This window comes from Cryptomeria japonica, chromosome 4 (assembly GCF_030272615.1).
Source record: "Cryptomeria japonica chromosome 4, Sugi_1.0, whole genome shotgun sequence".
NCBI lineage: Eukaryota > Viridiplantae > Streptophyta > Pinopsida > Cupressales > Cupressaceae > Cryptomeria > Cryptomeria japonica.
In genome coordinates this window covers 174,254,606-174,398,784 of record NC_081408.1, presented here as the reverse complement: position 1 = coordinate 174,398,784, position 144,179 = coordinate 174,254,606, and the positions used below count along the sequence as shown (strand labels likewise).

At 36.1% G+C, this 144,179-nt stretch overlaps 1 protein-coding gene across 1 annotated transcript; it reads right to left on the bottom strand.

Moving 5' to 3' along the window:
• Positions 1-30,063: 30,063 nt before the first annotated feature.
• On the bottom strand, positions 30,064-137,150 carry LOC131874998 (transcription elongation factor SPT5-like). Its single transcript, XM_059218990.1, has 5 exons — positions 137,078-137,150; positions 136,943-137,032; positions 131,251-131,363; positions 45,627-45,758; positions 30,064-30,396 (listed from the first exon to the last, which is right to left on the bottom strand). Exons 1-5 carry the CDS (start codon positions 137,148-137,150, stop codon positions 30,064-30,066), a joined length of 741 nt encoding a protein of 246 aa, XP_059074973.1.
• Positions 137,151-144,179: the final 7,029 nt, after the last annotated feature.

Below are 144,179 nucleotides of genomic sequence, written 5' to 3'. Positions count from 1 at the left end.
TGGTCGCAGTCACAAATGATCCTATTTTCACCCCTTTCACCCCATTTATACCCCCTGCCGTCACCGTAACTTCGCCTCGCTCATCGCCGTGGTCCCCGTGAACTTCCCGAGCCCCCCATTTCTCCATGTTTCCCCCAATTTCTTCTATTTTTCCCCAGTATACCTAACTTCTTCTCTTCTACCACCCTGCCAATTTTCATTTTTTTTCGAGAGATCGCCCGATTTTTTTGAAATTTTTCGGCCTATCTCTCGAGGGGGCATACCACCCATTAAATTTACATTTTATGGGGCATTTCTTCACACCAGTTTTTCTTTCTTTGAAATGATGCGATAAACTGCACCGTCTCAAAGAGGGGCAAATGTAGTCACATAAATCTGTCCATTTTAATTAAATAAATATTTCGTATTTATTTGATTAAAAATCCACTAGCCACCAATTAATTAAATTAATTTAATTAATTAATTCATCCCCAAACATTCTTCTATTAATTAAATAAATTATTCAATTTATTTTAATTAATTCATTAAAATCAAATTCCAATCAATTAAATAAATAAAATCTATTTATTTAATTAAATCCCCTTTTCTTCTTTTAAATAAATTAAATAAAACATTTATTTAAATCATTATCCCCACCCCACTTGCATTTTCCTACAAATGCAACTTGCACACATTTATTGAAATAAATGAATTTTTATTTTTAATAAAATCCTATTTTCCCTCACCCACCAAATCCACTTGCAAAAATCTAATCCCCTTCTAGATTCTTCTAACCCCTTCCTAATTAGCCTAATCCATCCCCTAATTATTGTCACATTCCTAAGCAAAATGGAGTCACTTCTCAAAGTCTAAAAGTCTTTGATAACCATTAATGGCTTTCAACCTTCAACCACTTAATTCCTCAAAGTCTTTGAAAACCATTAAAGGCTTCCAACTTTCAACCACTTAATCCCCAAAGTCTCCAATAACCATTAATGGTTAATTCAACCCTCCCACATGGTTAAAACATTTGTTTTGACTCAACCTCTACCCAACCCAAGGGTCTCATCAAACCTTTAATGCTTTGACCATGATTATCTCTTAATCATTTGCACAAAGGTTTATCCTTGGATTAACTCCTAATCTAGTGGGTAATCCTAATTTAGGCTTGACCCTTAGCCTTTAGATAACCATGAGGTCTTCTCAGGCCTTTAATGCCTCCAACCTCTTCTTTCAACCCAACCCTATGTTGACATTTGTCACCATTTCATTGGTGTCAATTGTGCACATGGATTCCCAACTTTCAAGCTTGGCCCTTGATTAAACCTTTCAATCCTGGCCATCCATTGCTCCATTTTTCCTATAAATAGAGCCCATTCCTTCATAATCCAGATCCTGAAAACTTGTAAGCATTTAGACTATAGACATTTTAGAGAGCATTTAGCATAGCATAACTAAATCTTGTCTTTTTGGTTAAAATACTTCATTTTAGCATAAAAATAGCTTTTCATTTCATATTTGGAGCTATACTACAATCTCAATCCTCCATAAGCATCCATAGTGCAAAAAGCTGTTGAGAGCTACACTATTTTGGAACTTGGAGAGGAGAGGAACAAGGGAGAAGGAGCTAATATCATGCTAAGAGATAGTTGGAGATGTCTCATTGTCTTTACTTCTTTAGTTAAATTCATTAGCATGTTTTTAGTGTCTCTCTTGGAATGCCTTCTTTTTTTTTAGTTTTTGATTGACTACGCTAATACTTTGTGTGTTTTTGTGTTCTTTAATCTTAGACTAAACCATTGTGCCATTTAGGAGGGCATCACAACCATATGCTTATAGCATCACACAATAAACTATATCAGGCAATCTTACTTCCATTTCAACATTCCAAAAAGAATCTACAGGCAGAATACATAAATTTCCATACACAGGAAGCAAACTGAAAATTTCAAAAACAAATTCAAAACAAGAACGGAACCTCCAACCTTGAAGTAATTAGCAAGTAAAAGGGATGAAGAAACTCCAGTCTTGCAGCTAGGTCGAATTTCTAGCTCCTTTAGGAAGTCTTTCCATAATTTTCTCTCCAAAAATTATCTTCTTCTCCTATCGTGAATGCCCAGAATGGATGCCCAAAAATATCTTTTAACCCAAGCTTCTAGGTTAAAGTTTTTCATCCAATCAAATTTAAATATTTTAAAACTAAAAGGCAATCAGATTTATTTCTTTCCCAAAAATAATAATTCTTTCCAATGATTAAATTAAAAAGGCCAAATGGAAAAATAAAAAGGAAAACTTTTATTTATTTCTTTTTCCCTAAATACTTCCTTCAACCTTTTTAAATGGCTAGGCAATTTATTTATTTCACAAAAATATTAACGCGGTTTTACATAATAAATTAAGCCATTTAACCATTTAATCTAGTAATTCATCAATTTAAATAAATCAATAATCATAGAGAATATTAATTAAATAATTACACTAACACAAGATAGCATCATCTATTTAAAATAAATAATCATTTAAATAAACGGAAACTCGCAAAACTAAGACAGATCAAATGATGACTCTCAAATGACCAAACCAAGGCACCATGACACGCATAACAGCCAAACAGGGAAACACAACCGACTGACAACACTCACATGAGCATAACTGTGGTCAAGCTAGGGTACAACAACTATCTCCTCCACTCCCATTGGATATATAAGGCATGCTCAGACCTACGAAACCAAGGAGTCAATACCGCGTACATACCCGGTACTAGTACCTGCAATGTCCTGTACCAAAGAACCACACATGCAGATAGACCAATATATATATATATATATATATATATATATATATATTCAGACACGACACACACACCGATGAAGGAGAATCATGGTGTTCCCTGTCTCACCGGAGTGAGTGAAGGAAAATCATCCCCTCACATCCCAATACACTTGCAAACACGCAACATATAAATAATGCATCTCAATATAAGGGAAAAGTCTCAGTCCATGATAATGATCCATAAAAATAACATTACTCATAAGCACTCAAATACTGCATAAAATCATACACCATAAATCCACATAAAGTATGAAATAACATCGCATAATATCCGAATAAAAATATAAAAATGTTCCACAGAATAGTCACTGAAGTAACTAAAAATATACAAAAGAGGTTGATCGAGGAGGGGTACTACATCCTCCCCCCCAAGCCTAGGCTTACTCCTGGAAGCCTAAAATAGATAAGAATAAAACTCTCTCATCTTCGTTGCATCTTCCCAAGTCACAGAGGATTCATCACTAGGGTCCCATAGGACCCTTACCTTCTTGATGGTACGACCCCTGAGGGTCAAATCCTGATGCTAAAGGATGCACACGGGCTCCATGGAAATTTGCCCATCCTCGACCTACAAAGCATTCCAATCAAGAACATGGGTTACATCACAATGATAAGGATGAAGAACAGAAACATGAAAGACATCATGGATGCAGGATAGACTCGGTGGCAAGGCAAGACAGTAGGCAACAGGTCATATCCTCTCAAGGATCTCAAAAGGGCTTACAAAACAAGGCACCAACTTAGAACCCTTTTTGTAATGGATCGGACTCTTCCACGGATGCACTCTCAAGAACACACGGTCGCCAACCAAAAACTGGTGATCGACTCTATGAGCATCGGCATACTTCTTCTGCCTATCCTAGGCAACAACCAAATGCCCACGAATCTGCTTGACCTGTTGCTCCATCTCACGAAGCAAATCCAAGCCTAAAAACACCCTATCCTCTAACTGATCCCAACTCAAATGAGTGCGGCAAGGATGACCATACAATGCCTGGAAGGGCAACATGCCTATAGAGCTATGATAACCGTTATTATAAGAAAACTCCTCAAGGAAAAGATATTCCTCCCAGCGTGACTGCTAATCCATAACATACATGCGAAGCATGTCCTCTAAGACCCGATTCACACGCTCAGTCTGACCATCGATCTCTAGGTGATAAGCTGGATTGAAGTTCAACTGGGTCCCCAAAGCATGTTGAAGTGAGGTTCACAAGGCCAATGTAAAGATAGGGTCTCTATCAGAAATGATCTACCTTGGAATCCCATGCAACCTCACCACATCTTCCAAGAAGACTCATGCCACCACTGTTGCAGTATAAGAAGATCGAATAGGAACAAAATGAGCAACTTTGGTCAATCTATCAACAATAACCATGATGGCATCATGATGCCGTGAAGAGACAGGCAACCCTACTATGAAATCCATGGAAATGATATCCCATTTCCAATCCGGTATCAAATTCAGTTGTAAAAGCCCTGCAGGGTGCTGATGCTCTGCCTTCACCCGCTAACATTCCAAGCACTTGGACACAAAATTAGAAATGTCACATTTCATACCAGCCCAATGATATATCTATCTAATATCTGCATGCATCTTCTTGACACCATGGTGTGTCGAATAAGGTGCACGATGGGCTTCATTCATGATCAAAACGTGAAGACCCTCCAAAGGAGGTACATAGATCCATCCAAGATGTCTAAGAAGAGCATCTGACTCAAGAGTATATCTAGAATATCTACCCTCCAATGGTCTTCCAGACTCTATCATGGCTCTAACATCCTGATACCAGGTGTCATGAGGAAGAGCTCCAAGAATTCTCTCATTCAAGTCTGCACCAAGGGACAATGTTGCAACCTCATACCACCTACGGCTCAAAGCATCAGCCACTACATTCTCTTTCCCCTGAATATAACGAACCTCAAAATCATTCTCGTGGAGGAATTCCATCCATCTTCGTTGTTGAGCATTCAGGTTCAATTGCATGAAAATATACTACAAACTGCGGTGATCACTATGCAGCTCAAACTGACACCCCAACAGGAAATGTCTCCAATGAACCAACGCATGCACTACAGCTACCAACTCCAAGTCATGAACTAGATAGTTTAACTTTTGCTCCTTGAGTTTGCGAGACTCATAGGCAACCACATGTCCATCCTGCATAAGCACCACACCTATACCTTCTAAGCAGACATCTGTGCATACCATGAAATCTCTGAATGGGTAAGGAACTACCAAAATTGGAGCACTAACAAGGAGTTCCTTCAAGGTACAAAAAGCCAATTCACACTACTCTGACCAAACAAACTTCTTCCCTTTCCTCTGAAGAGAAATAATCAAATGGCCTATCCAAGAAAAGCTCTAAACAAAGTGATGGTAATATCCAGCCAAACCCAAGAAACTTCCAACTTCAGAAACATTGGTCATTACTGGCCAATCAAAAATCCCTTGGATCTTAGCAGGATCCACGAATACACCTTCTCCCAAAACTATATGACCAAGATAGCTCACCTCTGACTGGAAGAAATCACACTTTGCCAAGTTTGCAAAAAGTGGATTCTCCCTCAAGCACTGCAATACCTGATGCAAGTGACCCTCATGCTCTTCCATGGATCTAGAATAAATCAATATGTCATCCAAGAACACAAGAACAAAGTGGTCAAGGTAGGTGCGAAAAACTGCAATCATAAGACTCATGAACACAGAAGGCGTGTTCATCAACCCAAATGGCACCACTATGAACTCATAATGACCATAACAAGTACAAAACATCGTCTTATGAATGTCTGCATCATGAATGTGCAACTGATGGTACCTTGACTTCAAGTCTATCTTGGAGAACACCTTGGCTCCCTTCACTTGGTCAAAGAGATCATCAATCCAAGGCAACGGATATCAGTTCCGGATGGTTACCTTATTCAATTATCGATAATCAATGAATAATCGAAGAGAACCATCCTTCTTCTTGATGAAGATAATCGATGCACCCCAAGGAGAAACACTAGGATGAATAAATCCCTTGGCCAACAAATCCTCAACTTGAAACTTCAACTCACTCAACTCCTGAGTAGTCATTCGATATGGTGCTCTCGAAATAGGTTCCGCACCAGGAACCAAGTCAATGCAAAAATCTATGTCTCGCTTCGGAGGCATACTGGGAATATCCAAAGGAAACACATCCACATACTCTCAAAGAATAGGGTGACCAACAAGAGTGATTTCTTGACTCTCTCCCTCATCCACTTCCTCAAAGGAAACTGCAAAAAGCTGACACCCTTGATGCATGAACTGCATAAGTTGCATAGCGGAAATCATACATAAGGATATCGATCGCTGAACTCCAACAATCCCCACTCTCCTACCATGGTCATCTACACACTCTACTATCTTCAAATGATAGTCTACATGAGCGCTATGAGATGATAACCAATCCATCCCCAACACAGCTCCATAGGACCTCAAAGGAATGACTCAAAGGTCCACTAAAGTGACAAAAGGTCCTAGGTCCAACTCACAACTGGGAATGAAGGCATCAACAAACACTCGCACATCGGTAGCCAACTCTACTTGCCACCTATCTGCCTGCTTAGCAGACATGAACCTGTACCACTCCACAATGGATGAAGAAATAAAAGAATCTAAAGCACTGGAATCAAAAAGTATAGAGATAGGGGTACCATGCAACACACCTGTGGTCTCAATCACAGTACTCTGATGCTCATCCTCACACTCATCCACTGCTGCAAATAATCCATGGGATCTACCTACATCCCCCACTGTTGGCTCTGATGCGGCTCACCTCTAACTAACCAACTAATGTGAACATCAAGGACACTGAGCGTCCTTGTGGCCAAATTGACCACAAGTTAAGAAAGCTCCACTACCAGGTCCTCTACTTCTAGATGGCCCACTAGACTGCTGAAAGCTCTCCCCACTAGGGGCCTGAGATGCTCCCTAAGAAGACTACCCTGGAAAGGTCTGCCTACCCTTCTGCCAACTCCTACTCTTTCGAGACTGAGAGATGCCACCCTGCTAGCCTTGAGACTGCTTTGGTCTTGGCGGCTACTGCTGTTGTCCACCCTTGGCGAGTGCTTGAGGACCCCTAAAAGGTGCAGTAGTCTAGGACTAATTCCCTCTACCTCTAGATCCACTGAAAGGATCACTCCCCATTTGAACTCTAGACTGGCCACCATGAGCATGGCTAAGGTTCTGCTCTACCAACCTAGCTTTCACCATGGCAACCTCTATTGAAGTAGGCTCAAAAACTCTCACTCCTCCATTGATGTGGTCATTAAGACCCCTCAAGAAGTGTTGCACAAGCATAGCCTCATCATTACCAATCTTGGCATAGTGTTTGAGCTCATAGAACTTATGCTCAAACTGATCTACTAATAAACCAAACTAGTGAAGAGCATAGAACTCATCTGCTTGTGACTGCCTCCACTGGGGTGAGAGGAATCATGCCTTAAACCTCTACAAAAAAATCTCCCAAGATGTGGTGTTAATGCTTACACTGATCCTCTCCTCCTCTAGTCTCCACTGGAGAGATGTGAATCTCTCAAGATTCATGATCGCACATATCACCTTGGTGTTGCTATTGTAAGGATACATAGTAAAACACCGGTCTAAACTAATAAGTCAGGTCTCTACCTAGATACCGGTACCTTTTCCATCAAAGAAGGGAGGATTGGACCTCATCAAGTCCCTCATGTGCCCTAAGATAGTAGGATCTAGGTCCACTGGGACATCTCTCCTTCTAGGAAATCTCTCTCTCTCTCTCTCTTTGGAATCCCCTAAAGCAACTCCTCTACCTGGCCATGGATGGGCTGATCCATCTCGGGTCTGGGGCCTAGTCTAGCTAGCACCTCCTGAAACATCTGACACAACTCCTCCCTTTCAGGAACCTGCTCTACTAAAGGCAGTTCCTCTTGATGAACTGATCGATCTCTATCCAAACTCACATGACTAGGTGGTGGCGAAGGACTATGGTGGTTGGAACCTCAACCCCTTCCTCCTCCTTTGCCTCTGGTGCAGCCACCAACACGGCCACCTCCCTTGGATTTCCTAGCCATGACCTAACACTGCACAAAAGAAAAAAGTTCAGATCAAAGGCAAAGAAAGACACAAGGAAGTCACACCACAAGACCTACACAAAAAGGTCAAGGCAAATGGGCTCACTACAAACCTAGAGTACCCAGTGTTGAAACATGGGCTTTGATACCAAATGCAATGCCCCACCAGGAACCCCAAAGGAAAACCCACAACAAGGGTGAAACAATTTTTTTTTTAAAGTATAAACATCATAAGTTCATTTACACAACATGCACGATAACACAAGCAGAAGACTTACACCAGAATTCCTTAAGGGTTACCAACAAAGAATTAACTTCAAGAATAAATTCCACAAAATCATAAATCCACATATGCATCATTAACTCAATGATCACAAGAGGCCATAAGAAAATAAAGATTCGTCATAGAAAGATTGAAAGGATACAACATAATTTCCACTTCAATAAGCATTTACTAACATCATCAAGGAAACTTGATAAAAACATCCAAACATAGGATTACATTTCTCTTCTAATACATAGCTTCTCAATAAACATAAAGGATAGATCTCATCCAATTACAAGGTTACATAAGATCAATATTACAATGATACAATGACCACATAGGTATACACATACCAATAATCTTCAAAAAATGAGATGAAGCATGAGTCACGAACCATAGGAACACCTGCGAAGCCAATCCTCACATGAAGGCACAAATCTGAACATCTGATGGGTAGTGGCACTACCACCCGACCATGTAATTCCCAAATGGAATCACCCCACCATGCTAGGAGATAGTTGAGGACCCTCAAACAAGCATAAGAATGACATGGTCAACAAAACAATATGACTCCATGACAGCACAATAAGACTCCACAAGAATTCAGGTGGCTCAACTTCACAAACATAAGTGAACTGACATCACAAAATACAAGTGCACCAAATGAGAGTGTGTCATCGCATAGCTTAAGATGGATACCATGGTACAGCCTCCATAGGTCTTGGCTCACTGTCCTAGTAACCTTTTCTGACCTCTAGCTCCAACTAAGTCATATGCAGACCCTACCAGCCTTTCGTGAAGACAAGGTGGTTGGTTTGCCATTTCAGGCCTACTCACAACATTATGAGCCTTGTACTAGCACTCACCTATGCACGAGGTACAATTATCTTTATTAATGTTATCATACTACCCACCTAATCATTTCAATAGATTATGAGTTATTATCTGACTTTTGTTGGGTCGTAATGCCTACCACTTTGGGTGCAAACCCCAAGTGAAAGCCACTCTCTCAAAGGACACTACACAAGCATGGTCACTGATAGAGAGCTTGGTAGGAAAGTGCTCACAAGAGTAACTTGCTCAAAAGAATCAATGTATTGGCCAAAACCTTGTAGGATCTGATGTGTATGTTCACTCAACCTATCTTGTTATTGAAATGCCTAGCATTCCATGGTCTACTTGCCTAGCAAACTCCCTTATTGGTGATGGCTTACTCCCATGTTCCAAAACTACTCAAAATGTTTGTTCTTCGCATCTTCAACTACTTGTTCCTGGTGCTTGGGGTCTTCAACTTTCAATTCCAATGTGTACTAGGATTTTTCCACATGGAAATGTAGGGGCAGCAAAGTGAAACTCTTCATGGAATGCTCATCTTCTAGTTTTAGGCCTATAACCCACAATTTACTCAAACTCACTAATAAGGTTCAATTACCCCAAATGAGGTTGTATGTTGTCTTGGAGTCTCAAGATACACTTGGTGGACTTCTAGGAATGCTTTAAACATGTTTTATAAGCCCATGTTTCATTTTCCAACCGGTTTCTTGCAATCTTACAAAAACTGCCAATTTGTGTGTTATGCAGCAGAGCTACTAGCCCGTGGAGGCCTAATTGGCTCCTTTTTCCTTGCCTAGCCCAATGATGGGAATTTATACCATGAAACTTGTTTGTAATTTTGTTTTAGGAGTGAATACTCAAATATTTTTGTGGTTTTGAGTTCCATGGGGTGTGTTTGAGGACTGTCCACATTTTAAGGCATGTTTTAAGGGTTTGATAGGGTTTGTGAGCTTGCAACTTGGAAAAAACTTCTAGATACTCCTTCCACACCTCTTCAAAGGACTGGGACCTCTTCCACCATGCTAGGAACCATATGCAAACATTTCCCTACAATCATATTGCCAAACACTTAGCAAGTAAGTGGGAAAACAACAAAAAGCCACTATCACTGTCTTTATTTCTGACTTTTACCAGTCAATTACATCCTCCCCTAAGACCTGCAAGAAAGAAGTGTTTGGAAAGAATAAAATCACCTTGAAGAATTCTTCAATCATATCACTATTCATCTATTACATATCCTTTAAGATGCAAGGCTTGGATTATGCTTCAACAAGCATTCCTTGGGCATTTTGCCATTTACAAAATCAGAAAATAGTGAACTCACTGTTTGGTTGCAAAAGGAACAAGATTGAAATAAGAAAAAGTTAAATAGCCATCTAATAGGATACTCAACATACTTGGCCAAATCTCCAGGCCCTTGACACATCCATTTTGTCACTCAAATCATTTTTGAGTGCAAACTATGAGTTTAGTCAAGTTACTAGCCAAATGACAAACACTTGCCTAGTAATCACTCATTTGCATCTTCAAACCATTCTTATGGCACAAAAAGAAAGGAATGTACAATATATACACATGGATCAACTTGGAAGAATCCATTGGAGGGATCCCAGACCTAGATCAACCAAGTTGACACATTTTGCAACCCTAAACCCTTGGCAGGGCAGCAGGTACCTAGTTTCCAATTATTTTTGTAAAAACACTTTGCAAAAGAGAAAATGATGAAATAATTACATTTAAATATTGGTTAAATCCATATTAAAACTTCCAAGAAGGTATATTATGGATTGTATAGCTACAGTACGGACTGCCCCTCAAAAAGGAAGAAAAATAGTCATAAAAGCCAAAAAAAACACTTGTTTTCTATTGAGTTATTCTTGCAAATACAATCACCAACCTTTCCCAAGACAAGGAGAGTCCTTATATAGTTTCTCAAGTTTTTTTCCATGCCCATGTATGGACAAGAGACTTTTTAAAATACATTTTTCAAGAAAATGACCTTTTTGACAACTTTCTTAAGCAAAATGACAACTTTTCTTGCTCACAAAGGCATTTTTGACATCCTAGACTTATCAACTTTCCTAAACAATTTATACATGATTAAAAACACTAAAAAAACATTTTTCAATTCTCTTTAAACCATTAGGAGACCTTTTTGGCACTTTTCCACATTTTTGCCAAAAATTGTCAACTCAAGGCCTGAAATGCAAGATTTTATCTCTCAAGCCCAAAATGAGATCAAAACCACTAAAAATGACTCAAAACAACCTTAAACAATAAAAACAACCTAAAACAATAATTTACAAACATATAAGCATGAAATACCCAAAAATGAAGTTTTGACTCAATTGGGTGCTCCTACACCAGTCACTCCCCGAGAACCCTATGGCAAAGGAGACAGCCATAACACCACTATCAGAAACAAGTGGTCAAACAAGGACATACTAACTCTTGACTAACCATAAGGAAAAGGCACTACATGGTTAAGACAACGGAGCCAAAATATATCACTTGGTCAAAGGTACCAATTACACCACCACAGGATGACTGAACCACAGACCAAAATATCACAATAAACACTTGCAAGGACAGCTAAATACATCAAATCCACACTCAAAAAATATTTGAAAATATCAGCATCATAAACACTTGCAACATCATTGATTGAAAATTAAATAAAAAACTCCTTTCCAACAGTCACATCTAATCAATTTCCAAATCAATATTCCAAATCTACCCATTTGAATCTCTAATTCATGCATTAATTTTCATTGATAAATTTATTAACCACATAATAAAAAACACATGAAAGTCACATTACATCATGCAATACCACTTTAAAAATTCCATTTATAAAATTTAAGTTCTTAACACAAACTGGTTTGGAGACCTGTGAGGGCTCAAAACCAAGCGGGGGTCAAACCAACCCATGGTTGTGCTGCGGTCGGGACAAATGACACCACTTACTGGTAGTGCTGCTACAATTGGTAGCACTATCACTACCAACTAGTAACACTACCACTACCAACCGATAACACTTACCACTTCCAACTGGCAACACTTACCACTTCCAACCAGTGACACCACTTCGAACCAGTAACACTTACCACTTTGAACTGTAACACTTACCAATTTGAATGGGTAACACTTACCACTTCAAACTGGTAACACTTACCACTTTCAGCTGGTGACACTTACCACTTCGAACTGGTGACACTTACCACTTCGAACCGGTAACACTTACCACTTTGAACCGGTAACACTTACCACTTCGAATCGGTAACACTTACCACTTCCAACCGGTGACACTTACCACTTCAAACCGGTAACACTTACCACTTCGAACCAGTAACACTTACAACTTTGAACCGGTAACACTTACCACTTCAAACTTGTAACACTTACCACTTCAAACCTGTAACACTTACCACTTTGAACCAGTAACACTTACCACTTCGAACATTCCATTTCCAAAATTATTTCATGGGCACACACATACAGTGCCAATTTCCAAAATTTCAAGGAAGAGTTTACCAGCAAGGTAAATTGTGAAATAAACACACTAGAAAGAATAGCTAGCCAAATCATGATAGAATAGAAACAAGGATGCACCCAGCAAGCCCAATCTAAAATTCTTTCTTTCCAAAGAAGAGGTAAATCAAGAAATTGTTTGCTATGAACAAATAACACACAACAAAGAAGAAATGAACAAAATCCTTTCCTAAATGCAACCATATGCTTATAGCATCACACAATCAACTATATCAATCTTTCTTCCATTTCAACATTCCAAAAAGAATCTACAGGCAGAATACATAAATTTCCATACACAGGAAGCAAACTAAAAATTTCAAAAACAAATTCAAAACAAGAATGGAACCTCCAACCTTGAAGAAATTAGCAAGCAAAAGGGATGAAGAAACTCTAGTCTTGCAGCCAGGTCAAATTTCCAGCTCCTTCAGGAAGTCTTTCCAGAATTTTGTCTCCAAAAATTCTCTTCTTCTCCTACCGTGAATGCCCAGAATGGATGCCCAAAAATATCTTTTAACCCAAGCTTCTAGGTTAAATTTTCTCATCCAATCAAATTTAAATATTTTAAAACTAAAAGGCAATCAAATTTATTTCTTTCCCAAAAATAATAATTCTTTCCAATGATTAAATTAAAAAGGCCAAATGGAAAAATAAAAAGGAAAACTTTTATTTATTTCTTTTTCCCTAAATACTTCCTTCAACATAAGAATTTAACCTTTTTAAATGGCTAGGCAATTTATTTATTTCACAAAAATATTAATGCAACTTTACACAATAAATTAAGTCATTTAACCATTTAATCTAGCAATTCATCAATTTAAATAAATCAATAATCACGGAGCATATTAATTAAATGATTACGCCAACACAAGATAGCATCATCTATTTAAATTAAATAACCATTTAAATAAATGGAAACTCGCAAAACCAAGACAGATCAAATGATGACTCTCAAATGACCAAACCAAGGCACCATGACACGCATAACAGCCAAACGGGGAAACACAACCTACTAACAACACTCACATGAGCATAACTGCGGTCAAGCCAGGGTACAACAACTATCTCCTCCACTCCCATCGGATATATAAGGCATGCTCAGACCTATGAAACCAGGTGGAGTCAATACCCCATACCTACCCGATACTAGTACTTGCAATGTCCTGCACCAAAGAACCACATGTGTATATAGACTAATATATATATATATAGACATGGAATGCACACTGATGAAGGAGAATCATGACGTTCCCTATCTCACTAGAGTGAGTGAAGGAAAATCATCCCCTTGCATCCCAATACACTTGCAAACACGCAACATATAAATAATGCATCGCAATATAAGGGAAAAGTGTCAGTCCATGATAATGATCCATAAGAATAACATTACTCATAACCACTCAAATACTGCATAAAATCATACACCATAAATCCAGATAAAGCATGAAATAACATTGCATAATATCTGAATCAAAATACAAAAATGTTCCACAGAACAGTTACTGAAGTAACTAAAAACATACAAAAGAGGCTGATCAAGGAGGGCTACTACAAGTCTCATGGAACAAGAAGAAACAAGAATCCATCTCTTGATCTGCTACTAAAGTAGAGTACATATTTGTTGCTACATGTTGTTCACAAGTTCTATGGATGAAGAAAACACTCAAGCACATCCAGGTTGAGTATGTAGATCTCATCTCCGTAAAATGTGATAATTCAAGTGCAATTAAAATCTCCATTAACCTTGTCATGCACTCAAGAACCAAACACATAACAATTAAGTATCATTTCTTGAGAGAGAAGGTAGCTGAAAAAGAAGTCAAGGTTGAATATGCAAGTTTTGGTGAGCAAGTAGCTGATATTTTTACAAAACCATTGGCTAAGGACACATTTGAATATCATAGACTAAGGTTGGGTGTAGTTCATTTTTCCTCTAGCACTTAGATGCAATTAGAATCATTTGGTTTAGGGGGAGTATGTTGTTTTTCATCCTAAGACCTTGAACTTATTTGTTGTCCATAAATGAGGACTAGTAAAAGTTGAATCATTAAGGAAAGAAAGTCTCAATATGCACTTTATTTCTTTATCATCCTAATTTGTAAAAATTTATAGTAGTTAGTAGTGAAGGGAATTATGATAGGGGGAGTGACATGTGTTTTTGGGCAAGATAAGGATGGTTGATACACCCTTTTTTCATTGTTGTCAAAGGGGGAGAAGATGAGTGTGGTTGACATCAATTCCAAAGGGGGAGATTGTTGGCATTAGATTGTCATTGATGTCAACAGTTGAGAAGATGCACTAGATAGAGATGCAAACAAATTAAGAATATCTTAGAGTGAAGATCAACTTGGTTGAGATGGTGTTGCCTCATGTTGGTAGAGTTGAGTAGATTTTAATGAGTTTGAGTAGATTGTGCAAGCATGGAGTTTGCATTTAGTTAAAGGCCACAAAGATGACAATGAATACTATTGGAGTTTGATATTAGAACCTATAATTGGACACAGAAGACAAAGGCAATAGACTTTTGAAGGCATTGGGAAAACAAGATTGACTCAGTAAAAGTGTTGTTGCAATTAAGCATAACACATAGGGTTAGTCGCACACTGTTACAAGATTGCATAATGCATTATGTTAGTCATGCTGTTGGACATGCCATCTCAGCACTCTTCCCATGAGCCCACTATGGATACCTCCTACATGTGGACCATTTGTGAGCGTAGAGTTATTTTGATGGGTCCCACCATCCACCATGCTATTGAGTGAGGTATGAAGGTTACATGGACAAAGAGTCTTTGTTGATTGGTCTATGAAGCTACAAGGGGCATGCATGTTCAAGAAGTTTTTAAGTTTGAACAACAAATAAAAAGGGATTAAATGCTTAACAGAGTCATAGTTGAAAGTTTATTTTCAAAGTGGGGCAGAGGTTTCTAGAAGAAGAAGGAAGGTAACATTTAATATGGAAAACTTCTAGACTAAGAAAGAGGAGACAAGAAAGATTATTTAGTGGCTCAAGCAGTCCTTTTTTTTGTTAATTTTGTTTTGGAGGTAAAATTATTGAGGTGTGTAGATGACCAACAAGTAAAGGGGTTGGACATGTGAAGTATGCATAGGAGTAGTGTGTGAGTGGTATGAGAGCAGGGGAAGAGAAGATGATCTGAAAAATAGAAGAATACAGAACAAAGAATTGAAAATAGGGCACAAAGTAGTAGTCTCAGAATGTCTGCATTACATAGCGGTGAGCAAGTACGTAACTAAAGAACTGTTTGTGTATAGAGTTGAAAAAGGGGTGTAGAAAAGTAAACAAAAACCCTTCAGCAAAATAAAGGTACTATACATGAGGTGTAGCAGTGAGTAAGAAGTGAAGAAGGTAGACACAATGAGAATATTTAAAGCATAGAAAGAAAAAGAGAACATGCAAAGCAATGAACTCAAATTGTCAACATAACACAGTGTGAGTAGGTAGACAACACCGAAACAGACTGTATGAAAACATTTTATAGGTGAAGAGGAGATAAGAAATGACTGATAACCAAGGCATTAAGTAGAACAATAGAGGACCAAGAAGGATTATCAGAAGCACTCCTACTAGATATCAAGTGAAAGGTGTTGAAGATGGTAAGAATAGTAGAGGAGAGTTTAGAAAGTAAGCTTGGTGTGAGAAATAGAGTGGAGAGGTGAAAAAGGGAGACACACAAAATGAGTCATAGTGAAGATAAATGAAGAAGGTGGTGCAAAAGAGTAAACTTAAATTTGTTGCATAATATCGGCAAAACAAAGAGGTGAAGAAGGTGGAGCAAAGAGGTCAAGAAGGTAACCTGAACAAAAATGATATAGTTCAATAGGGTGTAGAAGAAAGTGTGTAAAGCTAAAAGGGTAGAGAACACAAAGTGAAGTGTGCAGAGCACAAAAGAGGGAGATGGAATAGAAAGCATGAAAGAGAATAGACAATACAAAGAGTGTATATAGAGTATACACAAAAGATAGAGAAGAACTCAGAAATAATTACATAGGAAGTGAAGAGATACACATAGAGGGAGTGTGGTTGTGTGAATCTAAAGAAATAAAATGTTTTATAAAAGAGGTGCAGAAGACTAAAGTGTAGAACCCACAAAGGTCAGAAATGTAGACTAATGTAGCTAGTGAGTATATGAACACAGAGGTAGGTTTCACACAAAGTCAATAAGTCAAGAGGCAATGGGGGTAGAAAAGAGATAAATAGAGTAAAAAATAGAAAGAAGAAGAATAGAGAAGATGAGTTGAGAGTGTGTGCATAACAAGGTGTGTGATGTGGAGTGCATAGGGAAAAGAATAGAGGATAGAGAACAAATAGTTGAAAGAAGAGGGTTGAGACCAAGGAGAAGAGAACTAAACATGATGTATATTTGTATTTTTTATGAATAAAATGATCAAGCATCACTATTTTTATCTCTAAAACTTTCTTGCTTTTATGTATGTTTTATTTTTTCTTCCTTTCAAGTAAATAATTAAAATTCTCTAAGCAAAACATAGGAGGGTCTACAGTGTTATTATAGGGATCTCAAAGAAGAATTTCAATAATCTCCATTTGTATGGTGAAATATTGTAAGGCAATGATGCAAGAAAATACACTAATATTGAAGTCTAATTGTTAGAAGACAGTGTCTATTTACCTAGTTTGTACCTAGAGTGTCTAATTATACCCAATTTGTTAAAGGTCTTTTACACCTCTTGATTAGAAATCCATAATTCTAGATGCACCCATATTGGTGGCAAAGAAAGAGATTGGCACTCTCCATGACATTAAAGAGAAGTTAGTTGTAATGGACACTTGCACAAACAATCAACTAGAGCAAATGAAAGCAATTTTATAGAAAGGTATAAAGCTCATTAGGAGGATAATGAAATGGAAGCCTAGATGATATCTTGTATAGATAAATAGAAAATAATGAACCAGAATATAGTAAGTTATAGAGTTATGAAAGGAGATAGAAAGTATGGACTCTAAGTAATAAGAGAATTTATATATGTTTGGGGAACAAGATTTCAATTTTGTAGAAAAGTGTAAAGAAATTTGATGTTTTTAGAAGGACATAGTCCTTGAATATAGGGAATCTCTATTGAACATCATGTTTTATTTTCTAAATACAAGGAGTTTGAGAAATTTATTAGTAACGTAATAATCCCTAGCTTTGTTTTAGATAAAAAATACATATTGGATATTGAGGATAATGCTATGGCAACATGGGAGAGAAAACTGAATTAGGAACTCAATGTACCAAAAAGGGTTGATCAACAAGTATTTGATAGATATGTTGATCTAAGAGAAGCTGAGAATGTAGTTGTTGGGAAGATAAAAGGACTTAAAGGATTAGTTTCTTAATTTAAACAAAGTTCCAATCCTATTAAGTTCAAAATAGTGGGTCGATGGACATAATGAACAGCCTTTGAAAAGCGTCTAGAAAATTTTTAACAGTATAAATATCGAAAGAGTTTGAAGCAAAAAAAATCTTGAAATTTAAATCAAAATAATATTCTTTATTCTTTGATTATTTATTCTTTACATGACTTACTAATCTGGGTAAGAAATTACACGAGTTTACCTCTAGCTAATTGAAAGTTCACTTGGCAAAGTTGGGCATGGAATTTCTTAGAGAAAACAAGAAGTTAACTTGGGTGCTTAGCATTAAATTTTGGTAGTTATTTAAAGATAAAATAGGATTTGTTGGAGTGACAGGATTTTTTGGAGTGACAACTTGCATAATGACCAAACTCGAATTTATCATGAAATTTGGGTGGGAATTTTTAGAACTCTTTCTTTGCAATGTAAATGTAAATTCTAGACCATTTGCAAGGGTCCATAGGTTGAAGAAATATTTAGGTTCATAGATAGTTATTTTATCATTTTTATTTTTAATTTTATAAGCATGCTAGAACTTAGTTGAAATCTATTAAATACAAAACCTATAGAATCATGATACTAGTGAAGTTTAGATTTTGTTTGTTATTAAAATTTGGAGATTAATGAAGATACAAGATTGTGGATTCTATAATTTCTTAATATGCTCATGAATTTGATTGAATGGTAGCTTTTATTTTCAAATTCTTATCTATGAGTGCAAATGGTGGTTGGATTTTTTAATAAATGCATATACAGTCTAAAAATTTCCTTAAAAAATTTGGCACTATTGAAATTTATGATTGAATGTTAAATTGTTTTAAATATTAATGGTATATTATTTTTCTATCTATTTGGTTGATTTGTATGAAATTGATGAAGTTAAGTCTTTTTGCATTCTTTGTTTTATCTTTTTGTACTTTATTTTTCAACCCTCATAAGGGGTAAGAGTAATTTACAAATCATCCCAATTCAAGGTCTAGAAAAATAATAGGCCCCTTATTAAACAACCTCATTGACTAATTTTCTTCCACACTATTGTCATGACCTAACTTTTGAGATCTTGGGAGGTGGTAGATCTTTGGATCTACTATCTCTTTTAGGAGAGGGTAAGTAAGATTTATCAAACCTTTGTTTCTTGTGTCAATTAAGCCATCAACATTATACTTGTTTGTTCACCTCTTCAGTTTATGTAGGTTTCCATATATAAGCATCTTTGTTGAGTAAAATTTTCCTTAGAATTAAATCAATATGATGGCTATTTCTCTTTATAGGTGGTAGTCCTTTGGAAAATTAATTGGACATAATTTGATTAAATTCTTCTAGAAAAACTTTTACTTTTGAAGGCATGTCACTCCTGAAAACGATTAGATCTAACTATATCATAACTACTGCAAATTATAGACTTTCATGCTTAACCTCCTTCAAAAGCATTTTTCTTATCACTGTGTGTGTGAAAAGTGGAATAAGGATCTGTATCTACAAGACACAATGCTTCAATTTAGTCATTACATGTATGGTTAGTCAAATATAAGCATGAATAAGAAAACCATAACAAAGAGACCAATTGCCTTCTAAAAGATGCGAGTATAAGATTGCTCTCAAATTTTTATAAGCAATACCAGTGACTAGACTACACCAAGACAAAGGATTTAATCTATATGAGCATGAGATTAAGCTAAAATCGACACAAGATGGATGAATAATTCAAGCAATAATGAATTCAAGCAATATGGATTCAAGCAATATGGAGTAAACTAAATATGGATGCAAATAATCTAAAAAAGCACAATATATTTCAATGACTCTAGAGCAAAATCAACATAATAATAATAAATCTTCAAGCGTATTCTCAAAAATCTCCAGGGGGTTTGGAATGAGAGTTGAAGGCTGAATTTATAGAGAATTCACAAAAAAAATCAATTTAGGATTAATTGAAAATAATTAAGAAATCAGGTTCAGTTAACCTTGAGATAGATTCCAATTATCGTTTAATTGAAATGCATTCAAATTAGAAGTTCAAGTTGCATTGGAAAATAATATTAAATTAATTCCATGCTTTTGTGATAAAAATAGATAATTCTTTGATTTATTCAAGAAAATGGTCTTTTCAATGCAACTGAACTTCTTTTTCTGAAAAGCTTTAAGTTTCAATTTAAGAGAATAATCAATAATTCAATTAAATTGCTTTTCTGATTTCAAGTTCTAAATTTAGAAAAAGAAATAATATCTCAAGTTCGATTTCTCTCTCAATTCAATTCTTTTGTTTTATTTTCAATTTAACTCTTGCTTTTGTAATTAATTCTTCTTTTGTAATAAATTAATTCCTTTTTTTGCATGACTAAATGGCAAATTTATTAATTAATTAAATATGCTAGGATATTCAATAAATTAAATAGGATAATTGATCAAAATAATATTCTTGGAATGATTCAATTAATTAAATAAATATTTAATTAATATTGAGTAATTGATTTTGCCATGTGATGTTTAATGATTAAAGATTTATTTACGTGCTCAAGAATGATTTAATTGCCTTTGGTTAGGACCTTGGTGATTTTGTCGAGATTAGGGGCCCATGGTTTAGATGACCATTTTTAGGGTATTACATTTGCCCCTTTTTGAATTAATGTGCGAGCAGTGCGATGACTCAAAGAATATGTGATGTCTAGGAGATACCAGTTCTGAACTTGATTGATCACAAACTAGATAAAGAGAAAGGTGTTTAGATTGATTCAAAGCGATGAAGCTTAATGAAGACTAATTAAAACAATACTCATCTCAAGCTTGATTGAACTGAGGAACGATAGAGAGCAAAGATACTGAACTTGAACTTGATTGATCAAGAAGCGGATCTTACTGATCTAGAACTTGATTGAACTAGACACAATGAGCGAAGATAAAAATCGATCTTGAACTTGAATGATCAAGATACAACGAGTGAAGAATAAATTGTCCAGCTTGATTCGATGCGATGAAACTGAACACCTGCTTAGCTTTAGCGTGTGATCAAAGATACTCTTTAAACTTTTGATTGAGTTTAAACGAATAATCAGCTTGATGTAAAGCGATGAAATTGATTAACGTTAAGAGATTAATTCAAAAGAAGACAAATATTAGCTTGATATAAAGCGATGAAACTGATATGCCTCTAGCGATTGATTTGATTCAGATGTTCGAAAGATCTCAACTTGATATGAAGCGATATAGATGAGATGCCCCTTAGCAATAAGGATTTGATTTTCTTTAGTTGAAAATATTTTTGCTCAACTTTTGATGAAGATTTGAAAAATTTCTCGACTTTGAAGATGTGAGGTCATAAGGTCACGAGTATGCCCCCTCAGGAGTGAAATCGAAAGATAGCGAGGGTACATGATTATAGGCATTTTTTAGGTGATGATAAGTTATTTGAGCACAAATTTTTTTTGAGGAATTTTTGAAAATTTGGCGTTGAGCACAAAGTTGACATGTAGAATTAAATTGAGATTCAGCGTTGATTGATGTCAAATTGAGCGCAATTTGAAGAAAGAATGAGCTTTTGATGAAAAGCGCTAAGTGGTCCAAATTGTGAGAAATTGACTAGGAGAATGATCTCGAATTTCAATTTTGATCCCGAAAATGGACTCAGGATGGGCGAATTAGCTAAGGGTACAATTTTCATGTCCATCGGAGCAAGTTGAAAAATTAGGGTTTTGGCTATATATGGGGCAAAAGTGTCATTTTCAATTCATTTTAACCCTCCAAGTTTGAAAATTCAAAAAGCCTTATGTGAAGAAAATGGTGGTCCCTACTCATGAGCATCAATTCGAGCCCTAGAGACGACATAATCTACCCCGACACTATGAGCCACCAGTAATTGATCTATCTTAAGCCTGTTATTGATTTCAATTTTGATTTTTTTTGTTGATTTTTCAAGTTTTTTGGCATGTTGGGTTAGGTTTTCTCATTTTGTCATGTGAGACAAGATCTTGTCTCATACGACAAACTGCTAAATTTTATTTTGTCATTTCAAACCATTAGTTTTGTCATTCTAGAGCCACCCTTTTGTCGTACGACAACCTTCTTGAAAGACCATTTTGTCATCTGAGGTCCAATATTTTGTTGTATGGGAGTCTTTTGTCATATGGGGCTCAATCCTAACTCATACGAGTTTCTACCCTTCTGTGTTTTGTCGTTTGGGAAACAACAAGCATTTTTTAAGGTCTAAACTTGAAATTTTGACTTTGTAATTGATGTAGTTAGATTTGCGTGATGTTTTCCTTCTTTTGTACGCTTATTTGTAATGGTTTCTGATGCTTTGTTGTTTGATTTTTGTAGGTTTGATTACCTCATGTGCTCTTTAGATGCATTTATCCACCCACCATGACATTAGTTCGTCAGCTTTCAGAGGTTGAGCAGGCTCATATTGACTTATGTGGCTTGACACATCTTTTGAGATTACCTAATATCCATGTGAATCACGGTATGCTCACAGCATTGGTAGAGAGATTCCATTCTAAGCATAATACCTTTCACTTACCAGTTGGGGAGATGACTATCACTCTCGAGGATGTATATAGGATCCTCTGTATCCCTTTTGCTGGGGATAAGGTGGATTATGATTCAGGACACCTTCTCGGATTACAAGCAGTGAGGCATGTCTTTAGGGATCCTGATATCTTGACACATTCCATCAGTTGGGACATCATGATGAGCAAGTAAAATGAGGATTTCCCTCTCATGTGTGTTCTAGCAGGGTTTAGCGGTTGTTTTCTGATGCCGAATAGAGGTCAGCAAGGATTTTAGTGTGGGTGGGGCCGGATATTGGAGAGATTGATCGAGACGCCTCAGAGGCTTGGTTGGGGTTCATGCATTTTGGCCCACATGTATCATGAGATGCATGAGATTGTATATAGGGAGGACAAGAGCATGGGTGTAGGTGTTTTGATATTACAGGTTTGGGCTTGGGAGCACCTCCCAGTTTGTCGGCCTATTGTAGATGATAGTAGAGAGCCTGGGGAGTCTTTTGTATATAGGTATGTCGGTTACGTTACACAGCCCCATCTGGGAAAGATAGATTTTTGGCAGCGATAGTTGGATGACCTGATAGCCATGGTGTGGAGGCCTTATAGAGGCTTAGAGCCATGGGATGACTGGAGGCTTGTTCACAAGGACCTTTTTGTTATTCACCCTCTTATTGGTAGATCGCAGATGATAGTGGAGTGGTTTTTTAGTATCACGGGTGATGAGACAATATGGACGGCCTTAGGGGGTATCATAGGAGTTCACAGCATATGTCTGATATGCTGATGAGGAGAGGCATGGGTGGTCACCGAGGTTTTCTTATGCCTTGGCCATGGAGGATTTAACTGGTCTATAGCGGTTGAGATGGGATTACCTGAGTGATATTACAAATGTAGGCGTATTGCCCCAGTATAGAGATATTTTCCAGCAGCATCCATTCCCTCATTTGACGGATCCAACTGAGCAAGCTCCTCACATTGAGGAGGTTGAGGATGATGCCCCCGTGCAGGGATAGGGACAGGGTCAGAGGCAGGGCCAGAAACAGGGACAGGGACAGGGACAGAGAGTTGAGGCTCCAAGGTGGACTGGTTGGGATCTTGGTTCTAGTAGCAGCAGAGCTCCAGCTGAGGTTGGGCAGCAGAGGGGTGAGGGGTGATCTCTTGGGGGTATAGGCGTGAGATTGGGCGGAGCTAAGGAGGAGAGATCAGCTCCGAGACAGGTCCGTCAGCGATGAGAGGAGAAGGGTGGAGGTGGAGGTGGAGATGAGGGTGGAGAGCCTATGAGAGAGCAAGGGGTGGACGTTGGATGGTCAATGAGAGCACATTTAGTGAAGCTACAGTCATAGTTGGTAGTGGCTCAAACTCAACTGGCAGAGTGAAACCGGCAACTTGCAGAGGTGAGGGATGAGAGATATTGTCAGCTTACAGAGATTAGGGTTGAGCGAGTCCGTCAGCTTGTGGAGCTGAGAGCAAAGCGCAATCGTCAGGTCACGGCGATGAGAGCAAAGCGAGACACCCTTTAGCAAGAGGTTTTGCATCAGACTAGTAGGGCAACCTACTATGTTGCAGCATATAGCATGGAATTTCTAGTTGCATAGTAGGTTGTCCCTTATTCACAGTACACAACACGGTCTAAGGGAGCTTGGGCACCTCGTCAGGATCCCGGTAGTCAGGCTCCTCCACCTGGCGATGAGGGAGAGGGTGCCAGCTAGATATTCATTTTTGTAGCTGTGATATTTTTTGTAGACACACCCATTTTTTTGTAGCCTATACGATTCTTGCTCCGATGGGAGTTTGTATATGTCATTGGATATCATTTTGTACTCTTAGACTTGATACGATATATATATATATGAGATCCAATTTGAATTCATTGTACTTGTGTTGATTCAATTCTTGAGATGCTTTCTATATGCTTTATTCTACATGTATGCATTTCTTTTCAGCATGGATGTATGTAATGCAAATGATTATGAATGTCTATTTTTGTTTCTTTTCATATGCAAATAAATAAATGTAAATGAGTAATGAGTAATGAAATGTTTTCATTTTTCTATGCAATAAGATGAATGCAAATGAGTAATATTGAATCTATGTAAGATGTTTATGTATGCAGCTAACATCTCAAAACACAAGTACTCAATCAAAGAAATGATGAAAAGGAGACCACTTAGCTAAGAAATGATGATGCTTCCAGCTCTCATTCAGAAGATAAAGAGATCATTATTATCACATCAAAATCACTCTAAATTCACAAAATATAGAATGAAATGCAAAATGAGATGCAACCTAAACCTAGTTACTGGATTTAAACTGTTTAAGATTCATCACCGAGCATAACGAACATAACAGGTAGATTAGAGTTCCTTTCTTTTCAATGTGCAATATTTAATATCTTGTCCACAATGAACCTTTTTTCATTCATATCCTTGGACAGATTTTGTAGGGACCCGAATTGCATCATAAAGAAATTCCCTCAAAACAGACAAAGAAATGATATGGACCTCCCTGTAGTATTCAAATAAGTGGAGTCGAGGTATGTGAGGTGATTTCACCTTGATGTGAAGGCTCTTATCATAGACACCCAACTAATTTAGATGTTGCCAAATCATTGGGATCATTCCTAAAACCAGAAAACAAGAAAATATTATGCCCCCAATCCTTGTTCCTCTTAGTCAAAATAGACTTCCTCGAGTTACTCAAAGGGATAATAATCAAAAACCAATATAAAAGATAGCACGCAAAGAAAATTTGCATACATAGCTCAAACTATTTAGTGATTGTTTTCCATTATGTTGTTTTGCTTGTTAACTCATTGATAAAAACTCTTCAGTAGTCAGGAGACAGGTGATTGACTCAGAGTGGATGACCAGGTTTCACTGACGGAAAGGTGACTTGGTTGACAATGCTTAAGACGTGTAATGTGCTCTGTCATTTAACCTAAGACTGGGACATTGATCAGTTTCAAGTCACGAGAGTTCCAAAAAACTAGGGTGTCACAAAAGTGACTATAAAATATGTACAAGCAAAAGCAAAGATGCAGGAAAGCGAGAATGCCAACGTTGTGTTGATAGATAGAGCGCTTGAGTACAAGAGGCGCCTATTTGCCAGGTTTTCACCTGCTTGGCAGAGATTCATTTTTTATTTTTTACCAAGGTGCCTGTTTACCAGGTTTTCACCAGGGCATTTTCTCTCTTTTATAATTTTTTTTGTTTTTTTATTTTTTCCTTTTTTTTTGTTCTTTTTTATTTTTATGATTTTTTTTATTTTTTTCAAGACTTTTTCAACTGTACAGGTTGCTAGAGTAGAGAATGATAAGTGAAGAATCTCTTCAAGTGGATGGTGTTAATTTGTTCACGGAGCTATTCTCCTTCTGATGTTGAGAGCTGATAGGCACCAGAGCTGAAGACTGTAGTAACGATGTAGGGACCCAGCCAGTTGGGTTCAAACTTCCCTTTGTTGTCTCGAAACTATTGATTTTTTGGATTTTCTCTCAGTACCAAGTCACCAACCTGAAATTCTCTTTATCTAACCTTCTTGTTATATCCTCTAGACATTCTCTTTTGATACACTCTGAGATGATCAAATGTCACTTGTCGACGTTCATCTAGCAATTTGAGTTCTTGCAATCTAGATATTCTATGATCTTCATCAGTAACAAGACCTTGCAAAGAAACTCTTAAAGATGGTATTTCCACTTCACTAGGTAATACTGCTTCAGACCCATACACCAAAGAAAAAGGTGTAGCCCCAGTAGGTGTTCTGATACTTGTTCTATAAGCCCATAATGCGGGATTGAGCTATAGATGCCAATCCTTCCCTGACTTGTTCACTGTTTTGTACAAGATAGTCAATAGGTTTTTGTTAGATGCCTCAACTTGTCCATTAACTTGAGGATAATATACTGATGACCAGTGTTGTTTTATTTTGAATTTCTCATAGAGCTTGTCTAGGTCTTTATTCTTGAATTGTCCTCCATTATCAGTCATGATGGCCAAAGGTATCCCATACCTGCAGATGATGTAGTTTAAGATGAACAAGGTGACTTGTTTACCAGTTGCTTTGATGAGTGGAACTGCTTCTACCCACTTGGTGAAATACTCAGTAGAAGTTATTATAAATTTATGTCCATTAGATGAAGCAGGGTAGATCTAACCAATGACATCAAAGGCCCATTGCTGAAAAGGCCAATGTGTAGTGAATGGTATGAGATCTCGTGCCGAAGCATGTATGAGGTTCCCATGTAACTGACATTTCTTACAAGTCTTAGCAAATTTGACAGCATCTTTTTCCATGTCTGGCTAGTAGTATCCAGCCTGTAGTATTTTCCGAGCTAAAGTAAGGCCATTCGAATGAGATCCACAAATACCTTCATGGACTTCCGACAATGCACATTTAGATTCTTTAGTTTCTAGACATCTAAGCAATGTACTATCCAAACCTCATCTAAACAAATCATTAGCTATGATAACATACCGCGAAGCATTTCGGGTTAAGTTTCTTTTCTTGTTATGAGTAATATTTTTGGGGATAACTTGGTCTCATAGATAAGAGTAGATGTGGCTATATCGAGATGAGTCATATCCAATAATTGAACAAACTATTTGGGTCTCAGGAGAATCATAGGTCGGGTAATGTAACTCTACCACCAAGAATTCAAAGTGAACATTAGACTCTTGTAACTCAGGTACGGATGCCAAGGTGGCCATAGCATCTGTTGCTCTATTTATGGATCTAGGAATCTACTAAAATGATACAAAAACAAAGTACTTCTTGAGATCATCCACCATCCTCTTGTAAGGCATCAACTTCTCATCTCGAGTCTAATATGTATCATTGATTTGATTGACTACCAGCTGAGAATCTCCATAGATGTGCAATTCAACAACCTTCCATTCAATGGCTAACTTTATCCCATTTACGAAGGCTTCGTATTCTGCAATATTGTTCGTGCAAGGGAACAGAATCTTGTAAGAATTTGGGATGGAGTACTTCTAAGGAGTGATGAATAATATACCAGTACCTGAACCATTTTGAGTAAAGGACCCATCAAAGAACATTTTTCAGGGTTGTTGTGTAAGAAACATTATTGATTCATCTAGAAATTCTATGTGCAGTGGTTGAGAGTCTTCAAGCAAAGCTTCATCAAGTTGATCAGAAATTACCTGTCCTTTTATGGCCTTGCGTTCTACATATTCAATGTCAAATTCTATAAGGATCGTGACCCATTTCACCAATCTTCCTGTAAGTGTTGCTTTGTTAAGAAGATACTTAAGTGGATCAATTTTGGCCACCAGCTTGATTGAATGTGCTAGCATATAGTGTCTCAATTTTTGTGATGTAAAGACTAATGCTAAGCATGCTTTTTCTATTATAGTTTAGTTCATTTCATAAGACACTAATGTCCTACTGATGTAATAAATAGCTCATTCCTTTTTATTGTCATCCTACTATGCCAGGAGTGCCCCTAGTGATGATTCAGTTGTTGAAATATATAATATCAATGGTTTACCCTGAATAGGTGGCATTAATATTGGTGGATTCGACAGGTACTCTTTGATTTGCTGAAGATGTTTCTCACATTCTTGATCCCAATTGTATATTACTCCTTTCCTCAGTACCTTTGTGAAAGGTTGATCCTTGTCTGCTAGCTGAGAAATGAATCTTCTAATAGACTGGAGATGTCCCTGTAGACTTCTCATTTGACTAATGTTCTTTGGAGGTGGCATTTCCATTATGGCTTGGACCTTCATAGGATCAACCTCGATTCCCTTTTTTGAAATGATGTAGCCAAGTAGTTTACCAGACGTCACTCCAAATGCACACTTTTTTGGATTTAACTGGAGTTTGAACTTTTCCATTCTATCTAGGATAGGACCTAGCTCTTGAATATGTGTTGATCGCTTCATAGTCTTCACTAAAGTATCATCAACATAATCTTCCATATTCTTATGCATCATGTCATTAAAAATGGTAGTGACTGCTCTTTGATAGGTTGCTCCTGCATTCTTTAGCCCAAATGGCATGATGTTCCAGCAAAAGGTTCCCCATGCACAGGTGAAAGCTGTCTTTTCTTCATCTCTAGGAGCAATTTTAATTTGATTGTAGCTATAGAATCCATCCATTAGTGAGTACATCTCATACCCATCTATCATGTCGACTATCATATCAATGTTTGGAAATAGAAAGTCATCTTTCAGACATGCTTTGTTGAGATCCCTGAACTCTGTGCAAACTCTGATAGATTTATCTGCCTTCGATACAGGTACTATGTTTAAAATCCATTCGGCATAATCTATAGCTCTGATGAATCTAGCTTTGAGTAGTTTTTCTAATTCAGCCTTGACTAACAGTGCCACATGTGGGTGCATCTTGCGAAGTTTTTTCTTGACTATTTTTACTCCTGGTGTGATTGAAAGGTGATGCATAATGAGATTAGGATCCAAGCCTGGCATATCAGAGTATGTCCATGCAAAGTTTATTTTCTTTTCTGAGAATAGCTGAGTGAAATCCTTCAATTCCTCTGCTGATAGTGATTGAGCTACGTGAATAATGTGTGGTGTCTCTTGACTCCTAATATTCACTGGCTGAGTTGGCTCAATCAATATGGAAGACCTCTCCTGGAAATGACTTGGTAGTATATCAAGTATCTCACCTTCAAGCACCTCAGAGAGGTTTTCACCTTTAGGTGCGTCCTTTATTTTCTCTTTCTTAGATTCTGACACCGCCACAATGTGGTTTTCGCCATCAAATCTTTTATTTTTATTTTTCTTCTGTTTACAACTAAGATACTTGATATCTGCTTCAGCCATGTTGTCACTATGTTCACTAGTGGAAGAGTCCATAGGTTCGACTACATTGAGATAATAGGCTAATGTATAATCATTGGAAAAATTAGGTATATTCATTAACTGGTTTTGTAACGTGCAGTAAATCAATTCTGGGTGTGCTAAGGATAAATTTTGGGTAGGTTCAAGAGTGTTCACGATATTGTTATCATAACTATGAATTAAAAAGTCAAGTTCTAGAACTATACCTTGCGTAAGTGTCTCGAGACCAGGAAGAGTCAAATCATGATCATTAAAGTTCATGTTAATATTTAGGTGATCTGATCCAATAGACATACTTGTAGCATCGTTCTCTACACTAAAGTGGACTTCATATTATGGTTCAACAGCAACAAGATTAGTAGACAAGTTTTCATTGTTTTCATCAGATGATTCAGAATTTGATGTTGAGTAGATATTGTCCTGAATAGGACTATTGTCAGAGTCATCAGAGTCATTGGATGAATTTTTCGAGTCTTCTTCAATTGATTTAGTGAGTACATGTATGGTATCAATACTAACATCTTTAATGATGCAAGTCCCTTCAATACTTGGGTCATTTATTGTTTGTATCTGACATACTTGTTGGCATGATCTTGATGTCTATGTGATTCCCTATCGTCTACTCCATTCAACTTCCTCTAGACTGATGACTGGTTCTTATTCTGTAGCTTCCAACTCTTCTTGTGTAGTGCTATACTTGATTTATTCTATCTTAGTATAGGGGTACATGGATGAAAAGATTTCTGGTATCCTTCCTTTTGTCAATGCTTGTTCATAGTTGGCTTGTCTCTTTCGTCTGATTTCCCATATTTCTTTTTCTAGTTTTAGGCGTATCAGCTCTTAAGTATCATCTGTGGTGGTAGTAGACTCTTCTGGAGTTTTTGTAGTGGATGTGTCTAAGAGGTGAACTAAATCCCATTCATATTCATTCGAGTCAGTCTCAAAATCTTCTACCTGTTGTCTACCAGTGTATGTCAGTGGAATTTTCAGCGGTGTGAACATTTCTCTGAACCTTTCTACTTCCTCCCTCACATCCTCTGGGATCTCTACTTCTTGTAGTCTTGTAGCTGATACTATTGGGACTTGAGCAATGATTGTTTCTTCTCTATTGATTGTTGGTTCCTCTTGTTCTGTTTCATAGGTATCTTGAAGTTTTTGTTGAGTGTTTACCTCCTGTAATGTCAAAGACAGTTTCTTTTTCTTCCATTTAGTCTTAGAAGCATGTTTTTGATCTGATGTTTTTCCTGGAGTGTATCCTAATCCAGCTTTATCATTTGTGGATTTTGTTTGTAGCTGAATTGGCTCAATAATACCTTCCTTTTGTTTGCCCAAAGGACCAATACCTTAATATCCCATGTGTTGAATCGGCTCAATAATACCTTCCTTTTGTTTGCCCAAAGGACCAATACCTTAATATCCCATGTGTTGAATCATTTTGTAACTAGAACCATACTGAGTAGGAAAAATCTCACAGTATCGTACTTCCTCATTTTGACTATCTTCCTTAAAAAGCCAGTTAAGAACTGCATCCCCTTCTATTTCATCTACCAGGGAAGTGGAAGACTGTACAAAAAGACCATCATTTATGACATTTGGAGTTGGAGTATGTGTTCTCACAACCTCTAATGGTTTGCCCAACTATTTTGGTGATGGAGGAAGAGAGACTAATGAGAGTACCGGTTCTATTCTATAGCCATCCATGTAGGGATTTGTGATATTCAATCTCTTTTCTAAGTCTTTCATCAAAGCTTCTGGGTTTTGATTTATACCAACTGCCCTATTATGAGGCACAAAAGTATCTGCACCTTTTTTCAATGCATTACAGACAACATTTGTATCGGCAGGAATACTAACTTCAACTCCATTATAGGGGAATTTTAAGCATTGATGGTATGTTGATGGAACTGCCTTCATATCATGAATCCATGGCCTGCCCAACAAGATATTGTATGACAAAGGAAGATCAAGTACTTGGAAAAGGACATCTCTTTCTACAGGTTCCACTCTGATTAGCAATGATACCAGACCCTTAGAGTTCCTTTCTTCTTCATCATAGGCTTTAATTGTTATTTTCTTTGAGGGATCAATGACATTTTTAGAGAATCCTAGTTGTGTGAGCAGATTGTAAGTACAGATATTCAATCTTGCACCTCCATCTATCAAAACATGTTTGACTCTATGTTTATGGATCATGGCTTCAATATACAATGGCTGGTTATGTGGATGATTTAGCAAGTTGTCATCTCCTTTAGAGAAGGTTAGATAGTGAGGTGAGGTTAGATGATCCACCATAGACTGAAACTGATCAATGTCTAAATTCTTTGGAATGTTAGTGGTAAGCAATGCTTTGTCTAAGATCTCTTTGTGAGCAGCGGAGATTTTTAGCAATTCAAAGATTGAAATCTAAGCATTTATCCTTTTCAATTGTTCAACAACGCTATATCCAGAGGATGATGTTGAAGTTAATCTTTTAAATTTCTCCAGCGTTGATTCCTTTTGTTTGTTTTTATTGGGCTGGTGGGTTTGACTTTGCTTGAGCCGGGTTGGGAGAACTAGTCACTTGAAGAGTGACTTTCTTTTGAGAATGGGTCAGCGCTCTTGCATATCGTGATTCATTTGGTTTATCTTGGACGATAATCACATTGTAATATTCTGATTGTGAAGGCTCAATCATGTTAATGTCATTGTCATTTCTGGTATGAGTATAGTTTACTTTGGCACCTCCTTTGGTCTTTGAAGAGTCACCTTGTTTGTAAACAGGTAAAGGGTCTTTAAATGCTTTGTGATCAACATTGGTCGGATGATTTCTGACAATGATTTTACCAGCGTCTATGAGATCTTGGATCTCATGTTTGAGCTTCATGAAATTGTTTATGTTATGACCTTTATTCCGATGGAAGTCACAGTATTCATTTTCTCTCCACCATTCCGGTTTGATTTCTGGATCATATGGCTTGGAGTTATCTGGTAGCGTTATCGGGTTGTTTGCCAATAGAGTCTTGAAAGCAGATTCATATGATTCTTCGAGAGGAGTGAAATCACGCTTAGGTTTAGAGAGCCAAGGTTTCTCTTTGAACCACTCTTTTGTTTTCTTTGGATGTTCGGCTATAGCTTCAACAGCTTTGAGTGCTTGTGTACCACTAGCCAAGTTGAATATTGTGGGCTTTGAGTTGGTTTTAATAGTATCTACTACTCCATCATTAACAACATTCTTTTTGTTGTCTTTGCCAAATTTCCAATACGTGTTCTTCTCCTTAGAGCTAGATCCTGGTTGTGATTCCTTCCAAGGTGAGATATCCCCCTTCTTTATGGGCACATCTTCCATTCGAATGGCATTATCTACCATTTTCTTAAATGATGGGTGTACTTGCATTTGTATACTATATTTCAGTTATGGGACCAAGTTATTGACAAATATATCCATTTTCCCAGAGTCTGGGATAGGTTGTGGATACCTAGAGAACATCTTTCTCCAACATTGGAGAAAAGTGAGAAAAGGCTCTCCTATTTTCTGTTTAGTATTGCAAAGATCGATCATAGTCATAGGATGTCAAATGTTGTATGAGTATTGTTGCAAAAATAGTTGGATTACCTCTTCAAAAAAATTTATCCCTTTAGGTAGACTTGAGAACCATTCCATGGCTTGTCCCCCCAAACTCCTCGAGAAAAGGCGCATGAGATACGTTTGATCATGCATGAAATCCATACAGGCAGCACAAAATTCCCTGACATGATCTTGGGGATCTGAGGTACCATCATATTTGTCAAATTTTGGGATATCAACTTGTGAAGGAAATGGAGGCATGTATATATTTTTGTCAAATGGAAACAAACATATTATCTCCAGAGAATATTGTTTTGGGGACTTATCCTTGTTCTTCAGTTCTGTGATATCCATCTATAAGGCTTGTAATCGTTTGTGTACTATGAGGATAGGTGAGTCTTCCTTTTTAGTAATGAGTGTGTGGACATCATAGCCAGCAGTAAGTTTGGCACCTTGTTTTGCTAATTCTAAGAAATAGTCTTCCTTCTCCCTAGCCGGGATTGCTTTCATCATTTTTCTAAAGTCTTTGTCTTTTTGACAGTCATGAATATCTTTCTTGGGAGGTTCAATATCTTCGTCAGCTTCACTTGATGAGGAATCATTATCATTTTCGTGAATGTTACTATTGTCTTTATTTTTGTCATTGTGTTCCATCTCATATATAGTGGGAGATTTAGGCTCATCAAAAATTGGTCTGCCTGATGACGAAGGTATGTCTAGGAGTGGATCCTCCATGTAAAATGGGTTATCTTGATATGTGAAGGGTTGTTCTTTGCCTTTCGCTTCTTTCTTACGAGAACTCCTGGTTTTAATAGGCATTTTTATAGATTAGTGTGACCTAAAACTGTTTGTGATGCAGAGGTCAAGATCAATTTCAGTGCTAGTTTGTTCGGTTAACGTATTGTTTGGGAAAAACAACTGAGACTTAGTCTGGTTTCAGGAAAGATCTATCCTGTATAAGACGTTTTATCTAAGTTGGTTCTAGAATAGTGACTAAGATTCGGTCTAGCTTCAGGAATGATCTATCCTATGTAAGACGTTATCTAAGTGACTTAGGTTTGATAAATAGTTGATTGAACTAGCTGAAGGATGATCAACCAAATCGTGCAATGCAAATGGTAGAGGTACACTGTCTTGATATATTTATGCTTAGGATGAGGATAACCAGTATTATGTTCACTATAGACTATTTTAGGCAAGTTTGATTGCTTTGTACTGACAAAATCAGAGACTCGTACGGTAGGTTTTTCTGAGTCGGACGACAATATAATAGTTCCAAGTTCTATTTCGTATGAGTTGCTGCCTAGTATCGTATGACAAATGGGTATGTCCCAAAGGACAAAAGATTCAGTGCATATCTATTTCTTACGACATAAGATTTAAGTCAGAATGACAGAGTTCTTGTTTCGTACAACAAAGATTGAGTGCAGGACGACAAACTAGAATACTCGTACGACACAGGTGTGATTTAGGATGAAAAATTAGCTTACTTGTATGACTGTTCACAGGGCAGAGACTAAAATTCTGAGTTTTTTGATACCTGAGTGTGACAACTGAGTATGACAAATTCTGAGATTGACTAATTTTTGACCTGCATAGACTAGTTTTGGACAGATTTTTGACTTAGGATAGACTAGTTCTGATACGGACAGAGTTTTTGATCACTGAGTTTGTTTCTTGTATTCTCCAATTTTGCTATTCCAGTTTTTTGTTTCAGGGATGTGTTAGAACCCTAAATTTTGGCAAAAATTTAGTGTCTCCTAAATGAGATAATTTAGTGAACACCCCAAAAAAGGCACCCCATGAATCCTGAACCCGATGGGCAATTTGACCTTGCAATTATTTTTACCACCCATAAATAAGTATGATCATCCATATTGAGCTTCCCAGAATCAAATTCGATACCTCTATCAAATAGCAAAATTTAGATGCATACTAGTCTGAGTCACAAAACTATTCCAAGTAGCCACTTTTGAGAGTTAATAACTTGGTCCCTGTAAGTACTCATTGTAATCCAATTGTTCCACTCAATTTTCTATATCAAAATGAACTCCTGTGTTAGTTTTTAGAGACCTAGGACCTCATTTGTTGTTTTTCCCAGGTCAATTCCATTTGTGATTTATTCATTTTATTACTTACATATTGCAAAATCTACCAAAGTGGCTTTCTGTTGAAATTATTATTTCACACTTGGATTACAATTAGATTTAACCAACTGATCCACATAATTGTTTGTATCACAATAGACCACAGTGCAAGGTTCTGGAACCCTACCAATCCATTTGATAATTTTCTTGAGCTTAAACCAAATACAATTTATGCATATCTGGAACTTGCATAAGGGTAAAATCGATTGTGGGGCCTACTTTGGAAATTAATATCTTTTACCTCAGAAGGAATTTTTTAGAGTTGTCACTTGCATTGCAATCTCTGGTTAAATGTCTACATGATTGCCAACTTTTGTGACCTCATGGTATAATTTGGATGGTTTTCAACATTGATTCTAGATGCAAAAATCATGATTGGACACTTTTTTAGAGTGTGCAATTTGATAATGCTTAATCAGTTCATGACCACAAATTTACTCTGAATTATTCATATCCCCTGTTCAAATGAATTATTTGGAAAAATAAGTCAGAGCAAGGTATGGAGTGTTAATTCAATAAGAATGGCTTATTTGATCATCAGATAAGGTTAGTATTGTTACAAGTTCATTAATGAAAGACATCTTCTTTATGAAATTTGATAATTCAATATATTTAAATTATTGAAATAAAATGTTTACTATATGTGGGGATAAATTCGGCTCCCATAAGGGTAGAGCCAACATATAGTTTTAAAATGGGATCGAATTTCATTTGTGCAAACCCATAATGACTTGTTATTCGAACTCCAATAATAATATTTGAAATGGCCACATTATATGTTTGAAGAGGAATAACACTCAAGAGAAATCAAAATCTAAATCAATCAAAAATGATTTAAATTAATCATTATGGAGCATTATAAGAAATGATCTTATATATAAACTATATATGTGATGATAAAACGAAAACCATTAAGTTGGTTAATATGAGCCAAAGTGGTGGACCTGCAAAGAGAAGAGTTTTCTCAATTGTGTTATCAACAAAACAAATCTAATCTGCATAACAAAAAATAGCTTCTCTGAAATGGTATTTTACAACGAAATAGTGTTGAGATTTTGATTAACACAATCAAGAATATTGGTGGGCCTCCAAGTGAATACAATTAGCAGGTGTAAGACCAAATTTCATGAAGAAGATATATTAGTGAAAGATGAATATACTTTCATAAAGAGATTTTGATAAGTGAAAAAAACATAGCAGCCAAGTAAAAGTGTGAAGATTAAGTGGGTGTGAAGTTACAAATAAAATTATATGAGAGAACAATCAACCAAGGGTAATTAATGAAAACCTTCCAGAAAACATTTTCACATTTAAAAGGTAATTGTTTATCCATTTGCATATTGAAGAGGAATTAATATATGCTAAGTTGAAGTATTATTACACCAATAGAGTGCAATTAGATGTATCTTTTATGAATTATTTCATTAAAAGGTAAAATAGACACGGTATGACAGGCTATAACCTCATAGGAGCCCATCATATTGTGATCAAATCTGCTCATTAATGAAGATGAATTTATCAAAATGGTTTTCTTGGTTAGTTGCTTCTTGGCACTAGCTTTCTAGAACATTTTGAAATTCTTAATTTCTATCAAAACTAGTTTTCAGCAAAAATAAATTATCAAATAATAATTTGATAAAACCTCTCAATTGAAGTTGGACAAAAATATTAAAGATGGAAGAGGTAATATTTTTCAGAAATTTGAGAAGGATAGAATTATTCTACCCAAAGTATTTACTTCAACATTTTACAAGAAATTTGAGAAGGATAGAATTATTCTACCCAAAGTATTTACTTCAACATTTTACAAGACTTGAAGGGAAATGATAATGAATCATATGAAAGAATGAATGGAGTGGGAATAATAACTTAATTGCTGAAAAGATGGGTGAAGTATTTTCACTTGATTATGAAAGGGAAGAATTATTTTGAGAAAAATAAAATCATTTCAAAGAGTTTTACATGGTGAATGTTATAAAGTGCATTATGATACTTTGTTAGCATCCACATAAAATCAGGTCAGAAAAGATTATTTCACTGTGAGGTGCAAAATAAGTAAAACATTTTTACTTCATTGATGAGAAGTGGGTAAAGTGTTCAATCAAGGAAATATTTTATCAATGACCAAGAAGAGTATGATAATTCATAGTGGACATTTTTAAAATAAAAAAATCCATACAAAATGCATTATGGTATTTTCTCATTTTTAATACCCGCAGTTTGTGCAAGGAGGGATTATTTTTCAAGTGAAAATTATTACGAGAAGTTGCCAGCGAAGGAGATCAAATGAAAGATTGCATCACTCAAAGTGAAGGGTCATAACCCTAAAATTGTAGTGTAAATTAACAAAGGTGGTAATTAATATATTTTAGGGCAACATGACTTTGTTATTAAGCATTGTAATGGTTTGAAAAAACTCCTTAAATAATATAAAAGGAGAAATCAAAACCGAAGATAAGGATCATTAGGAGAGAAAGGAGGGGAGTATATTATAGCCTCAAGCTTATCATTGTACTATTTTGATGAATATATATAATATAATCAATCATTTTTCTTTGCGTATGTGTTGTGGATTATTGCATTTTCTGTAGGCAGTTCCTTATGATATTATCTAAAGGAGATAAGGTTATTTGTGTTCTTCTAGTAAAATTATGTGTTTCATATTGTAGATTTGGATCAAAAAGATTTACTTGCGAATTGTAATTGTTCCCTATATTTTTTCCTTGGATGGTCTCTTAAAGTTAGGGTTAAATTCATTGAAACGGTAACTAACAGACTCATCGAGAGGGGGTGGGTTTAAAAACTATCTCATAAGTTTACACAATAAGTCCTAAAGAAATATAAAGACTGTATAGCCCAAACAACAAAGAAAGGCACTGGTCATCTATAAAATACAACTCATCAGTTCATATTTTTTACATTAAAAGTAATAGGAGTAGTTGAGTGGGAAATCTAGAATAAATTAGCAATAGTGTATACATATAAATTTCAGCACAAAGATCAAATAGTTTCTACAACAATAATCTTGAACTCATCTGCTATATCTCTATCCTAGGAACTTATACCATTCTGAGATATACTTAATCTGCTATAAAAAGCACTAGTCGTTGAAAACAACTAGTGAGTAGGTATACCCGCCTAGGTCCTGCAAAGCCTAAAGTGAGGGAGTTAATAACCAAATAGGTTCACTCTATATGTTGGCCAAGTCAATTGGAGGGTTTGAACATAGGAGTTGGCATTTTCTTAGAATCTATCCAATCTATTGATTTGAGACCCAACAGATTGGCGACTCTGCTGGGGAAGAATTATTAAGACTCTGTTGTGGGAGAGAACTCAGAAGACAGAAATAACTTATGTCCTCTATGAAAGAGGTGGTGACTCTGTAAAAAGGAAAATTAAATGAAAAATATCCGTAGCATTCAGTATGTTTCAATATCCATATTTTTATGGAGAAGCATCTTCAGAAAAATATGCACAATGGCAACCACAGCCACAAAGAGGCAAGAATATTCCAAGAAGTTTTAAGCCATTGGATTTTGGTAACATCCCTGAGTATCCATATGTATTTCCTTATGAGTTGAAGATCTGTATGTCGAGGTTCCATGGAGATGAAAGGGAATCACCAATTGGGCATCTAAAATCATTTTATTGGTTTATTGAGACCTTTAGAATCTACTCAGAAGAAATGATCATGAAATGGTTTGTGCTAACATTGGAGGATATTACAGAGCACTCATTCAGCTTGTTACCCCCACAAAATATCTCATCATGGGAAGAACTTGAGTGGTGGTTCATGGAAGAATTATACGGTGTAATCGAAGACAACACTTCAACCACTAGCCCTTCAATTGGTTCTCCATACCAAAATTAGATTCAATGGGATTATGATTGTGGCAATGCACTCTACAACATAAGAAGAAAAGAAGGTGAATCTATAGAAAAATTGATTGGCAGAATAATGGTGACTTATTTCCAAATGCTTGATAATATACAATTTAATTCAGCTATACTGGAGGAATTGATCGTGAGAGAATGTGGGCCTGACAGTTTGGAATCAGCATGTTTAGTTTTTGAAGAATTGAATTAAAAACTACATGATTTGCGTGAGAAGAGTAACATCAACATAAGAGATGCAAATGAAGATGAATATATAGGAGAACTACTTTTCCTTTTTGAAGGCCCATCTGATGAAGAAGTAATGGATGATATTTTTTACTATGATTCAGAACTTGAGGAGATTATTGTTGATGATATAGAATTATCTCCATGTGAAGAAATATACTTGTCTGATAGGGAACAAATGGTTGATTCATCTGTACCTGAAAACCATGAGGATATTTTGACAAGAACAAAAACTTGTATCAGTAACAAAGAGGAAGAAGAATATTTTCTCAATATTGAACAAATTTTAGACTTTCTGGATAAAGAGTATCAAAGAAATGAAGAAAAGGCAAAAGGGGTGTATTATGAACAATAGACAAAATGTACACACACGCCTAAAAATAATTTCTAGAATTTTTCAAACCTATTGTGGGACAAGGTGATAGAAGAAGATTGTAATGTGAAGGATACAGTGGAAAAAACTTCATGTTACGAGTCCTGCTATTTCTCTGATAAATACATTGACGATGGTGAGGGCACACATGGTGACCGAAAAACTCAAGAGTCGCGTGAGTATGGAGATGATTTTAATTTTTTTACAAATCCTCTTTATAATGATGAAGATAGAAATGATGAAATGATATACTGCCAGAGTATGTCTGACAAAGATCTCTATGTCTTTCCAAATCCACTATATGATGAAGAAAAAACACCTCTAGATGATCAGGAAATATTATTGAGAAATGACATAAATAATAATGAGGATAATTGGGAGCATTGTTGTGGATTGGAAAAGTTGCATTCTCCAAAGAAAACTCAGACAAATAAAATTGGTGATATAATTTTTTCAAAAATGAGAGAAAAGTGCCATGAGAAAAATTTAGGGTTTCTGAATAATCCTTCTCCTCAGTATGAAGTACATCTTAAAAAATAACCCCAAATATAAATTTTTAACTTTTGGCCTACATGAATCACATAAGCGAATAATAAAGGAGAGTTTTTTTTCAAATTCTAATGTTGACATTACTAAGAGGATTTTACCTAAAGATGGCATTAGAGGTAAAAAACAAAGTCTCTCAAGTAAAATGGAACACCCCTATAAAATAGGAATGAATATTGATGTATTTGTGAATAAGAGGATGTTTCAGAAAGGAAACCTTGGTGAATATGAAAACTTAATAATTTATGAAGATTTTATAGCTTATGTGGTGAATAAAAAACAATATATCCCATATAATTTGGAATGTGTCCATAGAGAAATGAGAGATAATATGATACTTGAAAATATTAGAAAATCTCAAAAGTTAAAACTTTATAAACCAAATAGTATAATGGTTTATAAAAGTTTGAGTCATGTGAAAACAAAAGGAGATTGTTGTGATTCTTTTATAGAACATCAAGACAAAAATAAAAGACATTACAACATATATAGACAACATGGAAAAATGACAATTGATAAGCTTTATGATGAAATTGGAATGTTGTTGCAAAATGAGAACCAGGTGTTTGATCCAGAAAAAATGAGTGTTCATGATTTTGGGACCTAGGGGCCACAAGATGTAGTTTTAACATAATCTACAGAAGGGAGGTGATTGGAAATGGTCTAGTCTACCAAATAAAACTGGATTCTTTCTATGCCCACAGGGGGCATACATCCCAAGACAAAGCCACTATTGGAACCCTAAATTTTGGCAAAAATTTAGGGTCTCCTAAATGAGATAATTTAGTGAACACCCAAAAAAATGCACCCATGAATCCTGATCCCGATGGGCAATTTGACCTTGCAATTATTTTTACCACCCATAAATAAGTATGATCATCCATATTGAGCTTCCCAGAATCAAATTTGATACCTTTGTCAAATAGCGAAATTTAGGTGCATACTATTCTGAGTCACAAAACTATTCCAAGTAGCCACTTTTGAGAGTTAATAACTTGGTCCCTATAAGTACTCATTCTAATCCAATTGTTCCACTCAATTTTCTATATCAAAATGAACTCCCGTGTCAGTTTTTAGAGACCTAGGACCTCATTTGCTATTTTTCCCAGGTCAATTCCATTTGTGATTTATTCATTTTATTACTTACATATTGCAAAATCTATCAAAGTGGCTTTCTGTTGAAATTATTATTTCACACTTGGATTACAATTAGACTGAACCAATTGATCCACATAATTTCTTGTATCACAATAGACCACAATGCAAGGTTTTGGAACCCTACCAATCCATTTGATAATTTTCTTGAGCTTAAACCAAATACAATTTATGCATATCTAGAACTTGCATAAGGGTAAAATCGATTGTGGGGACTACTTTGGAAATTAATATCTTTCACCTTAGAAGGAATTTGTCAGAGTTGTCACTTGCATTGCAATCTCTAGTTAAATGTCTACATGATTGCCAACTTCTGTGACCTCATGGTATGATTTGGATGGTTTTCAACATTGATTCTGGATGCAAAAATCATGATTGGACACTTTTTTAGAGTGCACAATTTGATAATGTTCAATCAGTTCATGACCACAAATTTACTCTGAATTGTTCATATCCCCTGTTCAAATGAATTATTTGGAAAAATAAGTCAGAGCAAGGTATGGAATGTTAATTCAACAAGAATGGCTTATTTGATCATCAGATAAGGTTAGTATTGTTACAAATTCATTAATGAAAGACATCTTCTTTATGAAATTTGATAATTCAATATATTTAAATTATTGAAACCAAATGTTTACTATATGTGGGGATAAATGCAGCTCCCATAAGGGTAGAGCCTAACATATAGTTTTAAAATGGGATTGAATTTCATCTGTACAAACCCATAATGACTTTTTATTCGAACTCCAATAATAATATTTGAAATGGCCACATTATATGTTTGAAGAGGAATAACACTCAAGAGAAATCAAAATTTAAATCAATCAAAAATGATTTAATTTAATCATTATGAAGCATTATAAGAAATGATCTTGTATATAAACTATATATGTGATGATAAAACGAAAACCATTAAGTTGGTTAATATGAGCCAAAGTGGTGGACCCGCAAAGAAAGAGTTTTCTAAATTGTGTTATCATCAAAACAAATCTAATCTGCATAACAAAAAATAGAAATATGGAGTAAACTAAATATGGAAGTAAATAATCTAAAACACCACAATATATTTCAATGACTCCAGAGCAAAATTAGCATAATAATAATAAATCTCCAAGCGTATTCTCAAAACTCTATGGGGGGTTTGGAATGAGAGTTGAAGGCTGAATTTATAGAGAATTCACAAAAAAGATCAATTTAGGATTAATTGAAAATAATTGAGAAATCAGGTTCAGTTGACCTTGAGATAGATTCCAATTATAGTTTAATTGAAATGCATTCAAATTAGAAGTTCAAGTTGCATTGAAAAATAATATTAAATTAATTCCATGTTTTTGTGATAAAAATAGATAATTCTTTGATTTATTCAAGAAAAGAGTCTTTTCAATGCAACTGAACTTCTTTTTCTGAAAAGCTTTAAGTTTCAATTTAAGAGAATAATCAATAATTCAATTAAATTGCTTTTCTGATTTCAAGTGCTAAATTTAGAAAAAGAAATAATATCTCAAGTTTGATTTCTCTCTCAATTCAATTTGTTTTATTTTCAATTTAACTCTTGCTTTTGTAATTAATTCTTCTTCTGTAATAAATTAATTCCTTTTTTTGCATGACTAAATGGCAAATTTATTAATTAATTAAACTTCTCCAAAATGGAGAGTGGGTGATCAAACTTCTCCCTCCCAAACTATTCCCTATGAAGACACTCCTCACTCTTTCCAACCCACTTGGGAAGGGTGAAGGGTGTTCATTGGTTATTCTTCCCAATACCTTACAGACTCTTTAGCCAAGACACCTCAAAAAGGGTAAAAGGAATGGGGAAGAGAAATGCCACTCATGAGGAGGGTTATCTAACCTAGGAAGGCTCTTCTAAAGATAAAATTCGGCCAACTTGGGAAACTCAATTTTTGGGGAGGCTAAACAGGCCCTAGGGAGTGGACACGTGGCTAAATTTGGCCTTCATCCATAGGTACATCATATGGCCCACTAAAAATGCCCCTAACTTGACCCTAGGAGTTAGTTTAACCCCCTAGAAGTCCACCCAAAGTTTACCTACGGGTCAACCCTGAGTTGACCTTTCTAATGACTCCCTATCCAAGGTTTACTTGGGACCATTTTAAGATAATTAAAATATATGCATTGCTAAAATAAATTTCCTCAAAAGAGACATGTCAATGCCAACTCATCCTACAATGCATGTGTCAAGTGACACTACAAAAAGAATTACACATCACTAAATTACACATGGCAAATGTCCATTTTTTTTGGAATTGATAAATTAAACAATTTCCAAATTAAACATACATCCAAGCATAACATTTACAAATTAAAACACATTTACAAACGAGGTGTTGTCTCTCCAAATAGACAACCCTTGGTTTCATAATCGCACATAGGCCTAGGCTTGATTCTCTAGATAGTTTCCATGGTCACATGGAATAATTTTCCTGCACATCAAACTTGCACATTAGTAATTCCAAAAATCACATATAATATTATCAAAAAGAATACAATTCAGACATCGCATAAAATTTTAATTATAAAAATCAAGTATCCAATTATTTGATAACATCCACATACAATAATCTACTAAATGGCATCATCATCATAAATATGGAATTAAATCATTTATAGAGCATGCATCCATAATTTCAAGCATCAAAATAAAGTACTGCAAATCAAAATGTAGGAGCACCCGAGCAAACAAGCAATCAACACTACCCAAAAATATTTCCCATTTGTTTTGATTTGGTTTCTGATTTTGGTTTCAATTGACATATCTTATCAATCTTTTAGAGCTTCGCTATGATTTGACCAAGCTCTAAACCTCTTCATGATGACAATAGAATCATATGTAAAGTGTAATGTGACAAGGCATATGAATTGTTCAAATAAATGTTGTCTCATTTGACGCAATGATAGGAAAAGTGTAATGGTTGGTGTAAAAACATTCTCCATAATCGTTGTCAGCATCCTCCTTTCTTGTGCCAAAATAGGTGCTTTGGAACTGGGCATAGACATTCATCATGAAGGATTTTGTTAGTTGTTGTAGTTATAACTACCCCACTAGATATGTATGCAAAATGTGGAACATAAACAAGGGACATAAACTATAATCTCATAGATTGCAATGATTCTAGAAATTCACAAAATAGATTTGAAAAAGGCTATATAAACTTTTCAGTAAATGAAATAGATTTGAAAAAGGCTATAGAAACTTTTCAGTAAATGAATTAGCAAGAAAAAAGACAAATTCCACAAACTTCAACAATATCAAACCTATTGATACATAAGCATAAAAGAAAATGACCAAGAATACAATGAATGGCTTTTGAAACTTACAAACAAAAATGCAAATAATAGGTGAATTGAAATGACAACAGGGGAATCAAATGGCATCAATGATTTTGAGGGGTTGTTGAAAACAAACCATAGAATATTAAATGCCATATAATCTAGCAAAAAGGGGGCCATCAATAATGGAAACGACATCAATTGCAGAATTAGAATTGATGTAGAAAGAGAGTAGTATGAGGAATCAATGGTAGATAGGAGAGGGGCTTGAGAGAGAGAGAAGGGGTTAGGTTCTTTAGAGGTATTGGTTGGTAAAAAGTAAAGGGTTGTGTTGAAAATAATGGGTAGACATTTTGGAGGCTAAAAATAGCAGAGCTATTCGATGCATAGACAACAAAGGCGTCATTGGACAGAAGATAGGTTGCATGTTAGGTTGTGAAAGATAGAGTAATAAGGGGTTGCATATGTATGTGTGAGAATTGGACTTGTTAGAATTGAGTGGGCCTTGTCAAAGCTAAGGTGTATGTGGGTCATTGTCAATGGGAAAGGTTGTGGGTGAGAATAGACCCAAGTGGAACAAAATAGAGAGTAGTTGTTGGTTTAAAAACAAAAGATTGGTTTTTCTATTAGTGAGAAGATAAAGACAGTGTAGAGCGGGTTAATTTTAGATATATTATACAATTAAGAATTGCTTGCATAATAAACTATCGCAATGCCTAAACATAGCCTATAAGCTTCCATGCTCTTTTAACCAGCAAACTAAATTTGATATTTCTGAGTTGTATTGCCTAGTTGATTACAGATTTTGGACACACCAAAATTAGCCATTTTTCAAGATCTCTAAGCATATGGCATGTTGTCTGTGTTTATAAGCTGTGACTAAGAAGCTAAGGTACTCAGCCCTGATGAATCCTCTATCTTCTTCTCTATTAATGTGTTTGAGCTATGTATATGATCATATACGTTTGATTGATAACTTTAAAATAAGAAATAAACAATCTTTTATGTATTATGGATGCCCATAAACGTATGCCTAGTATGCTTCTGCATTAGGTGGCCATAATTAAGATGGATATTAGTAATAAACATGTCCCAGCCCCTGTACACATGCAAAACCTATGGTACGCAGGTAACATTTCATAGAATTACAGGCCAATTTGGACTCCCAAATCATAGCATTTCATAGGATTAAGTATTTTCATACTAGGCGGCATCCCACCATCCATACCTGCATAAGAGCACTACAAAGCCGCTCAGCCATGTTCATGAACTGAGGATTCTGCATAATTTGCTGCATTTTAGAAAAGTATTGTTGTGTATCCAGCTGTGGAACACCATCTTGCACTGCGCCATGCACACTCTGTTGCAATTACTTGGCTTTCTTATTGAATACAGGATCCTTTGCAATCTGATCGGCTAGTTCTTTTATGCATGGATCCTAGAAACAATTGAACCAGCAGCTAGTTTCATGCAACTTTATCAAAAAAACAAGTTAGGAGGCAAATAAGCATAGAGCTTTCACCAATCAAATCTTGTTAACACGACTGCAGGGAACTTGACTACAAAATAAAAAACATATTGTCCAAGGTCAAGACATTAATAGTCTTACAAACAAAAACAGAATATGAAAGGTTAAAACAATCTCATCAAGAGATGAACCCATAACTGAGTTTTGAAGATGGCTATAGAAGTCCATAAATCTTAAAATAATTACCAAGTACTTAGCAGAATTTGGATTTTGTTTATGATTGAATTTTCGCAGTATGCTTATATGTAGGTTTTCTAGATTCATTTGTGTAATGTTTTTCTTGAAAAGAAACATGGTATAGAGGAGAAACCCATAGAATGAGCTCTGCTCAATGCAAACCAAATCCACTAAATTTATCGAACAATACATATTTAATGTTGTGGAGATTGTAGAGAAGAGTTAGTTCAGTCATTTATGATGTATAGAGACAGCTTGGATGGTGAAAGTGGCTAGAAGTGGCTGGCATGAATAACATTGACACTGCAAGATATATAGAAATAGCGCTTGGTCTATACCGACTAACATCCTCCATAATTTAATCATCTAATTGTTTTTAGATATCTCCCCATAATCTAGAAAGAATGGGTCTTGCTTTGAAGCCTTCTTAGGCACCCATTTACAACGGTTTGCAAGTTCTTTCTAAATGGACTTTCATGTGCTACAGTCTTCCCCTTGTCAAAAATCATTATGGGTTTTTATGGCTTACCTTCAACTGATACAATTTTCAAGTGGTTGTAGCTCACTGCAAACTTTGCACTCAAGTGGTTTTGGCTAATTGTTGGTTAACAGATTCGGTTCCCCTAAAATGTAACAAAAATGACTCCTAGCCCCGGATGAAGGAATAAAGCATCAATCAATAGTTGAAGAAGTTGTTTGTTCTTCTACAACTTTCCTCTAAATTTTAGAGGGACAACTCCCTCTTATGATATCTATATTTAGATTTTTGGGTGTTCTTTTAACTAGAAAGCAGGAAAGAAAAACTTTTAACCAAAAAGTTCTAAAAGTGAGGTAACCAATCATAAAGGTAATGAAGGAACCCCTCTAAATAATTATCAACTAACCATTGTCATACAACACTCACGCAAAGATGAATATTATATAACAATGAATGAATTAGGGGAAAAAAGCCTTAAAATAACTCATCATATGAAAAATTCGAACAAGAGGCATTCACATAAGAAAAATGCAAAACTTATCTACTGTAGCATGAAGTCTAATCATATAGATAAATTGTTCCAAATTTTCCATATTCAGAAATAAACCATATAATCCACTTGTCATTCAGAAAACAATACAAAGTCTATTTCTTCATAAATTCCCCTACCCTCCTTATGATGTACTAGTTACCCTTATATATCTAAACCCTTTTTCCGTTTCCAAGAAAGAGTTTGTCCCAGAGTAACGGTCTTGAAAACGACCTTTTAAACATGATTTCACATAAAAATAAAATTTACCAGGACTAACATAAAATCATATTATAAACAGTTGTCAACTTCAAACTTCTTCTTGCTCAGGCACCGGATTCCGACCGACAATCTGGTTGTTGATCATTTATGCCTTCGTCTCCTCTTTTATGAGTACCCAAAGGACTGCTGAAAATTCATCTTCATCTTCTATGAGTTCCTGGGTAAGGTCGGTTAAGTTGAAAAGGATATCATCCTGCATATGTTCAGCATTCAACTGTATGAGAGGACCTTTTCCTTTGAGCACCATTTTCTTCAAAGTCTTGAGATTTAATCACCATGATTTCTTCTAGCAGCTACTTCTTCTTGTAGGCATCATTTGTGCCGCCACCTTTGCATTCTCTTAGCCGTTTAATCTATCACTGATGATGGTAATTTGCAAATCTCCTTTGATTCACTTTTTTTTTGGAAATTGTGCATGACGGTGAGCTGACTTAGAAGCCGACAGGGAGAGCTTGAGAATCTTTGATACTTTGATATCGGTCTATCGGGAAGCATCGGGCATCAATAAAGGATGGGAAGTAAGAACTATGAGGTTTATGGGTTGCCACTCAACAAACATTAACCCTCCTTTCCATCGCGATATCAGGTGAAAGAGGTACCTCTAGAACTTCAAACATAGTTCTGACATGCTAGGGTTCCTCTGATAAGGCAAAGGCGATAGGGAAGGAAGGACTTTTTATTGACATGGATAGGAAAATTTTTAAAAATAAAGTAAGGGGGGTAACACTAACCACAAACCCTACAAATCTCTCAAGTGGTTTCTAGCTGATTGTTGGAACCTTCAAAATTTTGAAAAGTTTGAAAGGCCCATGTTGAGAAAATTGATTGCCATACTCAGAAGTACCCCTGCAAATTCTTCCCAAGTAGCCCAATCTAGAGATGAATAATTTAACACCCATTAATTTTCATGAAAAGCCACTTTGGAAACTTATTAAATTCTTATTAGAGATTGTTCATGTCCATTTACAAGTTCTCCCTAGGATTAGATTTGATGAGTTTTTGATGTACCCATTTTGGGGGTTCAAAGAAGGTTTGTTGATTGTCCACTATTAAATCTTTTAGAGTAGCAATTTTTAGAGATTGATATTTTGTTACCACTTGATATTCATGTCAAACCAATCATTTTTAGCATTTTTATGCATTTTAATGTACCCCTATGTTAGTTTCTAAAGCCCCAAGCCTCCATTTGATATTTTTCCCTGGTCAAATCCCAATGCAGATTATTCAGATTTGCTATGAAAACAGTGTAAAATCTGCCAAAGTGGCCTCGCATCTTGATTTTTATTTCATGACCAGATGACCTACATGTTGAAAGAATTGTTCCTCATGATTCTTTGTATATTTATACACTCCCCTAATGCATATATACATTTATATGCATAGTGTATATAAAAAAATGTGGCACTCTAAAGGAAAGGCCTAAAATGGTAGTTTGAACAAGGCGAAGGTAACAATTATAGGCATAAACAGACCAAATTCAAAACATCGAGGAGATGATTCAACCACAACAAAGTGGATTTCAATCCAAGCGGGAAATTATAAGGTAGCAAGGTTTTTTTCTTTGAAGTCTAAACGAGAGGAAATAGGAAAATGCAAAGACTTGGCTAGAAACCTTTGGAGAAAAGGTAGATTTTGATAGGTGATGCCATGGTGACTAGTGGTAATTCTATACCTATTTAGCTAAGGTTGAATTAAATTTGTTAATCCATATCTCTCAATTTATCTAAATTATCCAAAAATTAGTTCCAGGTTAAAAGAATGTGCTTTATTTATCAAATGGATAGGTCAATCAGCTTCGAGGAAAAAAATACACAAATGATACATTAATAAAAATGGGGTAATGAGATTGAAAGTAAGGCACTTCCACTCGGTTATTTGATGATCAAGTCTACGAATGGAAAGCAAAAGATTAAGATTTTAAGGTAGGGCTATTTAATGATGCATGAAGTGGGATTTTACATCTGTAATTAGACTCCTAACTTAAAACTGCTAATGCATAAGTTTTCAAGCTTTCAAACTTGGTTTCACCTCTAAAACTTTTGATGGAATATTTGAATGAATAAACTTTTAAGCCGATATAGACATAAAAAAGGGAATTCACTAGAGAGGATGATTTGTTAGGAAATGGGGATTTTGGTATGTATCCCAAAATTTGTCTATCAATAGATTATAATTACCATCAAACCAAAGAGTTATAATTAAGATGTGAATTTAGCATATGGATTCAAATGGATCAAGTTAGGTTCATCTCCTTCAACTATGAGGGATGATCTAGTGGTGAAAACTTTAGTGAAGACATCTATATGAGAATTAATAGAAGGGAAATATTTTATATGATGGGGGATTTCTTCCCATTTCATCATTTGTTTTATATATTTGTAAAATTAAAGCTGGAAAATAATTTTTAAGTTAATATTATATTCCATGTAAGAAAGAAAAAAATTAAAATAAAAACAATTTGAAAAAAAATGATCTTACCATGTTATGTAAAGTTAAAATTGATTAATAATCCATAAATTGAGAATTATTATAGTCCTAAAAAGAAAAGGAAATAAAGAAATAAAATTCTTTTAAAAAAATTGGTCTACCATGTTCTTAAAGGTAAAGTTAAGTTGGGGAATAATTCTAAATGCAATTTACACTAATAGAAAAAGTAGTGAAGACTATAAAAAATAGATGCTCATGACATAAAAAGACAACAGATATACTAAATGAGCACACAAGACATGATAATGCAAACATAACAATGTAATTTACAACACACAAATGGTTTTTTTTGTATTAAAACAATCAAATTACTCTATTTTTCATATTGAAATAATACAATTACAACATGCAAATGCTTTTTTTTTAAGCAATGCAATTACACAACATGCAAATGCTAATTTCTATGGCAGACTTTCTGCGCAAATGCTATTGGACAAAAATGAATTTGAAAACTAGCAAAATGATTTGACAGTATTATAAAAGGATGACATGACATAAATAATATTGTGAGATTGCAGAAAATGACCGTCACATGGGGTGGTAGAAAACTTTCATGTCAAGAAAGGAAAGGGTTGAGTAACTCAATACTTGAAGTAGAGACTGAGAATGCAGCTTCCAGTAAGTTCTACATGATTAGTGTACGCCTAAAATGTGGTCTTCCACCTGCAAGAGGGAAAACACTTCAAACACACCAATGAAACATTGTGTTAGAAGATTCAAGTGAGAAAAACATATTAATCAACCAAAAACTCTAAAAGTGTTTCATTGTTCTCTATCTCCAAGGAGCTTTCAAATCAAGGTGGCTCTCAGCTTGGAAGAGCACTTGATCTCAAAGATGACAACCTAAAGAATGAGAGATATACATATGATTCTAAGATCTAAATGGAATGCAACTAAGATCTTAGTGATATGCTAAATGGATATGAAACTAGATATGTTACCAAAATGAGAAGATTAGTGTGAGATGAAGCTAGCATGAAAATGCTATGAAGATGAGATTGATCTAGTGTGGAAAAGAAACTAGCATGATATACTAAAACATGATGAAATATATGCTATAATGCCACTAAGATGATCTAAAAATTCTAAGAGAAGACAATGGAGCTCCTTAGTAACCCGCATGAAACATTTTAGCTATAGATTGGATGCAAATGAAGATGGATCCATTGAAGAAGGAATGGGCTCTATTTATTGGTAAAATAGTGAATTGGAAGGTTGAGATTGAGCAATCTCAAAAAGGGATAGGATTGAAAGTTATCAATCCATGTGAGGGATTCAATCCTATCCCAAGTTGACAAATGTTACCTTGAGAGGGGTTGAGATGAGATGGTGGTTACCTTAGGAGGTAAGGTTGTGGTTGGGTTAACTAGGGTAAAAGCCATGAGTGCTTGATGAGACCCTTAGGTTAGATGAGGGTTGAGTTAGAGAGAAAGTCTCTAATTGTGTGGTAAGGTTGAGAACCATTAATGATTAATAGGATTTTTTGGGACAAATTTGTAAGATTCCTCCCAAATTTGGGGGACTCAACAAGTTAACTTGTTGAAGAAATGATGCCTTTAATGCATTTAGAATACTTTCTTCCAATTTTGAGAAGTGGCCTTTTCAAATTTAGGGAAAGGATATGATTAAGTGGGTGAGGGAAAATAGGTAATTTTGGTAAAATAAAAGATTTATTTTAGCCAAAATAGAAGATGCAACATGCATTTGTAGGATTTTGCAAGTGGGGAGATTTTTAAATAAATTTTAATTTATTTCAATGCAAAGGAGATTTTAATTAATTGTGAATTTAATTAAAAGGGGAAAAAGGGATTTTAATCAAATAAATAAGATTTATTCAATCAAATGGCTTAAGGGTACTTAATCAAAAGTTAGTTTAATTAATAGGTTAGTCTAGAAGAAGGAGATTTAATCAAATCTTTAATTTGGTTATTTGGTCAATTAGAAGAATAGGGCTATTAATTAAATCTTAATTTAATTGATTGGAAGAATTAGGAATAATTAAATGAATAAAATTCATTTAATTTGTTGTGCAACTTTCGGGTGTCTACATTTTACCCCTCTTTGAGTTGACATGTGACCACACATTAATTCAAAGAAAACGTTCATTTTGTCGTCAAATTTTTTTGATATGATGCCCCAAGTATGAAGAATTGATTTGATATGAAAATTTGATATGAAGTTGGTGTCGATATGAAACTTATATGATGATTCCCCCTCAAGATATTGTTTGTGCCTTAAGGCATGAATGATCTCTTGAAAGAAGAAGAATGTTATATGAAAGATAGAATAGTGAATAGATGGAGGACATGCATGGGTTTGATTGAATTGATAAGATTGATCAGATTGATTGGATTGATAGAATTGATAAGATTGAGATCAAGTCTGGTTTCATTAATGACACCTCTTGTATAAGACAAAGATGATCAAATCATCTGGTTTTAGGAATGATATATCCTGTATAACACCTGATCAAAACATCTAGTTTCAGGAAAGACATCTTGTATAAGACATGATAGAGTGGATCAGATGAAATGGATTGATAGAGTTGATAAGATTAAGATTGTTTGGTTTCAAGAATGAGACCACCTGTATAAGACAAAGATGATCAAAGCATTTGGTATCAGGAACGATATATCCTGTATAAGACCTGATCAAAACATCTAGTTTTAGGAAAGATACATCCTATATAAGACATGATAGAATGGATCAGATGAAAAGGATTGATAGAATTGATCAAATTTAGAAGAAGTCTAGTTTCAGGAATGACACCTCCTATATAAGACAAAGATGATCAAAACCTCTAGTTTTAGGAATGATATATCTTGTATAAGACTTGATCAAAATGTCTAGTTTTAGGAAAGATACATCTTGTATAAGACATGATAGATGAGAGTTGGAAGAATGATGAAGATATGAAAGTGAAGAAAGATTCCATGATGATGCGATAGATATGCATGTGATGGATGCAATGATGAATGTGACTAGATGATGATGATGATGATGATGATATGCAACTAAAAGCCATGATATGATAATGCAACTAAATGCAGATTAAAATGATAATGATATTATGTAGCTAATGCAAAGCTTAATATGCATTCTTGTTCTCAATGTTGCCATCTGGTTTGATCAAAGTGTTAGTGCTTCCTTTGTTTTCATCATCAGGCCTTGATTTGTTGAAAGTTGATACAAGCATCATGGTATAATTAAACCATAATGACTTGAGTATAACTTACATGGATTCTGATATTTCAAGATGACACAAGCGTCAAGGTATAATTGAACCAAGACGACCTAAGTGTTGCTTGTGTAAATAGATAAGAGTTAACCTTTGTCCTATACAAATTGGAAATGTCCTCATTGATGCCACTAGATCACGTCCTCATTGATGCCACTAGATCACATCATAGAACAAATCTACATAGTAAAAAGGCTTCACTCATAACCAGCAAACAAAGAAAATATCATACTCCTTCCTTGCTTCTCTCGTTTCAAGACATCCTTGAGTCACTTGGGAGATATGATAAGAAAAAATAAAAAACAACCATAGATAAACATGCATGTCATCCTATGTATTTTTGTCGAATAAAACATCTTGCAAATGCCTTTTTGTTTAGTTTTGATCAGTTCATGTTTCTTTGTTTTACCATTGATTGTCGTGATCTTGTTTTCGTCTCGATGTGTTTGTTGTGATCGATTATCTGTTTGAAACCCAAAGGTGATCTACTCCCAAAAAGGTTAGGATTTTTCCCCCATTGTAGATGCTATTTATGATATGGAATATGTGCATTGACCACCAAGCCATGATGAGATATGATATGGATAATTGTCTAGATAATCAAGGACAGTGACTACACTAAGTATGTCTAGGATTGATAAGCATAAGACTAAATAGAACAAAATCCAGCAGTCATTTTGTTCTATGTCATTGTTTTGATTTGTTCAATGATTGATAAGAATTTATGGTTTCAAAGAGTGAGTACCCTATATAAGACCGATTTGTCTGGTTTTGAGTGTACCTATCCTTGTATAAGACATGTTGATGTTGATATATTTCGAGTGATGAATTGATTAAAAAGACATGTGATCAGTTTGATTGCAAACTTTGAGAGTTTTCCTATTGTTGACTTGATGGATGGGCCATGCATTCATGCTTTGATTTTCAATTTTTATTTTTAGTTTTATTTTTAGTTTTTGGACATTTTGTGATTTTTAAAATTTTTTGGATTAGAAGAAAGATGTATTTGGTTACCCCAATGTATAGAAAGACAAGGAATATTTTGAATGGATGACTAAACCGTTGAGGTGGAAATGGATAAGAGAAAGATGAAGGAAGAGCTTTTTGAAATCATATTTTTGTCCTTAGTTTTGATCAAAATCAAGGATGGAAAAGGGGATATGGATAGAGATAGGATATGGATAGGAGAAAGAAGATCATAGATAGTGATAGATTATGGAAGAAATGAATAGTTAGGATAGATGGTATGGATTATCATGAAGCAAGATAATAGATAGCACTGGATGATGGAAGAAATGAATAAATAGGATAGATGGTATGGATAAGTGCAAATCAATATCATAGATAGCATTGGATGATAGAAGAAATCAATAGATAGGATAAATGGTATGGATAAGCGCGAAGCAATACCATAGATAGTGATGAATTTAGATAGGGTAATAGATATTGGAGGAAGGATAATCGGAGATGTGGTAGGAAGAATAGAGTGGATGGACTTTTCCCCCAAGCATAGAGGTTTCCATTTGCAAAAAGGCAATATTTAAGACTGTCTCAACATCTAGCACCACCCAATTAAGTATTCTTGAACTTTTGAAAGATAGAAACCCAACCCACACTGAGAACCTTCGGAAAAATTCAACCGAACATATCTAGCGCCTAGGAAGCATACTTAAAAGGGAAGAAGAATCCCAAACTGGATTAAGGTATTTAGTCTTTGATTACCCATGTGTGTGCAAGTGGGTTTATTCTGGCTCATATGATCATTGTAATATTCAGAATTGAGTGTGGCTAGCTACATGAGTTACCCTGACTTCAAAAGCATCCTGGATAGAGCCTCCCTACCAGCAAGTGTCCATAGCCCAGATGAGGTTATCGTTGTAATATCACAAATATTGCTCCATTGCCAGTCAGGCGTCCATAGCCCCTATGGAGTTATTTGCATGTTCTCATAGCCAAGCATTTTGGTATTGCATTTTGGTATTGCATTTCATTGCATTTTCTCGATATTTCTTTTCTTGATCATGCTTATTCTTTTTTGAAATTGTCTTTTTATTTTCTTATGTTGATTGCATTGGCTTGCAAGTAATGAAAATTGCATGGGTCTGATAATTATAGTGGCACTGAAGCAAGATTTTAGATTTTTCACTAGCCATGTCTTCGACTAAGAGATCACAATGATTTAGAGCAATTGATTAAGTTTATGAGATATAGTAATCAAAAGATGTCAATACCAGGATATGATAAGTGGTTCTTGAAGAGGGGAAAATATATTTGAAAGTAAACTGATCAAAACATAACGAAATAAACATGCAGAATGCTAAAATATCATTAAAAGACCATTTCACCTTGCTATTTTACCTTCTCCTTCGGATTGAGCTTGATGAAGTGAAGGCGCCACTTGATAATGCTCCACTTGATGTGCTCCTTTGATTGATGGATGTGGATGGCTCTCCAATGTTGTGCACAAATAGAATGGATTTGAAAAATGATACGAATGAGATGATCAAGTTGCCAAGATGATTTCCTGGGCTCAAAAGGGCAGCATAAACTTACTGGATTTTGAGATGTTTTGAATGAAGGGATGGAACCCTATTTTATAGGAAGAGAAGAGGAAAATGGATGGCTAGGATGAATTCGAGATGAAGGGCTAAGATTTACTTGTGAGCTCACACAAGGTCCAAAAGAGGGTGTGGAGACCAAGAAATATGCCTTAAAGGAATTTCGTATCTCCACACTCTACAAGATGCATTGGAGGAATTAAAAATTCTCCAAAAATGGATATTATGGGGATTAGAAGAATAAAAAGGAATTAAAAATTCCTTGGGAGAGGGAAATGCCTAGAGGAATGTGAGATTTCGAAAATCTTACATTCATCTAGAAAAAGAGCATTTAAAGCTAATGGCTGGATGAAAGGACAAAGAGTTGATTTTGTGGCTAATCATGATGATTAGCCATTAATGACTCATTAGGAGGGGGATTAGAGGAAATGTTAGGTGGGATTTATATTTGTAGGATAATTTGACTAGGAGAGAGAATGAGTGGAGGGAATAAAAAATTAGAAAAATAATGTTAAGTGAGTTTAGGGAGTTTTTAGAAGAATTTATTAGGTTAATGATGAATTAAGAAGATGATTTGTAGGAATCATGTAGGTTAACTAATTAATTCTAAGAGGAAGATTTGTGAGGATTTGATTTTTTAGAAGAATAAAGAAAGGGATTGATTTATTAAATAAATCAATCATATGCTATAGTGACAATATTAATTATATTTAATTAATATTGAGAAGAATTTTAATTAACATAATTAATTAATTAATTATGTGAGGAATTAAAAATAATTAAAATAATTATTTTTAAGTGTCTACATTTTGCCCCTCTTTGAAGCGAGGTATGATGACGCATTGATTCAAAGAATAATCTTGTTTTGATGTTGATATTGGTTTGATAGGATGCCCTGGCTCTTGATTGATAGATTACTGTATGGTGATGCCCCCTCGGGAGATCAATTGAGGTATTTGATCTTTAGAGTTTTGCGAAATTGATGTCCCAATAGGTTTGACGTGATGAAAAAGAAAGTTCTTTGATTAGCTTGATTTCTTAGGTTGGTAAGATTGAAAAATTTTGGTCGATTCGATTGATAAGATCTAGATTCAATCTGGTTTCAGGAAGAATTCATCCTGTATAAGACAAAGATGATCAAAGTGTCTGGTTTCAGGAAGGATTCATCTTGTATAAGACATGATTGATCACAATGTCTGGTTTCGGGAAGGATTCATCCTGTATAAGACATGATAAGAGCGTCTAGTTTCAGGAAGGATTCATCCTGTATAAGACATGATCGATCACAACGTCTAGTTTTAGGAATGATTCATCCTGTATAAGACATGATCGATCACAATGAACGTCTAGTTTTAGGAAGGATTCATCCTGTATAAGACATGATCAGAGCATCTAGTTTCAGGAAGGATTCATCCTGTATAAGACATGATCAGATCACAAGGTCTGGTTTCAGGAAGGATTCATCCTGTATAAGACATGATTGATCACAACATCTAGTTTTAGGAAGGATTCATCCTGTATAAGACATGATCGATCACAATGAACGTCTAGTTTTAGGAAGGATTCATCCTGTATAAGACATGATAAGAGCATCTGGTTTCAGGAAGGATTCATCCTATATAAGACATGATTGATCACAACGTCTGGTTTCAGGAAGGATTCATCCTGTATAAGACATGATCGATCACAACGTCTAGTTTTAGGAAGGATTCATCCTATATAAGACATGATCAGAATCAAAATTGATTATGTGAGGAGAAAAAAAAATACAGGAAGAAAAATTAGGGTGGAAGGGATAAATGAGGAAGAAATATGAAGCAATCGTGAGGTATTTGGAAAGAAGAATATGAGATGTGAGACCGCGGAGGAAAATGGGGGTAATTGAGAACTCCATGGGATTATTGAGTTTAGGATTTAATGAAATGATGGTGAGATTTTGTGCACAACAAATGTGGAGAGCCAACCTAGTTTGATGTTGCCTTGAGTGACTTGCACAACTGATTATAGAAATCAGGATGCCATGAGAAACCCAGGGCATGGACTAACTCTGCAAACAAATGGGAATTTCTTGCACACAACAATGCAAGTGTTAAGAAACACTAATATAAAGTTGTGGGTTCGTGCAAGGAAACCCTCAAACACACCGATACCTCTTGTACACGAGAAGATAAGTGTTGATAAACACTAGTACCAGATCGCCAGTTTATACAAGAAGGATCCAAAACATGCCATACTATGAAATATGCTCCAGTATGCACCTATCATAACATACCTGGATATGGAAGAACCCAGGCAGTCGTAAATAGTGGCAGTCATAGGGAAAAAGATGCAAGCCTATATGAAAAGATATAACAAAATCTAACAAGTCTCTTCCTTGTGACCAAATGATACCTCTTGCCAAGAGTAGAACTAGGATGGACTTGGGATTGTTTCTCAAGACTTCTTGAAGCTTATACAGAGGCATAAAAGCTTAGTTTCACTGGGACATTTCTTGTTCATGACTCAGGCGAAGACTTATCATCATACACATATTTTATTGGGAGGCGAAAAAGAAGGAATGTTGTGCATGGGTGGGCTAGATGGCAGATGATTTGTAGTATCGACATGATAGATAGTGGATCTAGTTATTTACCTTGGCGCCTGCACAGAGGTTTTCACCAAGATACTTGCCCATAGCACCACGAATTGTTTTTCTTTCTTTTTCTGATTTTTTTTTTAAAAAAAATTTGTATCATAAGGTGCCTGTTTGCCAAGTTTTCACCAAAGTGACGATTTTTTTAGGATCTTTTTTTCTCATTTTTTTATTTTTTTGACAATTTAAGACTTTCTGAGGACTAAGCATAAAACCTTTTGAGGTGCATGATATTCATTGGATCATCCAAAGGATCGCCTTCAGGAGTAGCCAACTGATAAGCTCTTGATCCATATTTCACTGTGATTACATATGGTCCAAGACAATTAGGCTTGAACTTGCCTTTCTTTTCTCTTTCTTGTAGATTTTTCTGATTCTCCATGAGGACAAGATCACCAACTTCGAATTCTTGAGTTCTGACTTTTTTATGATAACTCATGCGTAGATGGTTTTGATATATTCAGAGATGATTCAGAGCCTTGAGGTGCCTTTCATTTAACAATTCTAGCTCTTGTAAGTGGGCAATTCTATATTCTTCCTCTGGTAGGATGTTTTGCAGCGATACCCTTAGAGAGGGGATCTTGATCTCAAGGGGAAGGATAGCTTCGGAACCAAATACTAGGGAATAAGGAGTGGCACCTGTGGGGGTGAGGATGGAGGTGCAGTAGGCCCACAATGTAAGATGGATTTGGAGGTGTCAAACACGGCCCACTTCATTGACTGAATTTTTAAGGATTTTTATTAGGGTTTTATTAGAAGCCTCAGCTTGGCCATTGCCTTGGGGATAATATGGAGTGGAGAAGTGGTGTTGGATGTTGAATTTTTGACAGAGTTCTTTGACATCCTAGTTTTTAAATTGTTTACCACTATCTGTGATGATAAATTTTGGGATGCCATATCGGCAGATTAGGTAGTTCAAGTTGAATTTGGATATTTACTTGCCAGTGGTGAAAGTAAGATGGATAGCCTCTACCCACTTGGTTAAGTATTCGGTGGCGGTGATAATGAATTTATGTCTGTTGGAAGATGAAGGGTGGATTTTTCCAATGAGATCGAGCCCCCACTGCGAGAAGGGTAATGGTGTAATGAATGGCTGCAATTCTTGTGATGGTGCATGAATCTTGTCACCATGTTGCTGGCAAGGGATGCATTTCTTCACATAATTGTATGCATCTTCTTCCATTTTAGGCCAATAGTATCCTGTTCTCAAAAGTTTTTTAGCCAACGTGAGTCCACTTGAGTGTGACCCACAGATACCCTCGTGTACTTCGCGTAATGCCCATTCTGCTTCTTGTTTATCTAAACACCTTAGGAGGGAACCATCAAAATGCCTTCTGAACAAGGTATCTGCAAGGATGGTGTAACGGGCACATTGGTGGATGAAGGTTTGTTGTTGGGTTTTGGTGAGGTGTGGGGGAATGGTGTTGTCTTTGAGGAAAGTGAAGGTTTCTTGGTACCAAGGGGACTCGGGACCAACGAGAACACACACCATTTCAGACTCTGGTAGGTCATATGCTGGTATAAACAATTGCTCGACCAAGAACTCGCACTTCTGACTGTGTGCTGGCATTTGAAGGAGGGAGCCAATGGTGGCCATTGCATCTGCAGCCCTATTGTTTGTTCATGGGATTTGATCAAACTTGATTGCCATGAAATGTTGTTTAAGATTTTCAACCATGGTATGGTAGGGAAGGAGTTTATCATCTTTTGTCTAGTATTCATCATTGACTTGTTTTATGACGAGCTGGGAATCGCCATAGACTTGTAATTCCTTTATTTTCCAGTGGATAGCCAAGCGTAAACCTGTGATGAGGGCCTCGTATTCTGCTATGTTATTAGTACATGCAAAGGCTATCTTGTATGATTTGGGGATGCCATCTCCTTGAGGTGTGACCAATAATATTCCTACCCCCGATCCATTTTGAGTGTAGGAGCCATCAAAATACAATTTCCATGTGGAGGATGTGGTAACAGTCATAATGAACTCATCTGGTAATTCTGTGAGAAGAGGATGCTCACCTGGAAGTGGAGCTTCAACCAACTGATCTGCAATGACTTGTCCTTTGATTGCCTTTCTATCCACATATTCAATGTCAAACTCGCTTAAGAGCATGACCCATTTGGCGGTTCTGCCAGTGAGAGCAGCTTTGGACAAGAGATATTTAAGTGGATCAATTTTAGCAATTAATTTTGTCTTATTATTTAGCATATAGTGTCATAGTTTATGTGTGCTGAACACTAATGCCAAACATGCTCTTTCAATGGGGGTGTAATTGATTTCATATCCTTCCAATGTCTGACTGATGTAGTAAATGGCGTGTTCCTTCCCTTGATCATCTGTTTGTGCCAGTAATGCCCCCAATGCCACTGTATTAGCACATATGTACAGAATGAGGGGTTTTCCAAGGGTAGGTGGCATCAAAACTAGAGGTGATTCTAGATATGCTTTTAATTTTTCAAAGGCCTTTTGACAGAGGCAATCCCATTTGAATTTTTCATCTTTATGTAATAGGTGTGCAAATGGATGGCACTTGTCGACTAGCTGTGAAATGAAACGCCTGATAGACTAGAGTTTTCCCTGGAGACTGCGTAGTTGTCTGAGATTTTTTGGCAGAGGCATTTCCATAATAGCTTTCACCTTTGCGGGATCAACCTCGATGCCTCTGCGGGAAACAATGAATCCTAGTAGTTTTCCCGATGTGACATCAAACACACACTTTTTGGGATTTAGGTGCAGCTTGTATTTTTCCAATCTTTCGAAGATCTGTTTTAGATTAGGGATGTGCTCTTGTCTTGTCTTGGATTTGCCTAGCAGATCATCCACGTAGTCCTCCATAATTTTGTGCAAGCGATCATGAAAAATTGTTGTCATTGCTCATTGATAAGTAGCTCCAGCATTTTTAAGGCCAAAAGGCATGACCCGGCAATAGAAAGTACCCCATGGTGTTGTGAATGCAGTTTTATACTGATCCTCATCTGCTATCCTGATTTGTTTGTATCCAGAAAACCCATCCATTAGCGATAGCATTTCATGTCCTGTTGTAAGATCCACAATCATATCTATGTTTGGGAGCGGAAATCATCTTTAGGACAAGCTATATTTAAATCTTGGAAATCTGTGCAGATGTGGATACCCCCAGTAGGTTTTCCAATAGGTACAATGTTGGAGACCCATTCAGCGTAGTCTATGGGTTTGATAAATTCTGCGTCTAACAACTTTTGAAGTTCTTCCTTGACCAAGAGAGCAATATGCGGGTGCATTTTGCGGAGTTTTTATTTTACAGGTTTTGCATCTGGGTGGAAGGCGAGATTGTGAACCACCAAGGTAGGATCCAACCCTGGCATATCAGAATAGGACCATGCAAAATTGATTTGAACCTCTGTAAGGAAGTTGATGAAGTCTTGTTTCTCGATTTCAGTGAGGGATTTGGCAATGAACACATTTTTTGGAATGACTTTGGTGCCCATGTTGATGTTGTTTGTTTCTTCTATCAACAAATTTGATTTGTCCTATGGAAGGTAACCAATGGTAGGGAGGTCAAATCCCTCATCATCAAGTGCCTTTTCTAGGTTTTCACTTTCAGATACGCCCTTTGTTTTTATTTCTTGTTCATCCAAAGGCACCTCAAGGAGGTTTTCACCTAGGAAATCATATCTTTTTCTTTTATTATCTTTTTTGTGGATAAGGGCATTGACTTGACTACCAAAGTATCCCTTTTTGTGTAGTTGAATACCCTCAATTCTATTACAATCTTCCATATTTTGCACTATTAGGAGAGCAATGAGAGCATTATCATCAGTGCAGATATCTAAAGTGGGTTTGTCTCGTTGCCCCAGTCAATGAGTTCAGGATGGACAAGATGTAGCTCATGTGAAGTGGGAGGGGTTACAGGGGTGATGGTATTCATGTAAGCGTCGAAGAAGGTATCTTTCTCATATTCATAAGGCATTTCATAGAATTCCTCTTCATTAGCGCTTTCGATATCCAAAGAAGGACTAGAAGGGGCACCGGTGATAGTAATCTTAGGCACCGAGGTGTACCCCAAGCCTCGGTTGTATCTGTAAGAGATAGGATTTATGGGTGCTTTTCTTCCTTTCTCCTCTGGTCCCAGTTTGTGTCCTTTGTAGCCCATTTTTTCAACTATGGAAAATGCTTTTGGGTACATTTCTTTGGATATTCTTGTTGGATCATCATCCTCTTCCCGGTACAGCCATGAAGAGATATCTACTTCGAGGTTCTCATTATCAAGTGGGCCCCATTGCTGGAAGGTGGTGTTTTGGTATTGCATGACTGGTTTCGGGTCTTTTTTTAGCTCTTTTGGTTTGCCAAATGACTTAGGAGAGAGAGGGAGGTTGCCTATTAATAAGATGTCCTCCAATTTGTATTTTCCACAGCCATTGTCCAAGATCTTGATTTGATTATTTATTTGGGATGATGTGGAGGCAACATTTGATGTGTTAGATGGAGGTGTTAGCAAAAGTCTATTTAGTGGGCAATGATACGGATGCTTCCCCTCTAATAGCTTGCAATATTGAAAAGGTTGGGGATCACCTTTGACAGTGATCACTTTTCCATTATAGGGGAATTTGATGCATTGGTGATAGGTGGAGAGTACGGCCTGCAAGGAATGAATCCATGGCCTCCCGAGGAGAATGTTGTAGGGGAGATCAAGATCAAGTACTTGGCAAGGGGTTTCAATTGTAATGGGGCCCACTTGAAGAGGTAAGGTGATTGCGCCCTTTGAAATTCTTTCTGCATCATCATATGCCTTTATTGTGATCCTTCCTAATGTGTCTATCAAATCCTCAAAAAGTCCCAATTGTTTTATCAATTTGTATGTACATAGATCAAGCCCGGATCCACCATCTATCAGGATATGTTTGACCTTGTGCTTGTGGATGAGAGCTTCGATGTGCAAAGGTTTGTTATGGTCCTCATCTGCGGGAGCATCTTTGGAGTCAAATACAATGTGTTGTTAGGCAGCAATGTTTCCAATGAGGGTTTAAAATTGGGTGGCATTGATGCTATCAGGAACGCATGATTGGAGAAGGGCTTGTTCCAAAATTTCTTTATGGACCAGAGAAATCTTGAGAAGTTCCAAAATGGAGATCTGCGCGGGTGTCTTCCCAAGTTGATCAAGGAGGTCATATCGGCGAGTGGAAGACATGGGTGGGGAGTTTGGTGGGGGAGAAACTCCTTGGATGGTGACTCTTCCTCAGCATGTAGTTGCATTGCAGTCATTCTGGAAATGGGAGGTGGAAGGCATGGCACCTTGAATGACTATTCTAGCTGGATTTGGTCTGCTTTGGGAAGAAGGAGGATTAACTCCTTGGATGGTTATGACATTGACATGATTGTCTGCAGGTTCAATGTGACTTACTAAAAAATCAAAACTGGTTACGTGATTAGCATAGTCATAACCCATTGCGTTAGATGATGAGCCTTTTCCTTTATCATTCTTTGGGAAGGGTTCTTGGTACATTTTGAGTTTGTCATTGTTATTACCAGGTTTTGCATTTGCTACCTCAATCTCACCTCTATCAATGAGACCTTGTATGTAGATCTTCAGTTTCATACACTTTCGTGTATCATGTCCCTTGATACGATGGTATTCACAATACTCATTTTCATTATACCATCTTGGTTTAGGTTGATTGGGATCAAACAAGCGAGTGATTGGAAAAACCACTATACCTACTTGGACAAGTTTTGAAACACCACTTCAATAGGCTCAACAAGAGGAGTGAAATTTCTTGGAGTCCTATTATTTGATCGAGGTGGTCGTCCTTGGATTGAGACATTGTTGTGAGGTTTTTGAGATTGATTTGAATTGTTTTCATTGTTGAATTGATGAATATTGGTGGTGGATTTTGGGGGAGCGGCCACAGTGTGGACCCGCTTTGCATCAGTTACACCATCATTGACCACATTTTTATTTTTAGCCCAGAATTTTGGCTTGTTGTTATGATAAGAGGTAGAACTTTGTTATGACTTCTGGTAATGTTTCAAGGTTCCTTCCTCCAACAAGACACATTCGAGGGCGAGGCCCTTATCGGTCAATTTTTGGAAGGATTTGATACATTGAGATATTAAAGGTCTTGAAAGTTCAAGCACCAAGTTCTTTTGAAATAGTTCAATTTGATGTTGTTCTGGCATGTCCCACTGGAATTTTTTGATAAGATGTTGCCATCTTTGTAGGAAATTGGTGAAGGTTTCTCCAGGCCTTTGTTTTGTATTACATAGGTCCATCATAGAAACATCATTACCCATGTTGTATGCATAGTGGGCCACAAATTTTTCTGCCAAGTCTAGAAAAGAGACAATGGAACCTCGTGGTAAAGATGAGAACCATGCCAGAGCGTCTCCCGTGAGACTCTTGGGATAAAGTCTGCGAAGATAAAGGTCACTATAGGAGATTTCTTGGCATAAAATGTGGAATTCTCGGACATGGTCGTGGGGGTCTCCTTTGCCTTCATACTTGGTGAATTTAGGGATCTCAAATCCCAGGGGATATGGTGCAACTGATATAGATGGGTCGTAAGGACAAGGACAAAACTCTTTGAATGAGTAAGCTTTCCTTTTATTAGTCTTTTCTTTCATGTTTTTGATGATATTCTTCATGTCTTGAATTTCCTTGATGAGGTGTTGTTGTGGACTTTGATATTGATGGATTGTATTTGCCCCAAGAATTGGATGAACCAAAGAAGGTGCACCACCACCAATATATTGATATGATGAGGAGGTGGGAACATGGGATGTGATGACTAATGTCACTGGGGTTTGTGTGATAGTTGGTTGTGGTCCGCCAACTGTTGTGATGGGATTGAATGCGGTCTAGATAAAATTTGTGACATTGTTGGGAGAAAGGGAAGTTTGTGGAATAGAAATATGTGGTTGAATAGAAGGAGGCGGTCTAGAAGTTTGTTGGAGAATGGATGAGATTGGATTTGATAGTGGTATGGATGGTAAGGAGGAAGAAGGTGAGATAGAGACTATGGTGGGAGGTGTTGCAGGTGACATTGATTGGGCTTGGATGATTGATGGGGCTGCAATTGATTGAGTTTGAATAGTAGGTGCAACACTTTGTGTGGGAGCGAGGTCTCCTTGTGGTTGCTGGACGAGAGCAGATCTATTAAATTCAGGTGGAAGTTGAGCTCCATGTTCAAGAAGAGTTTTCAAAAGTGCAGTAAGATTGTGTTTAATAAACTTTTCCATCATCTCTTGGTTATAAGAATCCGCTAGGAAAGTTTGCACTTCCGGACAAAATTCATCTTGGTTAACCATGTCAAGATTTTGGATTTTATCTTGATCGCTTGGTTGCCCACTTTGTGTATGATCTTGCATGGGATCTTCATATAGGACACCAATGTCTAGCATGCCATATTGTTGATCAGCCATCTTTTTCTTTTGGGATCAAGTTGCGACCATACATGATATTTGTGATGAAAAGACTTAGGAAAATTGTGATAAAATGACTTAGAAAATTTGTGATGGAAGGATTTTAGAAATTTGTGATGAAAGGACTTAAGAAATTTGAGGATGAAAGGACTTAAGAAATTTGTGATGAAAGGACTTAAGAAATTTGAGGATGAAAGGATTTAAGAAATTTGAGGATGAAAGGATTCAAGAAATTTGAGGATGAAAGGACTTGAGAAATTTGTGATGAAAGAAAGGATTTAAGAAATTTGTGATGAAAGTATTTAAGAAATTTGAGGATGAAAGGACTTGAGAAATTTGTGATGAAAGAAAGGATTTAAAAAATTTGTGATGAAAGGACTTAAGAAATTTGAGGATGAAAGGAATTAAGAAATTTGTGATGAAAGGACTTAAGAAATTTGAGGATGAAAGGATTTAAGAAATTTGTGTGATGAAAGGATTTAAGAAATTTGTGTGATGAAAGGATTTAAGAAATTTGAGGATGAAAGGACTTAAGAAATTTGTGATGAAAGGACTTAAGAAATTTGATGATGAAAGGATTTAAGAAATTTGTGTGATGAAAGGACTTAAGAAATTTGAGGATGAAAGGATTTAAGAAATTTGTGATGAAAGAAAGGATTTAAGAAATTTGTGATGAAAGGACTTAAGAAATTTGAGGATGAAAGGACTTAAGAAATTTGAGGATGATTGATGAAGAAGGTATGGTAGTGATGGTTTAGAAGAAAACTTGATGACTAGGTTGTCTTTGGCATGAACATGAAGGATCTATTTAAATGGAAAGTTGTATGAAGGGATATGACCACCCTGATTTGGACGATAGTAGGTGTCTCAAAGGAAAAACTTGAATGTTGACGTAGAGGATAAACTCTTAGCTTCTCTCTTAGGCTTATAAAAAATGGGACGGACGGAGTTTTGACGCAATTTTGGACTTGGTGTGGGTAATGACTTGGACAATTTGTTTGTGTCTTGACAAATATTTTTGCAAAGTGTTTGGGGATAGTGATGTGTTTTTAGTCTACTCTGGGCAAGTATGTATCAAACAAAGCAAACACAATGATTAAATGGATTTTATCTCAAAGACACTCATGCTCATATACAACATTCTTAAGGCTAGCAAGGACAATAGTCATTGAATCTCAATTGGTTCCCATCTACGCTTACCCAAAGTGGACACTTAGATGCTTGACCCCACTGGCTCCCCTCCACGGCACTCACTTCTCGGGGCAGCCAAGCATCAATTCCCATGAAAACTCCTCATGGCAAACTTTGTGTCTCTACTAAGGGCCGTAAGAATATGGGTCGCTTCAGAGGTCCGACCTCCTGCACCAATGACTAGAGGGTTTTTGGCCACTATGAACAAGGTGTTTAGTAAGTCTTCCCGTTAGGAGCTACCCTTCGAAGTTGCGCAAGCCCAATTGAGGCCTATAGCCCAATGAAGCACTAAGAACTTAGTAGTCACGCAAGCATGATTGAGATCTCTAGGATCCTACTAAGCACCCAATGTGAGAGTGAACTCTCATATAGCCCCAACCATTAACCCTTTCATAGTCAATGGCCTATTTATTATAGTGAGTTGGGAACCCTAGGTCCGGGTGTACTCACTTGGGTCATTCCCCTCTTACCTTCTAAAAGAGCAAGTTGGGAGGGAAAGCTTGCTAGAGGTAAACAGACAATCAAACAAGAAAAGGTTGGAGGGTCTGGATTTTTGATCATCTAGTAAGATGAGAGCATACTTTCCTACCTTTACGCTTTTCTTAAAGACACATAAGACAATGATTCGTTCCATTTTAATTAATATCTAGGTGCCTAGTTTAAATAAATGCACAATATTTGGTTGAATCAGCTAGACAACCTGCAAAACCACTTGATTAGTAGTTTGAAAAATAGAGTCTTCAAAAAAACTTCCTACAAAACAACCTGATTAGTAGTTTGAAAAATAGAGTCTTTAAAAAGTGTCCTACAAAACAACTTGATTAGTAGTTTGAAAAATAGAGTTTTCAACAAGCGTCCTGCAAAAGGCAACAAAATGACAAAAATATTAATTTTTTTTAATTTTTTGGGAATGAATAGAAAAACATGAATAAAAACTTTTTTACTAATGACAAATGTGGATTTGAAGGAAGTTTTGATGGGTAAATGGGGTTTGACTAGGGTTTTGTCACTTTCCAAGGGATAGGCAAGCGTAAAATGAGGATTTTGGAGGAAAGATGAAGGAATGAGAAAATTTGTCCAAGAGGGACAAAGAAGCAAAAGTTGGAGATGGATAATATGTAAAAAATTTGGAGGTGATTGGATAAAAGGGAAAAAAGTTATAGCAAACCCTAAAAATAGAGGAATATGGGATTTTGGGCTTCAAAAAGTGGATTTTTGAGATAAGGCCCCCAAGGAAGAAAATGTGGAAAATGGCAATATGAAGAATCTAGTGAAGTTTGGAGGAAAATGGAGTCAAGATAAAGAAGATGTGGCAAAAAAACAAAAAAGATTTAACGGAATAGAAACCCTAAATTTAACAAAACAGAAACCCTAAATTTAACAAAACAGAAACCCTAGATTTAACAGAGCAGACAGAAACCCTAGATTTAATAGAGCAAACAATCACACTAAACAGAATAAAATAAAAATGTCAAAGGTCTGGATTTCTAATTATCTAGATAGACGAGTATACTCTCCTACTTTCACACTTTCCTGCGGGCAGACAGATTATATTTAAATAGAGCATATAACAGGAAATAAATAAATTAAATGTAAACTACAGTTAGCGCCTAAAAATTTTCAGACAGATTAATAGAGCAGACAGTAGCACTACATAGATAAAAAAGTGTCAAAAGGTCTAGATTTCTGATTGTCTAGATAGACAAGAGCATACTCTCCTATTTTCACACTTTCCTACGGTCAAAGCATACAGTCGTGCTAAACAAAATAGAAAAGTGAAAGGTCTGGATTTCTGATTGTCTATATAGACAAGAGCATACTCTCCTACTTTCACACAGATTATACTAAAACAAAGCAAACAACAAATCAAATAACAAATCAGATAACAGAGTTGTCATGCTACAACAGAAACAAAAACATAAAAAAAAATAGAAACAGAACAAAATAAGGAGGAGCTGTCGCGCAAAAATGCAGAGCTGCGATTCTAGAACCTGCGAAAAAGATATATATATATATATATATTTCTGCAGTCGCACTATTCTAGAACCTGCATCTCACAATTCACAAAAAAACTTAAAAACACAACAATATTAGTTCTTAGAGACGTGGGTCCCATCGGGCATGCCAAAATGAAGAGGGGAAAATAGATTTGAAAGGTAAACTGATCAAAACATAATGAAATAAACATGCAAAATGCTAAAATATCATTAAAAGACCATTTCACCTTGCTATTTTACCTTCTCCTTCAGATTGAGCTTGATGAAGTGAAGGCACCCCTTGATAATGCTCCACTTGATGTGCTCCTTTGATTGATGGATGTGGATGGCTCTCCAATGTTGTGCACAAATGGAATGGATTTGAAAAATGATAAGAATGAGATGATCAAGTTGCCAAGATGATTTCTTGGGCTCAAAAGGGCAGCATAAACTTACTGGATTTCGAGATGTTTTGAATGAAGGGATGGAACCCTATTTTATAGAAAGAGGAGAGGAAAACGGATGGCTAGGATGAATTTGAGATGAAAGGCTGAGATTTACTTGTGAGCTCACACAAGGTCCAAGAGAGGGTGTGGAGACCAAGAAATATGCCTTAAAGGCATTTCGTGTCTCCACACTCTACAAGATGCATTGGAGGAATTAAAAATTCTCCAAAAATGGATATTATGGGGATTAGAAGAATAAAAAGGAATTAAAAATTCTTTGGGAGAGGGAAATGCCTAGAGGAATGTGAGATTTTGAAAATCTTATATTCATCTAGAAAAAGAGCATTTAAAGTTAGTGGCTGGATGAAAGGACAAAGAGTTGACTTTGTGGCTAATCATGATGATTGGCCATTAACGACTCATTAGGAGGGGGGTTAGAGGAAATGTTAGGTGGGATTTATATTTGTAGGAGAATTTGACTAGGAGAGAGAATGAGTGGAGGGAATAAAAAATTAGAAGAATAATGTTAAGTGAGTTTAGGGAGTTTCTAGAAGAATTTATTAGGTTAATGATGAATTAAGAAGATGGTTTGTAGGAATCATGTAGGTTAACTAATTAATTCTAAGAGGAAGATTTGTGAGGATTTGATTTTTTAGAAGAATAAAGAAAGGGATTGATTTATTAAATAAATCAATCATATGCTATAGTGACAATATTAATTATATTTAATTAATATTGAGAAGAATTTTAATTAACATAATTAATTAATTAATTATGTGAGGAATTAAAAATAATTAAAATAATTATTTTTAAGTGTCTACAGTTCTTTTCTGGATTGAGTGTGTATCCCAACCAAAAGAAAATGTTAAAGAGGAACAACCTTAGATTCTAAAGCATTTCATGAATGGATATCTGGGAAAATGACTGAACATGAGATTCGAGCATGGGAAAGCATGTGACAAAATGACACGAATGCCTATTTCATAGATGATGAATTATGTAAAGGGTTGAATGAAAGGGATGGAAGGATAGAAAATAGGTGTTGGATAATAGATAGGATGGTTGAAGATTTGTGTGAGGATAGATGGAAATATATTCAAGATGAGTGTCGGTACACAACTCGAGAAGTGATGAAGAGATGGAGGAAAATTGAATTATGGGACATAAGGACCCAAAATAGATAAAGGAAATTATGGAAGAATAGTTTTGGAAAGATGTTTAAATAAATGGTTGAAAGAAGTTCAAAGATGTGTTCCTTTGTTGATCTTTCATATGGATCATTTGAGGTGATGGATTGGTGGATGGAGGAAGGTAAGGACCCAAGATAGATGGAAAGGATGGAGAATTTGACTTTGGAATGAAAGGACCTAAAATGGATTTGGAGGATGAAGAGTTTGACTTTGGAATGAAAGGACCTAAAATGGATTTGGAAGATGAAAGGATTCCTTGATCTTGATCTTTACTTGGAGTAGGACCATTTGAGTATGTGCTTTTCTCTTGATTTTGAATTAGATTAGTGAAGGAGATGGAAGAGATATCATGCTCTTGCTTAGGCGGTGGACATTGAATGGGACTATGCTCTTGAGATAAAAGGGAATCGTCGTGGATGGAATACCAAAAGCTTAGGGGATCATTGTAAGATTCTTGATAGGTGGGATCTTGATAAAAAAAAATGGGATTAGATTGGAGAGCCATGATATCTTGATCGCAATTTAGGCTAGGACTTATTTCCTTTGAATAAGCTTCTTCTTTTCAAGCGACAAGGGATGGTCACATGAGTGATCAAAGTTTTAGTTTGGATAACTTAAATGTTGTTGTTTTGATGGATACTTCATTTCAGATACTCAAGCTTACTAAGTCGAATAGAAGTTTTGTTCGATAGGCCCCTATGACAAAGTACATCAAATGATATGGATAAAATATCTCGATATGGAAACTTGATTTGACTAACTTGAATACCTACCCAGGTATTGTTGTCATTGAGATAGTTGGATGATAAACTCTTGATCACTTGGTTTGATACTCCTCTAAATTGGTTCAATGAAAATCCTGCCTAAGATAGTTGAAATGTTGATAACCTCCGCAAAGGGTGCTTTGTTGGATTTGAAAATCTTCTCCACTTTATGATTCCTTTGTTTGAACTGATTTTTTTTTTGATTGATATTTTGCAAGATGTTTGATCATTTGTGACAAGAATACATAGCACACATGAAGACAATGGTCATCCTAATGCTAAAGATTTAGTGTATGTTCTTTTGAGGATGTGTTCAAATCCTTGATGTTTTCACAGGTTTGGATACAATAAATACACATCAGATAGACTCTTTATTCAAAGGTCACTAACAATATCATAACCCACTAGTCTTGATACTCTGTCAACTCAAACAGTCGTGTCACCCCCTAGAGGGCGCCCATTTTTTTGCATTTTTCTAGAAATTAAGCCAAAGTGAATTGCTTCACAATTGGGTAGTTATCTTGGGAGGTATATGGTGAGTAATTTTGGGGGCGGATTCTTCCCCACCCTTGCACTATGATATTGCCAATGTTTGGCAACTGACTCGGTTCAAAGTCTCTATTTCTATGGTTTGTAGTAAGGATTTTGTTTGAAGATATTCTTTGAAGTCACGCCAGCATGATTGAGGCCTATAGCCCAACAAAGTATCTAACAAGATGTAGTCATGCAAGTGTGATTGAGACCGCAAGGCCCTACAAAGTGTTCGACATGAGAGATCTCAAAGAGATAACTCAAATATGCTTCGTCCCTAAGATTTTGATCATCTTAAAGGCTATTTATTTATAGTGAGTTAGATTTCTTGGATTTAGCCGTACTCACTTGGTTCGTACCCTTATCACTAGCCCCCTCAAGGCGTTCGGGAAGGTAGGCCCTCTAAAGGTTCTAAATGCTAGAAAGTAAATAAAGCAATGAAAAAAAGTGGTTTTGGCTTTTTGATCACCCAATTAAGGGGAGAGCCTATACCTACCACTTAAGACAAAGCAATCAAATTTATTTTTAACCTTTTCAAAGAAATTGTTGGCTAAGTCTTATTTAGAGATATTGCTCCAACAAGTATGGTGTTCCTTTTATCCCACAAAGAAATTTGTTGTCTAACTAGGAAATTGAAATCCTGGTCAACATAAAGTAAAGCATGTTTTCTTGAAATGGAAATTGCTTTGCAAAAAAATGGAAAGATTGATTGATCTTTTTACCTTTGCAAGACAAATGAAAATTTGTTGTTCTCTTTACAGCCCAAATTTAAGGTGTGAATCCTACCTTGCAATAAAGTAAATGTTTGATTTGTTGTTATTTTTTCCTTGCAAATGTGATTCTTTTTAGAGCCAAAATGAAAATGAGGTTTATTTTTAAGCCCAAAATAAAGATTAGATTCTTTTTAAACCAAAGGAAAAATGAATTCTTTTTACCCAACTTGAAACAAAGCTAGAAAGAAATTCAGAAATCCTAATCTAACTCCTCTAACCTACAAGAAACTATTAGAAATCTACAAGAAGAAAAAGTCTAATTTCAAATCTCAGTTACAAATTTTTCAAATCTCAGTTACAAATCTTTCACTCCTGATCCTAAAATACCATGAAATTTGACTAAGTCTAAAATTTGGAGGATCCTCCAAAAACTAGATTTTGCATTATAACTCATGGAGATCCAAAACCCCTCTCAAACATCCTGAAAATATATATGGAATATAACTTAAATTATAAGAAAGAGAAAAGAGAAGAGGAAATGTCACTTATATTGTCCTTCCACAAACCTAATTTTCTTTTAGCTCTGTTACAAATTTTTGCCTTTGTAAGCTCTATACGCTAAATTGTGGAACAAATGCACTAATAAATGATTCCTAAGTGCTAGAAAATTAGGCAATGTGCTATTCTGAGGCCTGGATGTGCTAGTATAGTGCTCCTATGCACTAAAAAATAGAGAGGGATATGCACTAAAAAGAAGATCATGTGCATTGAACGATGGTTTCTATACACTAATATGTGTCATATAAGGGATAGGATAAGCTATGGATGCACTAAAAGAACTCTACTATGCGTTATCCTGATATTTTGACGTGATCTTTGTGTTCAACCTACAATAAAAATGATACTAGATTTAGGGACGTGCCCCATGGTGGGCGCCAATTAATGTATGCCTAAAATATGGTCTTCCACCTGCAAGAGGGAAAACACTTCAAACACACCAATGAAACATTATGTTAGAAGATTCAAATGAGAAAAACATATTAATCAACCAAAAACTCTAAAAGTGTCTCATTTTTTTTTATCTCCAAGGATCCTTCAAATCAAGGAGGCTCTCAGCTTGGAAGAGCACTTGATCTCAAAGATGACAACCTAAAGAATGAGAGATATACATATGATTCTAAGATCTAAATGGAATACAACTAAGATCTTAGTGATATGCTAAATGGATATGAAACTAGATATGTTACCAAAATGAGAAAATTAGTATGAGATTAAGCTAGCATGAGAATGTTATGAAGATGCGATTGATCTAGAATGGAAAAGAAGCTAGCATGATATACCAAAACATGATTAAATCTATGCTATAATGCCACTAAGATGATCTAAAAATGCTAAGAGAAGAAAATGGAGCTTCTTAGTAACCTGCACAAAATAATTTAGCTATAGATTGGATGCAAATGAAGATGGATCCATTGAAGAAGGAATGGGCTTTACTTATAGGGAAAATAGTGAATTGGATGGTTGAGATTGAGTAATCTCAACAAGGGCTAGGATTGAAAGTTATCAATCCATGTGAGGGATTCAATCCAATCCCAAGTTGACAAATATCACTTTGAGAGGGGTTGAGAGGAGATGGTGGTTACCTTAGGAGGTAAGGTTGTGGTTGGGTTAACTAGCGTCAAAGCCATGAGTGCTTGATGAGACCCTTAGGTTAGATGAGGGTTGAGTTAGAGAGAAAGCATTTAATCATGTGGTAAGGTTGAGTTAACCATTAATGATTAATAGGACTTTGGGGGACAAATTTGTAAGATTCCTCCCAAATTTGGGGCACTCAACAAGTTAACTTGTTGAAGAAATGATGCCTTTAATGCATTTAGAATACTTTCTTGCAATTTTGAGAAGTGACCTCCTCAAATTTAGGGAAATGATATGACTAAGTGGGTGAGGGAAAATAGGTAATTTTGGTAAAATAAAAGATTTATTTTAGCCAAAATAGAAGATGCAACTTGCATTTGTAGGATTTTGTAAATGGAGGGATTTATTTAAATGCAAAGGGGATTTTAATTAAATGTGAATTTAATTAAAGGGGAAAAAAGGATTTTAATCAAATAAATAAGATTTATTCAATCAAATGACTTAAGGGTACTTAATCAAACCTTAGTTTAATTAATAGGTTAAGTTAGAAGAAAGAGATTTAATCAAATCTTTAATATAATTAAAAGGTCAATTAGAAGAATAAGGATATTAATTCAATCTTAATTTAATTGATTGAAAGAATTAAGGATAATAAAATAAATAAAATTTATTTTACACTAGTAAATTTACATCTTTCCTTCGCATACTCACATTCATTGCAGTTTGGATTGTTACTTTTGCTAGTTTGAATCAATCAATAGATGAGTGCTAAGCTCCAGTTTCTCAGTAGTTATCCCAAAAGATTAATATGGGATATACTTTCCTTGATCTTGGGGCTCAGAAAATTGGGTTGATGATAATGAAGGAGACTTCACTCATCCTCAACTTCATAAAGGATTTTGAATGGTTGAATAAAAAGGTCACAATCATACAAGGCTATCTCATAGATGCAGATGCGCAGAGTGCTCCCCGTCAGTCTGTGAGATCATGGCTGCCAAATGTTGAAGATATTGCTTTGGATGCAGAGGACACACTGGACAAATGTGTTGTTCAATCTAGAGGTACTAATAATGAAATCTCCCAATCCTCTCATGTCTGTGCTTTCAGCTATTCTCAATTAGTGTTTCGCTATAAAATGGCATGTCGGATTAAGGAAGTGAAAGATAGAATGAGTTCCATTCTATAAAAATGGCACGTCGAATGTATTCGCAAGCAGCCAGGCATATTCTGCATCACGTATTTATGTTTACAAATATAAATATTTTCAAATATATCTTCTTAAATAATATAAAATATTAATCTTATGTTACTTTATTTGCTTCAAAATCATTTTTCTAATATTAAAATTATTTTATTTCTATTTAAAATTATTTTTATTAAAGTTTCACTAAAAAGTTCATTCATTTACTTAAAAGGATTATTTTATATATCTAAAAGTTATTTTATTTATTTATTTTTTTTAAATATATATATCTTTATATTTTTAATCAATCTATATTTTATTTTTTAATCTAAGAATTATTTTATTTTATTTATTTAAGAGTGATTTAATAGTTTTAATTTTCTTTAAAATGCATTATGTATTTGATTTAGTTTTTATGTGAATGGTAATATTGTTATCTTGCTATCATTATAGAGCGTCTTATCATGAAATGCTCAAAGAATTCCTTTATCTAATTACTACATTATATAAATTTAATAGTTAATTATTTGTATTGAATAGCCAATGGTTAGTTCTTATGGGAAAAATGGTTGTACAACTGCGAAAGTATTTATAATAGTCATTAAATAATGTAATCATATAGAATACCCAAACATTTTATAGTTTATGTGTCCTTTAGTTCTCAATTTTATTTTATGTTTGATTTTGTATCCCATTATGACATTAATTCCATGGAAGGCCCTAAGGTTTGTGCCCAAGTTTACACATGATATTTTTTTATTTTGTAAACCATGATATATCATCCCTCTTGTAATATTTTTTGTTCTAGAAATATACATCCTCTACAAATTTGTAACATTTTTTATTTGAAAGAACAATTTTATAACTAAATATTTACCAAAAGAATTAGGAAATAGTCTAATATTCAATTATTGAGAATTCATTTTCCTACGTAGGAATTATGTGATAAATGTGACTAAACATGACTAAACTATATGTTTAATGTGAGAAAAGTGGTTAAAATATGATTCTAAACACAAAACCAAGGCATTGTAATTATAAACATGGTAAAAAGGTTCTTAAAAGATATTTTATTAATTTAACATAATAATTGTATATTCATTATTTTGTATCATTGTATTGGAGAATTTTTCTAATATAATTTTGATATTAGATGGATGTGGGAGATTATGGTGAAACCTATTCTATAATTAAAATGAAATAAATTCCATTTCTTGAGGCTTGTGTTCAAAAGTAATTATGTTTGGGAAATAGTTATGTTTAGTGTAGAGTATTTTGTTAAATGATTTATTTGAATTGGACCTTTTTTATATTTATTTTCTTTGTTTTGTTTTTTTCTTGTAAATTTGGTTGTATTATAGACTATGTAGTTGGTGTTTGTACCTAAATTTTCTTAATCTAATCCCCTTTGTCTATTTTGTCTCATTATACCTATCATATATAACTGATCTTGGAAGGATTTGTATGGGTCTCATTTTGGTCAAATTTAAATAAGTGGTACTCCTTCGATCCTCCACATCTCTATCAATTGTTTGAAGTTGCCAAAAACAAAAAAACAAAAATTCTCTAAGTCCAACAAATTTTTGTTCATTTTTTGATGTTTTTATGAATTTGTGGGTTTCTAGTGGACTAACAATCTTATTTCTATTGTTTGAATTCTAACCTAAATCCATTCTCACTTAAAATATCTATAGAATCTATCGATTATTCTTGCATCCTATTGTTATTCATTTCCTCATTTGTGGGATTTTGATTTTCAACCAAACTTTTATTTCCTTCTACCTTGTGCTTCCTCTCTTTTTGGATGCCTAGGAAAATAGACTATAACATTTGCAACGGTTTCTCCTAAAATACCACAACAAACTACACAAAATTATTACAAATTAAAGCCAAAAAATATTGCAATTTACTATAATCCCAACCAATAAATTCTAGAAATTTTATGATGCTTCTACATCAGAATCCCAAGGAACAAAAGATTTGTTGATGGGTTCATTTCCATGAGGTTCTCTATGCTACCATTTTCCTTTGATATATTTAAAGTTGTCATCCATGTAGCATCTTCACGTGGATGATCTTTCAATTTGACTAAGTATTGAAGATACTCTTCATTTCTAGTCTTCTTCACTGCCTTTTTGTCTCATATTGATTCAATCTCCTTCAATGGTGTTTTAGGTAGTTGATATTCCCAATTTTTAATGTTTTCATTCTCAATTTTAGATGCATTTGAATTTTCTTCTCCTTTGAAAGGATACAAATCTGAAATATTGAATATAGGAAAAATTCTAATGTCATTTGCAAGCTTAACTTCATAGGCATTTCAAGAAAACTTCCCTAAAATTTTGCAAGGCAAAATCTTTTTCAATTTCAGCTTGTTGCATTCCTTCTTTAGAAACCTTTCTTTTCTTAAATGTATTGAAACCAAATCTCCAACTCCAAAATTTACCTCTTCCCTCTTAAAATTTGCTCATTTATTGTACTTGCCTATGTTCTCTTGAAGTTATTGGACTTTTTTCATGTTATTCTTGCATAATTGTTTCAAACTCTTCTCCATCAACACTTTTCATTTTTTGTTTACCCAGTTTTGTAAATCATAAGTACCTCTTGGATGCATATTGTATAGAATCTAAAATGGATTTAAATTTATTCTTCTATTCAGTGAATCATTATAAGAAAATTTTGCTCATCCAAGTACTTGATTCCATTGTTTGTGATGTTCAATTATCAAACTTCTCAAGATGTTGCATAGACTTCTATTGACCACCTCAATTTTGTTGGAAAAATGAGTTGTTAAATTGTGTTATCATTGTGTTGTAGTGTTGTAAATTGTAACCCTATGTCCAATTTACACCTCCTTTTGTTCTCCTAGTTTAGTTTGTCCCATCCTAGTTCTCCCCTGGGTCTATTTTGGCCCCTTTTACTCCAAATATGTTGTCACCTAATTGTATGGTTGAGTGGACCCTATCCTGAGAATGTTCCTTCCTGGTTGTCTGCTTGTTTGCCTATTTTGAAGGACAAGGGTGTCTTGTCCAAACCATGGTATGATGGACATCATGGCCCCCCTTAAACAAGTCCTATTTCAAATAGGATGGGGCATTTTCCCTCCTTGATAAATTTGAGTCCCTATGGCTCAATGTGATAGATGGAGGTTGGTTGAACCGGTAAATTACCTAGCGAATGCTATATAAAGACATCCTATATCAATTTATTTTCACCTAGAGGAAGACCTAGAAGTATGCATTCCTCATTCGTACATTCATCAAGTATTCATCATCAAGCATTCTCAACTATTCAAGGTGGCATATATCCTTCAAGAATCGTGAAGAAAATCACATCAACTTTCATGCAAGCATATGTTCATGTTTGAGTATTTTATGTGTTGTCATGCTATTGCATCAATACTTGTGATCACATCTAAATAGCATTTCATCATCAACATCAATCAATCATTGCAGATCTGAGGTATATCATTCAACATCTACTTTAGCATTTACATTTTCTATCTCAATTCAATTCCAAGCTAATTCCTAAACTAGGGTTTGACCTAAGGAAAGGCCCCACCAACAACCTTATTTCCTTCTTTTTATGTGCAATTAATGTTCTCAAGAGATGCAAATGAGAAATTTGGTGGAGTAGACAACGATGATATGATACAACTCTTCAAGGTACAAAAATTAGAGAACCGGGATGACCGGCTCCCCTCAATCTTGAGAATTTTTCACAACCTTTCGACAGTGGATTTTGAGTGTCATCTTGATCCAAAAAACACCCATTTTATCTACCCTTGATATTCAAAGAACAGAAGTGACCTACTCCCCCCGATCCCGACAATTATGCTCTAACTTTCTGTTATGGGTTTTGATCTATTTTCCATCCTCTAATATGGTTTTACCGCTCTGAATGACATCTGAGACATTTTATTACTATTATTTTATGTCAATTTCTCATTGTTTGTCCTAGATCTAGAATTGCAACTTAACCCTAATTACAATTCAATTTCAACTCAAACAAAGGAAGAATTGATTTTATCTATACTCAACCCTTTTAGGATTGGATCAATCCAATTTGATCACCTCCTTTAATGTTTGATGGTTTTATGAAATTAGTGGCTTTATTAACCTAGTTGAAGAAGTCTTAATTTCACTACCTTACATTTTGGTGAACTCAACGCTTATTATGTTTTCCATATTTTTTATTTGGTGTTTTCAGATTTGATTGTTCGTAATTTCATTGTATACATTGAGTGAACATTGCTTGAGTTCATCTTTTATGGCTTATGAGTATTTCAAAAAGGACAAAATTTTGTCACATTGCAGGCCAGCTTATCAGCATAAGTGAATATAAGTAATTCTAACTAAAAATTATTTTTAGTCAAACATATGATCTATACAGATGCATTATAGCTATCTTATATATGCGCCACAACTTTTCCAATTGGAATTGACTACTAAATATATATTTTATACCACTTTGATTCTAATTACCAAATTATTTTATTTGTTGAAAAAATCGATGTTTCAACAACTCCTACTCTTATAAATAATATTTTTTGAAATGTAAAAAATACCCTTTTTATAGATCTATAAGTGAATTTTTTAAAATATATATACTTTAACATTTTAATTCATTTTCATATTTTATATTTTATTTTATTAAAAGTAGGTCAACACTTAAATTTAAGGTTGATTATCTTGTAAAGGAAAAATACTAAAATTTATTTTTAAAAAATCAAAAAAAAAAATGCACTAGAGAAAAGAGTCTATGTCAAGATGATATAATTCTTTTCTAATTTGGATAAATAGTTAAGATAAAAGGTTATGCTAAATGGAAAGAGTTATATTTCAGTACATGCAACTTTTTAAATTTATTGAAAAATATATATACATAAAAAATAGTTAAAAATATATTTTTGCACTAAAGTTCGAAGTTATCAATATACATAAAAAAATTGAAGAGAAATAGGTAAAATTTACTATATAAAGTGTGACACCCCGTGTAACTTCAATTTCAGTTTTTTATCAGCAACTAAATTATTGTGTTTACTTTATAAGAAAGTATATTCAAATAATTTTTTTATTTTTTTTCAAATGAAAAACATAAAATCCATAAAAAATATACATTTTATTTGATCATAATTTAAAAATTCAAAACATATATTTCAGTTTCTATTGATTCAATTTAAAAAGTTGAATTAGCATTCGCCATTTCCTTTATAAAAGTGTTACACAACTCTGTGCTTTTACCCTATTTTGTTTGATCATAATTGCATATGGGGTTGTTATCTTCTTTGGTTAGTTCAATTTCAATTTTCATTCAAGATTTTTATGATGGTCCCTTTCATGCATATGATGATAACTTATCTCTTCCTTTCATTTATAACTATGATTTACCCTCTCCCTAAACTGGTCCTGTCAATGAGGGCACATTGGTGCAAGAGAAAATGAACACTTCTTTCAAAGATCTCCCTCTCCTACTAAAGATGTTCCTAAAGAGGATCTCTTGGAGGATGATTGGGGGTCATTAGATTTCACACCCTCTTTTTGTAGCAAAACTAAAATGCTTGAATTTGACACCCAAATTGTTTTTCCTCACACGTGTCTATATGTTGATTGGACCTCTTTAAAATTCAATCCAATTTTACCTAAGGGAAAACCCTCTCCTCTAGACATTTCAACACCTATATCTAATCCTACACAAGGATATAGTGGACGAGTTTTAGGATGTGTGCAACGTCTTGAAATTCATGAATAAATAACACTTTTCCAATGAAATTAGGTTTCCAACCTCTTCCTTTGTCAACATCCCCTCCCCCATTGTCTAGTGAATCCATTTCTTCTCATTCGAATATGGACTTACAATAAGATAATGTTTTGTCCAACATTCTCCATGTCCACTTAATTTCTCTTCTTTGGCCTAAAGAAAGAAAGAAACATTGACAACAACTTGAAAATTCTACTTTTTTGAAGTAGCATCAAATACATGGCCATTCTACCAATGAATGTCAAGCTTTGAAAATTAATATGCAGCAATATATTGATTTAGGTATCATAAAAGTATCATGTGACAATGAATGACATGTTTTTTATGATCATTTCATATAACATTTAAGTTCCTGTTATGTTGCTACTCACTATGTAACATTGCTAGCTTACTGTAGCATCATAAAATTGTGACACTTGCAATTTTTGACCACATTTGGGTCTTTGCATTAGCAGACGAATCCCTAAGTATGATCGGTGACCCGAAACATGCTCAAGACATCAACAACTTACATTTTCCATCATGTTGCACTCCCTATTGTCACTGCCTATCCTAAATTAGGGCAAGATAGAGGTGTGGTGCCCCTATCATGGTACCCTTGTCCTAGCCCTATTTTGGGCCCCCTTTGGTCCTATCTTGCATTGAGCTTGTCAATTGTTGAGTGGGAAAGTTTTCCTAAGTCGGCCTAAGACAGAAAATTATCTAAACACCCCTAATTGGCAAGTATATAAGGAGCACTTACCCTCCTATTTTCATAAGCGAAGCGATGATAAGAGACAACAAGTTAATCATAAAGAGAAATCAAATGCAAGCATTCAAGCATTGAGCATTTCAAGTCTCCTTTCAAGGCTAGGTTTTGCATTCAAGTCAAGGATTCAATCATTGAATAGGATATTTCTATCAACATTCAAGACATCCTATTTCACATATCCTTTCAAGAAAATTCATCAACATTTCAATTACATCCCCTTCTTGAGGTGGATTTTACTTTAGACATTTCCTTTCATTTACTTGCAGCATTTTTCAATCACTTGGTTAATTTCAAAATGGGGTTTGACGTGAAGGAAAATCCCTAATCCCAACAACATTTTCCTCTCTTTTATGTCTATAGGTTGTAGGTGTGCGACTGTAATTGTAGGTTTACACTTCATTTCAGAGATAGAAAAACCCTTTTCGACGTGCAGATTTTTTGGAGGACCGGGTGCAACTTCAACATGGTCCCTACAAATTTTTCTTAGATTTGCAGAGAAGCTTTGTCTTGACATTCTACTACTAATTCCAAGTGCACAACTTCATCCCGCATCTCTATCTCAAGATATAATTACTTTTTTGCCATTTATGCACTTAGTCTCAATTTTCTTAATTCAACTAGCCTATTATAAAATAGGGTTAATTTACTTTCCTAATACATTCCAAATTTCCTACAATTCACTTAGTATTTAATCTCTTTCCATTTGGATTGGATCTTTTTAATTCAACCCCTCTTTTAAATTTATTGTGTGTGAAAAGTTGAAGGGAATCCTTTGTGTAACTTTTGTCCCTCTTTTGAGGGGAGTAAATCTTTACACTTGATCTCCCCTCGTCACTTTTCACCATATTACATTTTGGTGAACCCAATGTCTTACATGCTTTACATTGAAAATTATTACATGCTTTTCATTTACAAGTTTAATTTTCTTACAATTTACACACACTTAGTGGTTAATTCATTCAAAACCCTAGTTGTTAAAATTAAAATTAAACTTGTGGTTTAAAAAAATTGCTATCTATTTTCTTAGATCTGAAAATTACATTACTTGCCAAATTCAATTCTTTCATTGTCTTGTTCAATTTGCAAATCAAATTTACAAAATTAAGTGGTTAATTGTCAAAACCCTAGTTTTCAAACATCAACTTAAACTTGTGCAAATATTGGATTTACATTTAATTTTCAGATTTGTCTTCTTGCCTAAAATTCAAATTTCTAATTTCCCTCCTTTTCCCAAAATTCAAAATTTTAAAATTCAATGGTTAGGTCCTAAAACCCTAATTTTGAAATTTAATTGGATTTTGTGCAAATTTCAATCAATTTCAACCAAGTTTAGTTTTCTAAATATTATTCAAGGTGGCCCTATCCATCTGGTTTGACCTTTTTCAAAATCCTAATAGGGTCCTATTTCGACATTCGAACCTTAATGTCACCTATCTAGACATCATAAAATCAATCAATTTTTTGGGGTTAGCTCTCAAATCATCGTAGCTTTCATCCCTGAAAATTTCCAAAAATGTTGGGAGGACCATGTACAACTCCAACACGATCCTTGGCTTTTTTCCCAAAATTTTGGGAGACTGTTATAACTGTATTTAATTGCTTAAATCTAGAAAATTGGTTGGTTTTATCAAATTTTGATCCCCCTAAAATCAAAATCACTTCCCAATTTCAACATTGCAACTTTTAAGGAAACATTTAAAATTAAGTGGTTAATTATAATCTGCCCTAATTTTCATATCTTAATTTTGTCAATTTTAAATTTGAAATTAAGTAGTATCCCATTGGCCCTAATTTTAAATTTCAATCTCTTTTCAGTAATCATAAATCTTTCTTAGAGATTATGTCATTTCTTCTTTCCACAAAGTTCAAATTGTATAATCTTCATTTTCTTGAATTCTACATTATTCAATTTTTCAAACTTTGTTCCCAAAATTCAAATTTCAAATTTTCCATCTAGTGAATGATTTTTACAACTATTAGTCCTACCTATACTATCCCTATTAGATGAAGCATTAGAATTAAAGCTTCCCAAGATTTAATTCCCAAAGTGATGGAGCCTAATTTGGGTGACTTCTACAATGAGGATATTGCTAATTCTTCTCATCCTAACAATATCTCTACTTACCCAATTGATGACTCCCTAATGAAGAAGAAGCTTTGACTAGAGTTTCCATAGATCAACTTCCAAAATTGGACAATCAATTTGACAACTTCCAACAATGGATGTCCCAAGAATATCCCAATAGTGAATCTCTTCCATTAATTGAAGGTCTAAAATGCATGATTCAAAGTGATAAGAATGGAATTGATATATTGTGTGGTATTGCTCATATTTTTTATTCTAATGTTATGTCTATGAAGAGTTGTGTTAAGAACCTAGGTTATTCACAATCTTCTACACAAATAAATCATTTTATTTCTTTGACCACTTCTATGGCTATTATTCCTACTTTCACTTCAAACATCATTGCTACTTCAACTCAAAATGGCATACCTACAACCATTAGTCATGGGGGAAATCCCTCTTCTTCATTCAATCCACCATCTTTATCTATGCCTTCAATGATTATTCCTATTGTCTCTCAACCAATCAATGTGACACAAGGGGGAAATTCATTCAATCAATTTTCTCCTCCTTTACTTGTCCCATTTCCTACTCAATCATTGCCTATGCCTAATTACCATAGTGTCCTGCCACCTTATTCTCAATCAATGCCTTCTTTCAATAAAATCACACCACCTTCTCAATCAAACATGTCTAACATAAATTCTTCAATCAAAGCAACCATTAATAGCCTTGCTCAACCTGTGTCTTCATTGCAATAACAAATTGCTTCTATGAGTCAATCCAAGAATAGTATGCCCACATTTGATGTTGCGACCCACTTTCTCTTGATATTGTTGGATTTGTCCCTCCTAAACATGTTAAAGTCCCTCAATTGGAACTCTATAATGGAAAAGGTGCTCCTTTAACACATGTAAAAACTTTCCAAACTTTGTGTACTGACTTTGCCTATGATTAAAGATTGCTTGCCAAATTGTTTACAAGAATATTAAAAGACAAGGCTTTACAATGGTATTGCTCTTTTCCTTCTTATTATATTACTTGTTTTCAACAATCAGCAAATGCTTTTATTCAATAATTTCAAAACAACATAGGTTCTAATATCACTTTGACTGATTTAATGCATTGTAAACAAGGTGTTTAAGAAAAAGTGACTGATTTCATTAGTAGATACAAGAATTTATGTTCCCAAATTTCTTTTCTAGTGCCTGATAATGATATTCAAATAATTTTCATTTTTAATTTGCAAAAAGACATTAGGGAAAAACTTCTCTTTTTTGAGTTTACTTATTTTCCGCAATCGTACACAACACTTCACAATTATCAACTGATTGTGAGTCAAATGGAGCAATCTACTCCTATGGCTCTGAGCGATAAGGGTGAGAGTGCTCAACAACTATTTGTGAAGTTTAAACCAAATAAAGGCTTCGTCAAATTCAATGACACCATCAACAACAATGTGAATGTTACAACAGGTGTGCCTCCTATTTCTATTTTTTTAAAATAGAGAAAGAATTTACTCCTTTGAATGAATCTTTTTATAGAATCATGTCTCAATTGTTACAAATAAATGTTATCAAACTTCCTCCAATAAAAATAGTTGACCCCTCTAAGGCAACTTCACCTCACTTTGATAATATTTATTTTTGTCAATTTCATCATGAACCTGGTCATGATACTAAAAAAAATTAGCATTAAAATGTAAGATTCAAAACTTGATTGATAATAATACTATATATGTGGCAGGTGTGAATGATAAGGGAAACAAATTAGTTGCTCCCCCTAACCAAAATCTTAATATTTTCACTGATCCTTTACCTTCTCATACATCTAATGTGATTGAGACTGAACATACTTCTTTCTCTCCCTCTAATTTTACTTTTACAACTCACGATGTAGTTAATATGGTAGAGACAAAAGAAACACGTAAGGATCCATGTATCACATTTAACCCTAGTGAGACCATTAGAGCACCTCATGGCCCTTTATACATAGTAACAAATATCCAAGGAAAAACTTGTCGTGGTGTGCTTATTTATCCCTCTTGCATGGTTAATGTCATCTCTGAAGAATATATTTCTACTTTACATTTGCATCAACAAATCTATGATGGTACTAATGTGGTTGTTAAGTTATTTGATGGATTTTCTTGTCCTACTATTGGTTCTATCACACTTCCTATTGAAATTCATACTAAATCTATAGATGTCAACTTTGTTATCAATCCTTCATCTGAACAATTCCATGTGAAGTTAGGCTACCCTTGGCTATCTTCCATTAAGGCTATTGCTTCTCCAATCCATAAGTGTTTGAAATTTCCCCAGAATGGACAAATCATAATGGTTAACCATAGCTTATTTCGACCAACCAAAAGAAGCCCAAGTGTTCCTATTGATTACTTTTAGCCTCAACAATTTTTATCTCTTCCACCAAGAAGTGATGCTCTCTTTCAATCTTATCAAAAATGGAAGAAAGATATTATTTTATCCTTAAGCCAACCTAGAACTCCAAGACTTGATATTCCCATCATTCTTGAAGATGAAGTTCTTCCCCTAATGGATAGAACTAATCTTCCTCCTAAGGAAGATTCCCAACCTATTCCTATGGATGAAACCATGCCCTCTCCTAACAAGAAAGATAATATTCCTATCAAGGTTATACCTATACCTCCTCCTCATGATGGACCTCATCTCCTTCCTACACCAAATGTTTCTCCTTTGTATGGTGCAGTTCCACCTCCTTTCTCTTATAGAGAGAAGAGACACACCTCTATTCTTGTTCAACCTAAAAGACCTCAACCTAACCATCCAACTACCAAGCATGAGAAAATTCCTCCTTCAACAAATATTCTTCCTTCTTCTCAACCTTCCATTAAGACTCGACCGAATCATTGTGTGAGAGAACGCCGACCAAAAAATCGTGCTAGAGCTCGTGAAGTTGTTTCTCAAACTATTAAATCTCCCAAAACACCAATAGTTGACATGATTCCATTTTATCCTAAGTAAGATGTTGAACCTAAATCTCCAAATAATGAGTTGCAAAAAACATGTGATGGTTTTACTTCTATTCATGTTAGAGGGCCTCTTTTTTATAAATATTGATAAAGAAATGGGTGAAAATATTATTCATGATGGCACTACAACTCCTTATGCTTCTGATAGTGAATATGAATATGTTGATGTTGACAAACATTTATCTGCAAAATTTTCAAAAGCCTTAATCCTAGCTCCTTGAAAAGAAGAAAGTGACTTAGCACATAAGCATAGTCCTTGTTTGGATCATGTGATACCTCTATCTATTGTGCTTGATATCACTCCTCTAGCATGTTTCCCACCTTCCCAAAATAATGATCAGCAAGATCAGGAGGTGGATGTTGTGCTAAGCTAGCTACATTAGCATTGTGGATCATCTACATCTCTCCTTCCTCGCTCTTTTGTGACCATTCTTCTATGTGTATCCCTATTCTTCTATTTTTTGTCCCTAGTGATGCCTCCTTGAGGATGATGCAAAGCATTGAGATCTCTTTTGGTTAATTTCATGTTGACTCAAAAGACGCATGTGTTCCCTTTCTTCCAAGCTGGTTTCCTTTCTTTAGGGAATGAGGACTATTCTATGCATATATATATATATATGATATACATGAGTTATCATACAGCATACCAACCCCAAGGAAAGTGAAGCCACCTTGTGCTTAGTGTTTTGTGTTCATTATCTATGGGTTTATTCCTTGATTGCGGGCTAAATCCTTGCAATAATGTGCTCCTCTCTCTCTGTTAGGTGTATCCTACCTTAAATAAATCGCTCTTGATAAGGCGTGCATTATCACTTTAATGTGGGGGCATACACTCCGGTCATATTTTCCTTCTTGATACTTGGACTTACTTAGTGAGCTTGGTTTTTCTTTATAATTTTTGGTATCCTTTCTTGTCATGACTCATAGTGAGGGAAACTTTACTACTTGTAGTCATGGTTCTCCTTGTTGATCTTCCCTTTTATGTTATCAATCGAAGTTGTAAGATCCTTAGTCCACTGTGGGCTTGGTGCATCTTTCCTCCTTAACGTGGTGAAATTCTTTCAATCTTGTCTCCTTGTATGTTTTTGGTAGTATTGGCATATTCTTATACTCCCGCTAAAGTGGAGGCTAAATGTAGTGTCATAAAATTGTGACCCTTGCAATTTTTGACCGCAATTGGGTCTTTGCATTAGCGGATTAATCCTTAAGCCTGATCGAAGACCTGAAACATGCTCAAGACATCAACAACTTGCATTTTCCATCATGTTGCACTTCCTATTGTCATCACCCTGTCCTAAGTTAGGGTAGGACAGAGGCGTGGTACCCCTATCCCCCTTAGGACAGGTTCATGGTGCCCCTATCTGCCTAGCATAGGGGCATGGTGCCCCTATCCTCCTAGGACAAGGGTGTAGAGCCCTTGTACTAGCCCTATTTTGGGCCCCCTTTTTTCCTATCTAGCATTGAGCTTGTCAATTTTTGAGAGGGAAAGTTTTCCTATGTCTGCCTAAGACAAAACATTATCTAAACACCCCTAATTGGCAAGTATATAAGGAGCACTTCCCCTCTTATTTGCATAAGAAAAGCAATGATAAGAAACAAGTTAATCATAAAGTGAAATCAAGTGCAATCATTCAAGCATTGAGCATTTCAAGTCTCTTTCCAAGGCTAGGTGTTGCATTCAAGTCAAAGATTAAACCATTGAAGAGGAGGTTTCTATCAACATTCAAGATATCATATTTCACATATCCTTTCGAGCAAATTCATCAACATTTCAATTACATCCCCTTCTTGTGGTGGATTTTACTTTAGACGTTTCCTTTCATTTACTTGCAGTATTTTAGAATCACTTGGTTAATTCCAAAATGGAGTTTTTCCTGAAGGCAAATCCCCAATCCCAACAACATTTCCCTCTCTTTTCTATCTGTAGGTTGCAGGTGTGTGGCTGTAATTACAGGTTTAGGCTTCATTTTTAGAGATGGAAAAACCTTTTTCGATGGGTGGATTTTTCAAAGGACCAGGTGAAACTTCAACATGGTCCTTTTATTTTTTGCTTAGATTTACAGACAAGCTTCATCTTGATTTGCTTAATTCAACTAGTCTATTATAAAAGAGGGTTAATTTACTTTCCTATTACATTCTAAATTTCCTACAATTCACTTAGTATTCAATCTCTATCCATTGGGATTAGATCTAGTTGTTGGCATTGAGTTGTCATTGATGTCAACCGGTATTGCAGGCTACCGATAGGGTTTGTCAACCTAGTATAAAGAAGATTGAACCGGCATAAGGAAGACTGACATGAAGGCTTGTCAACCGGTATGGTGGAAGATAAGTATGTATTGGGACTATCAGTGACATCACCAGTAAAAGGTGATACGAAGTTGTGTGTTGACATGACCAATTGTAACCGGCATAAAGGTTAGCAGTTTTCTTGTGATAATGTTTGCGATAAAGACATAGAATGACAAAGAGATCACAAACCATCAGAGGTGAAGTTGTGCTACGGGTGTAGTTTGCACTGCCAGTTACCAAAAGGAGAAGGTCTCACCAGTAAGGGCTTGTGTCAATATGAGTTTGTTGTATGTTCGAGTTTAAACCGATCTTTTGTCGATGAGCTAAGTGTATACCGATGTGATGCCACATGGAGCTAAGATGGAAAGCATATAGAAGTCGGTGAAGTGTCTATCGACATGGTTGTTGGAGTAGTTAGTTGACATTAAATAAAACTGCCACAAATCATGGGTTGATAACAGACAAATGTGGCTCGAGGAAGAATGAACAACAGAGAAAGATCAGGGAGTTATTGGCGTCTAGATCGAAGCAAGAAAATTGGATTGCAAGAGGACCTTCAGAAGGAAACAGTTGGGTCATAAATGGGTCGACAGATTTCAAGGCCGGAAATCATGGTCGAGTTTGCTATTTTTAGCAAACACACTTTGGACAAATGGAAAATGTGTGATGGCTTATTCCTCCAATGCAGGTGTGTGATCCAAGGCAGATTGGATCAAATTAGATGCAGATTCAGTCGGTTGAAATAAACCCTAGCCACTCTCTATTTGAATTATTTTTTGGTGGGAAAGCTTCAGTTTAAAGATTGTGACCTAAGATAAATAGTGTTGTTGTTGAAGAGTGAAAAAAAAGTGAGATTGTTGTCTAAAAGCCAAAGAGAAAAATACTTGAAGTGTTTTATGAGTGAAGATTGTATAGGTAAGGATAAGAAGGGTAAACCGGTGTAAGGAACAAACCGGCAAAGTGACCATAGAATGCAGAGGTGATAAACTGATAGAAGTAGTACCTGATGGAGAGTGGCCAAGTGTGATTTGAATTCAGCAAAATAAAGAGAGAAAAGATTAAGGAGAGTTAGAACTAGTAGGAAGGCTGAGATACAGTGTGTGTTGAGTTGACACAAACCAGTAAGATATTAACTAACAGTGCAACTCTTTGAAAGATTGCAAAAATTCATTTGCAGCAAGGATCTCATTTGTATATCTGAATCTTTCATATTGTATACACTAAGTAGATGCTTAGTGCAGGGGTTGTAGATCTTTTAGGTTGTAGCCTATAAATTGTGTAGGGGTTGGTGCTCCTTTGAGTTGAAGCTCATAAATCAGGGATTAGTGCTCCTTGGGTTGGTACCCTAAAACTTGTAATCAAATATTTTCATTATGAGGTTGGATTAGAGAAAAATATCTCCAGCAGCTATTCTCAACAAGGTTTTTCCCACTTTGGGTTTTCCTCGTACATCTGGTGTTGTGTATTGCATCTTCATGTGTGTAGAGTATTAATCCTTTAGATATTTATCCTACACACCTTATTTGCATTGTTTTGATAACCGCTTTATATTTTTTATTTCATATTGAACCGGTATAGCTCTGATTAAGTGAAAATTATTTAAATCACTAATTCACCCCCTTTTAGTGACCCATTGTCTCCAACAATTGGTATCAGAGCCTAGGTACCCTATTTTGTCAAAGTGTTCTCTAGCATGTGTAGATCTTGTTAGGTCATGCACTGCTCATCTGCCAAAGTAACTTGGGATAAGTTGCAGAAAATATTTGAAGGTGATGTTAAAGTCAAGGAATCCAAGTTACAGACATTGAGAGAATAGCTTGAGGGTTTGAAGATGAGAGATGAAGAGAAGATTGTTGACTACCTCCAAAGGATTGATGAAATGACAAACACCATTAGAGGGCTTGGAGAAGAAATAAAATATGAGGTGGTAGTAAAGAAAGTATTTATATCCCTTACACCTAAGTATGATACAAAGGTTTTAGAAATAGAAGAAGCAAAAGATCTGAAAGTCTTTACAATGGATGAATTATATGGTTCACTAACTGCTTATGAAATGAGAATTGTCGATATTGAGGCTGTGAAGAAAGAAGTTGCATTCAAAATATCAAGAAAAGGAAAAGAAGAGTATGCTCATGATGGAACCAGTGAAGACTTCGATGATAACATAGAAAACTTTGTTAGAAGACTCAAGACGGGTTCAGGCAAATACAAAGGAAGGCTACCTCTAAAATGCTTCAACTGTGGAAAGATTGGACATTTTGTTGCCAAATGTACCTATGGTGATAAGAAGGAAGATGATCAATCAAGTGGTAGTAGATCATATGGTAAAGACAAGAAGAGGAATGTCTACCGGTATGGTAGAAGAGGCAACCGAAAGTAGAATAGTTTTTACACACATGAAAATGATACCACCGATGAGGAGAGTGTCTCAGATGACTATTGCAGTGAAGATGATGTCAATGCAACCCTTTTCAAGGCCCAAGAGGTTATGGTGCCTAAAGAAGAAGTAGAGGAAGATCAAGAAGGAGAAGTAGATCTTGAAGCAAAGCTCATCAGTGCCTTGGAAGAGCTAAAGAAAACAAGAAGAGTTTTGAAGAAGCTGAAAAAGGTTGCAACTAAAGAACAAGAGATGTTGGAGAAATCTCTTGAAGAGTCCAAGAAAACAATTGATGATCTAAAACTTCAATTGGAAGAAGCCAGGAGGATCTGTGAAGTTACTACCACTAGTTTGAGTAAAAAGGAGAAGGAGCATCAGAACCTAGAATAATAAATTATCAAGCTCTGAAAGGAATTAGAGAAAAGTAAGGAAGTAATGAAATTGAGAAGCAAAATATGAAGGCAACACCGAATCTTTAGACAAGATGTTGAGTAAACAAAAGAAATCTAAGAATATCGGTGGCTTAGGATTTGAAGAGGGTCAAAGTTCTAATGGAAAAGAGACATCCAGTAAGGAGATATTGTGTACTTCTTCAAATAAAGATGAAGAGAAGAAGACATTCATAGTAAGAAAAGATACCGGTAAGAAGACATATGCAGATGCTATCAAGAATCATCACACAAACCGGTATACACAATCAATGAACTGGAGACCATACTCAATGCACCAACATGCTATATCCATGGATTAATGTAAGAGCTAATCATGAAAGATTCACCAGAGTTAGCAGCATGAAGGGAAGACCCCCAGTGAGACATTCATTTCCAGGACCAAGAAAATCTAATCGGTATGTTCCAGACTTTCATGGTTATTGTCACCGGTGTAATAAGTTTGGTCATAGAATGGCAGACTATAGGAAAATACATGTAAAACCCAGTTTTGAGAGTAGAAACTCATTTTTTGAATTACAAGGTACAAATGTCACATGCTATAATTGCAATGGGTTTGTTCATAAGAGTTATGAGGGTAGAAGTGTGCAGATGTCTTACAAGAATGCTTTGGTTATATCTTTTAATGTTAATGTAAAATGTTACAAGTGTCAAAATTTTGGTCACATGGCAAGGCACTATAAGCTGACAATAGGTGAGCAAAAAGAAACAGTACAAGATCAAAAGATAGAGATTAAATCGGAACACAAGATGACAGAAGAGGAGAAGAAAGAAGAGAAGCAGGTTTGGATGGAGAAGGAGAAGAATAAGACTGTGTCAAGCTTAATTGTGCAAACTGCTCTACATGCTAAAAGGAAGAATTTATGGGTAGTTGATAGTGGTTGCTCAAATCACATGACTAGAGACAAGAAAAAATTTATCAAGCTAAATGGTTGGAATGGTGGTTCTGTCTGTTTTGGTGACAACTCCTCTATCAAGATTAAAGGTCACGGTACATTAAATATTGATGGCAATCTTAAGTCTCATGATGTGTACTACATGGAAAGACTGAAACATAATCTACTAAGTGTAAGTCAGATATGTGACAAAGGGTACAAGTTCACATTTGACCCTACTAGTTGTCAAGATGAGAAAGTAGAGTATTAGTCAGGTTGTGGCAGAAGGAAAGAGAAGAGATGGTAATGTCTACAATCTAAAGGAATGCTATGAGTCCCAATGCATGATGGGACAAGTTGATGAAATTTGGTTGTGGCATCGGAGATTAGGTCATGTGAACTTTGACAATTTGGTGAAGATAAGAAAGAACCGGTATGTAAGAAACATTCCAAAATAACAAAACCAGCAAGTACTTTTTGTGATAAATGTATCAGAGGTAAGCAAATCAAACTAAGTTGCAAAAAAAAAGAGTACAATACCTCAAGACCTCTAGAATTAGTGCATACAGATTCGTATGGACCATCAAGAACAAGGGCTCTGACCGGTGAGAGATATTTCATCTTGTTCATTGATGACTACTCAAGGATGACTTGGGTGACATTTTTGCATTAAAAATCACAGGCATTTGAAAGATTCAAGATTTTTAGAAGGATGGTTGAAAATGACAATGGACACCGGTTAAAGTGTTTAAGATCAGACCAGGGTGGAGAATATTCTCGAAATGAGTTTATTGACTACTGTGAGAAACATGGAATCCGGAGATAGTATTCAGCAGCAAGAACACCACAACAAATTGGTGTGGCAAAAAGGAAGAATAGGACACTAAAAGAAATGGCTAGAACAATGTTGAATGAGGCTAGCTTACTGGTACATACTGGAAGGAAGAAATTCATACTATTCTTTATACATTAAACTGGGTATAGATCAGAGTGAACAGTAGAATGACTCCCAATGAGTTATGGTACAACCAGAAACCATCACTCAAGCATTTTAGAGTGTTTGGGAGTAAGTGCTTCATCAAGAGAGATGCAGATAGACTATGAAATTTTTATTCCAGAAGTGATGCAAGAATCTTCGTGGGCTACTCAACCAAGAGAAAAGCCTACAAATGCTACAACAAGAATTTGAGAAAATAGTTGATAGTATAAATGTGAGAATAGATGAAGACCTACATAAGAAAGAATTTGCATCAGCCCCCTATATTGATGTTTTAGATGATGAGCATGAAGATCAATCTAAAAATGGACTAGTAGAGGAAGCACCAAGCAAGAACTCCAACCAGTATGTGCAGAAGAACCATCGAAAAGAACAGATCATAGGAGATAAAAATGAAGGTATGCAAACCAGAAGAAGACTAACCTAGAATGATGAGCAAGTAATTTTCTGCCTCATGACAGAACTTGAACCCAAAAATTTTGATGAAGCTATCAAAAGTGATAAATGGGTAGATGTCATGGATGAAGAGTTGACACAAATTGAGAAGAATCAAACATGGGAACTTGTTCCTAGACCAGCAGACAAGAATGTCATAGGTACCAAGTGGGCCTACTAGAATAAGATGAATGGAGAAGGCAAGATAATTCGGCATAAAGCAAGGTTAGTTTGCAAAAGGTATGCTCAAGTGGAAGGTATTGACTTTGAGGAAACCTTTGCACCGGTTGCTAGGTTAGAGGCAATAAGAATGTTTTTAGCTTTCTCTGCCTATAAAGGTTACAAAGTATACCAAATGGACATCAAATCTGCCTTTTTCAATGGCAGCCTTGAAGAAGAGGTATATATGGAACAACCGGAGGGTTATCTTTTACATGATGATGAGAGTTTTGTATGTCGGTTGAAGAAATCTTTGTATGGTTTGAAGTAGGCTACCATAGCTTGGTATTCCTGGTTGGATAAATACTTGAAGGAGAAAGGATTCCACAAAGGGAATACAGATAGTAACTTGTATGTCAAGGTAAATGGAAATCACATGATTATAGTGGTTGTATATGTGGATGATATTATCTTTGGTGGAGACAAGGACATCATGTACAAATAATTTGTAGATTAGATGAAGACAGAATTTGAGATGTCCATGTTGGGTGAGTTGTCCTATTTTCTTGGTTTGCAGATCTCACAGTAGGAGAAAGGAATTTTCATCTACCAAACCAAGTATGTGAAAGACATGTTGAACAAATTTCAAATGGAGGAAAGCAAACTAGTAAGTACTCCCATGGTTACTGGTTGTAAGTTAAGCAAACTAGATGAGTCACCGGAAGTTGAGAAAACATTGTATAGGTGTATGATTGGTAGTCTATTATATTTAACAACATCTAGACTGGATATTGTACAAGTTGTTTGCATGGTAGCAAGATTCCAAGTTGCTCCTAAAGAGTCCCAACTTAAATGCAATGAGAAGAATTTTCAGGTATCCGCAAGGAACTATCAGCTATGGCCTGTGGTATCCAAAGAAACGAGACTTCTTTTTGCAGGTTTATACTAATGCAGATTGGGTAGGAAGTATTGATGACCAGAAAAGTACAAATGGAGGTGCTTTCTACTTAGGTGAGCGGCTACTATCATGCCATAGAAAGAAGCAAGACTCAGTGTCATTATCCACTGTTGAAGCTGAATATGTATCATCTGCTACATGTTGCTCACAAGTGCTATAGATGAAGAAGACATTGAAGGATATACAAGTGGAGATATCGGATCCTATTCCAATCCGGTGTGATAACTCAAGTGCAATCAACATCTCCAAGAATCCAGTAATGCACTCAAGAACAACACACATTGCAATCAAGTATCACTTCTTGAGGGAGAAGGTAGCAGACAAGGAGGTCATAGTTGAATATGTTCAAACTAGTGAGTAGATTGTTGCCATATTTACCAAACCACTTCCTTTGGACCCATTTGAGTACTTGAGACAAAAGATGGGAGTTGTCCCACCATCTGGCAGCACTTAAATGCATAGGAGGATGTATGATTTAGGGAGATTCAACCATTTTTACTCTCTTATGACTCTTGAATCATGAAGCATGGACATAGGGGGAGGTTGTGTCCTAACTAGGTACAGCCAAGGGAGATATTATTGGTGTTAGACTAAGGTTCCCTTTTCCATTGTTGTCAAAGGGAGAGAGAAACTGGAATAGATAATATTGACATCAATGCCAAATAGGGAGATTATTGGTATTGATTTGTCATTGATGTCAACCCATATTGAAGGCTACTGGTAGGGTTTGTCAACTTGGTATGAAGAAGGTTGAACCGGCATAAGGAAGACTGATATGAAGGCTTGTCAATCGGTATGGTGGAAGATAAGTAGGTATTGGGACTGTCAGTGACATCACTGGTAAAAGGTGATATGAAGTTGTGTGTTGACATGACCAATTGTAACTGGTATAAAGGCTGGCGGTTTGCTTGTGATGATGTTTGTGATAAAGAGGTAGAATGACAAAGAGATCACAAACCATCAGAGGTGAAGTTGTGCTACTAGTGTAGTGTGCACTACTGGTTAGTAGAAGGAAAAAATCTCATCAGTAAGTGCTTGTGCTAGTATGAGTTTATTGTATGTTTGAGTTTAAACCGATCTTTTGTCAATGAGCTGAGTGTATGTCGATGTGATGCCACATGGAGCTGAGATGGAATGCATGCAGAAGTTGGTGAAGTTTCTATCGACATGGTTGTTGGAGTAGTTAGTCGACATTAAATGAAACTGCCACAAATCATAGGTTGATAACAGACAAATATGGCTTGAGGAAGAATGAACGACAGAGAAAGATCAAGGAGTTATTAGCACCTAGATCAAAGCAAGGAAATCAGATTGCAAGAGGACCTCAAGAAGGAAATAGCTAGGTCATAAATGAGTTGATAGATTTCAAGGCCGCAAATCATGCTCGAGTTTGCTATTTTTGGCACACACACTTTGGACAGATGGAAAACATGTGATGGTTTATTCTTCCAATGCAGGTGTGCAATCCAACACGGATCAGATCAAATTGGATGTAGATTTGATCAGTTGAAGGAAACCCTAGCCACTCTCTGTTTGAATTAGTTTTTGGCGAGAAATCTTCAGTTTAAAGATTGTGACCTAAGACAGATAGTGTTGTTGTTGAAAAGTGAAAAAAAAAGTGAAATTGTTGTCTGAAAGCCAAAGACAAAAACACTTGAAGTGTTTTGTGAGTGAAGATTGTATCGGTAAGGAGAATAAGGGTAAACCGGTGTAAGGAACAAACCAATAGAGTGAGCATAGAATGCAGAGGTGACAAACTGATAGAAGCAATACTTGATAGATAGTGTCCAAGTGTGATTAGAATTCAGCAAAACAGAGGGAGAGAAGATTGAGGAGAGTTAGAACTAGCAGGGAGGGCTAAGTTGTAGTGTGTGTTGAGTTGATACAAACTAGTAAGATAGAAATCGGCACTGCAAAGCTTTGAAAGGTTGCAAAACTTCATTTGCAGTGAGGATCTCATTTGTATATCTGAATCTTTCATATTGTACACTAAGTAGATTCTTAGTGTAGGGGTTGTAGCTCCTCTAGGTTGTAGCCTATAAATTGTGTAGGGGTTGGTGCTCCTTTGAGTTGAAGCTCATAAATCAGGGGTTGGTGCTCCTTGGTTTGGTGCCCTAAAACTTGTAATCAAATCTTTTTATTGTGAGGTTGGATTGGAGTAGAAGATCTCTAGCAGCTATTCTCACTGAAGTTTTTCCCACTTTGGGTTTTCCTCGTAAATCTGGTGTTGTGTGTTGCATCTTCATGTGTGTAGAGTATTAATCCTTTAGATATTTCTCCTACAAACCTTATTTGCATTGTTTTGGTAACCGGTGTGTATTTTGTTTATTTCATATTGAACTGGTATAGCTCTTATTAAGATAAAATTGTTTAAATCACTGATTTACCCCACTCTCAATGATCCATTGTATCCAACACTAGTGAATTCAACCCCTTTTTTAAATGTAATGTGTGTGAAAAGTTGAAGGGAATCCTTTGTGAAAATTTCATCCCTCTTTTGAGGGGAGAAAATTTTTCCACTTGATCTCCCCTCATCACTTTTCACCATATTAGAGTTACCTAGTCGGGGCTCATTTTCATTTATGGTGGTACTATTTTAGGTCAAATCATACTCAATGAGGAACTATTGATCAACCTTGTGAAACATGGAATCAACCTCTCAAGTGTGGGACCTTACTTTGTTGTGAGGTTTAATCTTCTGAGAAGGTTGACTTCCATTCAGTATGATGCAAAGTGTTGGACCAACCCAACAAATGAAAGTCCTAATCTATTGATTTGAAAAGGAAAAGGGAGAAAGAGGAAGGGGATACTGAAAGAGGTTAAATGGGGTTTGCACCCATATTGAAACTGTGATCTTCCTACCTCTAATTGCACAAAGCACAAATGAAACCACCCAAAACATGCATAGATTTATATCCTAATTAGCCACCTTAAGTGCGAATGAAGTTTGGAATTCTATGAAATGAGGAGAGGAACCGGGCTCGGTTCACAATCAACATTCACAGAGGGGATCAACACAAATACCTATGGCTAACGAAAACAAACAAGAATGTATTCAGATAATGAGGTAAGATAAATACATGCATTATCATAACTGAAATTAGGAAAAACAAGTAAATTTCATTAATGAGAAGGCAAGGCAATTTTTACAAGTGTAGAGACACAAAAGATTTGTATAGAAGAAAAAGAAGAGAAGATCTTGAGGAAATATACAAAAATTGCCTTTATAGTTGAGACATAACTCAAAATTGAACTAAAGCTAGAAACCATGACCCTAAATAGGTTTAGGTTACAAAAATAGCAAAGAGGAGAAGAAGAAGATCAGATCAACCGATATGATGGCATGTTGAATCACCTCTGCAAGTGTTCCATCTCTGAAAGAGGCAAAAATTCTATAGGAGATGACATCTATGTGTGCAAGTACATCATGGCAGCATGGTAGAGGCAAGAAAGTCTTCAAAATACATTGAAGAGGCATGGATGATATCAAAGCGGCCTGCAAAAGTCATGTCTGGAGTAATGGTTAAAATCTCTGGTAGCCAGACTAAGATCTAATATGGAGTGCTGACCAAGCACAAAAAACTACCTCGATCATCGAGTTGACAACCACCACCTTGCAGAGAATTCCAATTCCAATGACCATTGAAAAATCAAATTTTAGCCATCGATCAAGAGATCTCATGTGCAGATGGACGTGCGAGATCTTGCCACATAAGCACACTCAAAAGCCTAATAGAGGATTAAAATGCAACCGTCTGATCACCCATTAAGTGAATATCAATGGTTGTGGACAAGCCACATTGTGGGCCATACCCACCAACGTCGTCTATTTTTTCCCACAAGGCTCCCTTGGAACCCTGAAAATTCATCGTGGGATAGCAAGGAGTACCTTGTCCTGTGTTATGTTACCACGAACAATATTACTAAACTCCTAAAAAACCGTTGCGGGGTGGCGGGATGCCTACCTACCTCTCTAAAATTTACCCCACAACACCCTTGGATTGACCATCGTTTCTCTACGAGATGGCAAGGAGCACTCCCACACCATATGTTTCTACCATGGAGGGTCTAATTGTTTCCTCAAAATCCCACATAGGATGGTGGGGAAGCCCTCTACTCTTTGTTTCTTCTACCCCGCATGGCACCCTATGACCTTCATTAACCAGTCATGAGATAGCGTGGGACCCCCCCACATTTCATTGAAACTAGTCATTTCAGCAAGACCCGAAAGTGAATTCAGCATCTTAGAAAGTTAGGCCGAAAAAGCCTTTGCCACTTGGTCATTTGCTTGTACGGGATAGTGGGAACACTGCTTGCACTTCATGTTTCTACCCCGCATGGCCAAACTATTTCCTCAAAAACCCTTGTAAGATAGTGGAGAATCCTTTGCTTTCTCTTGTTGTTTACCCTACATGGTTCTTTGTGTTTTTTATCCTTCCTCGCAAGGTAGCGGGGAAGAGACTTCCTCACTATTCCCCCGCTATCCCACACACAACCTCGTGCTGAAGTATCACATGTCATGTTGTCGCATGAAAAAAAAACATCAGATGGGGACTGGATGAAAAGAAGTGTTCCTTTTCAATGCAACCACATGATAAGGAACACTACCAACTAGTAACCAGTTAAAGGGGGTCGGTCCCACCATGAACCTAGGACCCTTCAACCGGTAGAAATTTAAGTGATCTGACCATTGTGACCAATCAACATAAAAATAGAATTGGAGACCGAAAAGGATGCAAGAAAAAAAGAGACCCCTTTTGTAGATTGTCAACAAAGAAAAATGCATAACATGAAGGTTATGCAGGAATACATAACACGAAGGTTATGAAGAAAAGTTTTTTTAGACTGGATCCTAAGTTGATAGGAAAAGGTCAACATTTTGGCGACTCAAAGGGGTTCTAAGCATGCTTAGGACAGGACAATATGTCCTTATGTATATCCATTTGGCACAAGTCAAGGCCTGAACAAAATTGGATACTTTCAGCCCCTACAACCTGAAAACAATTTTTTTTAATATACTAAAAGAGAAAACTGTGCATGCACTCTTTTTGGAATGAAAAACAAACTTAAACAAGAAACCTAACTAACTATGTATATGCTTCTCAAGGAAGGAATTAAAAAAATTCATTAACTGGCTTATAAAAGTAGTTGTCTTTCCTAATCAGGCTCTGATGCTCTTCATGCCTGTTCAAAAACTAACCAGGGAAAGAAAATTGACAAGCATCCAACAAACTATTGGAATGCCTCCCAAAACCTGAGAGAAAAGAAACTCGCCCAATCTTGAATTTTATCCTCTTAATGCAGATGGGTGAAAAGAACTTGCTCTCTTTAATGATTCTCAACTTCATGCTCAGAAATAAGCATTACAATAGATGAATTGCTAGTCTGAGCCAAATGTCTGATAGGGCATCCCCTTGAAGGAGATAGATTTAGGCCATCATTGTTAGCCTCCCCTTTTCTCTGTTGATTTGGCAACAAAATAGGCACCTCTAAAATATGCCCCTGCTCTTCAAAATTTATTGCCTTTGCCAGCAATGTAAGTCTTCTTGTTTCTCCTCTTGATTCAACTGACTGGAAGATGTCAGCTTGGTGTCAAACTTGAGCAAAATCCCTCAAGATCATGCCAAAACAAATCATCCTCTAACTCCTCCACCCTTAGCTTGGTTTCATGTTGTACCTCATCTGTTGGCACATTCTCCTCCCCAAAGAAGGAAGGAAGCTCATCCCATAATGAGAAAATAGACTCTTCCTTGTTATCTTTTTTGTTGGTCGAAGGGGAGTTGTTCGATTGGCTATCACCACAAAAATATGCCTCTTGCCAGTTTGAAAAAACAAAATATCCTTGTGCCACTAAGGCCTAAGAGACATCCTCATTTCTGCAAGTGGCCTGATTTACATGATTGGATTGTGCAAGAACAAGTGTTCCTGAGGTACTTGCAGTCGCAGGGTTTAGGCTATCCAAAGGCCTAGGGATTGTCCATTGGTTTTGCCCTTGAAAATTGGTTTTGTTATGTTGATAGCCTTGATTTTGTTGTTGATAAGGCCTTCGGTCCTGAGACTGTTGCCTCTTGATTGAAGCCAACTCATTTTTAAATCCCTGCAAACTCTTTTGTACGGAGGTCTTAAGATCTTGAATCTTTACATATTGTAGAAGTGGTGCAGGTAGCTGGCATGGTGGCATCACCGGTGTTGATGCCAAAGTAGGCTACTGTGTAGGATCTTGTAGGAACAAATGCATTGGCAGCCTTGTAGCTAACTTTCTAGCCTGGATTAAACACCTTTCTTCCTTGATAGCACTATCATAAGCTTCTGGAAGGTTATCCCTACCCATTGATTGTATCATTATAACTATATTACAGTTCAAAGCCCTAAGGAAGTTTAAGAAGGCACAATTGGTAGATGGTTTTGTTAGACAGTTCAAATAACTGGAAGACAACTGAGAGGGGGGGTGAATCAGTTGTCACAGATTACCAAAACCATTAGCACTGTAAACATTAATACCGGAACCCAAAACATTAATACCGAAATACTTAAATCAAATACCAAAATAGTGGTTAAACCAATTAAGCATAAACAATAATCATAGAATAAGTACCATCCACATGATACCAAGATTTGTATGTGGAAAACCTGGCAAAGAAAAAAACCACAGTGGGAAACCTACCCACAGTCAGATAATACTGCTGTAGTAAGTATGTAAATTACAATTGAGGAGCCTGCACTTGCATGAAGGCCAACAGCCTAGAGCACACTACTCATCACAAAAGGAGCCTCGCTGATTACATAGAAATCCATACTATAATCTAGAGAAGTGTTGAACTGCAAAAGATAGCATCTCCTATGCCTGAGTACAGTTTCGGTTAAGCTCAATACCGGAGGAATAAATCCTCTTACATAAACCCAATTTGATCTCCAATGATCAACCAACTCCTCTTCTTGAATGATATTACATTATTCATACATTACATTCCTTGACCATGACCTTTAACCATAACCATGATGATCTACAATGAGATCTTACATCTATATATACAAACCCTCAACCATATATAATTAGGTCGGTCACCAGATAATAAACCAATTACATAATTACAAACCATGTCGTCCTAAGACCAAACAAATAATATCCAACACATAAGACATCCTAGAAATACTTCGATAGGTCCAATCCACATGTTACATTAAAGTTGGTCCATAACCTAGATCAACCAGGACCCAATACAGGTCCACACATTATAGCAATGATCTCCATCCACCAAGTATCGAACATGATCACCAATAGCATCCTAAAACTCCACCAGAAGCTACACCAACACCACTTATGCAATTTATCAAAGATCTCCATTAAAAGCTCTATCGGTGAAACCATCACCAGAACCAGAAACTAAGCTTCTAGGCAAGCAGGATAGCATCCGATCACCAAACCAAAACCAACTGACCAAATATGAGCATGAGTATCATGAGCAAGACAATTCCATAACCAAACTATACTGGAGCCTACCGGATCATGCCAGATCCAAATCAACCGAAAACCACTCAACCTACCGGGACCACAAGGGTGTCGACAAAGCATCCAAATAGCTAGTGTTGGCATCAATGACAAAACATTAATGCGACACATAATCAATTCCACCAAATGGCCAACAATGTTCCCCTTTGGTATTGATGGCAACATTAGATGTGTAAAACATCTAAGTACCAAGAAATGTCAAACAAGTTTCCCCCAATGGAAAACAACCAACAATCTCTCGCATAGAGCTCTGAATGTCAATATCTCTCCCTTTACTTTTATTAACCATATCTCTCCCCCTATGACTTTTTTTTTTCTTTCTTTGTCTTTTTCACATCAATACATCTCCCCCTTTGACATCAATGCCAAAAAAATGACAAAAATATCAAAGTAAAAGTATAAACCACTGAATCACAAAGCTGACTACTCCCCTAGAGCAGTAGCATCCCACATCAATACCAAAATGAATAGTATCTCTGATAATGCATGTCAGACTGATGCCAAACCGCATCAATCAAGTCTCTACCGGAGGGGCAGAAACTCTCAATTTGTCTCTTAGGTACTCAAATGATTCCTTGGGCAAAGCTTTAGTGAAAATATATGCAATCTTCTCTTTAGTGTTCACATAAACCAGTCTAACTTCATTTGCTTCCACCTTTTCCTTTAAAAAGTTATACTTGATAGATATGTGCTTTGTTTTAGAATGAAATACTGGATTCTTTGATATATCAATGGCAATAGAGTTATCACAGTTAATAACTACTGGTGCATCACAATCCACCTTTATATGTTTCAACATTTTCTTCATCAATAAAACTTGTGTACAATTAGTAGCAACAACAACATACTTAGCTTCAGTAGTAGATAAAGAAGTACATGATTGTTTCTTCTTGATCCATGAATCCAACTTCTTTCCAAGAAAGAAAGCTCCACCATAAGTACTTTTCTGGTCATCAACATCTCCAACCTAATTAGCATCTATATATGCACATAAGGTAAAATTATCATCCTTAGGGTGCCACAAGCCATATTTTGATGTACCTTGTAGGTATCTAAAAATCCTTTTCACCGCCATCTCATGATTTTTTCTAGGATCACTCTGAAATCTTGAAAGAATACAAGCAACATTCATAATATCAGGCCTGGTCTAAGTCAAATAAAGTAGACCTCCAATCATAGATTTGTATCTTGTAGGATTTACCAGTGCAGAGATATCTTTTCTTGTCAATTTCTCACTTTTAACCATAGGAGTACTTACCAATTTAGAATCTCCCATACCAAATTTCTTCAATAATTCCTTAGCATATTTATTTTGATAGGTAAAAATACCTTTGTCAGTCTGAGTAATCTGCAAACCTAAGAAAAATTCCATCTCACCAATCATAGACATCTCAAATTCTTTCTCCATATTCTTAGAAAATTTTATGCATAACTTATATTTACCTCCAAAAATAATGTCATCAACAAATACTTCAATAATCAATATATCATCATTAGTAATTTTATAATATAAATTACTATCAGTATTGCCCATAGTAAAACCAAGCTTCAAAAGATATTTATCCAACCTTGCATACCAAGCTCTAGGTGCTTGTTTCAATCCATATAAAGCTTTCCTTAACCTGCAAACCATATCTGTATTATCTGGTTCAACTCTCCGTTCTGGCTGAGGTGCTACTGGTTCAGATACAATCATTTTCATTGTCGGTTCCTTCTCATAAACTCTTATTTGACTTATGTTCAGCTCATCTACTTTGACATTAGCACTCTCCACAATTCTCTACAATCTCTTTTTATAACATCTATATGTTTTTCTTTCACTAGAATAACCAAGAAATATGCCTTCATCACATCTAGGATAAAATTTTCCAATGATATCATCACTCCTGATATAACATTTACTACCAAAAATTTTGAAATACTTAATTGTAGGTGTATTGCCAAACCATAATTCATAGGGTGTCTTACCGGTTTCTCCTTTGATATGTACTCTATTGAATATATAAACCATTATTCTCACTACTTCTCTCCAATAGATATGAGGTAGACTAGCTTCCATCATCATTGTTCTAGCAGCATCCAAGATAGTTATGTTCTTCCTTTCCACAACTCCATTCTATTGAGGTGTTTGAGGCGCAGAAAAAATGTCTTCTTATACCATGCTTCTCACAAAAGTTATTAAATTCACGGGATGTGAATTCTCCATCATGATCTGATCTCAAACATTTAATCTTCAATCATGTCTCAGTTTCCACTTTAGCCTTAAAGATTTCAAAATTTTTAAATGCTTCAGAGTTTTCTTTTAGAAAAGTAACCCATATCATTCTATAATAATCATCAATGATTAGCATGAAATATCTATCACCTTGAAAACTTTTGACTCTAGCAGGATCACACAAATCAGTATGAATAAGATCAAGAACATCATTTGATTTGTCTTGTATACTCCTAAAAGAGGTTTTGACATGTTTACCCATTTGACATTCTTTACATACCGGATTATAGGGCTTCATAATCTTAGGTATATCCCTAACTACCTTAGTTTAACTGATCTTCACAATGCAATCAAAATTCACATGACATAGCCTTTTATGTCATAGCCAACTCTCATCAATCTATGTAATCAAAAATGTCTTCTAATCGGAGTTCAAATGAAATATATTACCTTTTGTTTGTGCACTGTTTGTTATCTCCAAACCAAATCTGTTAATTATTTTGTATTTTCCATCATTGAATTGTAATTGAAATCCCTTATCTACCAATTGTCTTACACTCAAAAGATTATTCCTTAAACCTTCAACATAATAAACATTGTCAGTATTGTTCTTACCATCCAATGATATAGCTCCTCTTCCTTTGTTCATACATGCTTTGTCATCTCCAAAACTAACTAGACCACCATCAATTTCTTGCAAATATAGAAACTTCCCTTTATCTCCAGTCATATGATGTGAACAATCGTTGTCAATTACCCATTCATCTGTGTCTTTAATTTTAGCAGTAAGTGCCTTCTCTTTAGCTACATTATCTTCCATTGTCGGATCATCTTCTTTGATAGCCAAGAACACCCATTCCTTCCCATTGTCGGAACCACTAGCAGAGTCTTCCCTTGGTTCATCATCAGAATCAGTAATGCCTTCCTCATCCTCTATGTAGCATGATTTTTCTTTATTTTTCTTGTACTTTTACTTGTTTTGATATCCAGGGTTAGGCTTAAATGATCTTCTAACTCTTTTTTCAAATATTGAATTTCTTTCAAGATATCTAGATGCAAAATGACCAATCTTATTACATGCAAAACATTTAAAAGGGCTTTTCCTTCATAATTACTTCCTACCAGTCCTTTAGGTACTCTTCTAGCAAATAGTGCTTCAAGTTGAGCAAACTCATCATCTTCTCTCTTCATATCTTTTAATTCCTTTGCATACAAAGCTTTCCAATCTTGCTTACTGGTTGTAGATGTAGATGCATGAAAAGTAGGTTCAGACTTCATAGCTCCAAAAGGTCCAAATTCTTCAAGCTCAAAAGCACATAGTTTCCCAACCAAGGTATCTTTGTTGACAGATGTATTAGCCATTGTTCTCAACTCATTGATAGCAGTAACTTTCATTTTGTAAGTCGGCAGTAGGGCTCTTAGGACTTTAGAAACAATTTCATGATCGCTTAGAGTTCCACCACAACATTGAATTCCCATAACAATCTCATTTACCCTTTCCATGAATGCAGTAATCCTTTCATCTTCTTTCATCTTCAGGTTTTCATATCTCACCCAGTAACCATCAAGTCTAGCAATGTTCACTATAGGGTCAGCTTCATTAAGAGTCTCCAATTTATCCCATATAGCCTTTCCAGATGATTTGTCGGTTAATCCCATTTTTTGTTGATCAGAAAATGCACACAAGAGGGCTTCTCTTGCTCTATAATCATTCTCAAGCTCCTTTTCCAGGTTTGCCAGAGGAGGATTGTTAGATCCTGGATTATTGGGTGTGACACCATTCTATCTAATCTCCCAAATCTCCTTGCCAAGACATCTTAGATGAGTCTCTATTTGAATCCTCCATACTGTGTAATTTGTTCCTTCAAGCCTCGGATAATCCCTTTAAAAGATAGCTCCAAAAGAACTGGATGAACTTGAACTGTTAGTTGTCATAGGATCTTCCTCAAGCAGTTAAGCTTTCTACAGAGAGGACCAAAGCTCTGATACCAATTGTTAGATAATTCAAATAACTGAAAGACAACTGAGAGGGGGGGTGAATCAGTTGTCACGGATTACTGGAACCATTAGCACTTAAAACTTTAATACTGAAACAAAAAACATTAATACTGTAATACTTAAATCAAATACCAAAATAGCATTTAAACCAATCAAGCATAAATAATAATTACAGAATAAATACCATCCACATGACACCAAGATTTGTATGTGGAAAACCCGGTAAAGGGAAAAGCCACAGTGGGAAACCTACCCATAGTCAGATAATACTTCTGCAGTAAGTATGTGAATTACAACTATGGGTCCTGCACTTGTAGGAAGGCCAATAGCCTAGAGCATACTAATCATCACAAAAGGAGCCTCACTGACCACATAGAAATCCAAACTACAATCCAGAGAAGTGTTGAACTGCAAAAGATAGCATCTCCTATGCCTGAGTATAGTTTCGATTAAGCTCAATGCTAAAGGACTAAATCCTCTTACATAAATCCAATCATATCTCCAATGATCGACCAACTCCTCTACCTAAATGATATTACATTATTCGTACATTACATTCCTTGACCATGACCTCTAACCATAACCATGATGATCTACAATGAGATCTTACATCTATATATACAAACCCTCGACCATAAACAATTAGTTCGACAACTAGATAATAAGCCAATTACATAATTACAAACCATGTTGGCCTAGGACCAAACAAATAATATCCAACACATAAGACATCCCAAAAATACTTTGATAGGTCCAATCCACACATTACATTAAAGTCGGTCCATAACCTAGATCAGTCGAGACCCAATATAGGTATGCAGGCTATAGCAATGATCTCCATCCACCAAGTCTTGAACGTGATCACCAACAGCATCCTGAAGCTCCACCAGATGTTGTACCAACACCACTTATGTAATTAATCAAAGATCTCCATTAAAAGCTATGATGGTGAAACCCTCGCCAGAACCAGAAACTAAGTTTCTAGGCAAACTAGATAGTATCCGGTCACCAGACCAAAACCAACTGACCAAATCTAAGCATGAGTATCATGAGCAAGCCAATTCCATCACCAAACTATACCAGAGCCTACCAGATCATGTCAGATCCAAATCAACCAGAAACCACTCAACCTATCAGGACCAGAAGGGTGCTAGTAAAGCATCCAAATGGCTAGTGTTGGCATCAATGACAAAACATTAATGCAACACATAATCAATTCTACCAAATGGCCAATAGGTTTGACCAAAGTAGGGATTTTATCCCAAATATTTTGAAACCTATAATTAAAGTCTACCATGAATTCATGGGGGGCTCTCTTGATGGTTGTTAGTTGTTCAACCAGTGACAAGGGGTCACTCTTTTCTTCAAACCTCTTGCATAATCTTTCCCTAATTCTATTTATGGATTGAACTAGAGGGAAAACCCCTATACCACTATAGGGATTTTCCCTTAAATGAAGGGGCAAGAAGCCTCATTGCCACATTATCTTCAGTGACATATAAAATAGAGCAGATGCATGCAACATCTTTGATATGTTCATTCGGGGTTATAGAGGTTTCCCTAGTAAAAAATGGGATTGCCTTTAAGGCTCCAACTGGGATTTCATTCTTTTGGGTTAGAGCTAATGGGTTGCCACCATTAAAGGTGACAAAGTAATGTATTCTAAGGACTACCATGAGAAACAACAATTCTCTCTTCTAAAATCTAGAAGTTCATAACATTAAAATAAATACCTCTAGAAGGCGCTCCTATTCTAGATTCCTGGTGTGAAATTGTAGTTGGTATTTGAACAAGAGCCTGCATTTGATCCTCAAATTCACCAAGTGTTGAATGTGACTGCCTCTAAAGGAAAGGTTGATAAAAATATCACTATATCCTTAGCAAGATGTTGAAATGTGTGTCCCACCTAGTGTGCCAAAAACTATTGTCACAAAAGTTTGCACCTTGTGATGATCAACCTTGTGAAACATTGAATCAACATCCCAAGTGTGGGACCTTGCATTGTTGTGAAGTTGAATATCTAGAGAAGGTCAATTTCCTTTCAATCTGATGCAAAGTGTAGGACCAACCTAGCACATGAAAGTCTTAATCTATTGATCTGACAAGGAAAAGGGAGAAAGAGGAAGGAGATACTGAAAGAGGGGAAAAGGGGTTTGCACCTAGACTAAAACTCTGATCTTCCTCCCTATAGCTACACAAAGCACAAATGAAACCACCCAAAACATGCACAGATTTATATCCTAATTAGCTACCTAACTGTGAGTGATGGTTAGAATTCTATGAAATGAGAAGAGGAACTAGGCTCAATTCATAGTCAACATTCACAGACAGGATCAACACAAACACCTACAGCTAATGAAAATAAACAAGAATGTATTCAGACAATGAGGTAAGATAAATGTGTGCATTATCAGAACTAAAATCAGGCAAAACAAATAAATTTCATTAATGAGAAGGCAAGGCAATTTTTATAAGTGCAGAGAGACATAAGCTTTCTATAGAAGAAAAAGAAAAGATCTTGAGGAAATATAAAAAAATTGCCTTTATAGTTGAGGCATAACTCAAAATTGAATTAAAGATAGAAACCCTAACCCTAACTAGGGTTAGGTTATGAAAATAGTAGAGAGGAGAATAAGAAGATCAAATCAATTGATCTGATGGCATGTTGAATCTCCTCTACAAGTGGTCCTTCATCTCTGAAAGAGGCAAAAATTCTGCAAGATAAGACATCTATGTGTGTAAGTGTACCATAGCAGCATGATAGAGGCAAGAAAGTCTTAAAATTGCATTGAAGAGGCATGGGCGACATCAAAATGGCCTGCAAAAATCATGTCCGGAGTAATGGTGAAAATCTCCAGTAGCTGGACTAAGATCTGATATGCAATCAAATGTCAACCAAGCACAAAAAAATGCCTCAACCATTAGGTTGACAACCACCTCCCTACAAATCATTCAAATTCCAAAGGCCATTGAAAAATCAGATTTCATTCATCGATCAAGAGATCTCGCATGTAGATGGATAGGTGAGATCTCACCACACAAGCGTTCTCAAAAGGCAAATGGAGGATTAAAATGCAACTGTATGATTGCCTATTAAGTGAGAATCAATGGTTTCATATGAGCCATGTTGTGGGCTAGACCCACCAACGTCATCGATGTTTCCCCACAAGGCTCCCTTGGAACCCTGAAAATTCACTACAGGATAGAAGGGAGCACCTTGTCCTGTGTTATGTTGCCTTGCACAGTATCATTAAACTCTTGAAAACCATTGTGAGGTGGCAGTATGACTATCTACCTCTCTACAATTTACCCCACAGCACCCTTGGATTGACCGCCTTCACCCTGGAGGATGGTGAGGATCATCTCTCGTGCCATGTGTTTCTACCCTACAGGGCCCAATTTTTTCCTCAAAATCTCATGCGGGATGGTGGAGGGTCCCTTTGTTCTTTATTTCTCTTACCCCACATGGTGCCCTATGACCTCCATTAACCTATCATGGGATAGTGGGGGGGCCACATTTCATCGAGGCTAGGCACTTTGGCAAGACCCGAAAGTGCATTTAGCAGCTTGGAAAGTTAGGCCAAAAAATCCTTTGCCACTCAAATCAAATTCATGGACTAACACATTTCAATTCTGCAAAGTTAACTTTATATCTATGGCCTATCAATGGCCTTTCTCGCTTCTCATAACCACACAAACACTCTATTTAAATATGTTGATTCTACAAGTCATCCTCTAGTCATACACACATGTTCATTCCTCTAATATCCTTAGCCAGCTCCATATTCCTCTCTAACTTGCCTGCAACCCACACACCTACACAGGTCGCACTATCTTCTTCCCTTACATGGCTATTATCCTTCCCATCATTCCATCTTCTCTTCCCCTTTTCTTTCAATCCACCATTATTTAATACCCCTACCAATTATCATATGCTATACTATTTTTAAAATCATATTTTGAATTTGCAACCTACATTCCTCTCTAATAAACAAAATGTGTCCATCATTTCATGAACTACAATATATTCAAGAGTACTTAATATTTTACCTCCATGTTGTAGTGATTCCTCCTTCATCTTCTCAAGTGATTCCTCTCCCATCAATGCCCCTCTCTCATTGCATTAAGGTTGCAAACCATTTTAACTGTTGAATGGTTAAAAGACCCATTTGGCTATAGAAGTTAAGCTAGATATCCATACCCTGTTTTGATGCTCCCTTTCTAGCATAAAGGAAGGAAAGATGCTCGTGCATCAGATGCACCTAGTAGAAATTTTATGAGAATAGGCTCACAAAACTAGAGTTGGGTGATAGAATCACCCTTTGGGGTTGTGAACTCCATCACTCTCACAATTGCACATGAAACTATTTCTTTTTTCCTCTTCTTCCAACATTTTGTTTGGACAACTATAGCCCTACTCCCATAATTTTTATTACTACTCTTCACTCCTCTCATGGATTCCACTATGTTCAGTCCTAATCTACAAATGGCTCTCTCCTCTTTTCTTCTCCTTCTAAGAATCCAACTATCAACTAACCTCCTCCACCAAATATTCTCTCCACTCTTACTCTCTTTTGTGGATTTCAATCCACCACGAACAAACCACCTCCACCAAGTTTCAATTGCACAATCTTTCACAAATTCCACATGCAAACATGCAACATTTTTTTTCCACCTTGTCATTTCACTATCTCAAATTCTTTATTACAAAATTTATAAAAAATTTACCTCCTCTTGGAGCTTCTCAAATTTGACTTCAACAAAGTCATCAACTACTACAACTAAGTCCTCTATATTTTTACTCTCATTCACATAAAATAAATCAATAAGATTTTATTCAACCTCACCTTTTGTGGCAACATTTTTCCCACCTAGAATCAATTCATCCATTTCTCTATCAACCATTTCAATGCACATCAACAAGTCATCCTTTTCACCTTCTTCTCAGTTAGCTTTAGCAAAACCAACATGTTCCCTTTTTAATGCAATATCTTCCTTCTCCTCAATTTCACCTCCCAAGAGGCTATTGACTCTTATAATCTCTTCCTTCAAGATGACATCCTCATCTTCATTAATCTACTCAAACAAGGGACCCTCAAAGTGCCTCATCTTAGCTTCCAAAGCTTGAGAATCTTCTTGGCTTGTCACAAAACCTATTGTGTCTTCTATACCTTTACTTTCTTTAAGCACTTCTTCACTCACAACTTCATCTTCAAACCTATGACCAAATATGATGTCATTATTTCTCTCTACTACAATACTCAAATCCACAATACTTGATGTTTTTGTTAGACAGTTCAAATAATCGGAAGACAACTGAGAGGCAGGATGAATCAATTGTCACAGATTATCGGAAGCATTAGCAATTTAAACTTTAATACCAGAACCCAAAACAATAATACCGTAATAGAAGTTAATCATAAACAATAATCACAGAATAAAAGGCATTCACACAACACCAAGAGTTGTACATGGAAAACCCAGAAAAAGGAAAAACCCATGGTGGGAAGCCTACCCACATTCAGATAATACTTTTGCAGTAAGTATGTGAATTACAATGAAGGGGCCTGCACTTGCAGGAAGGCCAACAGCCTAGAGCACACTGCTCATCACAAAAGGAGCCTCACTAACTATATACAAATCCATACTACAATCTAGAGAAGTGTTGAACTACAAAAGATAGCATCTCCTATACCTAAGTACAGTTCCGGTTAAGCTCAATACCGGAGGATTAAATCCTCTTTCATAAACCCAATTCAACCTCCAATGATTAGCTAACTCCTCTGCTTGAATGATAATATATTATTAGCACATTACATTGTTTGACCATGACCTCTTACATTAACCATGATGACCTACAATGAGATCTTACATCCATATATACAAACCCTAAACCATAAACAATTAGGTCAGCCACCAAACAATACACCAATTATATAATTACAAACCATGTCGGCCTTAGACCAAACAAGTAATATAAGACATCCCAAAAATACATCAATAGGTCCTATCCATACATTACATTAATGTCAGTCCATAACCTAGATCAACCGGGACCAAGTATAGGTCCATACGCTTCAGCAATGATCTCCAACTGCCAAGTCTCAAACATGATCACCAACAACATCCTAAAACTCCATCAGAAGTTGCACCAACACCACTGGTGCAGGAGCACCTAGGACTTAGGCTATTAGTCTTTTCTTAATTTTGGCTTGTACTGACCTTAGCCAATTTAGATACTCAATAAGGACTCCAGGAGGGTCCAAGAGTGAGTGTGATGAGTAAAATGTAGGCCTAGATTGAGTTAGTTCTTCTTAGGTTTGCATTTTTTGCATAAGTAGTGGTTTGAGTAGGAAATTGACCTTCTTAATGGTCAAAAGTGGTAAAACTTGGTATAAGAATTAGGGAGGGTTAAAATAGTCTTAGGAATTCTTGAAAAGACATGAGTAATGACTTAGAATAGGTTTCATAGATTAGTAAAGCAAAAAGTGCAAAGTTGCAAAAAGTTGTCATCACAATTTTTGACTTAAATTGCTTAGCGATGGAGTTAGGGATAGTCCAATTCCCTAGAATGCCTCCATACATGGGGAAGAATATAAAAACCTTCTCTTGCATGGTTACCAAGGTTGGACTTTTTTGTTTTTGTAAGATCAACAATCTAAAACTACTCATTTTCGGACTGTTTGACACCATTTTGGCTTATTTTTGCTCATTTTATGAATACAAATGGATTGAATCCATTGATCCAATAATGGATTGAGTTTATTTGGTGTGTTTTAGTGTCATTAAATTCATTTCAATCTTTGTAGTTAGGTTGTGTTAGTGTGTTCATTGCTTAGTTTGCAAACAGCTAGTTTTGGCTTGTAAATAGTACTTTTATGTAAAACGGTTGCCCCACGAAATCCCTTCATGCTACCATCATGGCCTATTGGGAAATGGAATGAAACCACTTGTAAAATGTACATATTCAAGGAAAAGTTCTGAATATGAAGTTTGATATGACTGTCACCTTGTTCTAGGCGAGTCTAGGAGCAACCCGGCTAGAGAAGACAGGGTGGATTTGGAGTGTAAAGTGCAGGGGTGGATATAAAACCACAACCAAAAATTTTGGAGGGGTCCATAAAGCTCATAAAGAGTTTCCTATGCAAGGGGAAGCCTTGAAAAGACTAATTGATGCTCATTTTCCAAACTTGACCAGTCACTGTCGGTTAGAAGGCCTAGAAACCCTTCAAAACCCTCATTTTTGGGTTAGGGCATTGTACGGTGTGTTGAGAAACCAAAACCACTGAAATCACTTGGGGATAGGTGAGTCTTTGAAGAAAAACCAACCTTTTTGTAGGGTCTTTTGTACCATTTTCCTCCAAGCCCTAGAAAACTAGATTTTGGAGGCCTAATAGGGGCTCATTTCTTGTAGCCCTTTTCCAGGAAAAATAGTGAAATCAGTAAGAAAGCTAATGGTTGCAAACCTCAAATGGACCCAAATGGTATTCAAAAAATGTTAGAAGACACCTCCACACCTCTGCAACAACTCACAACTGTAGGAGGTCAAATTGGCAAGTTGAAGCCAAGACAGTCATGATGAGCACATGGGAAACATTGTGAATTGGTAGGGTTCATAGTAAAACACTTGAAGAAAACACCTTGAGATTTACAAGAAGAAAGCCATAGAAGATACTGAGAAGGAATTGGAGGTCTTAGAGCATAGCTAGACCTAGAGAGTTGGTGGAATTGAGCGACACCAGGTATGTGAAGTGTGTGCAAGCTAGGTGAACCCCCATCAAATTGGTATCAGAGCCTATAAGATTTGGGCTAGGTGAGTAGATGTCCTCAGTGGAATCTATAGGAGACAACAGCATGGTGACCAATGCAAAGTTGGTTAAGAAAGTGGATGATCAAGAGGAAGAGAATAGACTCCTTAAGGAGAAGTTGATTGAATTGGAAAGTAATCTTGGTGCAATTGAAACCAACGCAGATGAAGTGTTGGTAAAGGTTGAAGGAACAGAAGGGAAGGGTAAAGAAGTGTCATAGATGGACAAAGTATCTGAACCTGATCTAGTTTTAGAACAAGAACCTTTCATGAAGGCATTGAAAGCCTTGAGTGGTAAATCACAAGAAGGATTGCCATTGTTCACTGGTAAGATGGAAATAGAAGTGGTCCTAAAATGGATAGAAAGCATGGAGAACCATTTTGAATGTGAAGGCATAACTAAAGCCCAGAGAGTCAAAGTAGCCAACTCAAGGATGAGAGGAGATTCTCTCACATGGTGGAAATTTGTGCAAGATGAGAGGAAGAAAATGGGCAAAGCACCCATCTCTTCTTGGAAAAGGATGTTAGTCAAAATCAAAGAAGTCTATCTCCCTGATGACTATGAAGTGAAATTCATAGGAAGAGACAAAACTTAAGACAAAAAGACCTTGATGTTAGTAGTTATATGGAGGAGTTTCACAAACTTAGTCTTAGATCTCATGTGGTGGAAGAAGAGAGTCTCAAAGTTGCTAGGTACCTAAATGGTATAGGGTTGAACATCCAAGAAGAAATTAGTTTAATGAGTCCAAAGACAGTTCATCAAACCTATCAACTTGCCCTTAAGATGGAACAAAAACTGAAAAGAAGACATGATTCAAGTAGCAATAGGGGCAGAGGTAGAGGAAAAGACAATAGAGGCCATAGGGGAGGCTTTGGAGGAAGAATTTTTGAACAAAGAACACAAGGAGAGTCTAAACTAACTGAGCAGCAAGAGAGTGGCACTAATAAAGGAGGATCCAATAGAGGAAGGGGATCAAATAGTGGTTTTAGAGGAAGATCCAGTGGACAAGGTAGAGGTTCCTCATATTTTGCAACAATGAAGTGTTACCATTGTAACCAGCTTGATCATCCAGCATATAGGTGTCTAGAGAAAGGGTCATCATCACAAGGTGGTGAAAGAAGAGTGAACTATCTTCAAGAAGAGTCTTCAAGAAGAAAGACTTCAGAGGTTGCCTTAGAATCAGAGGTAGGTGACAACTTGATGATAAGGAGAACTTTGATCAAAGAACCGGTCAAAGAAGAGCCAAGCCAAAGAAGGTCCTTATTTAGGATCAAATCCAAGATTATGGACAAGGTTTGCAAATTGATCATTGATTCAGGATCAACAGACAACATTGTGTCAGAAGAGGCAGTGAGTAAGCTCAAATTGTAAAGGATGCCTCACAACAACACATATAGAGTCACTTGGTTGAATAAAGGCCAACATGTCCTAGTCAATGAGCAAGAATGGGTGGATTTTACCATTGGGAGGTATAAGGACAAGGTGTTATGTGATGTCCTACCCATGGATGCATGTCATCATCTATTAGGAAGACCATGACAATTTGATAGACAAATTATTCATGATGGAGCCAAGAATGCATACTCATTCAAGAAAGATGGAATCACATTCAAGATCCAATCTATCCTTGAAGAAGGTGAAAAGAGGGCAGCAAGTCCTAATGTTCTTTTGGTGAGTGAAAAACAATTCTTGAAGACACTTGAGGAAGGTGAAGGTATAGGATTTTCATTAGTAATGAAGCCTAAAGAGGAAGACAAGAAAGAGCAGCTAGATTTGCCAATAGATGTTCAAGACCTATTGAAGAAGTTCAAAGGCATAGTGAGTGATGGACAGCCAGCCACCTTACCTCCTAAAAGAACCATAAGCCATCAAATAGACTTCATTCCCAGAGCATCCTTACCTAACAAGGCAACTTACAAAATGACTTCCCAACAAAATGTTGAGATTGCCAAGCAAATCCAAGAGCTCTTAGACCAAGGCCTAATTAGGAAAATTATTAGCCCTTTTGTTGTCCCTACCGTGTTAGCTCCAAAGAAATGTGGTACTTGGAGATTGTGTACTAACTCTAGAGCTATAAATAGGATCACCATCGGGTATAGGTTTCCAATTCCTAGAATAGAAGACCTAATAGATTTTTTAGGGGAAGCCAAGTACTTTACCAAGATTGACCTTAAAAGTGGATACCACCAAATTAGGATTAAGGAGGGTGATGAGTGGAAAACTGCATTTAAGACTACAGAGGGTCTTTATGAATGGCTTGTAATGCCATTTGGCTTATCCAATGCTCCAAGCACCTTCATGAGGCTCATGAATGAGGTGATGAAGGACTTCATAGGTAAATTTGTGGTGGTATATCTAGATGATATTCTCATTTTCAGTAAGGATAGGGCAAATCATATTAATCACTTGCAAGATGTGCTACAAAGATTGTATGATGAAAAGCTAACCATGAATTTGGACAAGTGTGAATTTGTTAAGCAGCAGTTGGTTTACCTTGGGTTTGTGTTATCTCAAGGAAACCTCAAGATGGATCCCAGCAAGGTTGAAGCCATAGTAAATTGGCCTACTCCTAAGTCAGCAACAGAGGTGAGAAGCATCCATGGACTAGCTCAGTACTACAGGGAGTTCATTAGGCAATTCGGTGCTATATGTGCACCAATGTTAGACACCATTAGAGGTGGAATGAAGGAAAAGTTTCAGTGGAGTGAACAAGCAAATAGAGGTTTTTAAACCTTGAAGGAGAAGATAGCTACTCAATCGGTGTTGGTATTGCCTAGTTTTGAGAAACTTTTCATAATGGAATGTGATGTAGGCAATGTTGTAGTAGGTGTTGTCCTAAGCCAAGAAAAAAGATCAGTATCTTTCCATAGTGAGAAGCTAAGTGATGAAAAGAGGAAATACTCCTCTTATGACTTGGAGTTATATTCTTTAGTGCAGGATTTGAGGAAGTGGAGATACTATCTCTTTCCTAAGGAATTTGTAGTCTATATGGACAACCAAGCATTAAGCATTCTAAACTCAGAAGAAAAACTCAGCCATAAACACATGAAATGAGTGGAGTACATGCAAGCCTACACATTCACAATCAAGCACAAGAAAGGACAATTAAACCGGGTTGTTGATGCATTAAGCAGGAGACTTTTGACAGTCCAAGAAATCCAATTGAGGAGCATAGGAGTTGACAGTTTTAGAGACCTATACCCGAAGGATGAAGATTTCTCAAATGCCTACAAGGTCTGTAAGGAGGATCAAAATCATTTCCATAGTGATTATTCTGATTTTACTTTGCAAGATGGACTATTGTTTAGAGGTGGGCAGCTTTGTGTGCCTAGAGGCTCAATGAGAGAAAATCTCATACAAGAGAAGCATAATGGCAGCCTTAGTGGTCATTTTGGATCCAATAAGACTCAAGAGTTGGTTCAAAGGTATTATTATTGGCCAAGGATGAATCAAGATGTGAAAAAGTATGTGGAGACTTGTATAGTTTGCCAAAAGGCCAAGGGTACTTCTTCAAATGTCGATTTATACCAACCACTTCTCATACCAAAGAGACCTTGGGAGTGCATTAGTATGGACTTTGTAGTAGGTTTACCAAGGACAAAGCAGGGATTTGACAGCATTTATGTCATTGTGGACAGATTTAGTAAGATGGCCCACTTTGTGCCTTGCAAGACTACTCATGATGCATGTCAAATAGCTCATTTGTTCTTCAAAGAAGTAGTAAGGATACATGGTTTACCCATGAGCATTGTTTTAGATAGGGACTCAAAGTTCATGAGTCATTTTTGGAAGACACTTTGGCAAAAGCTTGGCACCAACCTATCTTTTGGATTAGCCTACCATCCTCAAACAGATGGGCAGACCGAAGTGGTAAATAGGAGCTTGGGGAACTTATTGAGGTTCCTTACCAAATAGTGTGGTCAGACATGGGATCAAGTGCTATCACAAGCTAAATATGCTTATAATGACTCAACAAATAGGACCACCGGCAAGAGCCCTTTTGAAGTGGTCTATGGTGTTCACCCAAGGGGTATTTTGGAGTTGAGAGACTTAGGTAATGCAGCAACAAGAAGTGGATATGCAGAAGACTTTTCTCAATCAATGAAGGAAGTACATGAATCAATCAATCAAGCATTGATGAAGAACACAAGCAAAATCAAGCAAAAAGTTGATGAAAGAAGGAAGAACCTACAATTCCAAGTAGGAGATCTTGTCATGTGTACCTAAACAAAGCAAGGCTGGAGCAAGGAGTTCCTAACAAGTTGCAAATGAGAAGGTTGGGTCCATGTGTCATTCTAGCTAAGTATGAAGAAAATGCCTCCAAGGTGGACTTACCTAGTGACATAGGATTGTCACTGATTTTCAACATAGCAGACTTAGTTGCCTACAAAGGACAAATTCAAGGTTCATATTATAGTCACTCAGAGGTATCAGGTGATGCAAACAACCTTCAATTACCAGCAAAACCAAATCCAAAGGCTGAGAAGGTGTTGAGTTCAAGGATCGCCAAGAAGACAAGGCATCAAACCTATTGGGAGCACCTAATCAAGTGGTAGGGTATGGATGATGTTGAAGCTACATGGGTGCTTGAGATAGAGTTTAAGAAGCTAGGAATTGATCAGAATCTAATTCCTAAGGAGGTGACTTAGTTTTCTTTTGTTTAGGAGAATGGTGCAGGAGCACCTAGGACTTAGGCTATTAGTCTTTTCTCAATTTTGGCTTGTACTGACCTTAGCCAATTTAGATGCTCAATAAGGACTCTAGGAGGGTCCAAGAGAGTGTGATGAGTAAAATGTAGGCCTAGATTGAGTTAGTTCTTCTTAGGTTTGCATTTTGTGCATAAGTAGTGGTTTGAGTAGGAAATTGACCTTCTTGATGGTCAAAAGTGGTAAAACTTGGTATAAGCATTAGGGAGGGTTAAAATAGTATTAGGAATGCTCGAAAAGTCATGCATAATGACTTAGAATAGGTTTCATAGATTAGTAAAGCAAAAAGTGCAAAAAGTTGTCATGACAACTTTTGAAAGTTGTCATGACAACTTTTGAAAGTTGTCATGACAATTTTTGTCTTAAATTGCTTAGCGATGGAGTTAGGGATAGTCCAATGCCCTAGAATGACTCCACACATTGGGAAGACTATAAAAAAATTCTCTTGCATGGTTACCAAGGTTGGAGTTTTTTGTTTTTTTTTAAATCAACAATTTGAAGCTACTCATTTTTCGAACTCTTTGACACCATTTTGGCTTATTTTGCTCATTTTGTGAATACAAATGGATTGAATCCATTGATCCAGTAATGGATTGAGTTTCTTTGGTGTGTTTAAGTGTCATTAAATTCATTTCAATCTTTGTAGTTACGTTGTGTTAGTATTTTCATTACTTAGTTTGCAAGCAGCCAATTTTGGCTTGTAAATAGCACTTTTATGTAAAATGGTTGCCCCATGAAATCCCTCCATGCTACCATCATGGCCTATTGGGAAATGGAAGGAAACCACTTTGAAAATGTACATATGTAGGGACAAGTTCTGAAGATGAAGTTTGATATGACTATCACCTTGTTCTAGGCGAGTCCAGGAGCAACACGACTAGAGAAGACAGGGTGGATTTAGAGTGTAAAGTGCAGCGGTGGATATAAAACCACAACCAAACATTTTTGAGGGGTCCATTAAGTTCATAAAAATTTTCCTATGCAATGGGAAACCTTGACAAGACCGTTTGATGCTCATTTTTCAAACTTGACTAGTCACTGCCGGTTAGAAGGCCTAGAAACCCTTCAAAACCCTCATTTTGGGTTAGGGCATTGTACGGTGGGTGTAGAAACCAAAACCACTAAAATCACTTGGGGATGGGTGATTCTTTGAAGAAAAACCAATCTTTTTGTAGGGTCTTTTGGACCATTTTCTTCCAATCCCTAGAAAACCAGATTTTGGAGGCCTAATAGGGGCTCATTCCTTATAGCCCTTTTCTAGGCAAAATAGCGAAATCGGTAAGAAAGCTAATGGTTGCAAACCTCAAATGAACCCAAATGGTATTCAAAGCATGTTAGAAGACACCTCCACACCTCTACAATATCTCACAACTGTAGGAGGTCAAATTGACAAGTTGAAGCCAAGACAGCCATGATGAGCACATGCGAAACATTGTGAATTGGTAGCGTTCCTAGTAAAACACTTGAAGGAAACACCTTGAGATTGACAAGAAGCAAGCCCTAGAAGATACTGAGAAGGACTTGGAGGTCTTAGAGCATATCTAGACCTAGAGAGTTGGTGGAATTGAGCAACACTAGCTAGGTGAATTGTGAGCAAGCTAGGTGAACCCCCATCAACCACTTATGCAATTCATCAAGATCTCCATCAAAAGCTATGTTGGTGAAACCCTCGCCAAAACCAGAAAAAAATCTTCTAAGCAAGAAGGATAGCATCTAATCACCAGACCAAAACCAATTGATCAAATATGAGTATTAGTCTCATGAACAAGCCAATTCAATCACCAGATTATACCGAAGCCTGTCAGATCATGTCGGATCCAATTTAACTAGAAACCACTCAACCTACCCGCACCAAAAGGGTGTCGGTAAAGTATCCAAATAGTTAGCATTGATATCAATGACAAAACATCAATGCAACACATAATCAATTCCACCAAATGGCCAACAATCTCCCCCTTTGGCATTGATGGCAACACTAGATGTGAAAAAAATCTAAGTACCAAGAAATGCCAAACAAGTCTCCCCTACGGAAGACAGCCAACAATTCACTGCATGTAGCACTGAGTATCTCTCCCTTATCAATATTTCTCCCCCTTTGACTTTTACTATTTTCTTCCTTTATCTTTTTCACATCAATATCTCTCCCCCTTTGACATCAATGCCAAAAATCTGATAGAAATATCAAAGCAAAAACATAAGCCTCTGAATATCAACGCTGACTACTCCCCCTGAGCAGTAGCATCCCACATCAGTGTCAGAATGAATAGTATCTCAGATAGTGCATGTCATACTGATGCCAAACCACATCAATTAATTCTCTACCGGAGGGGCGGAAACTCCCAATCTGTCTCTTAGGTACTCAAATGATTCCTTGGATAAAGATTTAGTGAAAATATCTGCAATTTGTTCTTTAGTGTTCACATAAACTAGTCTAACTCCATTTGCTTCCACCTTATCTTTCAAAAATTGATACTTGATAGATATGTGTTTTGTCTTAAAATGAAATATCGGATTCTTTGATATATCAATAGCAGCAGAGTTATCACAATGAATAGCTACCAGTGCATCACAATCCACCTTTATATCCTTCAACATTTGCTTCATCCATAAAAATTGTGTACAATTAGTAGCAGTAGCAACATACTCAGCTTCGGTAGTAGATAGAGAAGTACATGGTTGTTTCTTGTTGATCCATGAAACCAACTTCTTTCCAAGAAAGAAAGCTCCACCGGAAGTACTTTTCTGGTCATCAACATCTCCAGCCCAATCAGCATCTGTATATGCACATAAAGTGAAGTTATCATCCTTAGGGTACCATAAGCCATATTCTGATGTAACTTGCAAGTATCTAAAAATCATTTTCACCGCCATCTCATGATTTTCTCTAGGATCACTCTAGAATCTTGAAACAATACAAACAGCATTCATAATGTCAGGCCTAGTCTGAGCCAAATAAAGCAAACCTCCAATCATATATTTGTATCTTGTAGGATTTACCGGTGTAGAAACATCTTTTCTTGTCAATTTATCACTTATAACCATAGGTGTACTTACTGGTTTAGAATCTCCCATAACAAATTTCTTCAATAGTTCCTTAGCATATTTAGTTTAACAGATAAAAATGCCTTTGTCATTCTGAGTAATCTGCAAACCTAAAAAAAATTTCATCTCACCAATCATAGACATCTCAAATTCTTTCTCCATATTCTTAGAAAATTCTATGCATAATTTATCTTCACCTCCAAAAATAATGTCATCAACAATTAGTATATCATCATCAATAATTTTATAATATAAATTACTGTCAGCACCGGCTTTAGTAAAACCAAGCTTCAAAAGATATTTATCCAACCTTGCATACCAAGCTTTGGGTGCTTGTTTTAGTCCATATAAAGCTTTCCTTAACCTGCAAACCATATATGTATCATCTGATAGTTAAAAACTATTAGGTTGTTCAATATAAACTTCTTCATCAAGATCCCCATTCAAGAATGCACATTTAACATCCATTTGATAAACCTTGTAGTTTTTATAAGCAGCATAGGCAAGAAATAATCCTACAGCTTCAATCCTAGCTACTAGTGCAAAAGTCTCTCCATAATCAATTCTTTCCTTCTGAGAATATCCTTTACAAACCAATCTAGCCTTATTCCTTATAACCTTACCATCCTCATTCAATTTATTCCTAAAAACCCATTTAGTTCCAATAGTATTTTTATTTTTAGGCCGAGGAACCAAAGTCCATATGTTATTTTTCTCAATCTGATCTAATTCTTCTTCCATAGCTTTTAACCAATGTTCATCTTTAAAAGTATCAATTGTTGATACCGGTTCAACTTATAAAATTAAACATACCTCATTAGTTGTCAGTCTTCTTCTTGTCATCACTCCATTGTTCTTATCCTCAATGATTTGATCTTCAGAATGATTCAATCTCACATACCTAGGAGTCTTTTGACTCTCTGTTCCTCTTCCCTATTCTTCATTTACTGTAGAATTTTGTGATGTTGTCGGAGTAACTAGTTCAACTCTATATTCTAGTAAAGGTGCTACCGGTTCAGATAAAATCATTTCCATTGTCGGTTCCTTCTCATAAACTCTGATTTGACTTTTGTTTAGCTAATCTAGTTTGACATTAGCACTCTCCACAATTATCTACAATCTCTTGTTATAACATCTATATGCTTTGCTTTCATTAGAGTAACCAAGAAATGTGCCTTCATCACATCTAGGATCAAATTTCCCAATAGTATCATCTCTCCTGATTCAATATTTACTACCAAAATTTCTGGAATACTTAACTATAGGTGTTTTTCCAAACCATAATTCATAAGGTATCTTATCGGTTTCTCCTTTGATATGTACTCTGTTGAATGTATAAACCGTTGTACTCACTGCTTCTCTCTAGTGGATATGAGGTAAATTAGCTTTCATCATCATTGTTCTAGCGGCATCCAAGATATTTTTGTTTTTCCTTTCCACAACTCCATTCTGTTGTGTTTGGGGAGTAGAAAATTGTCTTTTTATACCATGCTTGTCATAAAAGTTATTAAACTCACCAAATGTGAATTCTCCACCATGATCTTATCTCACACATTTAATCTTTAATCATGTCTCAATTTCCACTTTAGCCTTAAAGATTTTAAAATTTTCAAATGCTTCATATTTTTCTCTCAAAAAGTAACCCACATCATTCTATAATAATCATCAATGATTAGCATGAAATATCTATCACCATGAAAAATTTTAACTCTAGCAGGGCCACACAAATCAGTATGAATAAGATCAAGAACATCATTTGATTTATCTTGTATACTCCTAAAAGAGGTCATGGCCTATTTACGCATTTGACATTCTTTACATACCGGATTATAGGGCTTCATAATCTTAGGTATATCCCTAACTGCCTTAGTTAAACTGACCTTCATAATGCAATTAAAATTCACATGACACAGCCTTTTATGCCATAGCCAACTCTCATCAATTTGTGTAATCAAATATGTCTTTTCACTGAAGTTCAAATGAAATATGTTACCTTTTGGTGCACCGGTTGCAATCTCCAAGCCAGATTTGTTAATGATTTTGCATTTTCCATTCTTGAACTGTAATTAAAATCCCTTATCTACCAATTGTCCTACACTCAAAAGATTATGCTTCAAACCTTCAACATAATAAACATTGTCAATATTGTTCTTACCATTCAATGATATAGTTCCTTTTCATTTGATCATACATGCCTTGTCATCTCCAAATCTAACTAGTCCACCATCAAATTCTTGCAAAGACAAAAACTTCCCTTTATCTCCAATCATATGGTCTGAACAACCACTATCAATTGCCCATTCATCTTTATCCTCAATTTTAACAGCAAGTGCCTTCTCCTCAGGTACATTCTCTTCCAGTGTTGGATCATCTTCCTTGATAGCCAAGAATACCCATTCCTTTTTATTGTCGGATCCACTAGTAGAGTCTTCTGTCGGTTCATCATCTGAATCAGTAATGCCTTCCTCATCTGCTATGTAGCATGATTTGTCTTTGTTTCTCTTGTATTTGTATTTGTTTTGATATCTAGGGTTAGGCTTAAATGATCTTTCAACTCTTTCTTCAAATCTTGAATTTCTTTCAGGACATCTAGATGCAAAATGACCAATATTATTGCATGTAAAACATTTAAAAGGTGTTTTTCCTTCATACTTACTTCCTACCGGTCTTTTCGGTACTCTTCTAGAAAATAGTGCTTCAAATTTCTCAAACTCATCATGTTCGCTCTTCATATCTTCTAACTCCTTTGCATATAAAGCTTTCCAGTCTTACTTATCGGTTGCAGATGTAGATGCATGAAAAGAAGGTTCATTCTTCATAGCTCAAGAAGGTCCAAATTCCTCAAATTCAAAAGTAGATAGTTTCCCAACCAAGGTATCTTTGTTCATAGATGTATTAGCCATTGTTCTCAACTCATTAATACCAGTAGCCTTCATTTCATAAGTCGGTGGTAGGGCTCTTAAAACTTTAGAAACAATTTTATCTTCGCTCAGAGTTCTACCACAACATTGAATTCCCATAACAATCTCATTTACCCTTTCCATGAATGCAGTAATCCTTTCATCTTCTTCCATCTTCAGGTTTTCATATCTCACCCGGTAACCATCAAGTTTAGCAAACTTCATTGTAGGGTCACCTTCATTAAGAGTCTCCAACTTATCCCATACAGCCTTTCCAGATGGTTTGTCTATTAATCCCATTATTTGTTGATTAGAAAGTGCACACAAGAGGGCTTCTCTTGCTCTACAATCATTCTCAAGATCCTTGTCCAGGTTTATCGGAGGAGGATTGTAAGATCTCGGATTATAGGGTGTGACACCATTCTATGTGATCTCCCAAATCTCCTTGCCAAGACATCCAGATGAGTCTCCATCTGAATCTTCCATATTGTGTAATTTGTTCCATCAAGCCTCGAAATATCCCTTCGAAAGATAGCTCCAAAAGAACTAGATGAATTTGAACTGTTAGTTGCCATAGGATCTTCCTCAAGCAGTTAAGCTATCTACAGAGAGGACCAAAGCTCTGATACCAATTGTTAGATAGTTCAGATAACCAGAAGACAACTGAGAGGGGGGGTGAATCATTTGTCACAGATTACCAGAAGTATTATCAATTTAAACTTTAATACCGGAACCCTAATGTAGTACCCCTCCTTGATCAAACTCTTTTTGTATGTGTTTGATTGACTTCAGTGGAACATTATTGTATATTGATTCAGATTTTATGCGATGTTACGATGTTATTTCATGCTTTATTTGGATTTGTGGCGTATGATTTTATGCAGTATCTCAATGCTTATGATTAATGTTATTTTATGGATCATTATCATGGACTAACACTCTTACCTTATATGTGTGATGTGTTATTTATATGTTGCATGTTTGCAAGTGTATTGGGATGCGAGGGGATGATTTTCCTTCACTCACTCCGGTGAGGTAGGGAACGTCATGATTCTCCTTCATTTGTGTGCGGGTCGTGTGTGTGTGTGTATATATATATATATGCACGTATGGATTCTTTGATGCAGGACATTGCAGGTACTAGTACTGGGTAGGTACGAGGTATCGACTCCACCTGACTTCACAGGTCTGAGTGTGCCTTATATGTCAGATGGGAGTGGAGGAAATAGTTGTTGGACCCTAACTTGACCCACAGTTACACTCGTGTGAGTGTTGTCACTCGATTGTCTTTCCTATCTGGCTGGTATGCGAGTCATAGTGCTTTGGTTTGGTCATTTGTGAGTCGTCATTTGATCATTCTTTGTTTTGCGTGCTTTCGTTCATCTGAATGGTTATTTAATTGAATGGATGATGTTATCTTATGTTGGTGTAATTAGTTAATTATTATGCTCTGAGATTATTAATTTAATTAAATTAATGATTTGCTAGATTACATAGTTTAATGGCTCATTTTATTGTGTAAAGTTGCATTAATATATTTTGTGGAAGGAAATAAATTATTGCCTAGACATTTAAATTTTAAATGCTTATGTTGAAAGAAAGTATTTTGGAAATAGAAAATTAATAAAAGCTTTTCCTTTTTACCTTTCCATTTGACTTTTGTATTTTGTTTTTTGGAAAAGAGAAAATTTGATTGCTTTTTACTTTTTTAAATAATTTAATCTTATTGGTGGAGAAAACTTTTAACCTAGAAAGTTTAGGTTGAAATTATTTTTCTCATATATTCTTGGAAATTCATAGGAATGGGGAGGCAGAAAATTTGGAAGAGAAGCTGGAATTTGATTTGGTTTGCAAGGATTGGGATTCTTCCATCCTTTTGCTTGCTAGTTTGCTTCAAGGTTGGATAATCTCTTCTTGTTTGAAATTTAAATTTGAATTTTTCAGTTGCTTCCTATGTGTTAAAAAAAATACAAATCTCTTTGTAGATTCTTGTGGAATGGTTGGAATGGAAGAAAGAGTGCCTGTTATTGTTGATTTTGTGAAGCTTATATCATATGATTGCTTATAGAAAAGAAATGGTTCATTTTTCTATTTGTTATATGTTTTTGTTCTTGAAAATCAAATTCTTGAGTTACCTCTTATATTTGGAATAGAATGAATTAGATTTAGTTTGTTGTGTGCTTTCTAGTATCTAATTACCCAAGATTTGGGGTTTATGTTGGCAAATTTTGGTTATTGCCTTTTTCTAGATGCAAGGAATTCTTCATGTGTATGGAAGTAAGGAAATTTATCTTAAACCTTCTCCTACCTATTGAATTCTTTTATTTTTGTCTAAATCATTATTTATTGGGTTCTTGTGTGATTTTATTTCACCATTTACCTTATTGGTAAATATCTCCTTGTAATTTGTATTTTGGCACTATGTGTGTGTGTGCCTATGAAATGAACAGGGGAGGAATTGTTTTCATGTTAAATCGATTTTATTTGCTAAGGAAGGGTGTATTTTTATTTTTATTGACTTTACCTTACCCCGTGGTGGGCTAGCCCCACCACGCGGGTCGGTAGTGTCTGTTACTCGCAGGTAGCAGTACTACCGGTCGGCAGCACTGCTACCAGTTGGTAGGACTGCTACCAGGGCAGTAGCAGCACTATCGATCGATAGCAGTACTACCGACAAGTAGTGTCTGTTGCCTTGGCAGAAGCACTACCGTGGGTTGGCCTTGGCCCTCATGTGACCCTTGTACCCTTCGCGGTGCAACTTTTTATGTGTCGTGAATTTTATTTGTATAAAATGGAATATTTTAAAATTTGGTTTTTTATGTTAAATAAAGATAGTAATTTCCAAATGATTTTTATTATGTGGTTTAATAAATTCATCTATAGAAATCAAGGCATGAATTAGTAATTCAAATTGGTAAATTTGGATATATTCCTGGAAATGAATTAAATGCCTGTTAGGAATTCATGTGTTATTCGGTTGAATATTTAATGTGGATTTCATTCTTGATGGAATATTGATTTGGAAATTGAATAGATGTGAATATCATAGAGTTTTTAATTTAATTTTCAATCAATGATGATGCAAGTGCTTATGATGCTGATTTTCTCAAAGATTGTCTGAGTGCGGACTTAGTGAAATTAGTTTTCCTTGCAAAGAGTTATATTGTGTTATTTCTCGTCTGTGGTTCAGTCGTCCTATGGTGGCGTATTTGGTACCTTTGACCAAGTGATATATGATAACTTTGTTGTCTTAACCATGTAGTGTCTTTGCCTTATAGTTAACCAAGAGTCAGTATGTCTTTGTTTTGGCCACTTGTTTTTGGATAGTGGTGTTATGGTTGTCTACTTTGCCATAGGGTCCTCGTGGAGTGACCATGTTTGTTTAGTGTCCTTTGAGAGAGTGGCTTTCGAGTGGGAGCCGCACCCAAAGTGGTTGGCATGATAACCCATTGACAGTCAGATAATAAGTGATAATCTAATTAATTGATTAGGTGGGTAGTTCATAACATTAATAAGATATTGTACCTTGTGCATAGGTGAGTGCTTGTATAGGGCTCATCATGTAGTGAGAAGGCCTGGAATGGAAAACCAACCACCTTGTCTTCATGAAAGGTTGGTAGGGTCTGTATGAGACTTAGTTGGAGCCGGAGGTTCAGGAAAGGTTACTAGGGTAACCCAGGATGGGGACCGGGACCTATGGAGGTCAACCATGGTAACCATCATAAGCTATGCGATGACACTCTCTCTTTAGGTTCACTTGTGTATTTGTGATGTTGAGTCATCTAGATATTGTGGAGTCATATTGTGTTGTCATGGAGTCGTATTGTTTTGTCGACCATGTCATGCTTTTTCTTGCTTGAGGGTCCTCTCCTATCTCCTAGCACGGTGAGGTGATTCCATTTTGGTAATTACATGGTCGAGTGGTAGTGCCACTTCCCATCGGATGTTCTTGTTCGTACCTTCATGCGAGGATTGGCTTCGCAGGTGTTTTTGTGGCTCATGGCTCATACTTAATCTCATGTTTGGAGATTATTGTTATTTGGAGATCTGTGTGGTCATTGTATCAATGAACTTTTGTAACCTTGTATTTGGTTAAGTTATATCTTTATATGTATATTGAGAAGCCATGTATTTGAAGAGCAATGTAATCCTAAGTTTGGGATGTTATTTATCAATTTTCTTTTATGATATGTGTAAATATTGATTGAAGAGAAACTATGTTGTATCCTTTCAATCTTTCAATGGTGTATCTGTTATTGCATATGGCTTCTTGTGATCATTGAGTTAATGATGGATTATTGGATTAATTGTAATTGAGGAATTTATCTTTTGGCTTAATTCTTTGTTGGTAACCCTTAAGGAATTCAGGTGTCAGTCTTCCGCTTGTGTTATTGTGCAATGTTGTGATTAATGCACTTAATGTGCTTTATACTTTAAAAAAAATTGTTTCACCCTTGTTATGGGTTTTTCCTTTGGGGTTCCTAGTGGGGCATTACACCAAAACAATAATACCAGAATAGCAGTTAATCATAAATAGTAATCACAGAATAAAAATCATTCACACAACACCAAGATTTGTACGTGGAAAACTTGGTAAAGGGAAAAACCATAGTGGGAATCCTACCCATAGTTAGATAATACTTTTGCAATAAGTATGTGAATTACAATGACGGGACCTGCACTTGCAGGAAGGCCAACAGCCTAGAGAACACTGCTCATCACAAAAGGAGTCTCACTGACTACATACAAATCCAAACTACAATCTAGAGAAGTGTTGAACTGCAAAAGATAGCATCTCCTATGCCTGAGTATAGTTCCAGTTAAGCTCAATACCGGAGGACTAAATCCTCTTTGATAAACCCAATTTGACCTCCAATGATCGACCAACTCCTCTTCCTGAATGATATTACATTATTCGCACATTACATTCCTTGACCATGACCTCTTACATTAACCATGATGATCTACAATGAGATCTTATATCTATATATACAAACCCTCAACCATAAATAATCAGGTCGGCCACCGGACAATAAACCAATTACATAATTACAAACCATGTCGGCCTTAGACCAAACAAGTAATATAAGACATCCTAGAAATACATCAATAGGTCCTATCCACACATTACATTAAAGTCGGTCCATAAACTAGATCAACCGGGACCAAATATAGGTCCATACACTTCAACAATGATCTCCAACCGCCAAGTCTTGAACATGATCACCAACGGGATCTTGAAACTCCATCAGAAGCTGCTTCAACACCAGTTATGCAATTCATCAAAGATCTCCATCAAAAGCTTTGTCGGTGAAACCCTCGTCGGAACCAGAAACCAATCTTATAAGCAAGCAGGATAGCATCCAATCACTAGACCAAAACCAACTAATCAAATATCAGTATTAGTATCATGAACAAGCCAATTCTATCACCAGATTATACCGGAGCCTACCGGATCATGTCGGATCCAAGTTAACCAGAAACCACTCAACCTTCCGGGACCAGAAGGGTGTCGGTAAAGCATCCAAACAGCTAGTGTTGACATCAATGATAAAACATCAATGCAACACTTAATAAATTCCACCAAATGGCTAATAGTTGTTACCTCTTCAGGATAACTCTCACTTTCATCGTCAAGTTCATCAATCTCTTCATATTCATCATCTTCGTCATATTCAGTGTCAAATACATTACACTCTTTTGCCTCTTCTTTCTTTCCTGCAACCAAAACATCATTAGAATAATAAAAATCACCATCACTCACTTTTGTGATGAAAGTTTCTTCTCCTTTTCAACTCTTCTTCCATTTTGTTCACCTGTGTATTCAAATATATCATTGCAACCCTTATTGCATCTCTCTCTCTCTCTCTCTCTCTCTCTCTCTCTCTCTCTCTCTCTCTCTCTCTCTCTCTCTCTCTCTCTCTCTCTCTCTCTCTCTCTCAAGTCTAGGAATCCTTAGAATCCCTGTAATGATAAAAAAATTCTTTCTCTTTCCATTTTTCCATTTTCAAGGCCTCACAAAGCCTCATTAGAAATCTTCAAACCCTTAGTCTCGCACATGTAAACTACCCCACATTCAGCAATCTATTTACACCCACAAGAATCTCAACTCCTCAAACCCTCTAAAGAAAAATTCTTGCAAGTTGCATGTACACATGCAACAAATCTCACACAATCCAACCCTTAGATCCTAGTGCAATTTGGCTCCAATCAACTCTTATGCCTACACACTCATTATCTCCCACTTTGATACAACTGATGTAGCATGCAAATCACTCCTCTGACTACAAATCATAAAAATATAAATGCACACAACAAAGACTCTCTACTTTTAGATCAATATACAGATTGCAACAAAGAAAGTAAATTTTATTCAAATCGGAATAATAGACTAACACATTTTAGTTTTGCAAAGTTAACTTTTATAATTATGGCCTATCAATGGCCTTTCTCCTTGCACATAACCACATAAAACACTTTGTTTACATATGTTGATTATGCCTACATCCTTTAGTCATACACAAATGTTCATGCCTCAAATCTCCTTAGCCATCTCCATATTACTCTCCAACTTGGTTGTAACCCACACACCTATGCAACCCACACTATCTTCTTCACTTACATGACAATTATCCTTCCCCTTGTTTCATTTTCTCTTGACCCTTTTTTTTTTCAATCCACCATTACTTAATACCCCTGCCAATTATCATTTGATATACTATTTTTGAAATCATATTCCCAATCTATTGTTGATGTTTAGCGGTGAGAGTTCTTTCTCCCACGATTCTCTAGAAGAAATAAATATTAAATAAAAAATATTCAAGTAATTTATATTTGAGGTCAACTCAAGTGGAGAGATGCCTCCATGTAAATAATAGTTAATTGTTTATTTAAGTCGACTCAAGTGGAGAAGGTGCCATGTAATAATCTATATTTAATCATTTGTCTAAGGCCGACTTAACAGAAGGTCACACCATTTCTATTTGAAAAGTCGTCTCTCTTGAGGTCGACTTCCCTTGAAGAGACAACGAATTGTATATAAGCAAGGCAATTCTCACTCATTTGATTATCCATCTCTTCAAGTCAGATTCAATGAATACAAGAGAAGTTCACACTTCTATAGCAGATCGAGTTTGATAGAAGAGTAGTTCACACTCAAGGAGATATTTGATAATCATCTTCAACATATTATCATATTGCTTAATATTGACATTCAGCAAGGAGATTTATATCTATTGTAGTTCGCACCTAGGAGAGGTGCCTATATTCATCATTGAATCAACCTTAAATTTGGCCAAGTTGTAAAAATAGATTTCTGCATTATTCAAGAATATAAGAGATATCATTGGTTGGGTTTTTCTCCCTCAAGAAGGATGGTATTCCCAAGGTACTTGATGTGTTAAAGTGTTTATCAATTTTGTATTTATGTTTATTTCAAATCTGATCATAAAAATATGGTATCAGAGCAGGTTTAAGAAAAGATATGATCAGACTTGTTTTAAGCAATCAAATAAACCTTTCTCTAGGGTAGATCATGAAGGAATAGTATTGCAGATCTAAGGATGCAAATTATTTCGGACCTAAGGGCAGATCTTTAAAGGAGAATTTGTGCGGAAAAAGAAGATGGTGAACGGTGTCAAGGTAGAAGATAGGCTTGATGGAGCGTCAAACTTCAACTCTTGGAAACCTAGGGTGCTCATTAAATTAGAGGAGAATGATATTCTTGATTTCGTGGAACATGATATGCACGAGCCTTCTGATGATACTGAGAAAATCCAACGGAAGAAGAATGGCACGAAAGATACGAAAATCTTGCTAGACTCTGTGATGAATCACCTAGTACCGATCATCTCCAAGTTGAAGCCAGATAAAGAAATGTTTGATACTCTAAAAGGCATGTATGAGATCAACAACACCAGCAGAGCCCTTACTTTGAGACAACAACTTCACCATGTAAAAATGGATAAAGAAGATCCAGTCATCTCATTCTTATGAAGATTGCTGATTTGAGAGATCAGTTGAGTGCTATTGGGGACATAATTGCAGACAGAGACATTGTTATGTTGGCACTAAATGGTCTTCCCCAATCTTGGGAGCCCTTCATCCAAAGCATTAGTGGGAGATCTAAGTTGCCCAAGTTTGATCGTCTTCAAGCTAATTGTACTCAAGAAGAGCCTAGGTTGGCAACAAGAGGAATTGGGTGAAGCCATCATGATGTAGAAAATCAAGTTCTTGCTATGCATACTTCTAGAGAAAGAGGCAAAAGAAGAAAAAGTAATAGAGATAGAGAATCAAATTCTACCCCAGATCCAAAGAAGAAGGATTTCTTTCACATTCATTGTTTCATATGTGATAAGTATGGTCACTTTTCTTGCGATTGCTAATTAAGACCTACACAACTTGCTTCTATTGCAAAAATTGCCATGGGGACATCTCAAAAGGAGTCAAGCTCTAAAGTTGATTCAAAAGGTTTTTTATTCTAAAGTCAATCAGTTTCTTCGAAGAGGAGGAATTAACATTCAAAGGGAGTCTAACAAGCCAAAATAGGTAACTTTGGATGAGATGGTTAGGAGGTTGATACAAGTACTTGAAGCCCTTGCTAAGAGGGATGCTTAGCATCAGTGATTTGTGTTATCTGTTGTTAATGTATTTTTCTTTGAGACAAATAAATTTGAGATGAAAACCCTTATTAATACATTTTTTTTCTGAGACTGAGAAATTTGAGGTGAAAGCCCTTGTTAATGCATTTTTCTCTAAGATGGAGAAATTTGAGGTGAAATCTCTTGTCTATCTCTGAGACGGAGATGTGGTTCTTTCCACCCTCTAGGAGTAGCCATGGTGGATGTCATGTTGAGTAACTCCATGACGATATGTTTCTTTCCACTAATGGGAGTAGACATTGTGGACATCACGTTGAGAGATTTTGTGATGATTCTCTTGTACTTGTGTTTATCCACCCTCTGGGAGTAGCCATGGTAGACGTCATATTGAGAGACTCCATGATGACATCATGTTGAGTGACTCCGTGATGGGAACTTGTGCACGTGTTCCTTTCCACACATGGGAGTGCCATGGTTGACATCATGTTGGGTGATTTCATGACACTATCATATTGAGTAAATTTGTGATGCACCTTCTTCCACAAATGGGTGTAGCCATTGTGGATGTCATGTTGAGAGATTCCATGACATGGGTATTAAGAAAGATACCTCCCTAGCTAAGAGGAGTGTTGATGTTTAGTAGCAGGAGTTCTTTCTCCCATGATTCTCTGGAAGAAATAAATATTAAATAAAAAAGTTCAAGTAATTTATATATGAGGCCAACTCAAGTGGAGAGCCGCCTCCAAGTAAATAATAATTATTTATTTATTTAAGCTGACTCAAGTAGAGAAGGTGCCATGTAATAATTTATATTTAATAATTTATCAAAGGCCAACTTAACAAAAGGTCACACCATTTCTATTTGAAAATTTGTCTCTTGAGACCGACTTCCCTTGAAGAGACACCACAAATTGTATACAAGCAAGGCAATTCTCACTCATTTGGTTATCCATCTCTTCAAGTCAAATCCAACAAATACAAGAGAAGTTTGCACTTCTACAGCAGATCAAGTTTGGTAGAAGAGCAGTTCGCACTCAAGGAGATATTTGATAATCATCTTCAGCATATTATCATATTGCTTCAAATTGATATCTAGCAAGGAGATTTATATCTGTTGTAGTTCAAACCTAGGAGAGGCACCTATATTCATCATTGAATCAGCCTTAAATTTGGCCAAGTTGTAAAAATAGATTTCTACATTATTCAATAATATAAGAGATAACATTGGCTAAATTTTTCTCCCTCAAGGAGGGTTTTCCCAGGGTACTTGTTGTGTTAAAGTGTATCAATTTTTTTTTTTTCATATTTCATCATAAAAACATCTACAACCTGCATTCCTCTCTTGACAACATAATGTATCCATCATTTCATGAACTGCAATATATTTAAGATTATTTAATGTTTCGCCTCCACGTTGTAGTGATTACTCCATCTTCTGAACCAATTACTCTCCCATTGATTCCCCTCTCTCATTGCATAAAGGCTACAAATTATATCAACATTTGAATCAAAAGACCCATGTGGCTATAAAATTTGAGCTAGATATCTATACCCTGTTTTGATGCTCCCTTTCTAACATAAAGGCAAGTAGGATGTTGTTGTATCAGATGCACCTAGTAGAGAGTTTGTAAGCATTGGCTCACAAAATTGGAGTTGACTGGTAGAATCGCTCTTTGAGGTCGTGAACAATTTATAGTGTACTCCATCACTGAGACAATAGCACATGAAACTATTTATTTTTTCCTAATTCTAAAATTTCTCTGGGACAACTATCACCCTCCTCTTGCAATTATGCTTACCACTCTTCGCTCCTCTGATGGATTTGTATCAACCATGTTCTATCTTGCTCCACCAATGGCCCTCTCCTCTTTTCTTTTCCTTCATGAGATCCAACTCACCATCAACCAACCTCCTCCACCAAATATTTTCTCCACACTTCCTCTCTTTTGTGGATTTCAATCCACTACAAACCAACCACCTCCAGCAAGTTTCACATGCACAATCTTTCACAACTTCCACATACAAACATGAAACATTTTGTATTCTACCTTGTCATTTCACTATGCTCCCTTTTACTCACTTCAACACAAAAATCCATCTCAAATTCTTTATTACAATTTATAAAAATTTACCTCCTCATCAAGCTTCTCAAATTTGACTTCAACAAAGTCATCAACTAGTACAATTATGTCTTCTACCTTTTTACTCTCATTCACATGAAAAACATCAATAAGATCTGATTCGACCTCACCTTTTGTGGCAACCATTGTCCCACCTAGAATCAATTCATCCCTTTCTCTATCATTTGCTTCAATACACATCAACAAGTCATCTTTTTCACCTTCTTCTTAGTTAGCTTTAGGAAAACAACATGTTCCTCTTTTACTGCAATATCTTCCTTCTCCTCAAGTTCACCTTCCAAGAGCCTATTGATTCTTCTAATCTCCTCTTTCAAGATGACATCCTCATCTTCATTAATCTTTTCCCTCGAAGTGCCTCATCTTAGCTTGCACATCTTGAGTATCTTCTTGGCTTGTCACAAAAACTATTGTCTTTCATACCTGAACCTTCTTCAAGCTTTTCTTTAATCACACCTTCATCTTCAAACCTATGACCAAATATGATGTCATTATTGCTCTTTGTTGCACTACTCAAATACACAACACAATGGTTTTACCTCTTTAAGATAACTCTCACTTTCCTCTTCAGGTTCATCAATCTCTTCATATTCATCTTCTTCTTCATCGATGTCACATACATGACACTCTTTTGAATCTTCTTTCTTTCCTACAACCAAAACATCATATTATAATAAAATTCACCATCACTCACTTTTGTGATGAAGGTTTCTTCTCCTGTCCAACTCTTCTTCCATTTCTTTCACTTGTTTCTTCAACTCTACCATTCCAACCCTTATATCTTCTTGCTCCCTCTCTCATTTTCCAAAGTAACTCTAAATTTCTCAAGTCCATGAATCTTAAGAATCCATCTAGTGACAAAATTCCTCTTTCTCTTTCTTTTTTCCTCTCTTAAGGCCTCACAAAGCCTCATCAAAAATATTCAAACCCTCAATCTCGCACATGTAAACTGTCTCACATTCAGTGATCTTATTACACCCATAAGAGTCTCAACTCCTCAAACCCTCTAAAATAAAATTATTGCAAGTTGCACATACAAATGCAATAAATCTCTCACACAATCCAACCCTCGGGTCTTGGTGCAAACTGCCTCCAATCAACGCTTTTGCCTATACACTCATGAACTCCTACTCTGATACAACTGATGCAATACGTAGATCACTCCAACTACAAATCACAAAATCTTCATGCACGTAGCAAAGACTCTGCTTTCAGATCAACGTAGAGATTGCAACAAAGAAAAAGAAAATTTATTCATAGCACATTTCAATTATTAACTTTTATAGTTATGACCTATCAATGGCCTTTCTCTTTGTGCATAACCACATACATGTTCATTACTATAATCTCCTTAGCCAATTCCATATTCCTCTCCAACTTGGCTACAGCTCACACTATCTTCCTCCCTTACATAGCCCTTATCCTTCCCCTCATTCCATCTTCTCTTCCCCTGTTTTTTATCAATCCACCATTATTTAATATCCGTGTCAATTATGATCTGCTATACTATTTTTAAAATCATATTCCCAATCTGCAGCCTACATTCCTCTCCTAACAACAAAACGTATCCATCATTCATGAACTATGATATATTTGAGAATATTTATTGTTTTGCCTCCACGTTGTAGTGATTAATCCTCCATCTTCTCAACAGATTCCTCTTCCATTGATGCCCCTCTCTCATTTCATTAAGGTTGCAAATTGTTTCAACTTTTAAATGGTCAAAAGACCCATGTGGCTACAGAAGTTGAGATGGATATCCATATCATGTTTTAATGCTCCCTTTCTAACATAAAGGTGGGTAGGATGCTCCTGCATAAGAAGAGGCAAATAAAAAAAAGTCATTTTCATCTAGAACAGCAATAGAAGGGTAATCCTATTAGCTAACTGCATTTGTGAATTCTACTCAAAAGAAAAATTATACCAAGTGTGTTTGGTGTACAAGCACATGGCCAAACAAGCAATCAACACTGCACAAAAATATTTCCCATTTATTTTTAAACCTAGAAGGATAATCCACTAAATATGTATGCAAACTGTGGAGCATAAACAGGGGACATATCGCAATGATTGTAGACATGCACAAAATGGATTTAAAAAAGGCTATAGAAACTTTTAAGTAAATAAATTGGTAGGCGAAAAGACAAATTCTGCAACCTTTGCCAACACGAAATATATTAATTCATAAGCATAAAAGAAAACGGCAAATAATCTAATGAACGGATTTTAAAACTCAACCAAAAAAATGCAAACGATGTGGATTGAAACGGTGACAGGGGAACCATATAGCATCGATGATTTAAGGTGTTGTTGAAAACAAACTGCAGAATAAAACACCACATAAGATAGCAAAAAGGGGGCATCGATAATGGAAAGCGCATCGATTGAAGAATAAGAATCGAATCACAAATAGAGCAGCTTGAGGCATCGATGGTAGATAGAAGAAGGGTTCAAGGGAGAGGAGGGGTTGGGTTCTTTAAAGGTATCGGCTGGTAAAAAGTGAAGGGTTGCGTTGAAAAGAATGGGTAGACATTTTAGAGGCTGAAATCATCTAAGCAATTCAATGTATAGAGAACAAAGGTGTTGAAAAGAAGATAGGTAATCATGTTGGGTTGTGCAGGATAGAGAAATAGGCAGCGACGTAGGTATGTGTGAGAATCGGTCTTACCAGGATTAAATGGACCTTGGCAAAGCTAGGGTGTGTGGGGGTCACTGTCAGAGGGTAAGGTTGTGGGTGAGAATCGAATCGAGTTGAATGGAAGAGGGAGTTGTAGTTGGTTTGAAAATAGAAGATTGGGTTTTATGTCGAAGAACAAAAAGAGATAGTGTGGAGTAAGATACAAAAGAAAACGAATTATTGATTTGGAGAGTCTTTTAAGATTTCGATCTAGAATTGAAGGTAATGTTAAGCAAAAAGAGAGGCCATTGAAGGCCACATTTGTATAATCTATGTTGTAGATTTTTTATGTTTGCATTGGTTGGAATATATATATATATAAAGAATCATGTTTTCCATTTTTGAAACGATGTCCTTATTAGCTTAATAAGTGGTTTTATTTGCATTAGGTTAACCTCTAGTGTATTGACAACCTTTGTGACCGAGCATACACTAGGTACTACTACTTTACCTCTTTGTTTTTTCATCTTGAGGTTTGATAAGTCCTATCAAGAATACCTTTAAAGAAGTTTCCATTAATTCTAGGTGAGCCTTGTTGGCAACAACAAGAAGGAAAACTAAGAGAGGGGGGTGAATCAGTTTTAACCAAATTAAATCAATTAAACATAATCTCAGATCTGATAAACTATAGCAAAAAGAAAGATAACAACAATAATAGCAACACACATAACACCAATATTTTTGATGTGGAAAACCTAGTTAAGGGAAAAACTACGATGAGAACCTACCTACAATGAGATGATACTCTGCAGTAGTATGTGTAAATATTACAATGGGGAATGCACATGCATTTAGGCACACTTCCTAGAGCTCACTGATCAAATTACAATGACCTAGAAGGCTCCAACCTTCAGGGAATGTTCACTACCTTACAAAAAGATTTAGACTACAATCCAGAAAGAATGAACTACAAAAATAGCATCTACTAATGCCTGATGACAGTTCTGGTAAAGTTTGTCCTTCACCAATCTATGCTCAATACACCACACCAAAAGATGAATTTACTTGTTTGCACGTACACCACTCTCTGATAATGCAAACTCAACACCTACGATCCCAAATTTCATGAATATTACACCCACTTATACAAATCATCAACCTTGACTACAAGGTCAGCCAAACCTATAGCACCTAATTACAAAATTACATCACATGATACATAAATCAACCACCAGACCAATACAATGTCATAGACGACATATCATGGACCTAAATCAACTTCTCAAACATGCACCAGCACCAGAAATCTCGCAAAGATCAACTGCAACACGTTACACCACCAAAATACCGCATATCACTGGAGCAAGAAAATCATCAAGAACTCACACAATAATCAATGCAGGCCATCAAAGAAAATAGGACATGGTTAGGAAACACCAACAAGCATGTTAGAACCATTTGCAATAGCTGCACCAACACCACTTATACAAATCTTCATCGATCAACACGTTAACGTTCAAGAACACTCAACAACAGCAACTCGGATAAGAAAAATAGCTTTCAGAGCACCAAATCACGAACCATTTGAAATGAAGATACGCACAAATATCCAAAACATTCTCCCAGATCCACAATACAAGACATGATCATCTCGAAGCTCACCAGATCAAATACCACTCTGTCAGCCACTTGACAGAAAGACCAAACCTCAAACGGGGTTAAGTGATATGATCAAGTAAACTTCCAAATCACCTAAACCAATAAGAAATGAAGTATTTCAGTATCCCAAACAAATAAACCAACCAGATCAACTCACTGCAATCACCAATTCACCAAAACAAATTCTCTGCAACACTAAAACACAGGAATATGTTGACATCAATGACAACAACATATCCTAGTTGTAGCAATATCCAACAATTTCCCCTTTTGGAATTGATGGCAACATATAAATGTGAAAAACAATCAATGTAAAGGAATGAATCAACATCAGCAAATTCCAACAAGCTCCCCCTAAGATCATGCATACAAAGCTCCAAAGATAAAACAGGTTTTTCACATGCTTCTCTCCCCCTTTGACAGCAATACCAAAGATATAAACTGATCAAGTTTCTCTCCCCCAAACAACACAATCATAGCTCTGAACAACTCACTAACTACTCTAGCTGAATAGTAGCATCAACTCATCAACCTGGATAAAGAGATAAGACTATGATGTCCATCGGATTGATGCATCTTAATGCACCTAGTTCTCATCAAGGGGGGTAGAGACCCCTAACTTCTCTCAAATACACGAATGTATTTACAGGCAAAGGTTTAGTGAAAATATCTACAATCTGTCCTTTTGTAGATACATACTCCAATTTTACTTCTTCATCACTAACATTCTCCCTCAAGAAATGATACTTAATTGATGTATGCTTCGTTTTAGAATGCAGTACCAGATTCTTGGAAATATTAATAGCACTTGAATTGTCACAGTAAATAACGATAGGCTCATCATACACAACTCTAATGTCTTTCAGCATCTGTTTCATCGAAACTACCTGAGTACAATTTGTAGCAACAACAATGCATTCAGCTTCAGCAATAGATAGAGATATAGCATCTTGTTTCTTGCTCACCCATGACACCAACGTCTTCCCAAAAAACAATGCTCCACCGATAGTGCTCTTCCAGTCATCTTCATCACCTACCCAATTAGCATCAGTATAGGAACATAGCATAAAATCATCATTCTTCGGATACCATAGCTTATAGTCAGCAGTTCTTGTCAAGTATTTGAAAATTCTTTTAATAGCAGTAACATGAGTTTCTTTAGGATCAACTTGAAATCTAGCACAAAGACACAACATGCATAATATCCAATCTAGTTTGAGTCAGGTATAGTAGTCCACCCACCATAAATCTATATAAAGTCTGATTTACTTTCTTGGATTCATCATTCTTACACATCTTGCATCTAGTCACCATAGGAGTTCCAACAGGTCTAAAATCAACTAACCCACATTTCTTCAACAATTCATTCACGTTTTTAGATTGAGAAATGAAAATACCTTTACTGGTTTGAGTACTCTGCAATCCTAAGAATTTCATCTCAGCTACCATAGACATCTCAAATTCCTTTTGCATATCATCAGCAAACTTCATACTCAAATCATCATCTCCTCCAAAAATAATGTCATCCACAAATGCTTCAACAATCAAAATGTTATCATCCTCAACCTTAAAGTATAAATTATTGTCAGCAGTACCTTTACAAAATCCTAACTTCATCAAATACTTATCTAATCTTGCATACCAGGCTCTAGGGGCTTGCTTCCATCCATATAGAGATTTCTTCAATCTGCATACCATGTCTCCTTCATCTGATAAAGAAAATTCTTCTAGTTGATCAATGTAGACTTCCTCCTCAAGATCACCATTCAAAAAGTTTGACTTGACATCCATCTGATAAACCTTGAAATTATTATAAGCAACATATGCAAGCAGCAATCTAACAGCTTCAATTCTAGCTACAGGAGCAAAAGTTTCTTCATAATCAATACCTTCCATCTAAGAACATCACCCATTTAGTGTTAATCACATTTTTGTATTTAGGTCTCGAAACAAGCTCCCAAGTGTTATTCTTTTCAATCTGATTCAGCTCATCCTCTATAGCTTTTATCCAATTCTCATCCTTACATGTTTCAGCAACATCTTTAGGTTCAATCTTAGAAATCAAGCATATCTCTTTAGCAACAAATATTTTCTCAGTCATCACACCCTTGTTCTTATCACCAATAATCTGATTCTCAAAGTGATTCAATTTCACATACCTCGGAGTCTTCAAATTATTCTAATTTTCAGACTATTGAAGTCCTTCATCCATAGCAACAATATTCGGATTAACTCTCTCTACCGAATTAATCTGCTTCAGGATCTCAGTCTATGCAGGCTTAGAAACGATATCTTGTTTATCAATCTCATATATGCATACTCTGATCTGCTTACCAGAACATTCATCAACTTTTACATTTGTGCTTTCCACTATCTTCTTCAACTTCTTATTGTAACATCGATAGGCCTTGCTCTTAGTAGAATATCCCAAGAAGATTCCATCACATCTTGCATCAATCTTCCCTATACCCTCATCTCTTTTGATATAACATTAGTTCCAAAAACTTTAAAATATCTAATAGTAGGAACAAGACCAAACCATAGCTCATAAGAAGTCTTATCGGAATCACCTTTTATATGCACCTGATTGAATGTGTAAACAACAATGCTAATAGCTTCCTTCCAAAAGGTTTGTGCAACATTTCATTCAATCAACATCATTTTAGCAGCATCCAAGATTGTTTTGTTCTTTCTTTCAACAACTCCAGTCTGCTAAGAGGTTATAGGAGCAGATAATTGTCTTCTAATTCCATTCCTCTCACAAAATGTATCAAACTCACTGAACGTGAATTCTCCTCTGTCGGATCTTAGACACTTCAGCTTCAACCATGTCTTTGAATATCTTGAATTTCTCCAATGCTTCTGATTTCTCCCTTAGAAAAGTCACCCACATCATTCTAGAGTAATCATCAATCGGCAACATAAAATGCATGTCACACTGCATGCTTCTCACTCTTGTAGGACCACACAATTCAATATGCACAAGATCTAATACTCCATTACATGTATACAATTTTCTTTTAAATGATGTTCTTGTTTGCTTCCCCAACTAACATTCTTTACATATCAGATTAGAGGGCTTCACAATCTTAGGCAAATCTCTAACAACTTGAGTAGAACTTATCCTTACCATACACTCAAAGTTAACATGACACATCCTCCTATGTCACAACCAACTTTCATCTATCTGAGCAATCAAACAACTTTTCTCATCGGCATTCAAATGAAAGATATTACCTCTAGTTTAGTCCCTGTTGCAATCTCTACATCGGAGGCATTCAAAATCTTGCATTTACCATTCTTGAATTACAAACCATATGCCTTGTCAACCAGTTGTCCAAGACTCAGAAGATTATGCTTGAATCCTTCAACATATAAGACATCATCAGTGTTATTCTTACCATCAAAAGATATAGAACCTCTACCATGAATCACACAAGTTTTATCATCTCCAAATCTTACTATACCACCATCATACCTTTCCATATTCACCAATTTATTTTTATCACCTGCCATATGA

Excerpts from the sequence above, each read along its gene's own strand:
- LOC131874998 (XM_059218990.1), bottom strand. The coding sequence starts at position 137,150 with ATGGTAGAGTTGAAGAAACAAGTGAAAGAAATGGAAGAAGAGTTGGAC. Across the intron at positions 131,364-136,942 it reads TGATGAACCTGAAGAGGAAA|GAAAGAAAGAAGAGGCAAAA; the intron begins GTGAGAGTTATC and ends TTTTGGTTGCAG. Across the intron at positions 30,397-45,626 it reads TTTGTAGTGCTCTTATGCAG|GAGGTAAACACTCAACAAAA; the intron begins GTATGGATGGTG and ends TTGACATTACAG.